Consider the following 114,298-nt stretch of genomic DNA (forward strand, 5'->3'; position numbering starts at 1 on the left):
GCACAAAAATGTCCACACCGCGAAAATTTCCACGTTTACATTACATCATTTTATAGCAAAGTGGACCCTCGAGCATACTGGTGACAATACGTCCAATACGTCCCCTGTAAATCAACAATTCGAATGGAAGACAATGATCATAACGTTCTCATTAACTTTAATTGTTGTTAAAGGACTATATCTTTACCAAATGAAAAGATATCTTATCAATTACAGTGCTTATTCATATTACAAGTTCAGTGTTTAAAAACCAGTGTGGGCTAGGAAACAAAAGGGGATAGGATTACGGTAAACAGACATCACCTGCCTACTCCCGTATCCAAGTGCATTGGCTATGCTTTTTTCGACATCGGGAGGATTGAAGACCCTTCCACCGACACCATTGAAGTTTTGGTCTTGGAGGGGAGGGGGAAGAAAGGCGTCTATTCCTATCGGTCTTGATTTAGTTAACCTATCTGGCAGATGTATCGTATAGAAAAGAAAGGGTGATAGTAAGGAGATTAGCGGAAAGGGTGCAGCCAGAAAAGCACATAGGCAGCTAGGGATTATGTGCGGAAAGAAACTTTGATGGCCGAACCTGAAAAGATGAACCATTTTAAACATGAAAACACTGAAACAAAATATTAATTTCATAAGTGTATCATTCATTGTAGCGCTGATACGCTGATCTGTATTACTCATTGTATCGCTGATACGTTTTGTTACACATTGTAAAGCCAGTAGCGACAAAATTTTTTTTTGTGGAAACAAGTTATGAACATAAATATGTAGAGTACCAAACAATGTGTATATACATGTATATGCACAGTGTATGTCCATGTTCAACGATAGTGCAGGTACCAAATCAAATCAAATCAAATCAAATCAAAATGTGTCTCTAGTGATATCGATTTCACTCTCCCCCTCCCACTGCCTTTAGTTTTAATAGACTGAACAAGTTTCCCCTTTTTTTTTTCCTGGCGCACTCTACTACGGAGGTGCACTGAGTTCGGGTGGATGCATCCTTCTGACGCCACGAAAGGAAAAAAGAAGAGGAGGAGGAGGAGGAGGGGGGGGGGGGGAGAGAGAAACGGAAAATCGATAACGCTACCTGCGGAATCGCGCGACATCGTTGTTTAACTACCTTGTCATCATTATGTCCCCTCGTAAAATCACCCCATCGTTTCCTCCGGAATCGCCTGATCTCGTGTCCCGACCAATCGCCTCATCCGTCTTCCGGGAGCAGCATTTTTTCATTTTTTTATTTTTTATCTTCGTTTGTATTTTGCTGGTCATTTCTGGGGCTATATTTGGAGAACATCATCCGAGAGGATAGCAAGTCGAAGGACAAGATCGGAAGATGCGGGAATTTACTCTTTCCTGCATTTAATGATTTTTTTTCCCTCTAGTTTTTCTCTTTTTTCTCCTCTAGTGTTCTTTTTTATTTCATTTTTGGGCTTCTTTTTTTCAAGCTGTTTTCTTCAGCCCACTATCTTAGCTTCTAGGAAAATTTGTAATGAAGTGAAATGAAATGCACTCATATGAAATATTTTAGATATGTGAATCAGGTACATTCTTTGTCAACCTACCTTCCTTCATCTTTCCGTATATATATATATATATATATATATATATATATATATATATCTTGGAACTTTCCACGTGTTGGACTTCGAATGTTGTTATTATAAGAAGAACGAGTTTGCAAAAACTTATCATTGTTTCAGCATGTGCACTACAGTGACGAAGGCCTGAGGCAGGCTGAAAATTTTGTAATAAAAAAAAAACCTTCTTGTTGGATCCATGGCGTATTTGAGACTCGTTCTTCTGTATATGTATATATATATATATATATATATATATATATATATATACACTCAGTTTATCCAATACTCTATTTATTTCTATATTCTGTACATTCTCTATTTCTACAGAATCTGAAGATTTTGAATTGCTAACATCTATTCTAGCTCTCTCATTCGGTAGTCTTAAATTTTCTTATGATGTACGTGGCTGTCAGTCTAGTCGCACGACGCTTGCCTGACGTGATAGAAGAGATTCTTTTCCAAGACAGTTAGACATAAACTCCAGGGTCATCTTCTTTTTCCCCTTGTCAGCGGAGAGATTGACAAGGCGAATACGCTTCAAATTGGATGAAAATGAACCCTGGTGTATTCCAGGGACTTAAATGACAATATCGTAGGTTTAACGCAATGGGAAGGGGTCACGTTTAGAGGGGGTCGGATTATCCACTGCAGATATTAACGTGTTGGACCATGCAGCGCGCTCCGATCTGGCGCCATATACTCACTCTGTACTCTGCCATGTGGCGAGAGGAGCGGAGGGTGGCATGAACTTTTTGGGGGGCAAAATTTACGCACCAGTACATGACGGAAAGATATCAGTTTGAGTGAAAGAGAAGCGTTCTAACTAGTGTCAGTCTTTATGTTGTTAATTGTCCTTAAGCTTTGGTTTTCTTGTAAAATGTCTCTTATTTTCTCTATTTTTTCCTCGTCTTTCAGGAATTCTGTGGGGAATATATCTTAATGAATCACGTTAAAATCATGTTCCTGTCTTGCTGTTGTACAGTTCAGTGACATTAGCTCCACCTCATGTTTTATAGTCAGATGTTAATATTTGTCATTTTGTATTTTCTTTTGTGATTTAAATTGACAATTGCAAATATCTCATATAGTATGTTGTATCAAATAAAAGAATGAACCGGTGTTCAGTTACTATATCAAAAACAAAATGAATAGGAACTAGGTGTAGACCGTTACGGCTTTACCATGTTTGCCTCTCTGATAAAGAACCCTATTTGATGATGATTTTTGTTTTATGTCAAAAGCTATTTAGTTGCTTTATTTACAGATTTCTTTGTCTAGCAGATCACATTCCAAGATTCACACATTTTTTTTTGCTGTCTGTTTTGTTTTGTTATGTTTCGTTTAGTTCTGTCTTTGTGTTTGTTTTTGTTTTTGTTTGTCTTTTTAAACATGGTGGTTGCCTATGCGGATGAGACGCCCGGGCTCCTCAACGCTATTCTTATTTCTTTTCTTCTGTAAATCACCAGTCGGGCTGTCGCCATAATCGGGTCGCCGTGTCATAAGGGGCCTTGGTTTATCTCAGTGCGCACGCAATTATTAATACGCCATGAATCTGATACGGAGTGATAGCCAAAAATCAATACTAACTTTTCATCTGCTCGTTACGGGGCCCAATGACCCGTGAAAGGGTCGCTGACCGATATTACACCGCTACGATGAGGCACGAACGGCTCGCGTTACTCCCCTCTTCCCCCTCCCCTCTCCCCTCTCCCCTCTCCCCTCCTCCGAGCCAGACTGATATACAGTTGACTTCGTGTGGATCCGTGAATGTACAGTTGTCGATGCCGTCGATGTATGTCTCGATGTCATGAAAGAGAATACGGCAAGGATCAGCCAGGTCCTACAATCTTTCTGTCTTAAACCGTTGTTAAAACTCGTGTACACTTCTGAGAACAAATTTGCTGTAATCAGGCTTTTCGTATGATGTACTTTTGCGTCCTCTCATATCTGTAGCCATATTGATACGTAAATGAAGTGTTGAAAAGACTGAAAAGTTATACTCTAGGCAACGATATGTGACTTGAACAAATTGGGTTTCGAATATTCCAGTGCATACGAAAAGTTAAATACATTGTCAATATGAAGGCAATATAAAGTATGATGACCATAAGTTTTTCTTTTTAATAGGAAGTCTAATTACAAAATGAGACGTATAAAATGAAATAATGAAATTACGAGACAAGACTGCCACTGGTCTTGATGAAAGTCCCACTAAATACTTAAAATGGTGGCTCCTGTTATTTCGTTAATATTGGCCTAGCACTATCAATAGATCCGTATCGGAATACTGTATACCCATCAGCTCATAAGTCTGAAAATTGCAAAATATCATGCAATTATAGACCAATCGCTATCGGATCAAAATTACTTGAGATATTTATTCAGCGAAAATGGAATAGACCCCTCTGGTAAGTAGGCTACCCAAGGTATATCTTACCACCTTTGTATATTTATGATAGATTAGTATGAGTTTAACAGCTGCAAGTTGTCCTAGTATTTTTCAGCAATCTTTTTACGATGCTTGTTCATAAATTGATATCACAACATCAAACTATTGAGAGTTTAATCCGAGTTTTTACGAGTCGTGCCGAAACATCTCGAAGTCCAACGAAGTGACAATCTCGGCTAGCTGGCCCGTTCGGAGTATGAGCTGAACCTGACTGTGCCAATGCTCTGGGATATATGATTATAAAAGCAGATAGTTTGATCGACGTCACATTACGTCATCCTAGGCACGGGCATGTTCGACGTGCAATGGTCCAAATAATGAGGTCTGTTTTTCTCCTTCTTCCTTCTTTCCTCTCTACCACTAGTCGTTGGATGATGAGTCATTCTGCCTTTCATGTTTGTATGATACACGTTTGTAGAATACTCTATAATAGACATGCACTCATAAAACTAACAGTGCCCTCACACACTGAATATTATATAGAAAAATTAATGATAATAATAATAGCAAATAATATGACAACCACAATGTTAACAAACAAAATAATTCTAGGACTGCTACTACCACTATTGCCGCTACTACTTGTAATGATGATGACGATAATGATGATGATGATGATGATGATGATGATGATAACTGTGTAATAATTATGATGATGTTAAAGGGGATGGCTAGTAGCCGATCAGTGGGAATCAGTGGAACTGCTGAGGGATGATTGTTCCAATCCTTGTGGGATTCATTTAAGAGTACAGTATGTATCTATTGTTGTGTGAAAATTATTTGCTTCAGAATGGTCTCATATTCATGTAATGTGCAGATTAATGCCCCGTCACTGACCAGGCACGCTAACCTGGAAACATTAAACTGCACATTACATGAATATGAGACCATTCTGAAGCGAATAATTTTCACACAATAGATACATACTGTACTCTTAAATGAATCCCCACAAGGATTGGAACAATCATCCTCCAGCATTCCCACTGATTCCCGCTGATCAGTTACTAGCCATCCCCTTTAATGATACTAGTACTAACAGTTATAATGATGATAATGCTAATGATAAAAAATAACATTTACCTACATCTAAGTTGGGCTGTCTGAGTAAGAACTGCTCTGCTGGACTGCGTCTTCGCATCAATTACCTCAGCATTGGCCTACGCCCACGTCCATACCCAAGTAAAGGGAGATGAGAGTTGTTGTTGTTAATATTTTCCATTCAGTGTAAAATATGATTCATTTTTACGATATAAAGATGCTCTAGAGTTCGATGCCTTCCAAATGATTCTGATCACGATCGTCATCGCCTTTCCTAATTGATACTTGATGTCAAAGTATCGCGAATGACGCAACCGGAGACACCAAGAAGAACATCAAACCCTGAGCCCGGAGATACGATCAAGTGCAGCTCATTCAAAATTCCCTTTCCTTCGATTTCTTAAGGGCCATTGTAAGATATCGTCTATTTTTACTCTTCTCTTGTCTCTCTCTCTCGCATTCTCCCTTCTCCTTGACTAACGGAGGCGGGAAATTTGCCCGTAGCAGAAGCGGAACAAACAATCCCGTCGTATGCATTTATAATATCCTCCAAGTTTGTCTGAACGGGATGAATACGAGATCCATGACACCGCGTCGATTTTCTGAGCCAACGATTAGAATGCCGGGGGAACGGACGGCGATTCCCTCCGAGACGAAGATAAACATGAGGCGGTTATGAGTCCTTATAAACGTGAGTTATGGCAATCAACGGCAGATAAGATTGTCTGAGAGGAACAGTCGAGCACTAATGGCTAGACGCGTCTTCAAAGCGATTATAATGATATACACTAAAAAACAAGAATAATGAAGATACACTTCCACCATTTCGCCAGTCTATTGAAATTAATCTTGTTATGATGATGATATTTTACAGACGTTGATAAAGGTTTTTTTTTTTAATACATCCGGTTATTGGCCTGTAAAAATTACAAATATGTTTTGTAGTTTCTTTTTTCACTTGATTCAATATTTGCTTGCCTTGCATCCGTGTACATAAGGCATTCTTTTTTTTTAACAAAGTGTTAAGGAATGTCTGTCACTATAGTGAACTGCTTAAGTTGGGAACATAAAAGAGATAAACCTATCTGAATAAATTGTCTCTCATTCCCTTGGACACAATGCTAGAATTTTGCTTATTCTCCTCCATTAGATTCCCTTTATATAGTTATGTGCACCCTGTTTCGATAACAGTAAGTGTCTTCAAAATTGCGTTAAACAAATACATACTACTGAACGTTTTCGACGTGCACTCGTAGGAGTAGAACCTCACCTATGAAAGAGGAAACAGTAGTATGTATTTGTTTAACGCAATTTTGAAGTTTTGTATCACCAAGCATCTCTTAGTAAGCGTCTTGTTCTACACGCGTCCTCATGTTATATTCAAAATATGTGGAATAGTATGTTAACTTGTTTGTACAACAAAACGTTCTACAGGGCCCACTCGGTTTGTGCGTGCGATACGTTAAGAAATACATAATCATAGCTCTCTCTGACTCCAATGTACTAGTACTCTGGCTCATTCCATTCCTCCGGTTGCTAGTCTATCAGTCGCTTTGGCTACATGCTTAAAGGAGAATAAACGCAAATATATTCATATGTGGATTGACTGAATGCAGCAATATTAGTAGAACACATCAGAGAATTTTGAGAATAATCGGTACTTAAATTCTTTCAAAAGTTATGAATTTGTAAAGTTTCAGTGTCATCATCGTTGGATGAGAAGATCACAACAGTCCATGACGTCACCGCTGGACAACAATATGAGAAAATATGAGAGAACTGAAGCTGTCTTCCTATCTATCGCCGATGGCACTGAAACTCTACAAATTCATAACTTCTCAACGAATTGTCCAGTTTTCCTCAAACTTCGCGGATGTGTTGTACTGATATTCCTGCAGTCACTCAATCCACAGGATTAAATGTTTGCATTTTATTCCCTTTAGATACATTACCGCTGTTGATATTGAACGTGAGTGGTTTAACCATATGTCACGATATCCTGAATAGTTTTGTCATGTAATTCAAAAATGTGTCGAAGGAATGTTGCAGCGTCAGTATGACGTGTTCAAGAAATTTACATTTGGTTTCAGAGAACGTGCTTCGAGGGATGTTTGAACACGGACACTGGCTCACAAGTAATCAACGGCATAGGGCCATGGATAGCGCCGACTTGTAAAACCAACTATGCCATTTCAATTAGTGTACTGTTACGGTCAGATATAGGGTATCCGTATATCTACACAAGGCGAAATGTCAATATTGTGACACGGTCTGCTGTGGTATGCTTCAATCTTCATCCCCAGAAATGTAGGTCAGCAAATATGAAAGAAATACTACTACAAATTAGAAAAGAAAAATGGGGGAAAGCAAGCAATGCCGAGTACGCTGAAAACCCTGCTCGGGGATGATTTTGTTCCTTTGGCAGAAATATATAGGTTATGTACAGCTCTCAACAGACCCCGAGAAGGCAAACAGTGTTACAAATCAAACATTTCAGTTCGATATTTCACACTATTCCAATCTTTCTATTTGATGATAGCGCTGATCAGTTCGTAATTGTGCTGCCGACGTTTCCATGCCGTCAGCAAACAGCTTGCACCATCGCCGCATCGCCGCCAAGTTTCACTTTTAAAGCAAGTCATCAAAATCGGAGGTTTGCCGTCAACAATTCTGAAGCGCTGCCCCTGAGATGCAAGCCCGCACCTATTTGAGAAAAGGACCCCACAAAGTGGGCAGTATCTGGTGGTCTAGCTTAATCACCCTGTCATTTTTCACGCTTTGAATAATTTCAGTCATAAATCGAATCCCCTGCACGCACTGGACTATCATGTGTACCTAACCCAAACCTCCCCTCCTCCTCCTCTCCTATTTATCTCACCTTAATAGGGGACTGGCGACCGTTCCACAGTGACTTCCAGAGTTATCGACTTTCAATATTAGATGAGAAAATAACGACGATGGTGAGTGATGTCTCCAAAGAAGGAAATAAAGTCCACGATGGTCACCTTGAGTGACCTGAGCAGCGGTCAAGACGAGCCCTCCTTCTGAAATGCACAGCCACTTACAAACCTATGGTATATACCGCCCCTACCACAAAGTCACACACAAACACTTGTGCTACTACTGTGTACTTAACCCCGGACACTGTTTATCATCCGCCTCCCCGACCAATTTCAGACTTTGTAGAATGAGAAAGTCCATCAACTTATTTCAGAGGTTTTTTTTTTTTTTTGCTTTTTTTTTGCTTTTTTTATCAATTTGTGGACAGGGTATGATGGTGAAATCCCTCCCCTTAACCTCTCCTATAGTAATTATGCAAGCCAATGATGGTTTCCTATGCTCCATCGATTCTTAGCATCTATTCGGCAGCAAGAATCCTACTATTGTACCTATTTTACGATCCAACATTAAAGACATTATCACAGAAGAGAATATTGTAAAAACTAGTAAATCTGATCAAACTTTTAAGTCAACAGGACAAACACTGCATATGGATATACACATAAATACACCGAACCAGTTGTAATGAAAAAGCCGGTAAAACTGATCAAACTTTTAAGTCAAGAGGACAAACACTGCATATGGATATACGCATGCATATACACCAAACCAGTTGCAATGAAATACCCCGACATGGAGCAGTGTGTAACCAGTTTGCTTTTTCTTCTTCTTCTTCTTCTTCTTCTTCTTCTTCTTCTTCTTGTTACCTCTTAGCTAGTAACAGACGCAACTTTTATTCAGTGCAGATTTGAATATTCAAGATTCAAGATTCAACTTTATTTTCATATATGATTAGTTCTACTAAGCTTTGGTCATCCTAACGAAGATCAGAACATAGGCTACTGATCAAAACGCCTATTGGGTTGGTCCTTTTCAGGGCCCCCTCTCAATCCAAAAAGAATTCGGCGTATAGTGGATCAGAAATCACCGAAGCTATGCCTGCCACAAATAGAAACCTTCCGAGAATACTTAGTTTCAAATAATAACATTATTTCAACTGACTCGTTCGTTAGTATACATATAACAAAGAAGAACGTGACGACTCCCAGGAAAAAATGATACGATGGATATTCAAAGATGGATTTATCCCTTCTCCTTCTCCCTCTTCTTCTCCTCAGCGACTTATGTTATGTTATATTGTTGCATCACAGTCAGTCAGTAGTCACGTGGCCGATGACACAACGATGTCACGTGAAGATGACGCTCACAATCGAACATCGAAAGACACAAGCAGGCGAATTTTAATAGTAGACACGACGTCGATCAGTCAGCCGCATTCACTATCCGCTATACGGTGTACCAACGCCTGCAATTATTGAGGTACTATGTAATAATACTGTGATACATAGCCTGTTTGACTGAGAAACCAAGAGTCGGGGGGGGGGGGTCCTGACACTTGTTCCTCTGACTGTAATAAGTTTACTTTTTGTTTTTCTGGGCAGGTGATATTTGAGACCGTGTCATCAGTTATTAAGTTGCTGTCTTGCGCATGAGTTGTGGTAAAAAGTGAAAGTACCTGACTATCACCTGAGAGCAAAAGTCCGCGGCACCTGAATGAAACGTTCTGCTCCTACTCGACATCCGAGTTTAGGAGCATCGTCGCTCAACATCCTCCTCCGGTATGATGCGTTACCTTGGAGATCCCGCGGGAGCAGAGACAAAAATACCCATGAAGACGAGATAGAAACACGATGCACTCGCATGGGAAAATCTCTCTACCTCCAGGGAGGTGAGACTCCAAGGCTTTCTGTCAGATCACGGATCCAAGCGTCTTTCAAAGCTTCTCCTCCTCATCAATTTATCATCCATGAAAAAGAATAACGTAGGAATAATAAGGATATGATTTACTGTTTAAAGTATAGATGTCGACCACTTCTGCAGGAACTAGGTTGTAGAACGAGTGAGCATTCATTTTCTTCTTTTCCTCAAAATGTTTACGAAGTTGTTTGAATGCCTGGAGGTGGTGGTCATTAATCACAAACAGTAGGGGAGGACTTTGAATCAATAACGCGTCTTGAATTGGCTTACAGTATTTACTCATAGGTATCAATTGGTTAGCGTTGAATAACACCAACAAGAACAAATAGCAGCAATACATCATCCAATCAGGAGAGATGACAAAGCATATAATGGGAGGAAAAGACACTACTTGCTTTTCCGGCTTAGCATTGACAGTGTTGTTTGATACGCCTCATTTCTTCTGCGACATCTTTGGTAGACATGTGTGAGATACAAGGGGGGAATCTCTCACAATGAATGAAAAAAAAAAAACCTGACAATGGGAATAATGCGAGAGATGATAAACCATTTCCGGTGCAATTTCAGGCTATTTTTGTGAGCGTCATAATGTTGGTACCCTCAACCGGTATACAGAGAGAGATTCTCGCATTATACACCCTATATCTCTCTCCAATTGATTCGTCTCTCTTTGTTGGTCAGAGTCAGAAAGTCAGAAAGTGGTTTCTTTGGGTATTCTCACAACAAGTTGGGTTCAAAAACAAACAGTCTGTTCTGTACAAATATCTAAACATGTTTCGTTACGCGGATTCTGTGCGGTTTAGTTGACATTTCCATCATTGTGAAAGAGGCATCTTCTAGGTACAAGTACTGCATGATCAGCGTTAACATCTACCTGATTTGCTAACAGCTTGATCATAGCCAATGCATTTATATGGCAGAAGGGCATTTCTCTCATAACGTTAGGCAAGGAATATGAAGTACTTCCTGTCAAAAGGCTGTATTGGAATTCAAACCTTAAATTGCGATACATGTCACCGTTTTGTCCACATAATTTGTTTACCTGTGTAGCGTACTCCATCCAGAGGCAAAGATACTAATTTTTGAAATGAAATGAAATGAAATTTATTTACCAAACAGACAAATATCGTCAACAAAGTCACAACAATGAATAGCTGAAATATAGTTTGGCAAAAAAGAACTGGCAATAGCGTGCAGGCTAGTCGAGGCCAGTCCTTTCAACGATATAGATTATAATATTACAATAGATTATAACAATTTGCTGTCTTTCCGCCCTCTTGGGCAAATTAAGCGTACATGAATCATCCGACGTTTTCCTCTCGATTAGAAACGGTTCGCGGATTATCCGTGGAAAGGAGCTGGCTTTCAATATTTGCAAGTGTCTGTGGGTTTTCCATCTTGTCACTTGAGTTTATTGCTCGTTATGAGTTAACCTTATTCAAGAAGACAAGATAACTGTGCATTACAAAATGTGGTACAGTAAAATGAAAGTGCATTTTTGTAGGCAAAATCACATTCTAGTCAACACAACGCTTTATCGCAAATATCCATGTGCCACTCTTCTCTGACACACATGGGTATACTTACTGGAACAATTTTGTTATAGTATTCGACTCGGAATATATCATTTCCATTAAAGCAGGCATGAATACATTTGTATGTATAGTGTGTGTGTGTGTGTGTGTGTGTGTGTGTGTGTGTGTGCGTGTGTGTGTGTGTGTGTCTGAACGATAGATGCATAAGAAAGTTTTACAGTGAGTAAAGAAAGAGGTTTCTTTTGTTTGTTCGTTCGTTCGTTCGTTTGTTTGTTTGTTTGTTTGTTTGTTTGTTTGTTTGTTTGTTTGTTATAGACCAACCTCTGCACTCTTGTGACATAAACAGACAGTGCAAGTTTGTGCACAGGTCAAATAGCTGAATGATAGTTTTACTGTGAAGATTTACAAAATCATCCTCTCTTCTTAAGTGCAATGCTTCCACGAAACCCTTACAAGAAGTACATCTCAAAATACAGACATCAAAACCTCGTCGTAGGTCTGCAGTGCATTATAATTCCTCCACATCAGCTCAGATTTCTCCGGAGAACGACCATTCTTAATTCGATAGCAAAATGTTTGCGTGCCAGAAATAGGCGTATCAGCTCGACGAGCTAATCCGTACACGCCTTGCCAACATCTTGCACTCATTTGTCCAGAAATTGTTCGTAATCAGGTCTCCTCGCCGGGCGAGTGCGAATGTTTTCCTCCATTGCTCCAGAGTACGGGAAGAGAGATGGTTTGAGGCGTGCAGGAAAACGCTAATGATGGGTGTGTTGTGAGCATCACGCACAAGGAGTGAAACTTTTCTGAATTGCGCGAAGTAGGTGGGCGGGGCACAAATGGAGACATGTGTACATAGCATGTATGTGTCTAGTGAGTCTCGGCATATTCCTTTGCCACTGATCATTACGGAAAATACAGAGCTTTATAGCTTTATTTAACACGACCAACAGAACACTGGTGACACGAATTGGTCTTCTTGCTTGAACACATGAAAACCTTTTAACAGTTTTCATTGTTGTTGGGGTGATGTCATTGAAACATATAATATTCCGCACTATCCTGACAAACAATTGTCTGCTTTATCAGTTTATGCCATGTAATATCATTGTGTAGTTTTTGATAAATAAGACCTTATTGTTATCATATTGGAGCGTATCGGGACAATTAACCAGGATTAGGATTAGGTTCTGGATAGGATTAGGGTAAGGGTCTTGGGTAATTGTCCTAGAACCATATTGGTGTGCTTCGAAATTACATTTGATGTGACGAGATACGTGCCCTCAAAATAAATAATGGTTTGAAATCAATATAAATCATCTTGATATCTTGAGCTCTCATTTCATTAGAATCATATGCTATTCTCTGGGATCAAAAGCCAATGTAAAAGTGCAAAGACATTGCACGATTCTTATACAGTCAGAATGATGACGGAGTTTCACGGAAATATTGTCTGTCACCTCAAGAAGCTGAAGTAGGGAAACAGTAGCGTCATTTCATCCTGGCAAATGAAGCATTTGAACAAACAATGAAACATAGTGTCAATTCAATTCGTGTCCGAACTACCTCTGTTATCATGTTAGACACCTGTCTGCCCCTATAACGCTAGCATGGAATGGGTTAATATCACCGATAGCTTGACGACGAAAAACTTTCTCTTTCATACACGTCAGCAGCACCGTTAGACTCGCCTTATGATTTCCTTCACTGCACGCCACGAGGCGCCCCAGCGGCTACCCGTAACTTCCGCCATAAACGTAGCGGTAATTCCCCCCTCCCTGCATAAAAGTAATTCTTCCATGAAACGAGTTCGATTTTCACTCGAGTACTCCGCAACTCCCTCCCCTCTGGGAAGAAAACAAAAATGTCAAGATAGGTGTTAATTTCAGTAAAGTATCTCTACATAATAAAGTAGTCTGTAGTGATGGGTCGTGATCTTTGGACGGCATCTTTCGGGATTATACGAGATGTCAGATTTTGAACATGTCAAGGTTATAATCTTTAGTCAGAGCCAGATGGGATAAGAAACTGCGCATGCTTGACGGTACGTGTAATACTGTATATGTTTGTCTGGCTAATGTAATAAGCCTGCATTACCTTTTTTTGTATGGGTAATGGTTTAAGATAAATGCGCTCTTCTCCGTCGATATAATTTGAAGTTTCACAAATTATTATCGCTTTTTTATCAGTTCTGTCTGACACACCATGACGACTGGAATTTAAGCCAGTAGCAAATATGTCTAGTTTGTGTCAATCACAAACGCTTGGGGTTTTAGTCAGCGAGCAAAGATATGTTGCTTGAACTAAGAGTGGTCATTTGTACGCCATTAGGCCACCTGCACGGGAGCCTGGGGATAATGTCATACACGATGATATATTGTCAACGATTACCAGACACGCCAAAGGCGAGATTTATTGAACTAAACGTTTAATACCATCTCATCCTATCTCATCACATGATAATACACAACTTTTTTCGGCAATATACTTTAATATCTCGTGTCCGTCATCAGCAAGGGGTGCATAGGGTCTATCATCAAGATCATCTGGCGCTCCATTAAAACGCAATCTACGGCCGATCTCTTGCCGGCTGGAGCGACACGGTGTGCGGCAGTATAACGTGGCGGTTTAAAGGATAACTCATCTCCTCTGCGAACACTACCAAATTCCTCTCTCAGTTCATCTTTGCATGAAGGTTAAGTACATTGTATATGTATTTCCAGTGTCATAGCGTCTGAATAGCAGGTGCCGCGAAACTCGTCTTTGATTGGCTGCGAGACTTAAGGCTTGTGGCAGTTTTACAAGATAATTCAAGATTTAAGATGTTCTTCAGTTGGTATAAAGCTCCAATATGGTTGTGTTTTTCGTCGCGAAACGTGCAATTTTTCGTTTCAAATAATCCCGATGTCATATCCCACACATTCATTATATCTGGGGGCTGGCAATGTTAAAGGAACATAAACAACTCTTTGAAAACAAAATTCCAAAAGAGTATCAACACTGAAGAACCGTTGGGTATAGTATACTTGTTAATGGATTTTACGATGCTTAAGTTAGTTCTGAGCTGCTAAAGTGTCAACTCTTGAGCCTTTTCCTTGTCTAGATCTTGCTTGCTCAAATATTACATGACGTCATTTGTTTAGATTTGATGGAAATAAATAAACTATTTAACAGAATTGAATTGAATTGAATTGAATAGATGATTTTGAAGAAATGAATGCAAACACTTCATTCTCCGTCTGCACTTGTATGGGATGAAATATTAAGATAGTTCATTCCATTTGCTCAAATGCGACAAAATTTGCCAAGTCCAACGAATCATTCAGAGTTGCATATAAAGAACCCCACGACGTACAGCGAATGAGATGCTGGACCTTTAAAGGGGGACCCAACAAGTCGTCAACACACCTCTCGTCATGCATCAGCGAGCACGCCGCCAAGCGTCGAAGTGGGGGTGTTCAGGTAGTGGGTGGAACCCCGATCGGGACTGTTGATGTGGGTGCGGGACTTTCTCACGGACTGAGAAAAAGCTCTGCCACCCGACACGGATGCAGACATTCATATGACTAGCGTGCTGAAAATATCTGGTTATCAAACATCAAACTTTGGCAAAAGGGCCATAAATAAAACATGAAATTGGGAATCAGATGATTGTTGCAATTCTAAGGGGTGATTGAAGAAGATACACTAGATATGGATATATAGCATTAATCTTAAGTGTTGGTAATGAATTTGGGGTGTTTTCCCCACTACTTGGATTTTGCTCGACAATGAGATGCATAGGTCCCCTAGATGTTTCATGTTTCCATTTGTCTTGATGTTATAAGTTGTCCTTGTGCTTCGACTTGATAATCGACGTATTTTTCCTTCACTCAAGTGCGTTAATTTTATGAAGATAACAGTTAGTCCAAACTTAATTGATAGTAGAAATTATCATTCTTACAGACTTGCAAACACACACACCAATTAATGAATGAATGAAACAATGAATGCATCCTTATCATCTCACATTTGCCTGAAATACAGATATCTTTCGGGTAGTCATTGTTGATGGAAAATGTACCATGGATCCTTTCATTATCTGGGTTCTTTCTTCGTAACACGTGCCGTCGACCTAAAGCAAAGTATCGGGCATCAGGCAGATGATTCTAACTGATACAAAGTCTACTTTCGAATCGATAGCTGTCGTGGCTGGGAGCCGAATAAGTGGCTTGATCGTCTCCGGGGAACATTACACAGCCCTTCAAATATTGTTTCAGCTTTCCCACTGATACCAAGGATGGTTCACCTTTAAGGAAAGTTAACCGAGGTAGGTTAGTGAATCTCCCCAGCTCCTGTTTCGTAACGATCACTGGTGTAAGCCGGGTATGTGGGTTACTGGGTCCCGCTCGAAATCTCAGAGCTCCTGAGTAAATCCCTTGCCTAAGTAATCCCTTCCCCGTCAAAATTGCTGAGTCATTCTTCCCCCGCTGCGGAAGCATTTCATAGTCTCAGAAGAAAAGTACCTTTTGCTGTACTACATACTCTGTATAAATCTATCATGAACTTACTGCCTGGTATGAAATTATTTCTCACACGCAAGGCGATAGCTGTGACACCATTGTCAAAGTTGCAGAAATCGACCGATCGTAGATATTGAAATCGATACGTTCTCGTCTGTCGAGATTTTGACGTCTGCGTCTACGAGGCTGTGACTTTGCGTAGGTACGCAATGTAGTTGACAGGTTAAGTAATTAGCGGTTCAATTAGCAGGCGGTTAATGTTTCCATTGGCGAGGGAGCATATCTCGTCTTCGAATCGGGTCGCTAGACGTGAGCTTAGCTGACGCGGATGTTTCTCTAATCGTGGGATAATCATCCTCGCAGGGGACTGAACTCCTGCATGAAAATGAAGTCATATTTTCCCCCCTCAGTATTTGGTGTGAAGTGTGATAATTTCGCGCATGATAAAGAGAGACTAGCAAAGATAAAGACAGAGAAGAAGAAAGAAAAAGAGAGTCAGAAGGGAAGAGAGGGAGAGGGGGAGAGGAGTCTGATTCACGAAGAAAGTATCTCGTTTGGAGAAATAACGCTCGTGCGCTGGAGCTGGGCATGAAAGATTCGATTAGATCCAAATGAAAAGGATACCACTCTCGACACGATGTTGCAAACAGATAACAAACCGACGGGGAAACGCGTAATTTCCGAATAATTGTTCCCCCCTCTCTGAACGATCAGTGATGGAGTAAATCCCACAGAACAAGTATGCAGCAAGACAATCACAAAGTATCTCCAGAGTATGGGGTGTTTTTATTTCTTGGCTGCCTACGGAGCATTTTTTTTTTTAGGGGAGAAGAGGAAGTTCAAGTGGTTTTAATTCAGTCTGCCTTCCTCATAGACCTTTCAGTTTGTTAAGAAAGCACTTAACGGAGTCCATATACTCATACTCTTGAGGGTTACTGTCACAGTTCATATTGTTCTTTTTGAAGCATTGAAGAAATATTAGGAGAGACACACTGGACTTTGGATATTCGTCATCTCCGTGGAATGTTGTCCGCTGTAATTAGTGCAACATTGAGCACATTATTAAAAGATGAACGAATATCAGACCGTTTCATGTCGAGAGATGTGCGAAAAATCTATGCGTCATTGTTTGACGTCTGCGAGAACCTGTTACAATCTAGGATGAAGTGTAAGAAGACCCCTCTGAATACCAGCTTCTAAGGGGTAGTTTGCTACTTCACACGAGACTCTTGCCCTTGGCTATGATAGAGTTTAAAAACGAGCCGGAGCCCTCGGATGAAAATGGATACTATAACTAAGATTCTCCCATCGTCACACATCCAACATTACCAATTGTATATAAAAATGCGATGTGTTTGTCTTGTGAGAAAGTGCTACACCTACAGTGTCTGTGTCTTGGTTTGTTTGTGTGTGTGTATTTGTATGTGTGTATTTGTGTGTGTGTGTGTGTATGTGTGTTTTTGTCTGTGTGTTTTAGATCTATACTTGATGTATACTTTAAACCAATATGTGGGCGTGTCATTTATGTGCTCTGTGTGAAGTTTGTTCTTATTGAAATAACATTGCACTTCCAGTTTGAATGCCGCAAATGTCTGCGCATCTCGATAACTACAGAAATTCAGCATCGAACAATTTCAACAACGTGAAGTGACATTTAGTACGATTACCCTCTGCGGAACTTCCCATCTGATAAGACAAAGAAGAAGAGAGAATAAAAATATATTTGAAGAGAGACAAACAATAATACAGCAAAGCTACATATGCTTTTGAATAAGTTGCAATCACTTCAAAGACAGCAGCATAAACATGACAATTCTTACTTTAAACTTCGTTAATGGGAAACTCCGTTAATGGGAAACTCCAGACCAGTTAAAAGTTAGTCTGAGAATGAAATTTTTCACAAGAAGAGTGGTAAAAATTTGATCAAAATCGGATAAAAATCAGGGAAGTTATCAAATTGTGAAGTTTCGATATTTGTCACGAAAACAGTTCTGGAACAGTCAAAATGAAAATTCAAATAGCGAGTTGATGATGTCATCGCCTCACAGCTTGCCATAAAATCTTAAAATTTCAGGGTTTTTTTTTTTGTTTGTTCTAACGCGATTAGGCCACAGTCTCAAATCTTAATATCTGACTGATCATTATTTTGAAGTTATTCACCCTAGAAGAACATAATACTTTGCAATATTAAGGCAGAGAAAAAAAATCGCATTTTTTCTTTATACACGATCAGTAGAACATAATGACGTGGTGACATCATAATCTCACTCATTTGCATATTCATATCAACACTTCCAGAACTGTTCTGCAAAAATTGGGGAATCTTTGAAATGTTATAACTTCCTTATATTTAATCCGCTTTGATCGAATTTCCGCTGTGGTGCTTGTAGAACTTCACTCTTTCTACTCTTTTTTTTTCTCAGACTAACTTATCTCTGACCTGGAATTCCCCTTTAACACTGGCATCTTCTCTTTCCTTTTCTTTATCATGAGAAAGTAAAAGCTTGTCGATGCTGGACGTCAAAATAAAGTCATTGTATCAGGATAGAATAATACTGACATCCTGGCAAATGTGATGCTGTACCTTATTTTTCCCGCTTTGTGATTTTTAAGTGTTTTATTTACGATATTCGGCTAGGCGGAAGACTCCGTTGGTCATTAGGCCAGCCCTATTTAGACTCGCTCACTTCCATCGACTTTCCGATGAGAACTGGTATGAAGATCGGATGCTCTTCTTTCCGTTAACGGTTTTTTTTTTGGGGGGGGGGGGATGGAGAAAAAAAAGCGTGGATGCAAGTATACCAAACTCGAATGGGACTTCTGAAACATACATTCATTTTTATGCAATCTTCAGCAATTTGAGACATAGTTGAAAAACAGTGACTGCAACGTCACACATGATGAAAGACGTGAAGAAAATTGTTATACGTGTATATATCCATAGAGACCAAAAAGGGTTTGAAGTCATCCGCTTGGTGGACAGATTTCTGGAAGCGTTGAGCACTTACATGACTTATATCTTGCTTATATCTTTCACGATATGTTCGTATGTCCCCTCAATTTCTTTGTGTTACGATCCGGAGTTTTGGGGTCCGTATGTAATGAATTTTTGATGGTTGGTCGGTCCTTATACATGATTGCATATCCGCCATTCTTTCACAAACATGATATTTGTAACAGCACTTTGACCCCTATTGATAATTGTAAATACGAAGGAAATCATGAAATTGACTTTTTAACGACGTATTGTCACGCATGCATGAACACATTTTACATGCTTGAGGCTAAGACTCTGCCTACATAAATTTTCCCATCTGCACCCTATCAACTTTCGGTCGCGCCTCTGAACAGGGGGCGGGAGAACGTTGCGTTTCTATGGCGACGATGGACATCCCAGCACTGATTTTTACGTGCTAATGATGTCATACTCACCCTTTTATGACATCATTTCGTAGTATGACGTCACAGGAGCAAAATCATATCATTGGGAATCAGACCAGCGAATGCAGAGTTGTATGTTTACAAAAGAGTGACCTTTTCTGAATATCTCTCTTCCGGGGCCCTTTCAAACATTTGCCATTTGTTCAACTCCATCTCAAATTGACTGTCTTAATTGTGTTAAACTTATTTCTAAAATTAAATGGAATGTACAATCTGTACGAAAATATTGAATATAGAACAGTGAATTAGAAAAAAAAAGTTTTGTCATCTGTTGATGTGTTTTAAAAGGGTTGTAGCATCAAGATGAAGACTTTTCACATTTGAAAGACTCAACCATTAAAAAGATACATAAGGAGCAACAGCAGCATCGTGTTTTATTGAGTCCTAAAATATAGAAACTGATTATCCCATCCCTGACCGAAGAGAAAGAACTCCAAGTGTATCTTGTGAATGAAGTTGACCATAATTGGAGTTTGAGTTTTGATTTCACGCATGTGATCATTAAAGCACAGTCAAATGAGTACGGATAAGCAACGCAGGAACAACGGATTGAAGTACCCATAAAGGGCTATGCACGAGATGGAGTACCTTGCTTTTGGGCAGATGCTACTGCAAGTAGCCTATTCGAACCGGAGACATCGAGGTTGAGGTCTGCATTGCCATCTTAGCCAAAACAGATCTAAAGCTCTCCGTTGATAGAAGTAGAATATACCGCTACTTCAAAACAAAAAGACAATGATAACATAAAAAAAAGAAATCAGGAATATAAATAATTATAGAACTAACAACGAAAGTTTAATCTGATCTTACGCTTGTGCAACTATGCTATATCATTTTGTGCAAATACTTATTTATCATACCTTATGCAACCATGATTCTATACTTATGGCACTAGAAAAATGCAGGGATTTAGTGAATTCTTGAAATCTTACAATTAAAATACGCGTTATCTTTAGTACGAAAGATTTTAGTGTGTCTGTACAGTTGGTTGTCACAACCAGAAGATAAAGTCACGGTAGTTCTATCAGAAGGGTTTGTCCACATCATGCTGATATGTAGACTAGTACAAAATTAAGCAACTTGTAGGGAAGGATCTTTGTGTTCTGATGCGAGAGGGTGGCATTGTTTATCATTCAGAATTCATTTCTTTAAACAAGCAACCGGAACCTCAGTTGGTGGGCTTCCCTTTCGTCACAATTCCATCGTAAAAACCCGGCTCAGAAATCATGAAGATAAAAAAAAAAAGTGCCAAAAGGGGGGGGGGCAATAATTATATCTCTGGGTGGACAGGAGACCTGGAATGATTCAAGTCCACTCCTCTCGGACCGATTCACGTTAGATGCGCTTCAGTGGTCGTCGACGTCTTCATCCACGCTTCCTTCGCTCTCTTGCTTACTCGTGTGCGTCGGATAGAGGATGGGGAAGAAACGAGAAACCCATCTGCTTCGAGTCATCAGAACATTATTCCAACGTCGCCTACTGGGTTTCTTCTTCTCCTCCTCCTCCTCGTTCGTGTTCTCCTTCTTCTTTCTTTTTTAACCAAAGGACTGAAACGAGTTTTCTGCCTCACCAATTTCCGGCGGAAGTGGGAAATTCCTCGGAAAAAACACACACGAGTCAGGTTGTAAGGCAGAGTCTTCAACTCATGCGCATTTGGCACACACCCTGTTTGACGTTCAACTCAATCAGAGGTTGGTGTGTCAAGTTTTGTATCTATCAAAAACGACGTTGAATCCCAAGAGTGGGCCTAACCAGTTAAAGAATGTATGGTGTGAAAATCGTTAGGAAAAAGCTTTCAGATGTATACTTTATCTTCATAATTATCACCTTTAGTCAAAACAGTGCTTGACTGATAGGTCCAGCACAGGGGATGAGATCAGTTTGGCATAACTCGTCCCCCACTTTGACAAATGTCATCAACTGCAAAGAAGTTAAATGATTGTTCTCATAGTACATTCAGACAGTTCATCCTTTAATCTTTCGACCTTGACTGCACTGCCGGAGATGCCTGATCATACAAAGAGGAGTTGCAAAGGGAGACATGCCCTGCGGGGGATTTTGGAAACTAACAAACAAGGCGACGGCAAACGCTGCTGTCGGCAGACTACCGGACATTGGGCAAGTTGCTCTGTGTGCAGCAAAATTCTTTCGTAATTTACGTCAGTCCTCTGTCAACAGAATAAAATAAATGAACGTAGGCCTACTTGAAGGAGAGCGGCATACCAGCAGGTGAAGAGCTTGCATAATGTTGGGAGGTCCGGTGTAATGGCTGCAGCACGACGAGCATGTTAAACCGCCCACTCAAATTACTACGAGTGGGTCTGCAAGTGTCGTATTTCACTGCAGGCAACCACTGTGTGGAGTGTGGCCGGCGCCATAGGTTATCATCAGTAGACAGCAGAGAGGGTGACGTCACGGCTGTGTATGTCTTCACCAGGTGTTTAAACGAGGTTCGCTCTTGTCCGTAGCGTCAAAGAGTGGAAATTAGCCATGTTAGGATATCAGAAGACAAGATATAGCATGACGTCATCGTTCTGTATGTCTTCACCAGGTGTTTAAACGGAGATCGTTCCCTGCGTCTGTGCCCTGGAATTAGACATGCTTGGACAAATTCACTCGTGTCTATAGATTGAGCCAAAGTAACCTTGTCAATGCTGGCTGATGATATCGAAGTGAAATCGATCGCAGCGCCAAATGTCAAACGTCTCGCGCATGTCGTCTGGCTAATAACCAAATGTAATCCCTTCAGAAGCGGCTTGAGGCCGTTGGCCTAACGCGCGATGGAATTGGTCGAATTCTGCACGCCGTAGGCAGCACCCGCCAGTCATGCAAATTCTGTACGTGACGTTGGATGCTATGCTCAACATACAGCGATTCGTGATTTCCCGTTTTCACATACACTGTAGCAATAAGAAAGGCTCAGACATGTCGGGGTTTCTATATTCCTCTCTCTTGTATTTTTTTTTTTAGTTCTGAAGGGAATGTAAGTTTATTTGTCATGTCTTTGAAGGTATTTGGTTTAAAGTGACCTCCTTGTCTTGGAATTTGTCTTTCTCATATTCGTCTAAAATGCGCAGATGATAAACACTACTGTACCTCCTCTTAGAGAGTATGTAATGTTGTTTAAAACTTGGTGGACTTTATCTCGCGGGTTTGAATTGACCATATTACATTTTGATGTCCGAAATGTTCTAAAAGGGGTCGTTTATATAAAATGAACTTACTTGTATTTTGAGGAAAAATGTGACATTTTAGTTGTTGAATAGTCACAATGTTTGTTTGATAGAAGAGTTTCCGATTACTTACGTGTTGTGTGGTAACAATTATCACTCCGCATCAAGCTCTGCAATATCTATGCTGGGAAATGCTCTTTCGAAATCACGCATTAAAGATACAGTGTACTGTTTACCTTTGGGAGCAGTGATTTAAAAAATGTTTGAGTTATCACATTTGATGCATATGACTATTGTGTAGGTCAGTTGTATAACAAAACATCCTATCATATAGAAATTTTGCAACAAAGCCTAAGATATACGGAGATATCTCTATTTTTCTCACTAAACCATAACTGCAAACGGTTTAGCCTAGAAACAATTTATTACAACTATTGGTCACATTTTGTGCATTTTACAATACTCAAAATTGATTATACTGAGTAACTTTTTTACACTGGTTGTTTCTATCCCTAACTCACATTTTAGAACTGTTTTGAAGCATTAAAGCTGAATTTTTTGTTTCATCTGCAAATGGCACTGTCTTTAACGTTGTAGAGTCAAAAAAATTCCTCGAAGTGTACAAGTTTTCTCCATCTCATGGATGTATCATCGGGTCGACACGAATCCCTTTAACAAGCCATCGGGAACAGAGACAGATTTTCAGTTGCATCGGTCCGACATTCCAAGATTCCAAATTCTTGGGCAATTCAACTCCATCCCAAGAGTAAAGAATACTAGATAAAAAAACCACAACTTCATAAAATATCCATCAGAGCCTATATTTAATGAAAAGAGACAAATGCCTCGATATACATATATATATATATATATATATATATATATATATATATATATATATATATATTCCTTCAAATCAAACTTCATTGAAGTAGTTTCAATGGTTAATACGACCCGGAGGGGATGGTTCCAGATATTAGTCTATTCTAAGCTACAAAGATTTGTCCGACGAACCTCCACACTGTAGATTTAACATTTTAAACCAACAAAGGAAAGTTGAGCACGTCTCGTTTTATTGCTTTTTCTACCTTTATCATATTTCTTTCAAAAGGCTGCCGACGAGAGACGATTGGTCCAAAGAAAACTTTTTCGTCTTTCTTTAAAGGTCTGCTAGCTTTTGGACAAAACATAAATAAGCAAAGCAAATAAAGGAACACTCACACAAATTCCCATAAGGCGGCTCTTACAATGAGCCATGTATTGCCATTAGGGAGATATTCAGGTATTGAGTTGTAACACCTTTTATTGCCTAGAAACGTATTCCTGACGAGGTTTTCGCTGAAATGAGTATAGCAAACTCCAAGGAATACTTTACCGCAGGAACGTAATTTGAGAAAGCTACTTCCCCAACTCGCTCGATAGATTTGCCCACTTTTTTCTTTGATATGAAGGGTCGAAATGGTGGAATAAAGAGTAACGCGAATCGAAATTGATTTTGCTCCAAGATGGTTTCCAAGCGTGAGACTATATTACTGTCCCATATTTATTGCGCTCCGGAAGATGAGGGAAAAAAATGGAGATACGATGTTCCTTGCCTGTTCCTCCCTGTTCTGTTTCGAGGGGCTCCAAGATTTATGAGAACGTGCTTTTGGTGATTGCTGTCTGTTTTACATCTTGCCGATCTGAGATATGTGGCAGTTTACTCAAGCACGAGATGTATACTTTGGTTTGGATAGCAATGATATAAACGATGCGGACCCGTTTACCCAGGGTAGTCTCATTGATGTTGTCATTGCTCTTCTAAGGTTCCTGCTAAGATTATTATCCCCATCATAGTCCGGCACCTCTAGTCTGCAGGGACGCCGTTGGTAACCAACGAGTCGGGGACGAACACATCAGGCTTGAATCTGAACCAGGACTGTCGTGTAAGAATAATGATAATAATTTGCATTTCAGTAACACATATTACTCTTGAAGGCTGCATGCGCTAAAGAATGTATTGATCACTTTTTGAATAAGAGCGTGTAACGACACTCAGTCATGTTGTCTTGGCTTGAGTTGATTTGAGTGGTATGTAATCACCGTTGGAAGAATCTGCTTTTACTCAAGGCCATGAGATACAGGTCTATAACAATAATAGTAGCACAAACAAATCATTATACGTAAAAGAAGAAAAATGAACAAAATTTGTAATTGCAACACAGTTAGCCTATAGCATGAAAACGGGACAAACGAATCTATACTCGCGTAATAAAAATACAAGTAAAAGCTTAATGAGTTTGAAATGGCATATGAGAAATTGTTAGGAGAAAAAGTTGAAGAAGTTTACAGATCTAATTTCCTGTGGTAATGGATTACATCATTTTGCCCCTGAATACAATGCACAGTTATTCAGAAAGTTAGTCATAGGCCTGGATGATTTTATTTCGGTAAGATAATTACGTAAATTGTATCAAGATGCCTTCCTGCAATACACAGACACGAAAACTTTGTGGTTACAAAATAAGCGTTCAAGAGTTTATAGATAAGAAGTAACAATAAATTTTACCAGTCATCGACTCCAAGTATTCTATACGATGTTTAACGATTAAAACTGTAGTCAATTCGCAGACTACTTTTAAAAAAATAGAACTCTATTTTATATAATAATCTGTAAGCTTGTTAGGTGTGCTAGAGGACCATTTATCCCGTCTGGACAACAATTAATAATCGAAAAGACTTTCACCTAAGACCTCACAGAAAGAGTGAATGATATCGGCTGGTCAATGGAAAGACTTACAATGTAGATCTTCGGTTACAATTCGTTATTGCAAAGGTTCGTAAATCCCAAAATGAAATAAGGTTCGTTATTCCGAAGGCTAGTTAGTACGCACTTTCATATCATTTTATCATTTACAAACCGTCTGGATAACGACACAAATGTTCGGATTGACGAATATCTAGGTTTAGAGCATTTGTAGTTTGGAATAATAAATCTTATAACGAACCTTCTTTCATTTTTCGGATCAACGAACCTTTGGAGTAATTGACATCACTCAGTAGTAGGTTAAAGTCATATGGCTTTTAGTTTGACATTCTGAAAGTTCCACGTCAAATAACATTCAACTTGACTGTAAAGGAGATAAACATAACGGCGTCACGAATTGATCGCAGTTGTGAAAATAAGGAAATTAAGGATATTCTTTTGAATCATCATCTCGCCCAGTAACAGACACTGCTGGGTAAATCTTACTGTTCATCTAAAGTCAATCTCTTTCTTGCCTCAAGTGCTCTAGTTCTTTGTCTTATAGTGGAATCAAATCAAATAAGATGTGTACCAATCATTTAAAGTTAAGAAAATTTTATGTTGCTACTTTAACAGTCCTTGCTTTCTCCCTCGACATCAGTGGTCATGATATTCTGATAATTTAGTGTCATTCTCGCGAAACATGTTCACTGTCTCATCATGCCCATAGCTTTTAAGGAACAAAACATTCCAAGTTTGACTAGCAAATAGACTCATATCACATCGAAAAAATCTAGATCGAGTTACAGAACTTCTGATAGGATGATCACTTGTTTTAGATTTTTCGTACACACAAAGCGTTGACAAAGGAAAGTTATAGTCTATACTGAATAGCATGACTGCGACTGAGTTCTGAGCGGGGTTATCTGAGAGGGAATGAAAGTGACTTAGAGGAGCTAAAGTTAAGGTCACTCCAAGTCTTTAAGACTTGCAAACACACGCAGCCATAGCTGTTGGTGATGCATCGATGGGGACATTTCCGCCACTTTGTGTGGATTAAGAAAGTGCACGGAGGGTCATAACCACCTCCTACAACGCCAGAGTGCCATCTCGGTGCATGAGTGCGACGCTTGAAGAAACCGTAGCAATGCGGAGAGGAGACGGACAAAATAGTCATACAGTCGCAGCATGGCAGCGCGGATTTGATAGAGCACGTGGGATGGGGCCGCTATTTTAACCCACTCCTTCCCTCCTGCCTACGGACAGATCTAGAAGGGAACAAAGTGATCATTGAAAGGAATGTGTAAGGGAACAATTCAAATTAAGGTAGAAAGAATTACAGTGAAAATAACGATAAGTGCGACTGGGACGCAGATACGATTAGATTGATTACAAAAGAGACAAAATTTATGCATGCAGTTAAATATGATATATGTATATATATATATATATATATATATATACGTGAGTTATGTGTGTGGGTGTGTTTGTATGAGAACAATTACGCATTATGCTTGTGTATAAACAATGTGTACGCAAATATATTATATGAGCACATACCATTAACGATGATGCTAGAAACAAGAAAGTTGAAAAAAAAAATCTTGTGAAAAGACGTTGTGGTAGGTACATCATTTTGTACGTGATAAGTATGGAAAAGTAGGGAAAATGCTAATACAGTACTGATAATAGCAATCATTCCTGTACATTACACACTGGTAGCCCTTAAACAGCACGATCATTGACAGCCGTGCTATTCATTTCTCCCGGACAATCCCCCAAATGAACCTAGTTGCACCATGGTCAAGAGGGTTGACTTGAATAAGTGAAAAAAATAGATAAAACTCCCCGTCCGTGGCTACACTCGGGCAGGAACTGAGCTCAGACTGTCAGAGAATCTTGTTTGAGGGCCTCATCTATATCACGACTGTGCTGCAACCCTGTAAGGATTGCGTTCTCTGCCGAAAGATTTAGAGACACACACATCTACAAGCCTCTGATCTGTGATACAGGATTCTTTTCTTCTCTTTTTTATATTCTTCGACGTCTATATTTCCCTACTTCATCAATATTGTCGTCATTCCTTTCAATTGTAACTTTCAGGTAAGAATTAATCTCATATCAACATCTGGGAATCTAAACCCTGTACAAGCAATGCTTCTATGTAGATTCCTCATATTTCACATATTCAATTGTCTTAATTGCTGTATTCAACAATTCACCCATGCAGTTTTTTTAATGTTTATGGTTTATTTGTTGAAACATGGAATATGAAACAATAAACACACAAAAAAACCCGAACATGAACCCCACTTCCATGATTGATTTGACCAGCACTCATAAAAAGCTTTACCTTTTTTTTTGTAGTTTTGAAGTTAAAAAGCAAGTTCAAGTGTACTACACCTTGATTTTCCTACTGAGCGTAACCGTAAGTGTCTACTCTTGGGGTTGTCTATGAATGATTTGAAGATGAAAGGATATACGAGATTACACTGTCCCCTTGATAAGCATCTTCAAACGTCCCGGTGAATATTCGCAAGTACTTGTTATTAAATGTTAAACGGTCATCTAGAGATCAAGCCATCTGACCGCATTTTCAGCAACCTTTGCATTTGCAAATGTGTGTCCCTTTTCATTAGATTAATCAACAACACGAATGCACTCCCGAAAGTTGAAACAAATCAGGATCATGATGTGGTAAAAATCTTCTTCCGTGATGGAACACTGTCTTGGCTAACTATAGAATTACACTATTATATTCAGACACTGTCTCGTTTTCTTTGGGGCTGCGTTACGTTCCCTTGCCGCTTAGATGCAGAGTCATTTATCACTTTTAAAGGTCGTATATCTTTGTTGCAAACGTCATGCAAACGTCACGAAATTTTTCATAATTGAAGAATATTGTCTCCAAACTTCATGTATGAAATTCTACGTTAATACACTACAGAGTTTTCAAACAAGAAAAGAAGAACTAACCCATTTTACTAGAGAATAATATACGCTCCCCTTTTGTACCGACAATAACAGTTTTGATTTTTGAAGGTCCGAACAAATTCACTGTAAATCTATAGCATTGTTCCCCTTTCATCACAAAGAAGTTTATAGATTTATTCTTCTGAAGAAAGGTCTGAATTACCAACCTCTACAATATACCAGTTTATGAAAGGAATCTAATTTCCAGAGTTGCAAAAGGGACAAACGAACTTTAACCCTGTGGCCCGAATTCACGAAGGTGGTACAAATGAAACCATGGTTTAAACCATGGACAAAAACCATGGAGCGCCAAGTGTCGCATGGAATATTTCGTTACGAAATCAGTCATTTCGTCGATGAAATGATTATTTTGTAACGAAATGACAACATTTTGTTACTAAGTGAACATTTCGTTAACGAAACGGTCATTTTGTCCACGAAATGACCAATTTCGTAAAGAAATATTCCGTGCGACACTTGGCGCTCCATGGTTTTTGTCCATGGTTTACACCATGGTTTCATTTGTAACACCTTCGTAAATTCGAGCCTTTCAGTGCTTTGAATGCCAATTTGCACAGGAAAATCCCTCAGTGATGTACACACTGTCCAAAGTTCCTGGCACAAAAAGGGTTAACACACGAACTTTAATGAAAACTGTCACGACAACCCTGACTTTAAACTACGGACTTTGCCTCCATTCCCTGTCATCTCTTGCGATCCTCGAAACTCAACGAGGGGATTGCCTTCTGGAGTTGGATCGCTCTTCTTGAGGAGCACATCCTCCTATAGCGACTGACTCCGATCAAGGGATTCCCCCACCTGCCTTGCTGCTGATGTCTGGGCTATTCACTCGCTTCCCGCCTTTAGGGCTCGCTGCCTCAAGGGGATAAAAATGTAAGGATGTCGTCATCAACATAATTCTATTTCCTAGAACAACCGTGCAGTAATCTGGCCCCAATTATTGGTCTCATCCAAAAAGTCACTGGCACACTTAGGCAGCCATGGAAAGTGTCGGCGTACTCTCCGTGGATTGTATGCGATTTTGTTTTTGTCTTTTGTTTTCATCCAAAGTTTAAACTGTTGCATGTGGTTGCAATGTTTAAGCTGTCAAACGACGTTTCCTTGTTTTACCTTGAATGAATCACACCAAATATCTATGTGACTTAGATTGACACTCCACATGCAAATGTGAGCGATTCTTCATTATTCCTTCATCAGTTTTGGTAATTCTAAGCCTGATGATAACTTAGTGGTCACAAGATTATTTGCCTTGACCCTCTAACTGTGACCAATGTAGGTTCAAATGATCCTGATGTAACGGAAAAGAATTATTAGCTGTTAACTACACTATTGAGACACGTTTTCGGTGGCTCGAGCGAGTCAAGCAAGTTTCACACTGACCTGTTAATAATGTTCTTAAAACAGATTAAGGTACACTCAAGCAGACGAACGTTATGATATCAGTATTATGATATTAGTATCAGCATGCCATTAAATCATCATTCAAGTACTGTTAGCAATGGAAAATGTAGTCCGATAAATCTGGTCTTTCACAGCATTTAATCATTGCAGTTTTTCGTAGATTCTTGTTGACAAAATAACGAAGTCTGTATAAGCTCCTGAACCATTGTACAGCACAGATCAATCAAATTAGGAAAGGTGTGAAAACAATTTGGTTAAAATATAGAATTTGCTTTCTCTTCACTTTTCTTTTGATGTTCAAACCCTGCCATATAGTTAAATGACTCCTTTTGACTTGCTCTTTGGGCTCATTTAGCGTAGACCAAAGTAACACATGAGGCTATCAACTGAATACCGCAGAGGTAAACTTGTCAATGAGTGGCCCGGGGAATCAAAAAATCATTGTGAGCAGTACTTTTGCCAGTGATCATAAGTTTTTAGTATTTTGGTTGGGTTCTTCCATAATGATTATAAAGCTGTAAAACTGAAATTTTCTTTTTCTTTTCTATTAATTCAAGTCTTTTACCAAACTATAAGAAGGCTGGATATTTTTATCCTGAGTTGGTGTGAAACAGAGATAAGTTCGGAGAATCGTTTATTCCTTGTGGAATTAAAGTGTCAGAAGACAACGGTTCACAGGTTGTCTGTTTGGTGAAAGTATTGTGACAAACGTGGAAGGGTGTGTGTTCTCAATGGTAATTGGACTTGCAGTATGACTGTGGGGTTCACACGACCTCTCGTTTCGTTGCGTATAGCACAAGTTCTTCTTTTGCGTGGGGGACCAACCCCGTTGGGGTGTACATTGAGGATTAACCCCGTTCATGTCCAATTGGTCAAGGATGTAGATATTGACCGTCCTTCCCACTTTGATGGTAACGTGTGGAGGCCTGAGATTGTATATTTCGCGAACTCCTCACAATATTCCCGTGATTGAAACTTATTCGAGATTACAAACTCTACATTTAAGCGTTCGAATATGCGATTCCATAATCATGATAATATTACTGTTTCTGAGATGTCCTTCACGTGTACTTCAATTAGTAATGCTATCTCATTCTGTTAACACGTATACTTGTATCGTTTTTGCTTTGTTTTACTTTCGAGCCTGTTTTAGTATGTTTTATTCTCTCCCTGTTTCTTTTATATCGTCGGTGCCTTTTATCATTTGGTAATCTAATGTGTGAATTGCAACAGGTATATGGTTTGATTTCTATTCAACGGACTTAGGGGTACATTCTATTTTCACAAGCCTCTGACTCTCATTAAATTGTAACTGTTGTACTTTCTAAACATTATACTGGATTTCCAAACGATTTTATATTGCTAAATAAAATGAATGAATTGAATTGGATATGCTACGTATATCAACGACATGTGAGGCATTATGTTAACTTAGTACATCTATTTATTCATTTTCGTGGATGCATGAAGTCTATAAGCCAACTATCATCTCAGGGACATGTTGCCTCCTTCTTATTCTAAAACACAAATTCGATAAAACAATGTAACGCTATATTTTGTTTCGACTTGAGATGCAGAATAAATGCATAGAAACAAAGACACTTGTGGTGGATATAGACTCTTCCAGAACTTTTCTGATTGTCCCCCTTTTTTATTGCTCTTTTCCACGTCGCATTATGTATTTCTCGTCATTTTAATTTTCCTCGTGTGAGCTGATTCGAGGGAGAATGGCCTCTTGTATGAGAGAATCGGTTTGGAACAAGATGCGAGCTCCCGTCCTACAAGGGTATCAAGAGTAATATCCGACAGCCAGCTCGCACGGGACCTCGGATGTCTGAAATTAACCCTGGAAGGTTGTAGCCTTTTCCAGCCCTCCTCGCTATGCATTCTGGGAACGATCTTCGACCTCTCTCATTCTCCCTCTCTCTCCTCCTCCCCCTCCTGTATTGGGCAGTGTTCACTGTTATGTGTACCTGTCGTGTCTCTACTTCTATTTTGTAAACGAAAAGGAGAACTAGATATAATTATTCTAACTTCCAGTTCGAGTTCAACCAAATAAAAACAGGTTCCTAGTGCATCATTCAGTTGAAGACGTCTTCCCATTTTCATAAAGACGTTAGAAAAAAGATTATTTAGGTCAGAGTTGCAACTAATCGCTTTCGCCGCTTTATCTTGTGTTTCCCTTTTATACAAAAAAAAGTTATTTATTGTCTGTTCACGTTAACACACACACATACACACACACACGCATATATATATATATATATATATATATATATATACAGTATAGAAATATACAATTCTTTGTTTAAGAAGTATGTTATATGTAAATTATATATATATATATATATATATATATATATATATATATATACATACATAATATAAATCCTAACTATCTAAATAAATCCTAACTATCTAAAAAGTTTGGGTTGGATATGTATGAACACAAAACAAAAATTTTGCTGTTTTTGTTCCACATGAGTGTGGAAGGAGGAGAGGGAAATGGGAGAGGAAAACTAATTCTTAAATGAACACTTTTCCAGTTAATCCCAGCTGTTCGACAATTTAACTTTCATTAAGATTGACTATAAATATGACTTTGTAGTCTGGAGAGAAGACTAGGTCGTCACATCTCATACCCCTGAGCTCGACCTAGACACTGACTATCTCCGTAGCATCCCCCGTCAAATGGTTGCGAAGCGCCAATCGTTCTAGGACGGTGATGAAAAGCGCGCAAGAAACCGTGACAAGAAAAACACGTGTCTGGCCAGCTATGACATCAAACGCTCAGGCTCTCGGGAAAGGCTCACATCCGTGCGCGCTTTTTCTTCTTCTTCTTCTTGTTCTCCTTCTTCCTTCTTCTTCCCTTGCAATATCTGCCCCCTTACACGCAGCCAGCAGCGAAAGCCATTTTAGTGCTTACAGTAGCTGTATAGACTTGTCTGGCCCGTTGTGATATTAGCAACCTACTACACCAGGGAGGTGTCTCCCCTCCCTAACTACAATCACTTTTTGTTAACAAGTGGTTAAAATCGGCTGTTTCATGTAGTTTTCTCGGAAGTCAGATTGAATCCCTAACGTTAATGTGACATTTTTCCATCCCGAATAATACCATTCCAAATTCGATACAAATATACTTGTGATAAAGGATGGCATAATGACATATAAAGAAAAGGAGGTAAACACAAGATCTATTTTTGCCCTTAGAATGAGGCAGGAAATTAAGGGGTGTGCTTTGGGGAGAGAATTAAAAGAGTGGCCATTACAACAGTTTTATTAGAAATGTGTGCTCCCTCCCACGGAGATTTCTTCGTATATTATTTGCTTAATGTGTGACCTTGTAATTCATTTAGTTATGATTATGAGTCTTGTTATCATCGTCATCGTGTCTTTTCGTAATTTCAATCTTTCTTCTAATCGTAAGCATTGTCAATCAGCGTCAATATTATCTTTACCAACCATTCGATATGATATTAATGCTTTATTGAAAAGCGAACGTAGACAAATGTCACTGTGATTTTGTGTTATCACAGATTCATTGTATTCTTCTTCTTTTTTAGCTATCTGCATTTTATTCAAATCATCGTCATTATCTACACTAGTTTCGACAGCACTCAATTATCATCATTATCACTATCATCATCATCATCATCATCATCATCATCATCATCATCATCATCGCAGACATCATGTCGCAAGAATACGATCACCGTCATCATCGTCTTTCTTATCGTCATCCTGATTGATAAACTCGTATCATTATCGTCCCGGTAACATGTTTTGCCGCCATCATGGGTATCATCATGAGGAGTTTGATGGCAAAATGGTCTAAGTGCAATTTCTAAAATTTTAAAGTAAGTTTATAATGAAATTTAGCAAAATAAAACTCTTCCCGTGATGCCCCACTTGTACCATATAATAAAAAATGATAAAGAATATTCTTGAAGCTATGATTAAAACTATGTTTTATCATTTATTATTTTTCTGTTAGCAGCTTTAATCACAAATATCTCAACATAAAAAAAATGAAGTTAAGTCGTACGTTCTGCGATCAAAATTATTACGTACTGCCAAATCTAAACGAGATAAAGAAAAATCTCATGTCTCGTGTTTAGTAAGCAAACACACATGCACATCACGTACACGCACAGACACATTCACATTTTCATCGCTTTATGGTGGGTGTTTTATACTTGTATACACAACGGAGACGTAATTCAAACTCACTAATCTTCTGTCAATATTTCAGGTTTCACCTTTTTTTATTTAATTCAAAGCACCTTCATTAAAATCGTTCTGAAAGAGACTACTCAACAGTTTACATGTATGTCACTGTAAAGTTGTGACTGGATTTCTCCTCCTCCTCCTCCTCCTCCTTCGATCGTCTCCTCCCTCTTTCTCGTCTCTCCATGGTAACAACAATTTAAATATTTGTAGTCTCTGGCGTGAAGATATAAATAATCAATTTTATACACATTTCTTCACTTACCAGATATATGACAAAGTCGTGTGAGCCATAATTGAAATAGTAATATTTGTTTAAAACAGCTCTTGAAATAATAAACAGCTGTTGTCTTGGTCCCATATTGCGTTATACAGTAATAAACATATTTCTTTACCGTACATCGCAGAAGAGTACATTTTCTAATGCGTAATTCTGGTAAGACTCCCCTCCATAAGTCAGTGTAGATATAGTGTCAGGGGATCAGTTCTGGTTTGAGTCTATGTAACCTCTATAGCACGTACGTGACATCAGCGGAACGCAACACTATCAGCATATCTAACGCACTGGTGGTTTTTACCACTTACAGGTGTAATTCGCTACATATGATGAACTTGAATGCTTCAAATACGGTTTGTGCTCTAAACAGAGAAGACTGCAGCGAAAGTCGCTCCTACATAGGAATAGGAGAGGAGTAAGGATGTGATTTTGTCGTGGCTACTCCACAAAACCCTAAACAGTACGAGCAGTCGTTTCTCTTAAAATTGTGCAGAAGCGGACACAACACAGAACGAGGTGATATTTTGTGCAAACGCCGTGAGCTTATAACTAACGGTAACCATGGTCACGGGAAAACAAATTATTTATCTTCCTCATTTAGTCATGAAAGATTAAAATGCATTACAAAGGTATCGAACAGAGACCAGCTCAGCACAATGAACGCATATCACGAAACAAGTAACATTCATCACTAATTATCGGCACGGCATTATCGTGAAGTGAGGAAGGTAGTGGCAGCAATGAATGACTACATAATAAGTTGTAATCATGATGAGCATCATTCATCCTTTTCATTTGTAGTTATTAACACTACCGCCATTGTTATCAATAACGCATTTTATCATCATCTAAATCACCTTTTTAGTAGTGATAACATCAAACTCATTCTCATTACTTCTGTCTTTTCTTACTAGATTCTTGCAGTTGCTAAAGAAGAAATTTCAACATAGCCACTTAACAGTGTTTTTCGGACAGAATAACGCAAGTATTAACTCCGAGAAATCAGTATTGTATCGACACATCTTAAAAGTGTGATTTGACGTGCTGACGAACAACTGTCAGGATTCTCCATTTCTCGTGCGCATAAACAGTATACGTAATAATGTCTGTAGGTATATATAGGGACAGGTGTGTCGAAAGCTGTCCCGCTGAGAGAGTGTGTATAATACGCCACACTTGGCTAAGTGTAAGGCGGGACGTATTCTATTTTTGTCCCGTAGGGTTGGATGAGGGGTCAGTAATCTTCAGCGTTATTTCCGCAGGAGGTAGTATTGCGCGGAAGGACTTATGCCTCTTGCCCCTCCCTATATTATATACCCCTGCAAACTCTCACATATTAGTGCAGTCATGATCACTATTAAGTCCCTGTATATTCCTACATCAACACCTATTTGAACAGAAAGCGTGAACATAGTAATTAAAAGTCACGTTTGTTCTCTTTTAAAATCAACAACTCAAAATGAGATTGACGTCCAATCAACTGTCATTCTGGTATGGATATGACACGCCTTTGTCAGTCATTTAAAAGTCTTTTTACTGATTCATAGTGAAGAAACTGTAGACGTGATTGAGTAAAAAAAGTATCCCATCTCCTTTAATTCTTTCTCTTTACAGTTAATCTGCCAGTGTTTATTGTTTGCACTATAAACACTCCTTATCGCGTATTTGTGTCAGGGTAACTGATAGAAAAGGCTATCTTATCATCACTGATGATAAATTTGATAATTATTGCTCTACGACAGTATCCTTGACCATGTCAAATTGTTTTGTTATGGCTGGACATATATAGCAAAGAAAATAATCGAAGGCAGTATTTGTTTTATGACTCGTTAAATATCAAATGATATTGGTAATTTTATTTAAGGACTCGTTTCGAATAAGACTGAATTATTGTACTGACGCTTTGGAATGGCCGGTTGTGATTAAGCAAAAATTTAACTGAGCTGTTGCTTTTGGAATACTTTTTTTATACATCTTGATGAGAGTTGATCCTTCCCTTAAATCTATAAGGTTCGAATGATATACATGAATCAGTTGATTAGAACACCTCAAACGGATCGGGTTTATTTAAAAACACACCAGTGAACACTTATTCGGTTGCTATGATTACTCACGTCTCATAATCAGACCGAACAAACCAGCGAAGCAGACGCAGAGGAATCATAATGTTCAAATAAATCTAATGAAAACAAAATTACGTTCTATGACATTGTCATTACATTTGTAATCACATTGGTTGAGTTTCGTGCATGGCCGAAGTACACTCCATTCCAAATGTTCTGTGCCTGTATACGGGCAACTCAGCCAAGTTGAGTGTTTATTCGATATCATGTTAAAAGCAATTGATAACGATTAACGACCTTCCGACATGTTGCATCACACCACGCTGGCTACGCGCTAAACATTACTTGCCAATTTGGTAGCAAGTGGGAGCACGTTCACCTTGTTGAAAATATTTCAATTACCCATTGTTTCATTCGCAAGTTTAAAATACCAAAATCGCATTATAAAAATCGAAATTTGCAGCCATCTCAAAATGACATTTTTCATCAACGACGTCTAATAGATATTCTGACATAATATTTATCATGAAACGCTTACATATATATTGATATTTACCACATTTAAACAGTGAAACATGAATGTCATGAATACATCATTGGCTTGAATCAGAACGAGCTTAAAAACTATACTTTACTCGTGTCAAATTGGAGATTTTGACGCATTCAATGCAAATATCCAAATGTCAATTACCACTCCGTTTTCCACTTATACTTGCATTGATTTGACTGCTGGAGTAATGGCTATCCCGATTCTTGATTTACCTTATAACATGTAACTAACATGAACTGTGAAATTTGATAATCAAAAGGAAAAGAAAAGAAGGAATATTTCTTTCTCGAAAGAGAGTCCAAACCTGTATAAAGCACATAATAATCCTGGTGTAACATCAACTTTCAGTGTGTGCCTTTTAATAGATGGGAGGGATAACCAATCTTGTATTTCTTGTATAACGAGAAATCATTCACCTGTGATAACATGTCGATATGACTGATTTTCTTTAAATATAAACATGCAACCGAGAATGGGCAAAACCACTCCCTGTCGTGATATCTTCCACCACTATCGATGAAAACGTATCAAGTCATAACCAGCAAACTAAGGTACACACAGGTGGCATAGAGGATTAAGCAAGAAATAAGATTTGGGCGAAACAGTATTCGATAACCAGGTTGTGATACAACGTGGATTCGTCAGGAGCCGTCTATAGTCTTACTTCAAGCCACAACCATCTATTAACTCCTACAACCCGGTATCAGTGATGAGGTAACAACACATAATTATAATGCGTGAACTGTTGAAAACTAATATAAAAAATATCCACCATGGATATGATGACAACAAATAGCATGACAGGTGAAACAAACATTTGGCAGGAGAAGCAGCTGAATGGATTCCACTGGCATAAATTGTCACGTGATGATAGTCTCAAAGAATCGCGATGTCACGAGAACAAAGCAAAATAAATGACGCATCTTTTCACATGATGATGTCTCGTCGGTTGCAAACACATCTCGACAGGGACTGGCTTCTGCAAAACTCTGTAAACGCCTCAGATCTATATATACGCTTGATCGTTGTTGCTCTGTGTCGCGAAGGGAAGATTTCATGTAACAATATATACAGATACTCAAATCTCAATAAATGCAGAAAAACAACGTGGCGTTGTACAGATGAGCAGAAATCAAGAGTGCGCGCTCCGACACGCGAGGTGCATGATGGGAATGGCAGGTTCGTGCGTTGGATTACGCACAGCCCCGCGATGAAGAATGTGATCACGCGCTCGGCGATCCGCAGTCAGCTGTCTCTGACGTTTGTTCTCGTGTAAATGGCGCCAATGGGGAGTTGGAGCAAATATGACGTAAGTGCAACTCAAGCATAATAAATAAATATTCTTAGAAAACACTTCTTTGAAGTCGTTTTGGTATAGTATTAAATAAGAAATAATATAAATTACAAATCTTCATATAAAAATACTGTTGAGAGTCAACGATACACAACAAGACTGTACTCTTGCACAGGATGAGCATATGTCTGTTGGCTGGTTGACTGGGGCCCAAACGGTTGACCTCAATCGGCTCCCATGGCGCTTTCTGGCGATTCAACCAAATACGCGTATGACGTCACTTTGTCATGTGACCACATATATGATATATAGTACACGTAGAACTCAATATTTCCATACGAGCATTTCTTTATCATCTTATCATTATTTCGTAACATACAAGGAGGTCCTGCATCACCTATTACTGTCTCCAGACTGTGTTCTACTAATGCTCTCGCCTGATTCCCGACCAACTTGCCACAAAGTTTGCTGGATTTCGTCGCTAAAGTACTTCATGTTATTGTCCTCCTCGGGGTTCGAGAGCGGGATGACCATGAAATGCGAGGCTCTGCTGGATGGTCTGTTTCTTGTTGCTCTCCTCGGCTCTCCGTGGCGATTAAAACCCACTAGCCAGTCCTTACGGCGCGCAGCCGCGATTAATACGTAATATGATTCCGAGTATGTTTCATGGAATACACAGCTCACGCCCTCGTTGCTTCTTGGTTTCCTCTGTAAGACAAGAGAAAGGAAGAAAACAAAAGGGAAGCAAGGAAGTTATGACCAGAGATATCACATTGATTACAAAGATAACTGTGATATTAGCAGTAACCCTGGCAGTGGTAATAGCGAGCTTTAGATCCGCGACGCCAACGCTAAGACGACGCAGCCTCTTGGGTTAGATGGAAACAGCTGTCTCGCGCATGCGCAGAACACCATTTTTGGCATGATTAGCGTCTTCGCAGATCCATAACTCGCTACTGATAGACATTAAAACAACTTGGGCAATTTCAAATGAGATTTGATTGCTGGTCCCTTCGTAGGAATTTTCCATTCGATCATTGTCTCATTCCCATATTGCGTGAAAAGCAATGATAATGATGTCTAAAGTAGATATGGATGTCACATGGACTCTAAATCATTGTTTGTTCTTTAACGATGTTGTTTATTCACAGTCTTTCTTTGTAACGAGTGCGTATTTTGATAAACTTTTATACCGAACGACAGTAAACTGTTACGAGCTTGCCACTTCCAAATTGGGTGACATGCCTCACGGAAGCACATGGTAAAGATAACAACTGCTAAACCATTATTTAGCCGCTGATGCCCGATGCACATCAAAGCTCATCAACACATCTCAAAAGGTTAAATCTACGTTTCACCTGCACCCCGGACAGATTCACCAACGCAGATGGCACAATGATGTCATTTGTCATTTTAAGCTGATATTTAGAGCAAAGGTTTAAAGGTCAAAAGGGTAAGAAGGTATTGGTAGTCCATATTTTTACAAATAAAACAGGGACAATGGTGCGAATACTTTGCATTGTCAGTATCGCTTCTATCTAAATATTGTCTTTTTCATATACAGATGGTATAATCCTTTACCTGTGCAAAAGTATGCAGATTAAAGAGGTGATAAATGTCAACGTGACAATGGAATCAATTTAAAGGACTTTGCGAGATAAAAGACGTATTAGAATGGTAACCTACATAGTAATAACAACTGTGCCACCTGGCTTTGGGAAATATGTAAATGCTGTTTAGGGTTGTTGTGATATTAGAAGTGGCTATTAATGGTATAGGGTTTAGATAAAAAGGGACAAAGACCACGTACTTTTTTCTTTTCCAGAGTGTACAAACATGTATGTCCCGGTGTTTTTGAAACATCCGTAGTGCTATACGTGTCTGACGTGGCAGATATCAAATCGTAACAAATATATATATTAGCGACGATCTGCAGAAAGCTATGACAGTGCTAGCGTCTGATCAATTACAAGGATACAATATCTTTGAAATGCCGAGTTAATGATAGTGATCCTACGGTGAATAATATAGGTTTTCCCGGCCAATTTCGGACTTTTGTCAGTCCAATTCCTAATGGCTGCATTCAATTTAGCAAAATTTAGCGTAGATGACATGTTCGGTATTTCAATTTTATGATCTCTTCATTCAAATTCATTTTGGAGTATTCAAATTACCTTTAGCCGCATTCTAATTAACACTTTTTCAATTGAAATTTGTAAAACAAGCACCATTTCGTTATTCGTTCATTCAATTTAGAATGATATAGTCACGTGATCATGGACTTGCTGCACTCGTTCATTCGAATTCATTTCTGGGGTCCAATTTAACATCTTTTGCAGTCAATTTAGCACGCATGTTTATGCTTTGGTTCTTTCTTTATTTTTTTTTCAACATATAGTTATTGTTTTGCAAGCGTCATTACATTTCATATTTTCGTATTCATTTTAGAGATTTTGGCAACAGTTTTTTTTTTCCTTCAATGTGCTTATTGAGTCTTCCACTCCGAAGATAGTGCATGTGGTCACAACTTATCTGGTCGTTGAGCGCTTTATTCCGAGTGTGTCGGCCAGTTATAGGAAGTCAAGGTTATGATCATCAAATGTTCCTATAATTCTTTTTCTGTCTCCTTCAGAAATACGTCTGTATCTAACTTCTGCTGTCATGACTGTAAGAAGACGAAGTTAATCTGTAGTATTGGTACACGTAGGCCTAAAATTACATGTATATGAAAGAAAAGGGGCGTTACAGAACAACAAACTCGAGTTATATAGGGTCAAAAATATGATACTTTTACTGCTTAACCGTGCGTGGGTGAAACAAAAAGTCACATAGAAATAATACGCGTTTAAATGTTCTCACCTTTTCATAAAAGAAATAACATGACGTTAATTAATGCCCGTTTTACGAATTCGAAGGCACATGTGCAAATTTCATTGATCGAAAGGCTAAATTGAACGAACAACTTGCAATTTTGAATGACAGAATGTGCAGTGACGAGGATTTTCGCTAAGTTGAGTGAACCTTCTATCAAATGGATTGACAAAAGTGCGAAATTGGCCGGGAAAACCTATACTTAAATAAACAATTATGCTAACAAAAAAAAAAAAGAAAAAGAAGATGATGAATGAAAACATAAATGAGAAAAAGAATAGATTGTATCCATATAAGACGGAAATTTAGTTTAAATCTTCTGAAATAACTGCAGTCGTGGGTTGAAGTGGCCACAATTAAGTACTAGTATTCATTCGTAGCGTGTGCATTATACATGTTTGTGTGTGTGTTAAGAGAAGAAGGAATGAATAGAGTGCGACCTCAGCAATGCGATGGGAGTGCGTGTGAACAACAACACAGAAGATGCCCCTGGCATTAAATTTTACATGGCAGTGTACAGGTGACTGCGTTATACACCAAGCGAGGGCCGGGGACTAGGAACGAAATTCCTTTTCTTTTCTTTTTTTTTTCATTCATATATGCTTGGAACGAAATTCTGATCCACTGGTCTTAAGTTTTTCTCCTGCTTATTGCATACTTGTCAGAGGCTCGCATTTCTCCTCTTAGATTGCATAACATAATACTTTCTTTCCTCTGAAGAAGCAGCAGACAACTTCGTTGCCATTGTTTACGGGGATAGGTACATGAGACTATGCCCCGTTGTTCACGTATGAAAATGATGGGACAGAAGGCAGCGAAGTGGCCAACCAAAGACGAAATTCGATCGTCTGCCCCCTTTTGAAATATAAGGGACCCCCCGTAGATCACCACCCCAATTTGGCTGTGATGACTCTATGAGGATGTTTGGATGTATGACTACTTCGTTACTGTACACAACACGTAAAACGGCGCCTTAGGGCTTGGTGGCCCTGGGTTTTTTCCCCTTATTTTTCTCTCTTCGTTTTAGTCCACTGTGCTTTATGTTCAACCCCTTAACATCCGTCGCATCACATCAATGCGAGGGGGCGTCGCCTCGTCTCATAACACCAAACCAATGCTCAGAAACGTCATAATCCAAAGAAACGTTTGAGGAAAGAGAGAGAGAAGGATAAAGACAGAGAGAGGAACCCGAACTGACCCCTATTCATCGGACTTCCGGCAGTCGTGAGGTATTGTCTAAAGCACTTGATGAATAGAGGCAGGGCATTTTCCTTTTTCATTTCCGACTTTTTTTTTCTCTCTTCTGTCTATTATTTTGTAATGTATTGCACACGGACTAAAATCACGCTGACTAAAATGTCTGCGTATTGGCGGTATGGATATATATGAGGCGGTAACCGCAGATCTCTCGCTCAACGGCGAAGTCACGGAGAGGTCTCCCGAAGCAGTCATTTTCAGGGTTTGACCTTGAGTTGGTTCTGATTTTGACTTGGCGCGGTGTAAGATTTTTCCTTCCCGCAGGGGGTATGGCAAAGGAAAAAAAAGACAAGAAAGGGGGGAAATATCGAAAGAAAGAGAGAACTGTTGTTTATGTCGCATCGACTGCTTGCATGACTCGGGTAGATTTAGATATGGGGTACAAAATGATTTACTCGGCCCCTTAGTCCTACCACAGTATACCTTCAGTACAAAGGGCCAAATAATACGTGAGTAAGGCAATTTCAAAAGTTTAATTCAGCCAAACTTATGCTTTTCTTCCGTCTTGTCTAATTTCTTGTTTATCTCGAGGTCAATGCTGACGATTCTGATGAAACAATAAAAGAAAGCAGATTACCATCTTCTCGTTTTGCCTTTTATAACTGAAGTCATTTCCCCCTCCAAAGAGAACGCATCTATGTAATCATCCTAAAGTACCATGTCCATTACAAACTTTGGCGGTCATGACCCTTCATCCTATCGATTTTTCAGCAGTTCAAACAATAACATACATTGAACAGATTGTTGTCTGCCCAACGTTATCTTCCCTTGATTCACCTCACTCTATATTTTCACAGATCATCACTGTCGTTTCTTCTTTTTCATCTTTCACCCGTGCATACATGTCCCATAAAATTAACTTACTTACAGTATGTGCCATACAAAGACAGAAAGGTGTGCAACAACACGACACGGAGTATTGTGAGCAAAAAACCAAAGTACATGTCAATAATTATATTCGTCCATTGCTCTCCTCTTATTACTAAGCACATGCTGTGGCACTACTGCGTACGGTGGCCGTTCCAGGATCCAGGACCGGTTCAACCCCGTGTCGTCGGTCCCCAGGCAACCGCGTGTGTGGATTCACCGCTCTCCCGTAGTCTTTACCGGGATCCCCAAATATTTGAGGTTCTCATGGTTGTGTTCCCAATAAATATTTCTTCCGAGTACAGCGGCTGCAACTGTGCGGAGAATCTTTGTTTCATAATGATAGATGGTTCCTTGTTGGCTTCTACTCAGTCCAGGATGCTGTGACCGACTAAAACTGGCTTTGTTTTGTCATAATCGGCTAAAGGTAAGGGCTTAGCTTAGCCATCAGCTGGAATAAGGGAAGGTCGGTCGAAAACTCTTAAAGAGAAGTGTTTCAGAGTTCATGGTGTCGGTGAATGTTCGCTGGATTTGTGGGCACACTCTCGAAATTTTAGTTTACGCTAGCTAAAATGGAGGACAATGTTAAACACACTGAGTAAACCGACAGACTCCCATATCCCTCGCCATTTAAAGGTACAAATTGGGTGACACTACATTTGCTCCTGCGACAATTGCGCTGGTCTTATTTTCTCCAAGGACTTAGGGTTATAGGGCTTGGGATGTGATACGGTTTTAGGTTTAGTTCGATGTGAGGATTAGGATCAGAATAAAGGTTATGTTTTTTGGTAGAATTTATGTCTTTCTTTAGCGTGCAATATACACATATTTCATGGAAGCAACTGCCGTAGGAGCAAATGTCACGCAACCACAAATTCAGTTGCCATGTTTATGTCCTCTCTCTTTTTGAGACTTGCGCGTATATAGACACTTGGCGATATAATCAAAGTATCACTAAATCATTTGTGTTAGAAGTCGTATTTTAAGAGTGCTACAACTGCACTACTCTCGATTTATATTGTTACATCAAAGAATTTTGCCGGTATTTGCAGCTAATAGACTGAACTTCTTTTTTCCCCCAAAAAAAAATACAAACGTCTTCCCCGTGAACACTTTGCAATTGTCTACGGTCCTCTTTGTTTTCACGTTTGTCGGGCTGGCTTATGAAACAAAATTAATGAAAACAAGAAAGAAAATCGCTATGCTACAGACGAGCGATCCTAGAATTACCATGACACAGTCCCGAGATTATACAAAGAGATAGGACGAGTTTCACTAGTGACAATGATTATATGGGACATAAGACTGTTGACAAATGTCGTCACGAAATGAACTAAACTCTGCTGCTATCGACTGTACTCTAGTTATCAACGGACATGAAGATATGACATTTTCTTGGGCTGTATGTAGGCCTACACGTATCTTTGCGTACGCGCGCGTGTGTGTACAGTGCGTCGATGATGAAGTGAACGAAGCTGAATGTTCTGCGAGCGCATCACACCTCTGCATATGGGATCCACTGAATGTCTGAATATATATATCCACCTATGGACATTGTAGATGGGTAAGTGCAAATTCCACATATTATTGTTCGAGTTATGATATCGGTATCACACTAATGTAACTTGGAAACTCTATATCTTTGGCATATAAATCGTGTCTTTATAGTTCCATTTATGTGGCATGGATTATTATCTTTTACGATTTTCGTAATTGATGTTACCCAGAAATGATGTCCCTTTAATATTCCAGGCCCGTATTTACTGTAGACCTATATCTTTGGTATCATGCACTCAGGCATTGCCGAAACGCTTTGTACTCGAGGGGACACAAGTGCGATTTTATTTGCTATGTACACACATTCAAACAGCTACAGTTTACTTTATTTAGTGACGAAATGGGGGTAGAGGGGTTTCTGCGTTCTCAGCTGCCCGTGATCGAGCCATGGTGTATGGGGGCAAACCATTGAGGGGGAGCGGCTGTGTCGGAAAACATGACTTAACCTTGCCATTGCAAACGTCTGCTCCAATTGACGAAGTGACCTTTATTCCTCTTTATCATGCTCTTTGCATTGCCTATTGCACCTAGAGCACATGCAGCTTCGACTTTTCATGTAGACATTTTAACACGAAAAATTCACGTTCTATTTGAGGATTTGATTTTTAATGAGTATGTCATTAATTTTGGCACAATTTTCATACACGACATGCATGATTGTACATCGATTACTGCATATTGGTATCATCCAGGGAATGTCTCCTCTATTTAATATCTAACTAAGATAATGACATACAAATAGCGAGCATAAAAACTTCTTCCTTCCGCAGCGTGTAGCCACGACAGGCTGCAAGACAGTTAATGACGTCATTGACGGATCAAACTAGAGGATGACATCAAATTGAGCAATCATCAAAATCGAATACAGGTCTCATATCAAAGGCATGTCTAATGAAAGGGTATGTAACATAAATGTCTATTACTAAATAAGTCAGGTCCGCCAAATTTGGGAACAATATGTCTTCTCTCGGTTGATTTTTAAACGTGACATATCGTCGGGGATATAGTGTGTTAGGCCATGTCGGCAACAATAATATTGCTAGATTTTTTTTTCTTCTATTGATTTGTTTATCTATTTCACTTATTTATTAGCCATTGGCTGGGGCAAATTATCTCCGATATAGGATTTCATTTTTTCCCATTAGGTACAGAAAAATCATGTAAGCAATAAAAAATGAGGGAAAAAAAACCTACTGTGACTTTCAACAAATCAGCATCCATAACCAAGAAGACATGGTTTGGTTGTGTAGAGACTTTCTACATATTTTTTATTAATGCCAACAAGATTACGCGCAAAGTCAGCATCATGACCTTTAAAAAGGCCAATATTGTTTCGTTGTCAAGCAGAGAAATGACAAAAGTAGCGTAAAAAATAACAGAAAATGACTTACCTTCCCTACCAAGTCGCCCCTGCTGTTGATGCATAAATAATATTTTGACTTTACTCCTTGTATTAGCGTCTCATTGAAGTCTATCGTCTTGAATCTTATCAATGCTGTGAGGAAGAAGAAGAAGGAGAAGAAAAGAAGAAAACAATATTATTTCAAGAGCTGTCTGTATGATTTTAAAAGTATTTAATTACCAAAGTTTTATCAATCGATGAATTTCTAACCCCATGCAATTTTCACCATGTTTGTGTTTTGTCTGTAGATTTGCCTGTAGAAAGAATACGTACACTAAAATTAAAGCATTTTTGTGTGCCTATGTGTGATTGTCCTCTATTTTAATTTGTTTGTATGGCTGTCATTTCTAAGATAATTGCAAACCACCTAGGTTAATCACATGAAAATGTTCTGCTGATAAAGATGTTTTGTTTCTTTCAAAGGCATATGGGAGACCGAACACACTTACGACTGTGAAAAGAAATGAAAAGGAAAAATAAAGGCACATTTTCTCTTAACCATATCTTTATGTCGATGTACTAAATCTCAAATTAATAGGAGTCGATCTTTGCGCTTTATTGTATGTCTACATCTGAATGAGCAGAAATATGTTCTTTCTCCTTCCAAAAGCTCCCCCCTCTCTCTCCCTCCCCTTTCTCTTTCTTTCACCATTGTTTCCTTCACTTTTATATCTCTTGTCACCCTCAAGACTTCATTCTTCACCGGCTCCCGCCATCTCCATAGTATTTAAGCACTAACCACATCAGACATCACCGGCCCTGCTTCTCCCTACTTCCCCGAGGTGTCAACTTCCAAAGTTGACAGACCCTTTTCCACAGCACCCATATGCGCTTAACCCCCTCCTGTCTCCATGACAACGTAACCCCACCATCATCCTCATCCTCATATAGTCGTCGAGTCCCATGGTGACTCACGCCGCACTTTTTGGCGGCCACACGATCAAGACGTGTTTCCTCTGCCCCCTTCTCCGGCTGATGTTTGCCCTTAATTCATGGAGGATCGTCTAACTCGTGTCATCCAATCGCCTAATTAATTTAATCAACACCACCCGACAGTTTGTTAAGTTTCAAATTCAATCATCTCCGCCGTGTATACCACGCGTATGTTTCAACGATTATACACCAAGGAGCAGTTCCCCGGGTATAAAACTTTGCAGAAAGGATTTCCTCCCCCCTCCCACCATTTATTCTCCTTCCTCTGGCACGAGAAAAGAAGAAAGGGTTTTCTTCCTCTTTAAAGACCTGACAGGAGCCCCAGTACTTAGAGCCAATATACTTCGAATCTTTAGCCATCAAACTAATTCTCTCCCAATAGCTTGGGGATGGAATTTCACTGGCTTTTGTGGCGATATCGTGACTTAGTTGCAAAGTGGCCGGTTCTGATGGAGAATAATTCTCACTAGCCGCAGGTCATTTACACAGGCCAGTCACTTCTTAGTTCAAAGGCGAAATGAGAACAAATTCCACACACAGTCATTTCTTAACGACAATCTCTAAACGCTTGTTCAAATTGCCCAGTTTTCCCCCTCTCTCTTCTCCCCCTCGGAGAAGCAGAGGTTCACCCAAGTTCGAATGAGTGCCACAGCAATTCTTCACTGCCAACCGACTGTCCTGTTGGTGTTCATAGCCAACCTAGAAGTCTCTTCCTGATTGCACCTTGTATACAAGGAATTTTGTTAATGTCACTTACACTTTTTTCTCTTTGCGATTCAAGGTGCCGTATATTATTCGCGTTCTGGCGTCATCTTACAATAAAGTAACGATTCTCTATGCATTTTGATAGCAGTAAGGCCCCATTGTGAAATCGCCAAGTTAGTGTTTAGCTCTTTTTTTTTCGTAGGTTCTCGGTAACAGGTAACGAAACGTGGCGTGAGTAGCTTTGTTGCCGGGACATAACGCTGTCGTATAAGATGTGATACTGGACTGATGAGGTGTGATATTATCATCCGTTATTCTCACTCCCACATTCTTTTTGGAGAATCGTGTAATCGCTGTTTAAAAATGGATGTAGCCAGACTCTATCAAAGTAATTCAGCCTAGTCTATTTTGGGCTAATGTTCGAAAAACTCATAAGTCATTGCGAATCTATGAACAAAAACTCTTGTATTTCTACTGGCGTGGTTAAAATTCCAGAATCACAATACATGTTGCATATCAGCTGATGAATTCCAACTATGGGGAAATTCGTATAAACACGATTAATATGTCATGAAGATATTTCTATTCAGTGCAGAAAGAGAGAGAGAGAAAGAGAGAGATGGCGGGGGAGGGGAGCTTATCTTGGCTTCATGAAGAACTTACTAGCGTGGACCCGCAGTTCGTTGCCGGGTCTCTATCCGACATGACACTCACGCAAGAAATCACAATTTCATGAACCAATGAGAAAGAATAAAAAGCAAATAAGGAGGGGAAAAAATCCTCATATGTTTTGATTGATTTCATGCCCAATATAACCGAACAAACATCATTTAGAGCTCGCTTTCAAGCCGAAGCTCTTCTAACAACTCAGCGCCCTATCCGCCGCGGTGGGAAGAACTCGACAGCGGAAGAAGCAAGTGGAGTTTTCGACACCTCGCCGACAAAAGCGCGCCCGTCCGAGGTGGGGTTAAACCATAACAGGTCTCCTTAGCGATTGTCCCCTTCGTGTAGACCAGACCTTGGAGCGTGAGGTACAAGCCGCTACACCCGAACCTCGCTTTGTTGGTAATTATTTTAACAAGTGGCTTAAAAACAGGGCTCAGAGAACTTACCTAGTTGGCCGCTCTCCCTCTGTTTAGTTCATTTTTTCTCTTTTCCCCATTTGCTCTTCATTGTGCTTGAATTTCGTACCTCCGTTTTATTCTTTTTTTCCAAGACTGAAGGGCTGTATATACATATTCTTGAAAAACACCAGATACACTCTGTTCTCATAAAAACATTGTTATTTACCATTTAGCTCGTATAGACTTACTGGGAGAAGTTAAAGTTACGATTTGTCATAGTACATGTAGTAAGAGACGCTTATTAATAATGACCCCCTCACTTGCATCTATCGTTATTACAAGCTATGGTTTGTGCAACTCGCAGCACAAGACTGCTTCATGGCCCTATTATATCGGTCGGTTGTGTGCTTAAATTGCCTCGAAGAAGTCCGCTAATTGTTCCCCCCCCCCCTCCTAAAATGGTACTGGTGGTTGCAGTTCCAGTCTGTGGGAGGATCTACGTCCCTGCAGGTATTTGTTCTATGGTGAGACACGATTAAGCATCATCACTGCCCTCGAGGACTTTGAATCTTTTCGAAACACTGAAAATCCTCCAGGAAGACTGGTTACTGATGACCACAGCTCTCTGTATACGGCGGAGAGCTGTAAGCACTCCCTGCCTGTAGACGACCAAACGGTTTCGGTATATCTTGGAGTGAATATACATGTATATATTTAATAACTACGCGAGTCTTAATTAGGCTCAAAAACTTCATTAGGTTTCTACACGTGACTCTTAAAACACGATTGCATTGATTAAATTTCTAAGTACAGAGACGACAAAGGAGGGTACAGGTGGTAGTTGAAAATAATGAGGGGATGAAAATAGGATCTGAGAATAAGGATCAAGTATATTTGAGTATGTGTAAGATATTGCGCAAAAGGTGCAGAGGGAGCAACTGAACAGCAAAAAAGTATGATAACGAAGAAGATGAAGATGAATTCAAGTTCTCAAGTTCTCTGTTGGGTTGGAGCCAAGAATTTGCGGCGGGAATTGGAGTAATCATTGATTAACACCATAACTGATATTTTCATTACTCGCGACGCTGATACACGGATGTATCACGGACTCCTTCCGCAAGCTATGCACTCGGGGACATGGCCAAGAATCATGGCTAGACGACCGGTATTAAAGGTCGTGATTCTCTGCTCTAAACCCGCCAAATTTCCAAGAAATTTCGCGGCGATTGACATCAAGACAAAAAGGGTCAAAGTTTATTTCGAACTTATATTCGGCTGCTAGATTCATACCGGGAAAGGGTGCGGGTAGAAACAGTTATTAAATTCCTGTCCGTTTATTGGAATAGTTAAACGTTTTCTGTTTGACTTATATAGTATTAAGTACAGAATTTTCATGTGGAAGACAATCTGCTACACTTTAATAGAAAACGTTCATTGGATGATATTATTAGGTCGAGATGCATCATACTATTGCGTGAACTCCAGGGGGTGTCTAGATATATGGCTCCGCTACCTTTAAAACGAGACTTCTTCCCACAGTGATACAGACAAGGCGACGAATTGAGTTGGACGGAGGATCCATTCGAGATGAAGAGAGGGGGAGGGGGATGGAGTGGAGTGGGGAAGAGAAAATAAGAGGGAGAGAGAGAAAGGCAAAGAGAGCCGGAGGGAGATTTGTTTACATTACGTAATCTATCGTGACCCGAAACAAGGACACCTATCATCTGGTGATTTACGCCTCGCCGTTATCAAGTGCGGCGCGTGGCGCTGGGCAAGACATTAACCCCAAATTATCACTCACGAGAGCATTTCTGAGCGTGATCGCAAGAGAATAACTGCAGCGATTAGTCTCGCACCAAGGACCAGGCATTGCACGAGGTTGTAAGTGGGCCATGACAAGTATTCAAGAGGAACATTCCTATGTACTAGCTTGTATTTGACCGTGATTCTGCCCCTTGTTAGATCTCTAGGGGGGACTTTCTAGGCTGGTGTCTGCTGTAACTACCGATATGGGAGTCATCAAACATCTTTAAAGTCATGCAATTGTTTGGAAACATAGGCTAATAAACAGTTGAAATGGGGTGGGACAAGATTGGGTCACCCCTGGCAACGGCATACGCTTGTGTTCAGACTCATAAGTAGGTCCATACAACCGCTTTCGACATGCATCCTCAAATCTCATGCTCCACAGACCTTGACCATGATTTCAAACAAAACAAAATGAACAGAACAAAACTACACAAAACAAAAACAATATGGTACGCCACCGAAATCAACTGGAGTGTGAAGAATGGGGATGTACAACAGGACAATCACTCCCTGGACAGTTTCTGTAGAGCAATTTACTCACAACCAATCATTCCCAGTGGTGACTGTCCCATATATCTGAAAAGACATTCAGGAACCTGTGCGGGGTAGTCGTCCAGGGGCGAGTGTCCCTAATCTATGAACCCTTATCTGTCCCTTAGCATGTCCCATATCTATGTTACGCTTTTCTTTACTGAATATCATATCTCCCAGTTTTAGGTACGATAAAACACACACGCACTCACACACAAAAGCTCCCATTAAAACAAGGAACAACTATCATATAAAATCAGGGAATTTTCATCAATAAGAACCAACTATTTTACCGAATGTGACCACTGTAAAGCCACTCAACGTGTAACTTTCTTGTTTTGGCACAGGCGCGAGGATTGGGGGATGGTTAGTGGAATTAGATCAAAACAGAGATCATCAAATCGCAACAAAGGATATTAATTTACATAAAAAATAATGAACGATCTGTCTTGAATACGCTCAGAGGTTCGACTCATCATTTCTTATGGGATGTGTAGTCTGTAAACAATCTTGATAATCTCGAGAAAATGTAAAATTACTAATACTCAACGATAAGAGTCGTGAGAGCAATGCGACTACTCTGACGTGGTGATTTAGTAAGAGCATTTAACGACAAAACAAGAGTCAGAATTTGTAATAGTCAGTTAAAGGTCCTGTTTACCTTTGGGAGCAGTGATTTAAAAATTTGCAAGATATCACATTTGATGCATATGTGTAGGTCTGTTGTTTCACAAAACAACCTATACCATAATAAAAAAGATTGCAATAAAGTCTAAAATATAAGGAGATATCACTATTTTTCTCAATAAACCATAACTGTAGACGGTTTAGTCTGGAAACATTTTTATTATAACTGTTGTTCACATTTTGTGTATTTAACAATACTTAACATCGATTATAAAGATTCAAATTTTTACAGTGGCTGTTTCTATCCCTGACTCACATTTTAGAACGACATGTTAAAGCACTAATGCTGGGTCTTTGTTTCATATGCAAATGGTAAATTATGCCTTTAATGTTGGTTAGCTGCTTTTGTTTTACTTCGGTTCTGCAACTTAAAATTTTCTTTTCAGTCCATATCTCCTCCTTAAAGATATCCCTACACCGTATACTGAGATATCGACAGGCTGAGCCTCCTACCCCTGCGAGTAGATCATACAGGTGAAGCACCTATGCAATCGACCCCTCGTGCTCTGTCGCTCCAGGAGAGAGGGGCACAAAACTGCTATCTTTTCTGGGAGGAATAAAATTCTTTAAAGTAAACTGTTGTCGCGCTAATGGGCACCTGCCAACGGAAGGAAGCGGTGAGTGCTGATGGGTATCTTCCCTCACCTGGGAGTCATACCAAGCAGCATTCTAAGGGTTAAGGTGAACGGTAATTAGCAATTTCTCATTCAGCCCTCGACAGACAAGATGCAAAGAATGACCCAACTTTCGATCGCTGCAGCGAGGAACATAGTATTTCGCCTTCCTAGAGAAATTAAGATGAACCAGATTACAAAAATACAGTCACGTACTATCAATGTTGCTGATCGCTCATTCCTAAAATTGAATTAGGGGTTTCCCTCACTTGGTTTCGCAAGTGAAGTGCGTGATCTTCACACGCACACCGATTCGTCATCTTACAGTAATATAATATTAATATTTTCTTAATAGAAGCACACCTTGCAAAGTGGTAGATGTAAGCCAATTACTTTGGGCATTAATCACCTTTTCTGCGATATAAATAAGCACCAAACCCCTCCCGCTTCTGATAAGAATAACTTCTTGTTTCATAGAGGAAGCGCAATGGATGGAAAATGAAAAAAAAAAAATAGCGTAACAATCGCGTCGTGCGATTTCTGCCTTTCTAATAGCCAGAGCAATGTATGAGCCAAGATTCCACCCGCCCCTGGACGAAATCAAAATCCGTGGAGAGGGCGTGTACTTTTATGGCTCGTTGGAGCAAGTAACAATCTTGTGAAAATCTCGTCTCTACTCCAGATCTCATCCCCCCCCCCCCATCCCTCTCTCTCCGCAGAAACTCATCTCTTTCTTGTTTCTCCATAGACTCATGCGCGCTTCCTCCTATAGCCGAGCCCCTTCCTGAGGTGGAGAAGCTGACACTGCGAAGATCTCTTCGAGACTGGCTTGTTCTGAAATAGCACCAGGAGAAAACCACACTTCCATCGAGGCCCCTGGATTCTGGCCCACGCTCCATTCTCTACAAAGCTCAGTAATACAGGTGTAACAAGGGTCTATACAGGTTTCACTGCATGGATAGGCCTACAACTTAGATCGGGCAATACGGATGCGACAAAGCTGATGAATATTGCACCCATTTAGAGGAATACGGAATAGCACGATGAAATGTGTCATGTTATCGATACGCTCTTTGCAGAAAGCAGGAGCGTAAAATCTGTAACTCCGAAATGTGACAAATTATTGGGTTTTTTTTAAGATGGCTGGAATATATTAATTTCCAAGCTTTTACGCTCCGAAATTATGTTAGTAATGAACATGTGGTAAAGATAGAGCATTGTGCATGAACACGGTATACACATAAAGTGACGTATCCTTCGCTTATGCTGTTCACACTTATGGCCTTTTGTACATTGCATAGTAGAATACATGTGCAATAACGGTTTCTCATGTGACATCAGAATTCACTATCCATTTACTTCAGTCCGGTAACATTCTTTAAACGTGAGACGACTGTGGGACTCGTCGAACTCAAGCTACGAACGATTATAGATAATCAATGTACACGAAACGTTGCAAGCTGGTCATGCTGGTGTCTATACTCTATACATGGACGTCTCAGGAACATACGTACTGCGAGGCGTTTTTGAGCTCCAGCCAACTTTATAACCGCAACATTCCACTCACGAACCAGAATACGATGGAGAAGCAAAAGAAAAAAATTGCCCGAATCCTCAATTACAGGTCCACTCGGTTGCTGCTGGAGTTCAACAATTTTGAGATCGTGAGAGGAAGAAGTTCAAACACTCATCGTCACTTCACCATCATCAGTATTCTACAGTCATTCCGCCATGAGCGCGCTACAATAGAACGGACCAACTCTTCTACGCCAACGTACTTTGTCCCCGCTCTGTCAGCATACCGAAGACTCCTTCAACACGTCGAGTTCAAAGGTACAGGTTTAGGGGCCTTTCTTCGAAAATGTTTGTCACCTCTGTGTTTCTCCACCAAAATTCCCTCCCCCTCCCCCTCTCCCCTAATCTCTTCCCCAAGTTTCTAGACTCTCTGGTATTGTCAAGTTTCCCTGGACCCTGTTTCATAAAGCTGTTCGTAAAGTTACGAACAACTTACGAGCGGCTGGTGATCAGTTCTGATGTGCTATAATCATCAGAATTTCCATAATTCAGCACAAGAACTGATCACCAGTCGCTCGCAAATTGTTCGTAACTTTACGAACAGCTTTATGAAACACCCCCTGGTCTCTAAATGTTGTCAATCTTCCAATGAACGCATTAACTCCTCACACATTTGATATCTATTGTGTGTGTGTGTGCGCGCGCGCGCGCGCGTGTGTGTGTATGTGTGTGATGTAGCTCCTTATTTTCTTCAACGGTCAAAGGGCAATTAAACGATCATAAAATCTCTGCGTTTTCCATGTGCTGACGAAAAATACATTGTTGACATTATAACATGGCTACAATCCCTACAGGCAAGGGAATAAATTGCGTAAGCAGGGAAGTGGAAGAGACTCCCTGGTGTAAGGGAGGTTACTGTAGTTGCACTGAGAATTAAAGTAAAATGAATTGCTTAATGATATTCCAGCGTCATCTGTAACTGAAACTTACAGAGAAAATACCCGAAACGGTGTACCCGTAATTCCTTGCCATACAAAGATCACGTCGGATGTGAATCCCGCCTGCATTAACATCATCTTAAGTAGATATAACGTCAGATGGGTTTACAGCACGTGATTTCTTTATACTGTCGTCACCTAGGCTGTAGTGGTAGAAGTACGGTGCTACTGATCCGTCTTCATCACCTTCTTCTTCATCATCGTCGTCACTATCACGTGCCAACCAACTGCTTTATACCATAGACCATCTGATATCATTTGTAGCGAACAGTTCAACATCTTCGTCTGATTTCAAACGCCAATGTCTAGATATTAGGCCTACATCCATGACTCACGAAAAAAGAAAGGAACAGAATTGCGAAGTCGCAATCAAATTTGCTGACCAAAATACTTATACCAGCAAACTCTCCAAGATTTTAAAGCAGCCGACAGCAGGATCTAAACGTGTGCATGACTCACTTTCCTAATGCATTTTTACACTCTCTTTACTTGCTACAGGTCTTTACTGAAAATTAGGAACCACGGGTTGAATCTATCATACCAAGGTCCTTTCAACTGCATATGACCCAACCTAGTTAGCCTCTACTTGTTGAAATCGCCCTTCCCCTTTCCCATCTTTGCTTGTCGAGAATATTCTGAAGGATTGCGATTTGTTTGTCCACGAACCTCATTCCTGCCACAGACGAACACAAGTTGCGAACTCTTCTAATGGGTCACCCTGGCGCTTACTTGATGGTTATTAACTTGTTGTTGCTAAGTGGATAAAGATATCTCGTCTTTCTGGGACAAGTCTCGAGCCATTTTGATTACCCTCATTTGTTCACATTTTCAGATCTATAACGACATAATTTTACGAGTTCTCTTTCCCGGGACAGCAAATAGAAGTTCCCATCACAGCTTTAGAGAAAGTAGAGGAAAGTGTTGAGGTAATGTGTTCAAAACGTTGTACATCGGTAGCTCTAAAACGTTTTGGCCCAAAGAATTCGTTGTCGCAGACTATGGACATGAATGTCTTTTTGTCTTCTTAAGTACGGCTTCCTGTGCAAAGCCACAATACACGTTCGGCTTCCCTTGCTAAATGACTCGCGAAAACACTGTCTTCAGGCCAACAAAAGGCGACAAATTTATCCAGATTTGCCCTACACCGCATCAACAAAGAGACACCATTACGTCATCTACAGCGGTGGCCGGCAGACTTCGGTGTGTGGTCCATCGGTTCGACTGGGGGAGGACGAGTGAGCTGAGTGCCGCTCTCGAGGAAAATTACCCTCAAATGAAATTTAATTGCTGATCGCTTTATTACGTCTCATCATCCGCTTTGGCTGCCTCTAGATGTGGCAGAACGACCAGGAGAATTGGCAATGCCAGTCGCCGGGTTTTCTCTCTCTTCAAATGCTCAAGAGGCCTAAACTGCCAGGAAAAGCCATCGCCCACTGGACAAGAGGGGCTTTGGAATTTCGAACAAACAAAGAGATTTGACTTCTTTCGCTTTACAAACTAATAGGGGTGAGTAATGAAGAGAACCTAGGGATTGACGAGGTTGAGTAAGCCCCTTGTGCTGGTTCCTTTAGGAATCTGTGAACCCCTCGTGTGCTTGCACTGAAAGAGAATAAGTTACCAACTCAGGTCCAAATCTGCTCTCAAGTGTCATCAAAGACGCCTGAATGCCACGATGAATAGATGGGACTAAAGAGCTGGGATGACAGGAGAATGCACTCATTAATATTTACAAGGAAGGTACAATGGGCATCGAGTAGGAGTTCTCTTACCAAGCCTCCAGAGCTACAAGTAACAACTTCATTATCTCCTTTCAGGCTTCGCACAGCACTTACTGCTAACTAAACTTCGAGGAAGGTGGGACTTACCGGACTGAACTCTTCATCTATCCGGTGAACTTAGGAGCTGGTCGGTCGATGATCTGAACAAATGAGTGCCTTCAAATTCACTAGTCCTGGGTGTATGTATTCACAGCTTCAGTGTTCCCGACCATTGAGCATAACATGCTTTCTATGCAAAATAGTTGTCTATTTACCAAAAACGCCAATATGAGGGTTGCATATGCGATTCAGGGTGAAATAAAAAAGAACATAACAAAACGATCCAGGCCAGTGGTTCTAGGCCAGGCACACACAAATTGAATCACCTCCGCCGAGAAAGACAGGGGTTGTCGAATATAGCAATTGAACAGATATTCGTTCATCATGCACATGCTTTTTCCGTTTTGAATTATGTACACTGCGTACTTCTTCGGCAAAGTAGGGAGATTAACGATATCGTGGGTTGCAGTATACCCTCACTAACATGTCGTCGAGCACGTTATAAATAACATCTTTTCCTCTACTGTCTCTGTGTCTATTTACACTACTTATACCAGGGGCTGCAGAAAGCGGAAATAAACAAACATGCAGGAACGGTGGGGGAACTGTTTGGTGGTACGTGTGCTACACCGTCATGTTTGGCGGTACAACCAGGTCCCAAATCAAAGAGGCGATCGATGGATAGTCAATATTTGAGAGAGTGTGTGTGAGAGAAGAGAGGCCTCTGTGTAGACGGGAGGAGAAGTTTGGTGAGAATATAGCGGGGTGATGGAGATCACATCCGGTCGAAATTCTTTCATTCTTTGGGTCTCGAATGGGAGCCGCCAGCCCGTACTCCCTTCTCAATAAACTTCGAAAGCTTTTCCGTACATTGACAGGTATCCTACCCTCACATCTCAGTCCTCCAATGCTCTCATACCAAGTCCCGCAACCACATACAGCCTACATGAACCATGAGTAATCAAACTTGCAAGCAAACGCACAAGCATTGCGACAACAAAACTGATGACTAGATTTCGTTGGATACCTATACATACTTGTGATGCCATTACAGCATGTTCCAGCTCATTAACACTCTAAAATAATTTCAGCAGACAGTAATTGGAAAATAATCACAACGCCTTTACTTGTCTACATGCATGGGATGGAGTCACAAGTACAAGTATAATGGTCGTATCAACACGGGAATGTAAACATGCGAACAGTACGATTATCATTTTGGAAGAATACTCACACATACATGCACGTACTTGGACACAAAAATGCGCTGCAATTAAAGCGAACGCATCTGTGCTGTAAGAAAAAAAAAATGACTCCACAAAATATCTAGGTACGTGTGATGGCATATTGGCGTGTCATTTTGCCCAAGCTCATTTCACACATTCACAACGTTCAGACCTGGTTATTCAGATTGGACACATATCCTTTCACAAACAGAATAAACACGGCTTAAGTTTGAGCCCAGCAAGTGGCATTGAGTCACTTGATATTATTCTGTTCGATTTTTCCATGATCATAATTATCATTGACAGTTTTATTGCCAAATGCCTTGAATATAACGAGCTGCTAATAGCATGGCCGAGCTAGGCTGTACTTATTTGGGTGGTGTTGCGGACATCAGTCAACTTCAAGCCAAGTTGCCAATGCAATCATTTGCTTTTTTAGATGGTATAGATTTTGAAACGCTATCTCTTATTATTTGAGTTAGTGCCTGGGAAGCGCGTTCTGCAAGAAAACTTTTCAGAGGCAGAAGATATTGCACCATTTGGAAAAATAATCATCAACATATAAAGGATATTTATTTTGATGAAGATTGGTAGTGATTGATGAGGTGTTCACATTACGTAGACTGTAGGAATTCCACCTGATGTTAAGGTATAAAACAACAAATCCAGTCTGAGCAATAAGCACGGAAAAATTCGAATCTTCCTATTTTAACTGGGGTCACCTCTGCCACAAGTCCCCCCCCCCCCACACACACACACACAAATAGATAAATAAATGAAATTTAAAAAAAAAATCTTTTGCCACGCCGTTTCGCTTTGTCGGTTGGCACAACAATTTCTGCAAATGCGGTATGCACCCAATTTTCTGCAACAATGACAAGGCTTTGGCAAAACTATTCTAGAAATGTGTGGGATCGTTCGTTCGTGAATTCTCTTTATCCCAGACTCGTCTTCGTGAAGGAGGAAAATAATATGATCATTGAGTTGAGACAGAAGTGGCAGCTCTAGTCGTGATGACAACGTCTAACCAACATGCATAATATAGGCAAAGATTCCATTTAAAGTGAACGCACGGTATATCCACAGGTGGAATATAATGAAACAGGTGTAATGACATCGTCACTGGAACTCACTAGCGCATTAACGGATTTTAGGGATTACACCTTACTACCAAAATGTATCTTTCTCCTAAGATATTGTTATTGCAAATGTTCTTTACTGCAATTAACCTTTAAACATTTGCTGCACTACTTTTGGAAGTATGTTCTGAGAAGCATGATCTGGCACACAGGCAAAACGAGTGTGTTTGTACATACCTCGTCAGACATGTCAGACATAAACATGTCTGTTATCAAGTATCAAGTCATATCACATCGGTGCACGTTGTGGATAAGCAAGCAAGAATCCAGTGACAAAAATGACAAGTCATTATGCATGTTGCACATTTTGGAAGTCCTGCTGTAGACATACTATGGTTGAAGAGGGCCGAAACGGTTCTTTAACCCTACAAATCGTGATAATAAAGACCGTGTCTACCCCTCTCATACTCTTCGTCTATTCATCGGCACATGTTATCTTTACAAAGTTGCGATTCACAGTAGCTTTTTGTCAACAATGCCGACTCGCTCTGTCGTACGATGGAGCGCGCCGGCAAACACGCAGCGAGACTATGGAAATTGTGCGCCTTTGTTGGTGATTTGCAACCGCCGTACTTTTTTTATTGTCCCTCAGTCCTTTTATCCCACTGCCATTGCTTTAATATGATGCCTTTTCAGAGCAACCCAAATTCGACCCATGAGCCCCTGTCTATACCGCAGTCCTCATCGTCCCCCACTTGCTCACCAAGCCGCCGGCATGACCTATCCCAATGGGTTGTGTGTTTTTTTGTTTGTTAAAAACATATATTTTTTGGGGGGTCTTTTTAATATGAGATTCTTTTATTCATCTCTTCCAACAGATGTTATAAGTTTGTTTTGATATAAATATATACTATACATATCAGACAATCATACATATGTGTAGAAGCCAAAATACTGCTGAGCCAAAGGTCACATCATGAGAAACGAAAAATTAACCCCTCCCCCCCCCCCCCCAAAAAAAAAAAAAAAAAAAAATCTGACCAGTGTAAACGCCCACATCACTGTGCATTGTCTTCCACCAATATGTTTATTTCATAGAACTCAAATGCATATTCTGCACACATTCTTTGGCAAACATGATTTCTCAGTCAAACAGACAATTGACCCGACTAGACAGTGCCTTTAGACGAATTCAATTAAGATAAATTCATTTTTGTGGTTGTTGTTGTATGAAAGCGATGTACGGGGCAGTCCGAGTGATTAGAGCAGCATAGTTTACCTGCATGAAAGACAATCACGTCTACTAGTAGTACTTGTGAAGTACTGGGTCCCCCCCCCCTTTTTTTTTTTTAGCGGGGATGCAGGTACGTACGCAGGGTTTACTCATCTTTTTACATTTGATGCAGATTGTGTTTACATCAAGACGAACTGCACATCGACTTTGTAACCTCGTGCTAACCTCGGGCCGAAATGAAAAATCATGTTAACTGCAAAGTCTCGGCATACAGCTAGCTCTTAAATTGGTGAAAATGAATGGGAGTGATTGAAGAGACGTTGGAGAGTGGAGGGGCGCGCTTCAAGTCGTAACAACACGGCCAGGAAGCTGCGCGCAATCTCGGAGACGTCAGGTTGATGTGTTTGAGAATGTTAAAGGTAGACGCCATGAACTTGCAAGGCATCATGGGAAAAGAAAAGGTGGATGGGGTGTTAACGTAAGAGCAAAACTTTGACGCGTCCATGGCTGTAAGGACCACGGTATCAGGACTGCTGCTATTGACATTCAATGGAAACAGGCAGTGTCAGTGAAAGATTTAAGCCTGGTGTTGGTAGTGATCATAGTCGCGGCATTTGCAAATGGTATTCTAAACAATATTTTGATGATGAAAATCATAAATTAGAAGCGGTCGTGAAAAGAGCACCGTCTTAAAAAGTTTCTTGTAACATGAAACATGAGGGAGAACTCCAGAATACGAATTTGCCATGGAAAGAACAACCAATCAGCTATTAGAACTGCACCCGTTGCTATGGTGGACGCGATAATCAAATATGCAGTTTGGATCCCACTTCACATGCATGGACATTGCGAGTTGCATACTGCTCTGTAAAATAAGAGCCAGGGCTTGGGGTGTCTATAGACTCTATCATTGATAATCGAAAAAAAAATGAGGCAATATCTTTGGTTAAAAGAAGTCTCTATCTGATTCGCACTTATTGGCATTACAAAGTATTGTTTATTTGTTTGTTTGTAAAGTGTCATCATTCTGTGGCGATAAAGCCACGAACTACGAATAAAATCAAAAGGTTTACGACGTGCGAAGCGGCTGGAATGGGAAGAAAGCATACTTTAACTTTTATAAACAAATGAAAGAGGACAGTAATGGGCCTTCTCCTTAAAAGAATTAAAAAATAGACAACGGTAACAAATCTCTGAAAGCTTTTAATTGGTATTATCATGGACAAAATGCTTGGCGGAGGAGGACTGTTTGACAGGCGCGCTTTCACGAATCCATTAGCGACTGGAAAATGACCTCTACACGGAGAGGTCGGCCCTTTAATGTCGCAAGATTAGAGGTACCCCATTTAGAGAAAAATACCTTGCTTTTCTGCGCAGCTATTACTACTTGTTTGTGACAGAAAAATACGAAATGAGTGATCGCTTTCTACTCGGCAGGTGCTGTTAAGTGGTAAAAATAGATGAATAGGAATTCGATATTTTTCTCGTGTCGAAGGTGATAAAGGGCATGTTTTTTTGGAAAAGCTAATTCACAAGCCGTGCTGAAGGAAAGAAAAGATCCCTCGCTGTGATATCTGTGTACTATAGCGCACATCACCAGTAGCGATAGGGATGAACTAACTAACTAAACAGTGTATGGCCCTACAGCATACTTTGCCCCAATATAAGAACACTACATTTTGTTTTGTGTGCTCATTGTTTGTTTATCTATGTGTTTGTTTGTTTATTCTCGTCTTCTAGAATAATTTTCGTGTTGACGTTCGGGTGAAAAACAATAATAATGTCTTTCTTAAAACCATAATTGCCACGTGCTTACAGCCATGTAGTGGTTAATATTTTGAGTACTATCGTCCACATTAAGTGAAACAAACTGAACAATTGATAACAGAGTCAAACGAACATACATGACAGAAAGTCATTGCCTATGACTGTCGATATTGTTGAAGGGCGGATAAAGTCATTATACTTGTCAATGCATGTTGGTAAATGATTAATCTTATTACGAATCATAATTTTGAAGAAAAACAATCATCAGTTTCTTGAATAGTAGAGACACAATGAAATTCTCTTAAAAAACGGTATTGTATGATTATTTTGTTTAATAAATCGATCATTCGGGCAACTACTGACAGACCACTTTCATAATACATTAGACTCCTCTGCATATTACGTAACAGTGAGTATCCATGGCAACCCAAAAGCATGGCAGAGGCTTGTCCAACCATAGCAACGACTTAAGGAATTTACATTCTGATTGATTAACGCAAGAACAATTCAGTGACATGTGAGAGTTTTGGAACAGCTATAATGGCGAGGTTGCTATGGCGAAGCATGCAAATGCAGTTGGATACAAAATGAAAATCGAGTATTTGCGCAGGTCCTCAAGGATATAGATTTTCCAAGCCTTGTGCGGTATAGCAGACAGCATAGATACGACAAACCTCACTCAACTACTTTCGTCCTCAAAAAGATCCTTGATTTCTACACTACTGACCCTTCAGCAAAATGAAAACAACAACAAATAAAAGTGACGGTAGTAGCAGAACGTGTGAATGCGTATGGGGCTCCATGCAAAGCAATACGATAAAAGGGAATACTGGTAATGTTGAAGGCTAATGTTCTTTTCTGTGATATTGAGGCATCATATAAAAGGCTATTCGCACGCTTTATAGAGAAAGTGTTCCGCTAGTGAAGGCTGCACGAAAGAGAGCGACCATGATCTCTACGCAGACTGACCATGCACAGCCTAGCTATGCATCGACTGCAGTGCCGGGGAAGTGCAATTACAAATCCTGACGACCTTCCGACAAATTTTCAACATCAATTAACCAATTTATGTCTACTGCAGCCAAGGTAGAACACTTGAGAGTTAATCCAGGTTATGCGAAAAGTAAGCTCCTTGGACCGGAAGGCTGCCAGGGGTGGGGTAGGGAGTCGCGCAAACAACAGCTACAACATAATTATACAACACGGCAGTCCCCGACCTTGTGACTGAGTGCGAGTCACACCCATCGGCGTAGACAACTATTAGGCGCCCCTTGAGAGTAGGCTAGCGGGACGAGCGAAATTAGGTCGCATCTATCCGCGTCGAACATCCCGAGAAGAAAAATCAAATCCACCCACTTGATGCGTTTAAAAGATAACAATAAAAAAGAACCATCCTTGGAGGAGAGTCTAGACTGATACGCATTTAGGAGAAACCCAGCTCAGATTCAAGTTTCTTGGCAAATGCCCGCTTCTTCCGTTCCTGGCTGGTGACAGTTAATGCAGCGAGTTTTTGCCCCCTTCTCCTTCCTATAGCTGCGAAGCGTTAGCAGGGTGGCTATGTCATGAAGATACCACATTAGTTTACACACGCCTGTTAAAGCGACATGTTACCCCCTTTTCAAACAAGACTTGGATAAGGAGCAGCATAATCGGACATTATTTACAAAGTTTCAGAGGTATTCACAATTTCAGTGATATTACATGGTCGCAATAATGATTACGCAAATTAGAAGAACTGGTAATAATGTCACCGCTTAACAAGTGTCCCCCTATTCCCTCGAACAAATTGTAATCTTATTTCCATTTCAATACAAGGGAGGTTGGATCCATCGCACCAACTTATAGAGGAGATGTTATAACATATAGCGTTGACGACTTTCAAATAGAAGATGATTTATTCACCAAGTTATTGCCCACAATGAATTTCAATTTTTAAATGTGTGTGTGCGTATGTGTATACCATACACTCTTAAAAACGGAAGAGTTATGAGGCGATGACATCAGTTTCTAAAGTGCATATCTTGTTACAACTAATGTTACCAAACTTACATAATATTTGATACTTTAGGTTCGATTTACATATAGAACTGCCCATGCAAATGGATTAATTTTACTCGATTCATCAAAGTCAGCTCCTTAGAAGAAATCATTATACCCTGTGAGAATGTAATTCCTTTTATATCATGTAGTGACAAAATAACGCTACGACAATTGGAATAATAATGATAATGATAATAACAATGATTATAGCTACAGATTTATATCTTGTAGCTCATTTCTAAGCAGTGGAAGTGACCATATGCTTTACAAACAGAAAGAAACAATCGACCAAAAAGTAATATTTATTATTTCACTTTGATTTTAACCGTGTGAATAATCATCTTCTTATATTTTGATGTTCTAAAGCTAGGATCACAATTCGAATCATACACGGGCTAAGATTCATTTGTAGGGATGCCCAAATAAGATTTTTAATGGCATAATAGCGGAATTCAAGTTCAGCTCGGTCGCGAGAGGCGAATAGCCTATTCACTGCGTCCCATCAATGGGGTTTTATCATTGCGAATTCGACACTCGACCAAAGGACTGAATACTGTAACAAACAGTCACAATAACTTCGACGCCATACCAGAAAAATATGTTGCCAAAACACACAGCGAGAAGAGAAAAAAAAAGTTCTTCACGGGCTCCAACAGCAGGGGGTATAGTTGTGATGGAACATCGATTGGATTTCTGTAAATATAGCAAGATGTTTTCTAAACTTTTGGAAACCTGCAGCGTTTTTGCAAGTACACATTTATTTTTTGTCAGGTGAGTAATACAACTGCGCCTCATTTAGCTTTGCAGCGGCATGCACGATGTCCAGTGGTAAAAGCTGTCGCATATTTTGCGAGTAAAAAGAGAACAATTTAGGCTTGTGTTCTAGAATATTGGGAGAACTTCTTTAACTTCATCTGACTATCAATATCTTTTAGGGCCCTGAATGAAAAAAAAAAACCCACCTAATATTTGTCTCCTTCGGCGAGATGTTATACGGTTAAAAGAGATCAACTTAGGAAATTTATGCAGGCAGTTCAGAAACTGCAAACAAATCAGATGAAATAAGGTGACTACAATTCATCGTCTAAAGTTAATAAAGTTTGATGATCCTCTGTCGAGAGAATAACATTCCTCGTAAACGGTATGAACAAAGAAACATGAGGGGAAGTTATCGACGTTGGGAGGAAAAATATTGAAAGGTCGAAGAGATATCAGCATTTGGAGGAAAACATATTGAAAGGTCGACGTTCATCACATAATAGTTTGGAGTATATATAGTGGGATGGGATTTTTTAGCGCGTGTGGGCTCCCAGCTACGAACAAACCTGCCAACATTTCAAGCCGCCAATCATTGAAACTTCACATGCACTTCCACATTGCGTCGTAAACTCACTTCAACTGCGCCAGTGGGCTCAAAAACACGGAAGGGCACTAATTAAGTCTTCATTAGCCGGGCATTCCCAAGACGCAACCGTACACACGCGATTCCTGGGCCAGATCCGAAGGTGGCTCGATCTGGGCGAGCAAGGAGGAGGGGGCATTTACCCGGGACAGACAAAGATTGAAGGAGATTGCTTCGAACTGAGAAGGGTGGAGTTATGGAAAAGGGGTATAGCCTGCTTTCCACAATGTTGGCTGCTATTCCTGCATCTCATGACGGATGTTCATCTAGCGTATCGAATTAATAAACAAACAATCATTTCGAGAAAAAACAACAACAAACAAACATATCAATCAAAAAACAAACAAACAAACGTATTCGCACAACAGAGCCGCCTGGAGATGCTTGATAAGATTTTCCAATCTCATACGTACCCCAACGGAGCTAACGAGTTTTGCAAGCCTAAACGAGAAGTATAGATGTCAACGCCTGGAGGCTAGACTAACAACGTGAACGACAGTGATAGTGGCTGGGGCCTATATTAAAGGTGCACTCTGTCAGATATTTCCAGTTTATTCGCTTGTTTGCACATTTTCATTTCTCAATGTGCGCAACTGAACAAAGAGAAATCGTTAATAGAGAATTGAAACTACAAGAGGAACCAAGGTGATAACCAAAAACACACGACTTCAGGAACACTTTAATTTCATTTTTTTTTTTTAGTATCAAGGTTGTGAGATTGGGATAAAAAGGAATAAGGTGAGGATATATGAAGGAGATGATCAGAGAACACGCTGTGGAGAATGTCGTCAATGATACACATCGATTTTAGGCTGGGGGTCAATGCCCTGCCAAAGATGCAGATACAATCGAGCACGTCACAAACGAGATGCAACCCAATATTTGACGCTGCCGCTTCAGCGCCACCACTTTCCCCTTTCGCGGTTTTCTTGGGTTTTATTTCGTCATACCGAGTGCTCAAAATTTTCATTCATTTCCTGCTGCAGAGAGAGAGAGCATCGCAATTCGTTCACTACCACGTGTGTCCCCCTCCCCATTTCCTCGCACCCCCACCTTTCCTCCATGTTTAGTGCACCATTGGTTGGGTAATTGCTGAAACCCCCGAGCCACTGAGGCAAAACACGACGCTTCGATTACAGGATTAGTCTAGGCTGAAACAAGTCAAGATTCTCCACATTTTGAAGCAATACATGTCAAGTTTATGAAGCAAATTCTGCGAATCCCTGGTTCTGATCCAGAAATATATCATGTAAACCATTCACAAACGTATTCTGCAGGTGGTGCTGTCGACTTCTCAGAGATCTTAACCATCGTTGCGGAACGTTGTTGGAGTCCTCATCAAAATTAGTTCAACGTGTCTGCAAAAAGTGACTCAGCAAGTAGACATCAGAGCACTTAAATAATAAACACATAATAATGCTTAAACTTTCGGCAGATTCATCTCTCGCCGACTGGAGAGAAATTCAAATCATATGAAGCGAACTTGTACGAAACTTTCATTCCAAGTCGTTAAAACCCAGGAGGCAAAGCTACCTCCTCCAAATGCGATGTCTTTGTAATTAGGAGCGTTTAGATAGTTCTCACTACTACACAATCTTATTTCTATATCGAATATATTCTGGGCGTGAGGCTGACAAATTTGAGGGGTATATTTTTGGATACCCTTAGAGAAGAAATCATCACCATACATCACTAGTACTCTGCAACATCCCGTCTCATTCGAATGTTTAAAATCAAATGATTAAACCCTTCAAAGCCACAATCAAGAATGTCTCGTTCAAAACCGATTAAAGTTTAAGACAGCGATCTAGAGGGATTTTACGCTAGCTGATGGAATAAAACAGGTCTTACCGTTGGCACAACGTAAATTCGACACTTTCACACTTCTTATGATAGGTGAAGAAGGCAATTACCTTCAGGACAATAAAGAAAGAGCAACCAAAGTGTGCAAAGAAAAAAAGCCAGGGATCTCTAGCCGCTTTGAGGGAACTTGCTGACAGACAAATGGCGACACGTTGCCTCGCGTATCCACCGACTGTTCAGGTATTCGCCTCATCCACCCCCATCGCTCTCCAAGCCTTCGTTGAGGGGGGCACACTAATACCCAGTTCAATTCACAACATTTCATAAGGCAGTCACGTAAGGCAACTCCTAGCTTGCCCGTCACCCCTCGTGCCATCGTCAACCATGAGAAAAACAACAACATCAACATCATCATCGAATAGCAAAGAATATCCATAGAAGAAGAGACATTATTGCAAGTGTGTGTGGAAAGGTGGGTGACAAAATTTCACCTCCGGCAATTTGTGACATATTTCTCCTTCCCCCAGTCAGACTATCCTGACTCACGATTAAAGTTAACTCCTCACAAAAAGAACTCGACATTATGTTCACCGTGTATAATTCTCATAGAGACGCATTATTGATTATAGCGTCAAACAACGTTCAGTGTGAAATGCAGCAAATTTGACTGAATAGGTTCGTAAATCTCCCAAAGAAACCAAATCGAGCAAAAGATAAAAACACACCCAACTCCTACTTCCTACATATCAATCCCTCGTTAGATCTCACTGAAAAGAAAAATGTTCCCATTAGCTGAATTCATAGAAGTCATCTTTAGATCTGGGTTTTAAGAGTTGCTCTGTACAGTATAGTCATAGGGGTGATTATTCTTTTCAACAACTTTGTCTTCAGACTGTCAGACAAAACAGAGCTTGGCATTAAAATACGAATTTTACCATGACAGCATGGTGAAGTTATCAATCAATTGGTCTATGCTTTTGAGATTTCATATTGGCAAGTCAATTCCTTCTTCTTTTTGTTGTATGGTTGTGTGCATTTTTCCTCAGCGGGAATAAAGGTCTCAACTGCAATGACAAGCTGTCTCTTGGGAAGATACGACTTCCTTCTTCATGATTTGTCTTGCATTTTGTTAAGTAAAAATATGATTTTAAATATCTATATATATGTACATATCTTGGTATATTTGCCTAAATGAGCATCTTGGTACCTCTCAATTAACGTGCACATTGTAGCAACCGAGACAGAAACTACTGTGCATCATTTCCCTTGAGCTGTGGAGCGAGTTACAATGTCTGTTATATTCAGCACACCAACTATGATTACTTAAACAGCGCCCCTTGTGGGTGCATTTCCTCAAGTGGAAAGTAATGTGAAATGGCTGTAAGATTAAACACTGTGTGGAATACGAGCCAGTTATCGCCTTGATATTTTCAGGATGAGGTAAACCGAGCTTTTGAACCTTTACACATAATTAAAACATTGAATTTTTCTTTATCAAAAAGAAGATGACAAACTATCTTCTGGTACGATTGGCAGGTCACTGGTGTTAGATTTTAACCTTCAGTGTTTATAACTACCCCTCTAAACATGAAAAGAAAAGAAAAGAAGAAATGTTAGAGGTCTATAGGCGGGATGGATTTGGTAAAAGTCACTTTCCTAAACCACAGCAAACTATTGGTTGTCAAATTAATATTCTTTATCTTTAATGATTTTCTGTAATTCTCGCATAATTTAGTACTACAAAGGCAACAGTGTCTGCAACAAGACCAGCCTCTTTACAGGTGTGAAGCCCTATAATGCCACCACGATGTGAGAGAAAGCGTCTGTTTGAAGAGGAGGTGAAATGCTGCCCCAAGAGTTTGAATCACAGACCGGGCGTTCCTGCCACTTCTCCTCGCAAAAAAAAAAAGTCTTCTCGTATGGCCTGAAGTCGTGAAACATGCTGTCCTGATTTCATGGCTAAGTATAATGTAATGTGGCCAAAACTCATGAAGGGATAAAAAAACAACAACTCTCAGCTACCTTTATATAAGGTGCCCAGATCATTTGTCGCTCGAGAGTGCGTACTATTCATTAGATCACTAATGAGAACCAATGGTTGTCTGCGGGAACGATAAATTGAAGCTAAACGCAATAAAAATTTACAAGTGAAGACTGGAACTCACCATATGGGTCTTCGGGACCGGCTTTTGCTTCTATATTCCGACCTGGTATTCTGACATAAGATCCACTGTTTCTGCTGAATAATAGACGGATCCTGTTGGTCCCGGAGTATTCCGTGTCCGAAATTGACGAAGGGGGCATGGCTGCTTGCATAGATTTCTGCAGGAAAGAAGAAAGAGGAATGCAAGGGTTATTGTGGTTACTCGATTGTTAATTGGCAAAGAGCGTAGATAATTACAATTAAGTGTGACGGGTATGATTTGTGTGACAATAACTGATGGAAAAAAATACTCATCGTACATTTGAAAAAGGATTTCAGACTATTATTCATCTGCAATGCAATATACATTTTACGACTGACATTCAAATTTTGGTACGACAGTCCCATGCACTTTGCAATAATGTTAAATTGATACAGAAATTATACACCAAAAAGCAATGCGACACAGAATAACATGTCATGGAAAGTTGTGCAAGTGTGTATAGTCATTGCATTAATTTGATAATCGATATGTCCCTTGACAGTGGTTAATCCAGTTAGCTTCTAATCACTACAAACGTGTTTGGATGAAGCACATGATGTAATATCGGCTGAATAAACAGACAATAATTGTTCGTGAGAGCAATACCCGGCGAGAACCCCGCCTCCCATCAATAATGCTTTCAATTGACGTAATTTGCACTCCGTCAACTGATGCTGTTGTCTTGGCAACGCCAAATGAACACCGGAGGACGGCTGTCGTAAAATGGATCGGAAACACGACGGGTTCTTGTACAAGGTTACTTTTGGCACAGAGGTATTTGTCTGTGCGCGTGTGGGTCCATCCTCCTTTCCCCCTGAAAATCCGTCTTCTCACATCTTGCTAACCGCTCTTGTGTGCTTAACGTTATATAATGGAAGAACTTTCTTTCCCCGGGGGTATTTCGTTTATACAAGAGATCTCGCTGCCGAAAGCAAATCAAAATAGGTTGCCGAGCTCTTGACTGGACTAATCAACATCCCAACTACATGGGTAAACATCTTCTCCCGTGAGGCAGGCGCAAATACACCGACAACCCACTGAATAGTTCACATCGGAAATTAAGTCGACAGACACTCATTCATATGAAGCGAGGCGCGGGGGAAAGTTTAACGGGGGCTAAGGGGAGATAGTCCCCATAACAGATATGGGGAGACAAGTGCACGTTTCTAAAACCGATTACAGACAGACAGACAGACAGACATACAGACAGACAGAGAAAGAGACAGGGAGAGAGACTGAGGGAGAGAGAGGAGAAAAAAGTGGGGAGAGTGCAAACGAAAGGCGAAACGACGCAAGGGGAAAATGGATAAGGCAGAGGTTGAGAAAGGACATCTACGAAACTGACATTGAGCAACATCATCAATGATAAAGAAAAGAGTACTCTCTTGCAATTTGTATGTATTTCATGAGTACTCTCGTGAAACTTAATTAATTACAGCCTGAAGTCTGAAATCAGAACTGAATGAGACAGCTAATGATCCTTTTAACATCATAATCACTGCTTGTTAACGTGTTGCTCGTTCAGTAAAGCAATGGCTACTGCAAAACAAGCATGCGAGGAAAAGGAACAAATAAGATTTTTTTTCTTTCCTTTTCTGAAGATACAAGACTCACTCCTAACGCATGAATAGTTGTGTCTTAATGGAAGCACTAGTCTGGTCATTCATCTTTGGTTGAGGTGAAACGCATCAAGAGCCAGTTAAGCGGCTTCTATCAATTACTAGACTGTCCCAAAGAAAAGCAAAGCACAAGTATTATACCTCGAATATCTCGCCTGAGAAAATTACCTCGTATATTGCCATTCTTGGCTGGGTCAGTTACAAACAGCACTGTGAAAGTGAAGGGCATGTCGGATGATTGGGGGGGGGGGGGAGCCGAACCAGGGAGGTATCACACACCTTCATACGATTTCGGTCTATTCAGGGAGGTGAGAGGAAATAGTCTTCTGGTCTATTCGAACGCTGTGCGGGGACAGCAATGCATCATGGGATAGGAGCATCAGTGGTGGGAGTGGGATGGTGTGACTCGTGTGCCAGCCACGTTTCGACCTACCGGTTACCACGCGAGTGCCGAAGCTTATCTCGTGAGTCGGTTCCCACTAGGGGAATCACCGCTCTCAGGTCTGTAATCGTTCCCAAATCCCCCCGCCCCTCTCCGAGATCTGATCGGCTGTCATCTATCTCTGCTCTCCCCGGGTGTCACGGTCCGTGAGGGACCAGTTAGGACCAGTGCTCCACTGCGGCGGGGTTTAGCAACCCGAGAGGGATGCCCCACTTTGGATGAGGCAGAGAAGCACGAGAGGCGAAGGATGGAGATAGAGAAGGGGGAGAGGAAGAGGAAAAAAAGAGAGTTGGAGAGAGATAGGGAGAGACTAGGGAAGAAGAGTATCGCAAACATCATAGGCATTCATCGGCTTGGCATCCCGAGAGAATATCTAACAACACTGCGAATCACATCACAGCTGATGTTAGAGCAACAGCCAGCTTAATGTAGCCGCCTATACCCTCCGGCATAATAACTTCCAACGGATCCCATATCACGCTACGGGTGTCGGCCCCTTTAGGAAAACATCACTAAAGAGATACAAGAGAAGTAGTGGAGGCATACGTACTGTGGGTACTTGCAACATCCTAACGTAGAATACGCCAACACGAATTCTAACTCTTAATAATTTTCCACTCACCTGAATGCTGAAACACCAGAGCAGGAACTGTAACAATCTGAGGAGATGAGAAAAGAAAATGACGATTATTATTGAAAAGAAATGAGGATGGCGATCATATCTGCAATGTCTTTGAAGAATGCATTTTAGAGGGGGAGGGGGAGTCTACATGATAGGAAAATGACTACCTCCCCCTTTCCACCCCCCCCCCATCCCTTCCCACCAGCCACGTGCGGAACTCGCTTTGATTGAGCCGATGTCATCACATGGTAGCGAGAATAGCATTCTCTAGCGATGAAAGGAGAACGGTGGGTTGGTAGAGAGGGGGAGAGAGGGAACAGAAGTGAATTGAGAAGCCTGTAGTTCGAAGACAGGAGGGGCGGCACGATTATCGGGGTGGATCAGGGTGTAAGAAAAAACATACGAACGGGTTGCTTACATGGTTGTAGTGATTTGTCGTACTTGCATCGCTGCACAGTGAAGCGCAGGCAACGCTGCGTTCAGGTGATTGAGGTTATTCCGAGTTATGGCGCGAAATGTTGTCGGCAGCCGCGGTAGAGGGGCATCAGAGGGCTTCTGGTGGCAAGCAAAGGCGACCGATCTGTGCACAGTCCGCGAACCCGACTGAGCAGGCATGGACAAAGAGCATGGATAATAGCCCAAATATTTGCATACGCGCGGCTTTTGAATGTCATATCATACAAGTTCTCAAGTGTCCGCCAGCCGATAAATCATAATTGTAATTCGTTCTCACGTGGGAACTTCCCCTCCCCCCAAAGCCGCTGACGAGGGGGATACCGTCCGGTGAAAATCGCGGGCGGTTGCAAATCCGGAAAGCGCGTCGCGACGTCCGGTCGGCTGGCAGAAAGAAGTCCACCAAGAGTATCGATATCTGATCAGAAATCACGACACAAATCTTCCCAGCGGGTCATGGCTGTGGACTTTTTTTCCAACTATCACATCCATGGCTTCGAGTGCGAAAAAAAAATTGTAAATCGCAGAAGACGTGGGCGACTGTTTTGTAACAGTGATTATTCCCTCATGCTCAGGAAGATATGAACACGATCATGATTACGTGAATGCTTCGTGGACGGTGATCAGACAACTCGTATCCGCGAGTGGCGCTCCTCCTTTATAGGAGTCAGGAGTGGAGTGCTGCGATGAGTAAGCCCCGCTGGCAGCATTCACTGCCGAGCATGTGGTGCAACTCTAAACATGTGTCCGCGGCTCTCTCTCTCTCCTCCCAGCCCGGATAGGCAAGGAAGTGCTTGGACAACCATAGACATCATTATAAATGAGACAGCAGCGTTCCGGCGAGGTTTTCACCCATCGCGAGCCGAGGAGGACCGCCCCTATGGGGGTGGGTACCAGAAAGCTACTCAACCGTTCCCAGCCAGCTCGGCAACATCAAGCTTATTCATGCATGAGTGTAACACTGGCGGAATGAAATTAGCTCATCACTCATTCACAACCCGTCAAGTCAAGAGCTACTCGCCGGATCCCCCGCCAATTAGGGGCGTTTGTGATGCACTCATTTTCATCCCAAACCACTTGCCTCTCGAATTCATCGCGCAACGGGGGAGGGCAGTAAGAAAACTTCACCTCAATCTCCACATATTCCTTCATCTCTTCTTTCTCCCTCCACCCCCCCCCCTCTCTCTCTCTCTCTCTCTTCTCTCGTACTTTTACACGGTTTTTGATCGCCAGTTTGCTTCCACGATCTCTCTGGCGGAAAATCGTTTACAAGTGTTTGCTCACAATAGCATTATGCAGCTAGAGGAGGCGCTAAATATTGTCATTGTAGCTCCATGAATCGGATCAGGAGGGTTCGTCGGAGGGGGGACACGGAAGGGTAATCAAGGGTTTCATGCTACAAGAGTATAACAGTCGCATGACGTCAGATATTCTTCCACATGCTTTTTTTTCGCACATCTTATCCTTTGCCTCCCTGATGATAATTTCCATAAATTCAATACATGACACATAAGTGTTGCGATAAGTAATGGGCTAACTCTCAGTGTAACGGACGCCCAGACTTAGGGGATAAACATCAGCACGCACTCGGACACACACTATACATGCGCACAAATCGATCCCCACCGCAGGAGGGAGGTCATTTTACAACCTCTCCCGAAATCCGCTCATCAACCATTAGCGACTGTCGCACAATTAAAAACTTGATTAGGACGTATAACACTGCCAATATAACCAAAGTGGATGTTTCGAGATACGACAGACCTCTCTATCAAGTATGGAAATCGATGACAATCTTCATTAAGTTGGACAAAATCCATCCACAGTGACATTGGTTAAGATTAACAGACACAATGTCATGCCGAGTATATGACTCTCTCAATTAAGTACCAATATACACACACCTGCCGTGAACTCGAGTGTCGCTGAATTCCGCTAATTGGGATGTGCAGTTCGGTTATGAGTGCATTAACAGCGTTCCAAAATCCCTCTTTAGTTCCCCTCTTCTTGCATTTTTTTACCCCTCTACCCTTGTGTCAGCGCTAAAAGGTTCCATCCAAGACCGGGTTGGATCTTCTCGGATACGTGTTTCATCGACCCATCGGAAATCGCTCGCAAACTTGTATAGACAGTTCGGGCCTGGACTTTGCCATGACTCTTTTTTTTTCTGCCATCCACATGGCTTTACTTCCTCTCTGCCAACCCGCTAAGCTAACACAGGGCCGGATAAAGAATATTTTAAGGGAAGGGGGATGCCAACGCGCAGGCAGGGTATGCGGTTCTGTTGTAAGGCAGCAGGGAAAAAAAAAATCACCCCTCTTGTTGTTTAGAGGATTTTTTTTCACACTCCCCCTAAGGAGTTTTATCTATAACTGCTCTTTGCGTCTCCACAGGAAAAGCTAGAAAATGTCATGCCCATGGTGAAAGGAACCGAGTTGTAGGAACCTTCCAACGTGCAACATCATGGATACCTGCTGTTAACCTGCAAGTCCTCTTGCCCATATCATACAGGACACGATATAAGTACTGTGGGAAAGCGGCCAACCTAGACATTATAGAACACCAGGAGTGAATAAATGAGTTATGAATATTCATTTAAAATCATCTAAAACCCGTTAACTTTGCTTAGTGAGTGGTCTTTTAATCACAATGGCGTCTTCGGTATTAAGATATACAACATTAAATAATTATAAGTTAAAGACAGAGTCCCGAGTCATACAGACAGTTTTTTTTTTCAATTATCATCCGTAACAATAATCTTAAAGATTGAAGCTGTTGATGCATTTTGAATTGGGAGGTGCATTTTTGAATAACACATAATCTCGCAACAACAAAAAATGATAGAAATGATGGATGAATTGTGGTGATAATTTTATTCCTTCTCTATGATCAGCAATTCAACATTTCCATCAGACAAGAAAGGTACAAGAAAACGTATTTTTGGATGAGACATTAAAGAATCACAAAGCGAGTGTCCGTGATGATGAAATTTGATCTCTAATCTGTCACAGCTTATATTTTGACATTCAAAGATTTCTTTGCAGGGAGATTTTCGTGAATGTTTGAAATTCAGATTCCAAGGGCATTAGCTGTTGAATGATTAATAGCTTCAACTGAATTAAAATACTCTACTACAAACTATTGATTTGCCTGAATACCGAAAGCCCTGAAATCTTCCAGAATAACCCAATCCAACATAAGACGGTTATTGATTGTACAATAACAAACGAACAGATAAATACATAGGATGAAAATGACAGAACAAAGTTTCATAATGACAGAAATACCAATGTACCTTATACGGACAATTCAGAGAATCTAAAAAGGTGCTATAGCAACTATAGCAGTATACAGTATTACAATGTGCCCAATCAAACGGGATATCTGATGAAATATCAAAATATAGTTACAACATGCTGGAGGTGTGTGTGTAGCGTGAAACTCTTAAAGTTGAGAACTTCCAAAATTGCTCACAATTGGCGAAAACGGTAATGGTAACTTTTCCATGCCATCACTTCACTGTATGAGCTTTTAGGCAGAGGCGCAGACTAACATCCTTCATAAGTAATGGATAGAAGGAATGCGACGTTAAAATAAAAAGAGACAAGCAAATGAAACATCAACAACAAAACAAAAACCCGCTAATCCCTCTATCGCAGGTATCACAGTCTACGATTGATAGGCGAGTAACATCCAGTATCTAAGTATAAATAGCTCCTTTTCTCTTTGGTTTGCGTTGTATATTTTCATTATCTCTCTCTCTCTCTCTCTTTCTCTCTCTCCGTCCGCGCAATTTACATCTGAGCAACTTTTGCCAATACTGTCGTGTTCTTTAAAAATATTGATATCATTACAGAGCTTCGTAATAAAAGTTTTGAGACACATCTTTCTTTTTTCTTTTTGTGGTCCCAATTCACGTTCAATTGACAGCATTGATATGATGGGAAATATACGAGGTGGAGGCATTCTTTTTCTCTGTGGCGGTATTGATAAATCGATCGGGTTGCAGATAAAAACAGCGATAGCTCGAAAAAAAAAAGAAGAAAGATTACTCAAGAAAATGTCACGAGTTTAAAGAGGATGGCGTCCAACAAGTCCAATGAATGGTTCAAACACTCAATGTATCGAATCTTTCTCGAATGTGAACAATGCCCCCTATTTAGTTATATGAAGGGTGTGTCATGTCATGTTGTGTGTATGCATCGTAAGGAAGAGTCCACAAAACAATCGCATAACGACCAAAGGTATATTTATATTTCATGTAAATAGTGTGCTATCAATATGTCTAGGGTCAAAATCACGACTTTTGGTTGTTCAAATTTTGCTAAAGGATCGCCTCTACATTTGTCCAGGAGTTGATTACATTTACGTTTAATGGTATTCGCTGATGACTGTGCCAGAGATAAAAAGACGTTGTTTGTAAACGTCAGAAACACACCCACTAACACAACTCATTAGTCCAAACGTGACAAGATACTGGGAATGTAGTGAATGAGCTTCGTTTTATTCAAGTATCCCCACTAAATATTGGAGTGTATGTCAATAAATCTGTTTTCGTTGAGATAAAGATGGAATTGTAACCTGCGATAAGGTGAGAGTAGGTGGTGTATTCTGTGTAGTGCTCTGCAGAGTGGACCCTTAAAGGAGACCTCCAGATGATTTTCAGACTTTTACATTTGAACAACTGTAAATTAGTTATACTGAATACATAGTTTCAGAATTCAAAGTGACTGGGTTGAGGAATAAGAATGTTTTCAAAATTTACAACAAATTGCAATGAACAAGGATGATGACATGGCAGCCTCACCATAAGAATGCATGAGTTGGGGCTCAAGGAAGCAGAAGAAAAGAAGAAGCCATGCATAGATTCTGCACAGGTGAACTTGTCAAGCACGTGGTATTGTAGTAATGGGATTACACTGCTACATTTCTGAAATATGTGAGGCTCCTACATATGTCATTAACACTGTTCAGTGTAATTTGCTTAAGATTTTTCAGAGTATTGTTTCTCTGCTCAAGTACCACAATAAATTCCACAAATCTATACATGGAGCTGTCGAGTTATGTACTACATTATGTGAAATTATGAAAATCGTCTGGAATGCCCCTTTAAAAAGAGATTCAAGATTCGACTCCCGCCGGTGGGCAGTTAGTGAGTACGAATATATGGCATGGCGCATGGTTATAATAGTGACCGGGTCATAAGGCAAAAAAAGTGTTATCAATGATGAAGCCACTAAAAGTTTACAAGATATTATAACATCTGATGCAGGGAATTCCATGCCCCTTTAAAACCGACAGTCGTGCGACTGAGAACAGTAATATATTCATAATAATATGTGAATTATCATTTTGGTTACAATTCATCCCACTTAACTTTGAATCTAGAATAATCAAGCTAATTCTCGCCGTCCAGCCTACACCTCACCTCCTCCTCCTCCTATTCCCCTTCCAGGTAACACAAACACACACATACATACATACATATACACACGCATACATACATGAATACATATATACATGAATACATACACAAGCACCAATAGCGAAACATGTCATGGCATACTAGTAGTTCAGAGACGTAATTCACGTTCAAGTTCTTTAAATAATGCGTAAAACACCTGATGTGATAAGATAGGAGATAAGATCTCATGACCCATTGTCGTTTGTGTATCATCATCCTGGAATGTGACATTTAAAGAGGTTGTTAAGGCGTATAAAATGTGGGTCACGAACGTAAGTTTAATGAAACACACTTGACTGCAAGAAAACGTGACGCGAATAGTACGGGAAATATGGACAGAAGTACCATGCGCAAGCAAAAAATGATGACACAAGTCGGAATCTTCAATTGACCAAAGATATATACTCTTATCAAAACTCCAAGAAGTCCCATGCATAACTTACATACCTCTTCGTGTATCATTAACCGAGACAATATTGACTCTCGAGTCAGACAGGAATATGTGTTTTCCTGGGCAATGGAATGGGGAACGAAAAGTATCGGACAAGGGGAAGCAACAACAACAGAGATTATACGCAGCACGTCGGGATGCTCGCCAATTACCTGCACCACTCTTTCGTCACGATTCGACCACGGTTTCGCTTCGCTGCTTCCGGAACAGAGTTTCTCTCCGCCCAAGTTCAATTTCGGGTGACGGCCTTACGTCACAATCAAATTACGACAGTCTCCGTAAAGAAAGACACCTATAGGCGCAAGCTAATGTGCATATATATATATATATATATATATATATATGTGTGTGTGTATACGTGTGTGGGTGCGTGTGTGTGACTGTGTGTCTATTTCTGTATGATTATGCGTAAACCGTCCCCCTTTTGCTTTACCGCTTTGAAAAGTGCCCGTGGTTATTCTTCAATAAACATCGGGTTAATGCAATATTTTGGGATGAGTGTTTTGTTAGTTAGCAGGTTTCGGCGCGGTCGCTGATTGTCATGGACGGGGAAACAAATATTAAAACAAGCGTTTGCTCGGCTAACACCTTAGAGCAAAGACTATTTACGCAAAAATACCGTGATTTGAGAGGGCCCTGATTGCATTTCCTGATGAATAAAAATATCATATCTCGAGCCTATTGTCACGGGCATACATAAGACTAAGAATGCTGTCTCTGTTTAATAAACGCATGTTTGCCCGCACCAAATATTAGCCATATCTCTTGCTCTCATTTTTTTTCCGTTACCCTTCTCTACCTATTTTCTTTCTCTCTCTCTCTGTCCGTCAGAGGGGCCAAAGTTCAGTCCTTTACAATATTTCGTGGTTTTCATGAAGAACTCTGGCACGTTTGACGGTTTCCGGGGAGATATATCCCTGGATACCGGAAATTCATTCTACGAGTGGTTTTAGACACTTTTAGCAGGACCATAAGAGTAAACTAACGATTTGTAACCATTAATACTTCATAAAACTATCGCTTATCGGTGATAGGAGGGATATCTGTTAGGACTTCGTTGATAAAAAGTCATGCAATGACAGCAATACTGCATATTTCAGATTTTCGTAAATTAATATCGCTGCACAATGATGATTGACACATTGACGCTTTATTGATCAACGCCAATCATAGTTTCCTTATCTGTCTGTAATCTTTACAGCTATTTTTTCTCTGTGTCTCTCTGTTTCTTTTGCACTTCTATGACACACTCCAGAAAGGAAGGTAAAGACCTGATTTGTCTGCGATTGTGTGCGGAACGAAGTATGCGTTACATTTTAGTCTCCCCCCCCCCCCTAAATAAATCGTAATCTTCTTGGATAGGAGTCGACTGCAACTGGAGCATTTCGCATCTCGGATGGTGCTGTGACTGGGAAATCGCCTTACAAGGACTCCAGTCAAGCTTCTTGCTTTGCTACCAATCGAGCAAGTACCCCTCTTTGAGCTCTGGGAAGCAGGGAATCCTGCCTTTATATGTGCAGAGCAAATTTACACAGACATGTTAGCCGAGCCATTTTCAAAAAACAACCAGAATCTCACTCGGTCATGTGGAGGGGAAAGAACCCTCGAGTTCTCCTATTTCATTCTCTCCATATGTATGTCATTCAATGTTGGAAGTGAAATCCTACCCAGCTGGCGGGTGGGTGGGTGGGGGAGGGGAATTGAATAAATATCAATATGGTACTTCAGAATGGTGCTTCCTCACACTGTTTCATTAAGGTGGAAAGTTGAATAGGACGAACTCTGCTCTCTGTTGTATTAAGGGTAGGAAAATCATTACCATAGCCTCATTCTCCTCGTCTTAACGCAGACCTTGCAGCTTTTACTGTGGGATGAGATATCTTGGCAACCTGTGTTAGTGATGAATGAATTGCTGAATGATTTCGCTTTCCTTCGCCTATCAGTCCTTCTTCAGCTCGCCCCGCTCATGGTGTTTAACCCTTATACCATCCTCAGTTTCCTCTTTCTTCAGCACAAGTGGTGACTTTGTCGGAAGCGATGGGTTAAAGTGGCATTGCCGTTTCACGGTATATACCGACGAAGGCATAAGGCGCTGGGATAGCAGGCAAGTGTAAGAGCAAGACCCCCTGAAAGCTCTCGCCCAAAGTATTAAAGATGGTGTGCCGTCAGTACATAGAGCTCTATGGTTAGAGCATTCAGCAGGACATGAATGCATAAGCTAACCATGGAGCTATATACAACACATGAGTAAATTATGACTCTGCACTACTGTCTGATAAATTATATGTGACAAATTCTGAAGTATTCCGGCATAAATAGTATTTAGTAACATTTCCGGCATTTCTAATACAATTGTATAATTCCCCCTTAAGTTTGCATTGGATTTCTTAACGTGAATAGTTCGAGTTTGAAGAACTCGTGTACTCATGGTACTAGAAAGGAGAACAATAAGTACCGTACTGACCTATAATCATAATGATATTGTTATTTCTTAAAAATTGTAGGCATTTAAGGAATGAATGATGTCTTATCAGGTAACAATTAAGTTGGCAGCACGAATTGATCTCACAAACTGTTAGAAGGACTGTTATCTCCAGCTAAAGTGGTTACATTTCAAACGTACTATACACAACACACGCGCATACAGCATACACGCCGCGCACTCAAACAAACAAACAAACAAACAAACAAGCAAATAAGCAGATAAGCAGGCAAAATATTTCCCACATATAAGAATTCTACCTTTAAACCGGACGACTCCATAATGGTAACGGCTGAGCTAGCAAAGAATCCTGTACTGTACTTATTTCAACACGTTTTAGTACTTCCCCCACACATGCTGGATTGTGTTAGCTGGGCATCTCGCTCTGTGCTGCACTGTCGTCGATAGCCGACTGGTGCAAATGATTTAATCACGAGGGATCGTTAAAACATCGTGACTAATGACAATTGTGACCCGAAAGAAAGAAGAAATGAGAGACTTAAGTCCTATGAGCCTGTTACTGCATTTTGTCAAACTTATCCTGTTACGACGTCAGCGTCGTCTGTTTATATATTTTGTTTTATTCTCTCCTCATCTCTCAATAATATAGATATATATCTGTCTGTCTGTCCGTCTGTTTGTCCTTTTCTGGCATATCCATGCGTGTATCAGAAACAGATAATCGCACGCAGCTGTTATGACACACACACACACACACACACACACACACACACACCCTCTCTCTCTTTCACTCTGTTCATGAGATATATAGAATTATATAAGCCATTGAATAGAATTATATGATATCTTCTGGGACAGCTTTAAATGCAAAATAAAACCTGACAAAACGACGGCAATGAAATCTTTCCTTGAAATGAAATAGTTTTGTCTGTTTAGTATACTGTTGTTGTTAGAACTTCAATTTTAGAGAAGATCTAATGGAGCATTATCACGCTCTGGGGTAGGTCTGGACTGTTTCACTCTATGAAAGCGTGAAACTGTCTCCGCCGAGAGCTGTACTTTTCCTCAAACCACACCCGAACTTCAATTATCTCTCATAGCTACCATCTCCACCATCAAACACGAGAACAGAACCACATCAACCGTTCTTTTTTTTTTATCCCCCACTTCACGGAGTCAAACCTGACGACCAATCGGGCCGAGCGCTTCGACTATCAAGTCCAAGCTTAATTGACACTTTGCTATATACGGGTACCTCGCTCTGGCTGCCCTTGCAAAGTACTCCTAACCGCCGAACGTGGCTTTGTCAGCTTACAACCAGGTTGCTGCACTACTACTAGGAAAGTCAAGTGCGCTCCCTTTGTCTGGGAGCCAATGTCAAGAGAAGAGGGAAAGAAAATGAAGCGCTAGGAAAGCTCTTCCCTTTTGATTTTCTCTCGTTTTTTGTATCTAATGGGGATTATACGTGCTCCTCCTGACATGGGCTTAATGAGTAGTGCGACAAGGAGACAATCCATTCCAATTAGGACCCATTGTGCAGGGATAACGCGGAAGAGCGTGGAAACATGGTCACTTCAACGGACGAGTGGGTGTTCGAGGGGTGATTCATGTCCCGCCTGATAACATCAACGTTGGGAATGGGGGGCAAAGGGAAGAAGGAGGGGTAAAGAACCAACGAACAGACGGACCGAGCATGAAGAAAAATTCACCTGTCTTCATGAGTCTGTTATATTGTCCTTGTCAAGCTACATGACCTTTCACAGCTTACTGTTATTTCAACTATATATAATCATTTAAGACATTAGATTATTTTGATAGGGTTTATAATCTCATCGTTTCAAACAAATAAGAGAATCATGTGATATTGCAAAAAAAATAGTGATTTTTAAGTGGTATTTTCTTCCCTTTGATGAAAGTCTGCATCAGACACTTCGTAAAATCTCTGCCTCAGTATTATAGCATACAGAATCCTACAGTGGGGTACAAGTGCTTATCAAATGCTGGGAAATATATATGTGTAATACTACTGCTACTTTTATCACGTACATGTATCTGTATTACAATGGACATCATTTATATTCAGTATTCAGTCTGCAGTTACGATAGGAGACGCTTTTGTTGAGATGTGAAGACAAAACTTTAGTCTACCGAACACATATGTTTTATAACAAAAACAATGGACATTAACGGATTACTTATTTCACCATCGACCGCGACTCTTTAAAAACTAATTTGACGAAAATCTTAGGAATGATTTGCATTTTATTTAGTTTTTATAGATAAACATAAACTGTTAGAAATGTATCATTTCGTCATGGAAACTTTTACACGACGATAAATAGTACAGTACTAACGTGTTGTATTCTGAGGCAAGCTCCATCATAGTACTGAATACCTGGAAACCGTCTGTGATGACATAAGTGCATGTCATCATAGTTTCTCTCCGCCAAAAGAGCCGAGGGAATAGGGTCGTACATGATCAATGTTACGCTGTAACACCCTACTAAGCTGAAGAGAGATCTGGGAGATCTCGTTCTTGATTGCATAAGCTGGGGGAATGCTCCTACGCAAGTGGCTCAGCTACCTTGAGTGCTAAACTTTTTTTCCTGATAATAACTGCTGATTAACCGTCGGGTGCCGAATAGCGTCGACGAAATAAGAAGAGATAAAATCTGGCCGTCCGAAAAAAACATGAAATTTGCCAAGGGGGTTTAATCCAGTGCCTTCGGTTAGCATTATCACATTAATACAACGATATGCTTATGCATGATAATGGAAACTCATGCATCATAGCTATTTCAGTATGGATTTTTACACCCAAACTCTTCATTTACATTAAGCTTATCCTTCTCGATTGTATTGAAATGAGTTGCTGTATGATTGGTGATGATAAACCAAAGGACTGCAATGGTTCCAATAATGACGACAGATATATCTCTGATAATAATTATATAGGATTTAATTGCCCCTTAATTCTTTAAAATTTCATGACAGCGAAGGAAACATACATAAATATGTCTACATGGTGTTGTTTGCCGTTGACATTATGTGCCGATTCACACGGATATTTCTTCAATTGTTGCCGGATAATTTCGGGGTTTTTTTACGTATTCTCTGGCAAGAGACAGCAAACAACAATACGACTTGGACATATAATGACTATCCTCGCATAAATGAACAGTTTCAAATACAGACAACGTCTTTACCTGAAACATAAGCAAGAACATGAAGTGTGTATACCGATTAGGGTAATGAGCAGCTGCGGATAGCAAAATAAAAACAGGGTGCAGCACAACAAATCTGATGCTCATCATACAAAAGATCAAAGATGTTGAAAAAAATAGGCAAACCAATCTATTACGAACATAATACACTTTGGCAATTCAAAGAGCATATTCGGGAAGAGTGTCGACCTGATATTGGCATGATTGTAGAGATTTGGCACGATATTAATGCCAAGGGCCAACTTTGGATGGATAGGAGATCGGAGTGTTGAGAACTCCTTTACTGGATGTTGTACAATTGCGCCACAAGATGACATATAGATGATGATGAGATACTCACGTGGGAAGTGTAAAGATCCTCATTGTGCGCCATGTTACAGCAGGCCCTACAAGAAGGCAAGATGCTTGGGTAGCTGGTCTAGTACTCCATTCAGCCAGAATAACTACCCAGCCAGGAATCTATACGGACGAGCACGACCTGATGCGACGAAAACGCATTAACACAACCTAGAATCAAGTTGTGCTTTAAGGAACAATTTTGATCTTTTCCCCCTTTTGCTGTATTAATATCCACTCTCTTCAATTCTGTAGACAAGACAAGCATGTATCCAAGTAGGGGGCGTTGAAGTAGCGCACAGCTGCCGTTGGAAAAAGGCTGATGATCAAAACGCGTGAGTTGGACGATGAGTTTAGACGAGATTAGCTAATCGCCCCTTAGATGTGGCAGATATTGAACAATATCTCTTGCATCCTTGGAGAGCTAGAATCCCAAATTTCCAGGATAGAAATCATATGACGAAGTGATCCGTTCTCTCTCTCCCTCGCTCCTTTGCTGGTAGTTGAGATGAAGAAAACAGCAGCTGTTCAACTGCAGGATATCTGCTTCACCTGCCTGTAAATTTGAACCGAAAAAAAATCCAAGGTCTCACGAAAAAAGTCAGCCCAAATTCATTACTTTGCTGCTTGTTTTCTTGAAGCTACACGCAGTCCCGCTTGTATTCTGGTTCGCAAACGGGGCAGCTTGCAAATGAAGTTAATTCCAAGAGAGTCAAACCTTAGCTGAGGCGTTTAAGGTTGTCCTGCTAAGCAAATCAGGAACCTCGCGATACACATGGGGAGCCAGTGCCGAAAGAGGAAGACAGAAAAGGGAGAGGGTGAGAGATAAAGAGAGAGGGTGAGAGGAAGAATGAGTGGGGGCAATGATTGTTGAGCAGCAACTCCGTAGGAAAAGTAAATCCGAATGGAACCTTGCCAAGCATTCAATTCACAGGAAAAGGGGAGCAAACGGGCTGTTTTCCTGAAGAAATCAAGAAGAGCCTCCGATTGATACGTCCCAGTTACATGTGACGGGATCTGAGAATGAGCATCGAAAGGGAGGGAGACCCGTGGCCTGCGGATAGCGCTCCTGTGTATGGTCCTACCTCAGAGGAGACTGGCGATCGAATGGACCTTGGTCGCATTCGAAGACTTCCAAAGAATCGCGCGGAGCCAAGAAGTTCGATCTGGCAAAGTGTGGCGTAGACTCGGATATGGAGAGCTGCTGGGCGGTGAGGGGAATTGAAAGAAACGCAGAAAAGAAACCAGGGGCAGGGTATATCTTTTCATAGGCAAATTCAAATGGGGGGGGGGGGGGTAAGATTGAATTATTTATGCGGGGTAAGCGAGAGGTGGAGTGCAAATACGGTGCGACCTAATTGAATGAGCGTTGTTTGATGAGAAGGGGTGGGGCTTAGAGAATGAATCGGGCTTTGATTGGTTGATCATTCTTCAGCGCCAAACCTTTAAACAAGACAACTTTTAGGTATGCTGCCTGCAGGACGAGTCCTCTAACCTTCATACTCCTCCCCTCCCCGAAAGCTCGGTCGTGGTCGTTTCTCCCCGGATTATTATTAGAGCTGTAACGACTTGATATGATATGCATTTCAAGCGTAATAGCCTGGTTATCGCGCCGGCCATTCTGCTTGCAGACACTGCCCTCAAACAAAGATTGAATTATCACAAGAATGTGACGGCGTCCTGACGATTTTTTTTCTCCATTGGCGGAAGCGATGCGGGAAATTATCGCTGCAATATTTGTTAATCGATATGAACAGTTTGTCCTACAATGCACTCACCAGTTGGTCTATTGCGAATGCATTAATTCGACGATGTACCTCTGCTTTTGACTAGTAATGTACTACCCAGTGTGAAGTAAGACTGAAAGAGGGCAAACGTTGTGCACTTGCCTGGCTGGAACGGTGCAAGAAGCCGGTGATCTTAATACGAGGAGAAAATATCGGGGAGATCCAAATTACCAGTCACGCCGAGCGGGTAACTGTTTCATCAGCGCTCGCAACGATTAGCCCCCGTTTGACCCGAGACACATTAACCTGCTAGGGGGTTGCGATTAATGATGCAGCAATATGAGTTAGAATACCGCGACGGAGTCATGTTGCAGAGAACGATTAACAACATGGGCACTCATTTGCGATGTTTCAAATTAACCTTGGCTGTGACCTTCGTTTAAGAAACACGTTGTCCTAATGAAATCAACAACATTATGAAGATTAGAATAAGAAACTGCTAAATGAGCTGGCAAAACGAATTTTAAAAGAGATTTAATCCCAAAGCAACTGCACTTTGTTCGCTCTTGTCAATTACAGCAGGTTAACCTTCTAAATGGCCAATCATTAATTTAATGGAGTGAACATAGGAGAACATGACAGGTGAGGTAAAACCAAACAAATTCGATTTTCTTCGATTAATGGAAAGTTTAATAGCACCGCAACATCACAATCGTGTACACATTACCGTGCGGCTCGGCGAGACAGTGTTCTGTATTTTCAATAGCCCAGGCTGTTTGAGTGATTATGGTGAATATATACCATCTTTTATGAAGACATTGGAGAAATGACAGTGTATGAAGCAAGAATAACTACACATTTTTTCGCCTTATACTGGAGAGAGATAAACTCAAACTTTATAAAAAGTAAGCCTGTTATGAGCTCAGCTTTCTAAATCTATGTAATATTAAGATAAGTGTCAGTTAATGTCATGGTGAAGTTTTTTGTTTGTTTTTATCACGACTTGATTAGATATGAACAGCTCTAACGATACAGTTTACGCAAATTCACCCCCCCCCCCCCGCTTCATTAGATGTGAAAAGATCCAGCGTAACAAAAGTGTAATCGAGCAAAGCGTAAAAGAGTTCTTGTGAACCCTTGGCACATTTTGCCTTACTCACGGTGCGCCTTGAAGAAATACTTAACCAATTTGATAATGAGCTCATGTCGATTCGGGCAATAGGGGGCGATATTTCACAGCGGGTGGGCTGCACTTACGGGAGGAAGGGCGAATTTTGTTGTCATCAAAGCTTGCCCTTCGTGTCCTTGAGTGTCAAGAAAGCGAACCTGCTTAGTCTTGTCTGATGGGTCGGATAAACGGTAGAATTAGCAGAAAGCACTTGATGATCTTTAAGGTAGGCCAATGTTTGGGATAGCGGGAAAAGGAAGCGTAATTAAGGAAGGATGGCTGATAGGCAAGCATATCATGCCGGACGGAAGAACGGTGAGAGGCGAGGAGAAAGGCCGACAGTTGGGATAGCTGCAGACAAGGCATTGAAGAGGTGATGTGAGACAGGCGAAATAAAAAGACAAGAAAGGCAAGGGGGGGGGGGGGTTTCGTGGAGGGTTCTGCCTCGAATACGAGAATGTTTGTAGAGGTTGCCGTTACAGGTTTTGCAGATCAGGGCTCTGATATAGAATAGATTCTATTAATTGCATATTTTGACATTACATGTAAACATACGGCAAACCAAGTGATGAGCAAACATCCCAGAGCAACTCATGGATCGTCCTTCCGATGACAACAGGGTCCTAGGATATGCATTATATATGTATATACATGTCTGTGTGTGTGCGTGTGTGCGTGTGTGTGTGTGAGTGTGTGTCTTGAAGGTAATGTTTACCACTGGGAGCAGTGATTTTAAACATGTTCGAGTTATCACATTTGATACATATTTGTAAGTGTTGGTCAATCGTATCACAAAACATCCTATCATAATATTATAAAAAATTTGCAATAAAGCCTTAAGTATAAAGAAAAATCACTAATTTTTTCACTAAACCATAACTGTAATCTTATCATAACTATTGTTCACATGTTGTATATTAAACAATACTTGCCACTGATTATACTGATCAACTTTTTTACACTGATTGTTTCTATCCCTAACTCACATTTCAGAACTATTTTGAAGCACTAATGCTGGTGTTTTTTTATTTCATCTGCAAATGGTAAAGAATGCCTTAAACATTTTAGTATAAGCGCATGTCCTCTAAAAGGCTTTGACATTATACAACAGCATTGCCAACTACCCATTGCCACACCACGGTCAGAAGGGACAGGCTGTGTAAAATATACTTTTGAAAAAACGAAAATGCCGCGCAGGAAATCGAACCCATGAGATTTTTTTTTCATAGTCCAGAGTTTGAATTTATCTGCAGTGAAAATCCTGAGCTGGAGAGTTTTTTTTTTCCATGGGCTGCTAACCTTGCTCCCTGATTTAATGTTCACTTCCTAAACAGCCTATCTTATCAATTACATCAACGTAACTTCATATCACAAAGGGAGTGCGTATAGTCGAAAGCGATTTTTGAATGATCATCGAAAATTCGACAGGAAAAAAAAATCTAGCCACAAACGGATTACAAGCTATATGTACTATGTTGTAGCTCTCGTTCACACCCACGCGCAAGAATAAATTGTCACTGGACAAAGCAATTATATGTTTCAGTATATGTTTTGTGAGACAGCACCTTTATACTTACTATGTAGTATATAGAATTATTACTCTATAGGGAGTGGAGAACGCAATACGTAATTTGGTTTTCATGTTTACATGTTTAGCAAGGTATGTCTAATGAACTTCTTCTTGATTGTATTAACTTTAAGCATTATCTACAGTAGATTTGCTCGGGTGGAAGAAAGAAAAGCGAGAAAGAGACAGACAAAAGGACAGACATCCGTGACGGCATCGACTCACCGGACAAATAGATAACATAAAAATAAGTGACAAGTGTTCCTTTAGTTTACCATGCTGATTGGTCGACTGTGAACAACTTAAAGGGATGGTATAATTTTGGTTGAGATTGGGCTTCATGTTTCCAACTTTTTTGTGTGAGATGATGAAAAACCTCCTTTGAAGTATGAAAGAGCATAATACTCAGAGGCATTCAAAGTTTATTTGATGAAAAAAGGTTTTTAAATGGCTGAGATATCCAAAAACAAAGAGGTCCTAATAAAAGGTGAGACCCACCTCTTATTCGGACCACTTTGTTGTAACTTGTTTATAGATATCTCAGCCATTTCAAAACCGATTTTCTTCAAATAAACTCGGAATGCCTCTTGAGAATCGTATGCTCTTTCATATTTCATGAGTGGTTTCTAATTATCTCGCAAAGAGTTAAAATCTGAATCCCCACCTCAGCCAAAACTAACAAAAGTATACCATCCCTTTAATAGTATTCAATGGCTGAATAGGGTGCCTGCACATACTCACATCATGTTTTCTTCTGCCTGGGTACGCGGGCACTTTATTGTCTCTACCCCCACCCGTTTTTTCCAGCACATCTCATGTGCAAGTTCTGCAACTGTTAACAGGTATATGATGGGATTTTACCGACGATTATGCACATTCATTCTTCTTGAACAAGTAACCGCGGTCTCTTGGGGTTTGTAACCGGCATCAGCCGAAAGTGTTATCTAGCTTAGATGTAAAGGTAGAGGGGAAAGAAGGGCGCGTGGTCCAATCCACGTCGCACTTTACGAAAAAAAAAAACAAGAACAAGAAGACGACAAACCAATAAGCCACAGACGTTTAGGATCATTGCCAAAATACAAAATGTCCATGACCTGGGTTTTGATAAATACGCCTGGGAGACGAAGCGACTGTTGTTATCATTCGATGGACTGATACACCACTATCACATGACGGATAGAGCTTAACCAAACGATACCCCATAAGGAAAGGGCTTGGTTTTTGCTACATGACAGATATCCTTACACCACTCTTAATCGAATTTCTCTCTTTCATCTGAAAGGCCCCCATCTGACTTCACAAACGGACAACATTCATGCTGTCTTTTGTGGCGTTAACGCTCTTTATCAAAGATCACACGATGCAATCATATATCGTAGATCGATATATCGCTGGCCCCTGCATGCACCCAGTCTCAACTATTATTTTGTTTTGTACGGTACCTGCTGTGCTTGAGCTGCGGCCGACCCTTTGAGGCATTATCTGTGAACGTCGCCGTCCTGCTCGAAATTCACAGTGTCGCTGAAAGTATGTGACTCGTAAGTGATCATACCATTCAAATAGGTCCTAACCCCATTATGTACTTTATACATCAACAGTTTAAATATCTGGAACCAAAGTCATAACGTCCACTATTTTACCTATTTTATTTTAATGTACTAGTAATAGATTTCGATACTTAATTCGGAATCCGACTTTGAACTTTGGTAAAATCGGAAGTTTATGCATTGCTAGCAGTCGCACACGTTGTACTTGAATTAAGTCATCGGCAAAGTCAACACGTTACATGGTCCGCCCCAGCCCTCCCCCCCCCCAAAAAAAAAAGAATAATCCAAGTTAATCCAAGTTGACATATATTATAATTATACAGATGAAAATTTGATGCAGCACAAACGACGGGAATAGATTTACATTTTTTATACTTTTTTTTTCAAGGCATTTCACCTCTTTTGTTTGTACGAAGAAAAGCGGAGAGAAGAGAGGTTAATAAGCAAGACCCTGCGTCCTACCATTAACGGCCTTACTTTCGACATCAAGCGAACATCTCTTGCCTGTATTGATTCAGTGGGCCCGATAAATTTGAAGCAATAAACATAGGGCGTATACGCGTATCATAAAAACGCACCGGGATTTCTAGATGAATTCCGTTAACGCCATCCATCCATTATCCATTGGTTTTCCCTTCACAAAAATCGTAGCCATAATAAAGTTATTTCTCTGACATGTGTTTTAGAGCAGAACGAGACAAACGAAAGTCTTCCCATGTTATAGCCTGGAGGTCCTTTTCTGTTAACCCTTCAAACGATCCACCATTGTATGGAGCTATGGGAAGTGCAGTCAGAAACGAAAGGGTAGTGGTAGAGCTGCTGAGAGAGAAAGTGGGAAAGATGAACGGCGGGATTCATAGGTGAATGGAAACTATGAACGAGAGATATGTGGACTCTTAATAGATTGACAGAAAAATTAAACGATAGAGTGGAGTGTTGTCGATGCATACGACGAAGACAGAAAGAGCTCAAGGAGAGAGGGAGATGGGAGTGATGGGCGCCATGTTCTTGCTCACTCTTGAGGTATAATACCCACTAGACCTATATACCCAGTGCCATATCATTTTCACATCTGAGTGATTTATACACTGCCTCCCAATTATGGGACAAGCACACAAAGCTCGACATTAATGCAGACGCACATACAACCATCAAGTACAAGAAATATTTTTCTTTTCTTCTCGTTTTGGTCTGGTTGTCTTTGGCATTGTCTCGGTCTGATGAGTATATCAGAGCTGATTCGAACTTCTCACGTGCTAGCTGGCCCATATCCGCTGTAGCTCAGCATTGTGAGACATTGAGAGTGGCACCACAGTGGTTCAGGCTATATACAGCTATAGCCTGTAGGGTGGCTGACCAACAAGGTATGCTCTGCTGTCGAGGCCAGGTGGAAATCGAGAGACAACTGATCGAGGTAAGTTTGTTCAGAGTATTGGCTGATGCACACGCACACGCACACACACACACACACACACACACACACGATCACACATCTCCACATACACGTGAAATTATCAGACGAGCAGACGATCGAAGGTCAATTTTTTGACAGTCATAAGGTGACGTCCGAACCCAGATCTATAGGTCGAGATGATATCATGTGTATAATGGAACTCTAACAAACTTCACCCTTTCCTTTTAAACAATATTGCCTCTTCCCTCAATTGATAATCCAGTCCCCAGATGGCAAATATCTTTTCTTCTATAGTATGACATGTCTTGCCTTGGCAAGGACAGATGACGTGTGGAGTCATCAGTTAAAGAAATAAAAAGAATGGTATGTCGTAGTAAAAACTTCCAATCAAATTCTGGTAACGAAGATGAATTCATAACTTGGATACAAACTGGTTGTGGTTGGCTTTGTGATCGATCCACTATTCCTTATCCCTTCCATCCCGCACATAAGCGAGGATTTTGAAACTTGATGAATGTCACAAAGATTCGAGGATTATGAGATAAACGAGAACGGTAAAATTTCGTGAACGAATATTGTACACGTTGTATGTTGTATATTACCGACTGTCAAACTGTGGGACTTCAAATAATAATTACATAGTTCTGTGGTTGGGTTTCTAGTAGTTTGTACATACCTTGTCTAGTGGATTTGTCACTTTTTTCATAGATTCGGAAGATGTAAAAATAATGACTTACAGCCTGCTATGTCAAGAAAACAAAACCAAAAACAATGATAAGATATCCCCAGAGTTTCCTTCCAAGGAAAAACCGCAAGAACCCATCAACAAGGAAAACCACTTGCCTTGGAATCCTAAAGCAATATGTACAGATGCAAAAGAATGAGCTGTAAGTTAAGCATTAAAAGCTGAAGTGTAGAAGAAAAATCATTACATCGTGGGTTATCTCCAGCCGTACCGACATGATATAAACGAACGCTAGTTTTGAGTCAGAATCGATAAATACCGTCTTAATCAGATAAAAAGATACCGGAAGTGCCCGCACAGCTGAGGCGGAAGCTGTCGTCTAGGTTAATGCCAATGGCAGAAGGACTGTGATGGGAAGATGTGTCCTTTTAAGGCTTCTTTTCGACGAATTTCAGTTCGTTGACCTGTCACCTACATCTTGTATTTTACTTTTCTCCGCAGGGGGTGCCTATAATGTGTTCGGAGTGGGCTATGCCAGTTTATTCGGTGTTGCTTGCTTGGACATTGTGTAGTATTGTTTTTTCTTATGGGGGGGGGGTTGCACTAGTGAGGTAACATGAACATACATTCCTGATAATTACAGTGTGTTCATGTTCAGAGACTTCGTTCGGTAAAAAAAAAACAAAAACAAAAACAACACCATGTATGGGAGAACTGCTCCGGTGTACAAGGCAGATGACTCGCATCAACAAACAAAAAAAAAATCAAAAAAAAATCGTGGCTGGTAGAGAACTGTATGAGATCGATGATAATAATAACAATTATGACATTGACAGCATCACTGCCAATGACAATATGACCGAAAATTTTGAAGATAATCATATCATATCACATCGACATTACTGATTATAATGACAGAAAGAAAATGTAGAAGATGAATTGAACTAATGTAGTGTATTGTATATAGAGGGATAAAAAGATTATTAATACGGAAATTGATAAAAAATATATATAGCGTTATAGAATAAAATATGATAGGTACTAATCGTTCTAATGGCATAGAATCAAACACGAGTCAAGCACGAGCCCCGGGTATTACGAATCGATAAAAAGAACTAAGATAATTTACAATGCTATGGTTTCCTTTAGGAGCATACAAGCACAATACATTTGAGGTCAGCGTATCTATACCGAACTTCTTGAGAAGAATGGCCCACACGCAAATCTGCTATTCCAATCGGTGCCTTTCCTGCCTTTAACTATTGTTGACAGGAAACGAAAATAAACAAAAAATGCAATAGCGCTTGATTTAGTTCATAGTGAACCATATTATATGAGATATACTGGTGGTTTTTTGGCGGGGAAGTTGGCAGCGAAAAAAAAAGCTGTTTGACACATTTCCTTCATTGGTAGGCTGTAGGTCTGTGGGTATAAGTCTGCCTCACACGAGAGATTGAAAAACAAGCCGGGTTTCGTGGCGGAAATGATGCGCGTTTGACACATTTCCCAGACCGAAAACAATAGCGGGTCAGCAAATGATTTCCGTTGCAAATAGGAGCGGACCTCAGAAGGTATACCCGCTGGGAAGCAACCTGCAAATCCTCTTGTTGATACGTCTAGGCGGAACTCGCTGGACATCGCCAGCCGAAGCTCGCGGGAGCCGTTTGCGTTGGCCGTCTGGTCTCTCCTCCCACCCCATAAGACTCGGCGCTATAGCGATGATACCAGCCGACCAGACTGACAGACGTTTATGTCACGCGAACGTAAGTGTCGGTTCTCAAACAGGATGTACACAAACCTTGGAGGGAGCTTCCTAGTACTGTCTGACATTTCTTAAGTCTGATACCAAGGTTAAGTAGATGACGCGGGCTGGGCACAGGATGGTGTCGGAATCTCATTTCCCCTTAAACTTTATTCTATGAATCAAAAAGAAAATGATATGTTCCGGTTGTTTGTTGTTTTTTGTGTGTTTGTGCAATTTCTTTGTTTAAGGTGACAGTAATATATTGAAATATGTTAATCGATATAGAAAATATATCGTAATTGGTTTATTGGTTAATGTACTGTCACTCAGCAATAAATTATTTTTTTCATTCTTCTACATTGTACTTCTCTTCGCCTTTTTCGTAGCTCTCTTCTTTGTACTGCTTCTTTTTTCTCCTCCTTCTACTCCTTCTTCTCCTTCTCTCTATCTTTCCATCGCCTTCTTTCCTCTCCTCTCCTTATACTTCCTTTTCTCCTTCCCGGAGTAATTGTTTAACATAGATGAACTTTGGAGCAAAGATGTTTGTCACCACTAAATCATCACAGTAATTGTGTTTGCACCCATTATTAGTATAACTATAGATCAAATCAAATCTAAAACAATACTAAAAGACAGGTCACACTTGATCTTCCGAAGGTTCAAAACAAAATATGTAATGTGTTTAAATGGATGGTAGAGTTTGGGCTGGGATAGGGATTCAGATTTTTGAGAGATAATTAGAAACCACTTATATATGAAATATTAAGGAGCATACACTGTAAAAACATCGGTGTTAGATTTAACACCATGGGTGTTAAATCTAACACCGATCAAACTTCAATAGAGGACCACACCCACAGGTGTAGAAAATGTACTGGTGTTGAAAAGTGTTCACCTGACACTTCGTGGTGTTAATTTGACACTATACCTGGTGTTATTTTGACACTGTACTGGTGTTAATTCAAAAATGACACCACATGGTGTTGATTTGATATTTGTTGGTGTTAATATCAATGGTTTAACACCCGTCCAGCTTCAATAAGAGACCACACCAGCTGGTGTTACTGTGGTATAAATTTGTTTTCCCATTTTTTCAAAAATCTAGTATTTTAATGTAAAATTCTTGATCGTCTTGTTTAAATTAAAAATCAACAAGAAGTGCAGTTACTAAGAAACTCTTCAAAAAACAGTTTTATATTTGGAAATGACACCCGGAGGTGTTAATCTAACACCATAAATGAGCACCGAAAATTTAACACCAGCTCGGTGTTCACTATTTAACACCGGACTTTTTGCAGTGTACAATTCTAAGCGGGATTAAAAGTTATTACTTTTGATGAAAATCGCGGTTTTGAATGATTGAGATATATCCACAAACACAGGAAGGCAAAGTGGTCGTAATAACAGGTGGGTCCAACCTTTCAATAGCCACTATCATTATTATCATCATTAATACCTCTTACAATTTTATGCTCTTTTTGATAATTCATATCATAAGTGATTTCTGATTATCTCGCAAAAAGTTAAAACCTGAATCCCCATCTCAACCAAAACTATACCTTATCTTTAATACAGTAAGTCCTGGTATACCACGTGCGAAGATATGATTTGTTTTTATCCTTACCCTTGTCCTTGATTGTTTCCACTAACGGGCGTTTAAGTACATCAGTGCTGTTATCGTTCCTGCTACCGCATGGGCGTCACCAGGGGGGGTGCGTTGGGTGCGAACGCACCCCCCTTCAGACCAAAAAAAAAAAATATATATATATCAGTCTGCGAGCGACCTCAACGCCGGACGCTAAATAATTTTCTTGTTTTTTTTAATTTCTTTTTATTATTTTCTTTTTATTTTACATCAGGGACAAGAAATTCGTGGGGGGAAAAAACGCACCCCGGGCTCTGGCAGCACTGATTTAATCTTGCAGTGTTCACTATTTATCGACCGTACAGTAGGCCCTACATATCGTACGGTACAGAGCACGTTCACGTTTGCGTGTATGTGTACGTGTGCTGCAAGATGTAGTGTCTACGTACTGCACTTTATTTCTAACCAATCCAAATTGAAAATGCGAAACCAAGTGCGAGCCTTAGCCTTATAAAATATTGTTGGAGGGGCAAGCGTATTATAATTTTGCCTTCCCCCTCCCCCCGCAATGTGATATTGAATGTACGCCTTTGTACCTAACGCTTCGCTATCAAAGCTAGATCCTTGATTTTGCAGTTGTGCTTTTAATTTTATAAGTCTTATATTAAAATGCCTTGCATTTCCAATAATAAGACTTGACCTGGCCTATTTCGTTAATATTCCATGTATATAAAACATAAAACTGATGCCAGTAATTGCCAGCAGTTGCGCCCGGTGCGTCCCCCGTAATTTCCACAGCGAAAAAAAAAATATAGCTACAAACAGCAGTTTTTGGACTGTAAAAAGTCTAAATTTTCAAGCTCGCTCGCTCCGTTCGCTCGCAAATCGTTATTCCATTCTCCTCATGTTGCTGCCAGTAATTGCCAGCAGTTGCGCCCGGTTCACCTCCCCCTTAACTTCCATAGCGAAAAAATAAAGCTATACAAACGGCGTCTTTTGGACTGTAAAATGTCAAAATTTTCAAGCTCGCTCGCTCCGCTCGCTCCCATTTAATCGCTATGCCATTCTCCTGATGTTGATGCCAGTAACTGCCACCAGTTGCGCCCGGTGCGTCCCCCTTAATTTCCACAGTGAAACAATATAGCTATACAAACAGCAATTTTGGGGCTGTAAAATGTCAACATTTTCTAGCTCGCTCGCTCCGCAAGCTCGCAATTAATCAATATGCAATTCTCCTGATGTTGATGCCAGTAATTGCCAGCAGTTGCGCCTGGTACGCCCCCCACCCCATCCCCCCCTTAATTTCAATAGCGAAAAGATATAGCTAAACGGCTTTTCTTTTTTTTACTGCAAAATGTCAAAATTTTCTAGCTCGCTCGCTCCGCAAGCTCGCATTTAATCAATATGCAATTCTCCTGATGTTGATGCCAGCAATTGCCAGCAGTTGCGCCTGGTACGCCCCCTCCCCCCCCCCCCTTAATTTCAATAGCGAAAAGATATAGCTAAACTTCAGTTTTTGGACAGTAAAATGTCAAAATTTTCAAGCTCGCTCGCTTCGCTCGCTCGCATATAATTGTTATACAATTCTCCTCATGTTGCTGCCAGCAATTGCCAGCAGTTGCGCCTGGTACGCCCCCCCTCCCCCACCCCCCTTAATTTCAATAGCGAAAAGATATAGCTAAACGGCAGTTTTTTTACTGTAAAATATCAAAATATTCTAGCTCGCTCGCTCCGCGAGCTCGCATTTAATCAACATGCAATTCTCCTGATGTTGATGCCAGTAATTGCCAGCAGTTGCGCCTGGTACGCCCCCTCCCCCACCCCCCTTAATTTCAATAGCGAAAAGATATAGCTAAACGGCAGTTTTGGACTGTAAAATGTCGAAATTTTCAAGCTCACTCGCTTCGCTCGCTCGCATATAATTGTTATGCAATTCTCCTGATGTTGCTGCCAGTAATTGCCTCGCTTCACTCCCTCGCTGAGGATCTCACACCGTCACATAATGTACCTTCGCATGTTATAATCATAGCACCTCACAGTGACTTTTAATTCCCTAGAATTTTGACTTAAAATGCCCAATAAACGCGACTATTATACTCTGTTTTTACAAAAAGTCCCTACTGTGGTAGGGGGTATCCCCCCTCCCACACTCTCCCCCATTCGGTCGCTTCGCTCCCTCGCCGAGGATCTCACACCGTCACTACCCCCGTATAGTCCTTTACAGTTATTTTTTACTATGTTTAATTTATGCTTATGAATACATGCCAATAACAATGTATTTAATTATACATGTATAATAATATGTACAGTGTATTATGTAAATGTACATGATGATACAGGCACCAATAAATCAAATTAAAAAAAAAGAATCTCGCAAGTACATTTAGTGTCAAATCGCACCCCCCTTGAAAAAAAGCTGGTGACGCCCCTGTACCGACTATAGCAATGACCAGATCCCGTCTGGTATTCTGTATATATCATAGGGTACAGACTTTCTATAGAAAATGACCCCTTGATTTCGTCCGCGATATTATTTACAATCATCTCCGCATGAGATATTTTTTACATTTATAGTTCGTAAAATCCATCGTTCCTTTGACCCTTTCAGGACAACAACACACGGAAATACCGTCGCCATCTTATGCACTTTAGATGTCGGTGCGATAACAAGGACTTAGTTAAAGTTCTGTAGAAACAGAATAAGACTAGACCAACAGAACTCTGATGTTTTATCAATGTCACACATGTAAAACGAAATTTACGAAATCTCGTAGTTTGAAAAAATGTGTCCACAAAATAGAGTCCTGTAAAGAAATATGAAACTTGAGATATACCGTCAACTTTATCAACTCTCTCAGAGGAGGGATTGCAGTTGTCAAATTATCTACCAAAATATGACGATATTTCCCTGTAAAAAACAGTAAGGATTCAACGAGGCGATGACGTAATTTGCATAACATTTGGTTGATAACCTTTAACTGTTTTCCAAAAAGTTTGCATTTTATCATATTTCTATTCCATGTCTGATTTTACGGAAACTGCCACTATTCTGCCTGCTAAATTCTTAGTTTTTTAAGTCAAACATAAGTTAGAGACGAGTTGTACTCCACTTTAAGAATAAAACGCTTGAAAGGAAACTTAGCTTAAAGGTGTCAATGACTAAACGTTGAATGTTGCTAACGATATAAACGCAAATCAATATTTTGAGTCATTAATTTCCATTAAAAAAAAATTCTGAAGATAAGATTAAATAGGTGCTGCTACTTCGTCGGATAACTTCAGGTATCAAATCCAGCCTGCATGTGTTCGTGGCAAGGCAGGGGGGAGTGTTCAGGGTTACTTTGACACCCGAGCTAGCGTGCGTGTACGTTGGTTTTGAGTCCAGAGGAAGCGTTAATGTTCTTAGAAGCCCATGCGACAATCTTACCCAAATATCATGTACACAAACAGTGAACCACATAAAGCTGTAATGAAGTACCGCTGCGGTAAGCAGTATAACCACCCTGCACGTGCCAGGTATCTGCGGTGAAGAGATAATTTTAGATCTAGATCGAACAACGTAGACATCCGGTGAGCACATATTTGACCATGAATACGATACTTCGAGTGCCATCGTAGGAGGTTTTGGCTTGTTTGTTTGTTTGTTCAGAAGTGATTTGCGTATTTTCACCGGAATATTATCAAGCACACTTGGCGCAACTTACCAAAAGGGGACCGACGCCGCCACCCACATGATTTGTTGTTTTGAGAACACTTGTCGCGCTTTCTAGTAGAACGGAATATGGTTAACAACACGAATAGTACAAGAACCAAGAGGCTCTACTTCAGTTCAGCATATACTTCAAGATACCCACACATTTTTCAGAGTGGTCTCTCTCCGTCAACCCAAAGTTATGAATGGGTGAAGACGGCAGGAAAGAGGGTTGAAACGAAGTCCCATAAATGTACTCCATGTCTTCTCCTTACACGACAATAAGTGTGTTCAGAGACCTGCACACCAAGCACGGTAACGGCAACGGTCCGTTTTTTCTTTTTGTTTGTTTGTTTTGTTTTATTTTGCTTGTTGTTGTTGTTGTTTTGTTTTTGTTTTTGTTTTTGTTTTTGTTTTTGCTATGGTGCGCCATAAGGAACCATGCCTGGTTCTGTTACAATATCACTTCCCCACGAATGATTTTATTACAAAATAAATCTTCAACCGGTGACTGTGTTGCTCTTGATTTTGACATAATAATAATAATAATAATAATAGTAATAATAATAATAATGATAATTAACATTTTACCGCGCTAAATACAAAGTTTCTAAGCGCCTTACATGACACATTGTTTCATAATTATACCAAAACATTATATACAATCTTATACCAATCAACATAACTATAGACTCCACAATAATTTACGTTACTCATTATACTTTAGCAATAATGAAATGCTAAAATTAGCATTAGCTTAATTACACACACACATACACACACACACACACACACACAAGAATAAAATTTTGGGTGATTTTGTACCGCATTATTTATTCTTTTAACAGAGCCAGAATATAGCAAAAAGCCGGACCGTTGCCGTTACCTTGCATGCTCTCTGTGCCGAGGCCTTTACTGTTAATTCCTCATACGCGTATACTCGACTACGGGCTGGTACATTGTATTCGCATGTTCTTGGATCCACCTATATACCCTCTCCCACTCCCATCTTATACATACTACCCCCCCCCCCCAACACACACACACACGCTAAAAAGGAAGCTCTAAACAGGTGTAGGCCTACACCATAACGGAAATGAGATGTGAGTGAAAGTAACGCTAGTTGTTTCAAGCCAGAACATTTCTGTTGAACACGTATACACAATTGAGTTCAACGATGCACAGTTAACCTGCCTATAGGTGTGAAACTTAACACACCAGTTTCTTTGCGCTGGTACGATGCGCCATAACAGAGCAATCCAATATTGTATTTGGTATCCATATCATAACATTCAGTTCACTCCAGTTCAGTTTCATTTATTTTGCATCCAACATCCAACAAAGAGTACAACAAAATACTATACGTATACATTACACCATTACGTTGTTTGGTCAATTTGAAAAAAAAAAATACATATCGCAATATGAAATACTTATACTTTGAAATGTCGACAGAAAAGGATGGAAAACGAGTAAAAGTAATATGTAACTAAAAACATCATTATAAACAGTAGGCCCTAATCATTAAGTAAAGAAAAGAAAAGCAAGTTCAGACTTATCTTACAATGTTACAACCTATGATGCAGGCACTATTGTTGATATTTGTGATTGAAAGCCGAATAGATGATAATAATGATAATTCACTGAGCCGTGTGTACCCAACAACATAATAATGGAGAATGGACAAAAGAATGATAGAGAACATCAATACCCCCCTCAAAAAAAAATGAGGAAAATAACATTTACAGGTTTCATTAGACAAACGGATAGAGCGTCGAACTTCTTTACTTTCACTTTCTGCATATTTTGACAGTGTCATACAATAACTGTTAAAGTCGATATATGGAGAAGTCACTCCTTCCAGCGCCATTTTCAGTTGTTGTTTTTTTCTTTCTTTTTTGGTTCTGTTTGGCTGTTTATCCGCAGTGGCTGGTTTTAAGCAGCTACACCGGCCGGTAACGACGTATACGTCACAGAATTCTCACGATATGCAGTCAAAATCCGGAATCGCTTAACCCCCTTTTTTCTTATCAGATCTGATTATCCAAAAATGTAACTCACAAACATTGAGTCAATTCCCGTTGTCTGAATCGATTGCTTTATTTGTTTGTCCAGTGCCGTCACTTTCTTGTTTTCTTTGTTTCAGCAGTGAGTCCTACGCCCTTGGTCATTGCTCTGTCTACCGTACTTTCTTGGAATTCTAAATTCAAAACAATTGGTGATGATCTCGTGATGTTGTTCTTGAAAAAGTTTTTGCCTTTCACGAAGAGATCACTGACCAGACAAAAGCTATCAGTTGGTTGCTTATAGAGACAAATGAAATGAAGCTTTAAGTATCTTGATCAAAAAGTTTGTCTTGCAGTATTAGTCTGCATTTACACAGTACACACAGTAGTTCAAGTAGTAATAGCTGTAGTAGCGGTTGTCTTTTTGTAATGTGAATATAATATATTCACATTGATTGATATTAATATTAATCTTTGATATTAATCTTTAAAAGTTACATGTAAAGGGTGATGTATAGTTATATATCAATGATTGATAAAATTAGGTGAAACACCTTTACTCATTGTGAATCACATACGCGGTTACAAAGCAAAGGTCGTGTATCTCTTTTGCAAACGCCATAAAATTTTGCATGGATAAAAAAATACTGTCTGCCAACATCTTGTATAATGCCCAAGCTATTTTGACCCTTCCCAGGCCCAGGGGGGGGGGGGGGGGGGCACATTGTGCCCCTATATAACTTTGTTATTGTTTGATGTTTCATCGTCATATTTGGCACATGGGTAGAGCAATTCATACCCTATATGACCGCACAATTGATTTTTCTCAAGGTCACCCATAGAGGGCGCTATTTCCCAAAATATAAAGAAACACATAGGAAATATGCTAAAAACATGATTTTTCTGCATAATTTCTTTATCCCAAGTATATATGTTTAATTATGGATCAATCATTTTCAGATTTGCCACAAATGATGTGCAAGTCAAAGCTCATTATTTGTTAGGGTTGAAATTTCTCAAGGTCACCACATTTTCATAACAATATAAAGAAATACATTATGAGACCTGTGATGTATTGTTTTGGATAGGTACATGCATAGTTATCACATTTCATATTTCCATAATATTGGAATTTTAAGTTTGCAGATTGATAATGTGATAAATAAATGATATTAGAGTTATAACCTGGGTGAAGGAATCAAAATGACACAAAATAGAACGGCAATTTTTTGGAAAACACTGTTGATTTCAATTATCTCTATTATATCTATTGTTTTATGCCGTGTCACATACAAACAAGGGAAATAATAGGACAATTTCAGGTTCATAATTACTTCACATTTTGCTTCTTCAGCAAATTTCAGCCCAGAAACGCTCATTTCATACACTATAATATTGTTGATTGGAATTGGAACAGAAAAATATACAAATCTAATTGACATCGTTGTCAGTTTATGGTTGCCATGGCAACCAGCAATATCAAATATAGCTAAGTTATATATCAAAATGTTTGGAATAAGATTTTAGGGAAAGTCACCAAATTTGGTTGAAATTGGATTAAGGGCAAAGGAGTGGTGAATGAAAATCTGGTAGCTTTGTAAATCTTGGGCTTTATAGGGTTAAGGCAATACGCCGCAGAGGTTTTTTTTTTTTTGGTGGGGGAAAGAAAAAAAAAAACTCCATGTCACCTGAGAGACGCTGCCCTTTTGTACCAAAAATAACGTGTATGACGGTTGGAATAAATTCACTGGAAATCTATAGTATCTATTCCCCTTCCATCGTAACAAGTTTCCTGGTTTATTCATTTTGAGGAAAGGTCTGAATTTACCTCTACGATATACCAGCACACGAAAGGAATCTGATTTTTAGGGTTGAATAAGAGACACGCGAACCTCACAATGCTTCAAACAGAAGAACATTATTCAAAAAGCCGAAAATCTAATCTTTTTACTTGTAGAGAACTGAAAATAGAGCAAATTAGGGTAAATTTTACTTTCAAGACGATGTTCTTATAAAGGGTTCCTGCATAAGGAACCATTATTCTGTAAGAGATCCAGCAACGAGGCATCGTCATGATTTGTCCAACATCGTTGATGCTAAAATCACTCGGGTGGATTTATTCATTCATCAACGAGAAAATTAACTTCTTATGAAGAATTTCTGCGCTACCAGCTAGGAATTATATATAGGTGCTTGCCAGTCGGAGGTTGATAACATCATCATCCACAGCCGGAAAAACACTGCAAGTACAATGCTTTCGATATTATGTTTTTATATACGTCGGAAATATCCATCGTTCAATATAACTGGTGGTGTTTCCGCGCTTGCATCCGGTATGCAATTTAATGTCATAAAACTTTTGAACTTGGGAAACTTGCTGTGGTATGATTATGAAATCATGCAACGGGAGGCCCCCAATAAAAGAGAGGGGAAAAAATCCTGAATGTCATACTATCACGAATCCATAAAAACATAAATTGCATTAAAGATACTTGCATAATAGACAGATGTTAGAAATAGCCGAGTACAAAGTTCTCAGTTTTACAATAAAAGTACCTTTTTTTACCCTCTCCAAATTACTTAATAGTCTAGATGAATATCACCTGAAGATACATATGCTAACAACGTTGTTTGATTTAGGAGTCCAGTGTACATTATATTTGTTATATACAGATGTGTGTGTGTGTGTGCGTGTGTATACGTTTCATTTTCACATAGACAACTTAACAATAGCATTATTACAACATATTTACCGTGTTTATCCCAATACTTCACTTAGTTTATGATTCAATCGAAGATGATTCGACCCATTTATTGAAACATGGCCCCTAGATATCAGGTTTTTTTTTTCAGATTCAAAGGAGCAAGACCAAGTACGGTCAACATGACCGATTTCTCAAGTGACAAGGTGTGTGATGAGTCATAGTGTCATGTGAATGTATAATATTTATTCTAACCGTACTCTGATTTATTCTGCAGATCAGAAAAATACTCATTGTTCCGCATCATCAATATTGATTCAAGAGATACCTGCGTCAACGGAATTTCGATTCTATTCATAACCTTGGGGTTTAAAGAAAAGAGGATAAATCGCCTTGAATAATCGTTACTTTAGGTATCATGGGATCACGTTCACATTTGGTACCGTAGCCTTGGGCTTACAAATAGAAAATACCATGCTCTATTTAGAGAAGATGTCATTATTCGTGTATTTTCGCTCGCAGGGATAATCTTAATGGGCACATGATGTCGTACCGGAATGTATGTAGAGAAAGAAAACTCGTAAGGTCTCGTCGAATTTACAAACCGTGTGGATTTTTGTGCAACCGTATACAGTGTAATACTGATAGCGATTTTTATGTTGGGTACAATTATATTACTATAACTATGAATCATAATGTCCTTTCTCCTAATCGTGCAGTTCACGAATACATTACTAGCACATTGTTAAAAAAACGCAGATTTTGTTTTTCTATTGTACAATCAAAATATTGGCAGCACAATCTTCAAGTTTTTGAATGCCAGTACTTATTGTCTACACAACATTTTGAAAATTCGGGGCGCTGTGGCATAATGGATAAGACTCCCGACTCCCGTTCGGAGGACCCGAGTTCGAATCCCGCCCAGTGCTTACGTCCTTGGACAAGATGCTTTTACCCACTATGTCCCTCTCGACCCAGGTGTATAAATGGGTACCTGGCAACGCTGGGGTAATGATGATAGCAGGGCCCTCTGGTAGAGCAGTGGCAACAGTGAAGAGGCTACCCTGGGTAAATAAGACCTTATTATTATTATTATTATTATTATTATTATTATTATTATTATTATTATGGAACTCTCTTTTTATAATGACATAACAAAATAGGATTGCGGTATAAAGGGAATGTGACAACTTCCAGCAGTAGAGAATTAAAAAACAGAATCCTTGTTTGATTTTTTTTTAAATCTACATAAATGACCAATTGATTTTTGTTGAGGGGGTACATAGCATATTTTCTAGTGTTGCCTCGAAGAATTCGATATTACGCCATGAAATAACAAATTACTGCAAAGACACCAAAAGTCCGCCTCTAAATGTAATAATGATGATCATAGTAATAATATATAATAGTGATGATGATGATAATAGTAATAATGATAATACCAATAACAGTGATAATAATATTTAATCTGGATGGCCTTTGCAGTATAAACACTGTTATTCCAGAGGGCCCTGCCATCATTCCAGCATTGTCAGGTACCCTCTTTACACCTGGGTCGAGAGGGATATATCGTCGACAAAAACATCTTGTCCAGGGACGTGAGCACTTGTCAGGACTCTAACTTGGGACCTCCGTTTCATAGTCAATAGTTTAATCCAGCAAAATGCCCCCAAACTTACAGTGTCCTGTGAGTGTTGACATGCAATATATGGGCTCGTATCGTGGTTAAAAAAAAATAAAATCAAAAATATAACTAAAATATTAAATTGAAAATATTTATCGATCAAGAATTGCGGGAGAAGCAATGTAGCTCTTCTACCCATGTTTAACATTATTCGAGTATTTGCCAGGAAAGAAAAAATCCACTGCAATCAATCTTTTAGCCAATCACATACTTTAGGTAGGGAATATCACTTCTCATTAAACTTTATAACTATTATGACGTAATAATGAATATTGTTCAATAGCTAACAATACTTCCTCTTTTGCTTGATCTAGTCTTTTACGTTACAGACATATCAGGAATTTTATCAGTCTGAGACGAAACAATGTATACTCTTTTTGCCATCGATTTGCAATTTTTCACAGGTAACCAATATCCCAATTCTCGTCACAGCACCAAATCTTTCAACTGTGCAGATGCGTGACGCCCAATTCCACCAAATTGTGAAAATCGTCTCGTTGAAATATTAACTTGAATGCGGGCATGGGATATGCAAATATACGGCGCGCTGCACCGTTAATCAAGAGTTATGGAGAGTTGCACTGTGTAAAATGTGTTCATGGACTGAGGGCAGCCGGTTTATCACCTCGGCAAACAACTCGCTCTTGAAACAGAAGTGCCAAAATTGTTTCCCGCTGTTGTGCTCTACAAAAGAGGTTTGGAGGGGATATGAAATAAGGGATAAGGATATTTACTCGATCTGCGTCGCCACATGCCGGGAACATAGGTCGCTTACAGATGCAATAATCTCGCAAAGAAATAATTGAAATGCCTCCGCCATAATTACTGATTAACCCGTGACCAGTCAAGTCGCATATCATACGACAACTAACTGGGGCGTGTGAATATCTTAGAGTCGCTTAAATTATAAAGCAATGATATGTTTCAATATTAACACTTATCTACGAACAAACACCGCACGAGTGTTTACTTTAAAACGTGAACGCAATTAAACGCGTTGTCACCCACGGTCGTGCACTTTAGTTTATGCCCTTCTTCGTAATTTTCTTTTTGTCAGTGCACAAAGGCTAAAAAACATTCCATCAGGGAAGAATGATCATGTACTTTAAATAACCACATTGCCAAGGGTGATTGTAATTTTCTCGCAGTACCTGGTGCAATGTATCCTTAAAAAGCAACAAATTAATCATTTTCAAATACTATTCAGCATACGTGGAGCTAAAACTCAGGGACTCTCTACAATTTCAAGAAGAAATCGTTAAATCGCTATTAATCGGAATTGTACAAAAGAATGATGATGTATAAGATTCATTTTTTTATTAATTCATGCGACAGTAAGACAAGGGCCCCTCAAAAGTTGGATATAATGTATCAACATAATTTCACAGCACACACACACACACACACACACACAACTCACATGTAGACCGTCCTGTTAAAAATAAAAGACACTGAATTCCACTTCAATAGTATCAAAGCTATCACATGCAGAAGTCATAATAACTCCTCGAGACCACAACTTCAAAGTTTTTACGTGACAAGACACCCGCACTGCCGCTGACGTGCATGGTAGGTGCACTCATCGCAATAGTTTACAAAATCCTTCGTGCATTCAAAAGATTTTGATATGCAGTGTATTACATTGTATACAACAAATTACAAGACTCCATCAGGGACTGTTAAATCACTTACTTAATTTCGGAATTCCCCAACTTCCTCACCGTTACGGAAATGCTTTCCACATACAGTCATACGTCTGGGAGTCTGCATTGCTAGACACAGCATCAACTGACTACATTCAAAGCAGCATAAGAAACCCATAATACACAGGCGACCTTCACACTATGAATAATTACTAGTCATGAACACACACCTGTAAATGCGTGGTAATTTACCAATGGTGGAACACTCAAATTGTAATCTCTGCCGGGACGAGTGTCAATATATCTGACTGTGATTGCCGTTTGTTGTACGTGTTACAGGTCCGTTGATAACTTGTTATTTACGAATAGCAGGTGTATTTTATTAAGGCCTACGATATTGTTTATCATGCCAGTCTTACTGAAGCAATTTCGCAAGTTTAAATGAGGTCAGACGACAAGATACTACAGTAAAGATACATAGCCTCAAATAGGGAGGTAGTAACCATTTTCCGGGACCATTCTCTTGGCCTTTCTCTTAACTTCGATAGACAGAGGCAATCGATTTCCCGTAAAAAGTAGCTGACCTATGATAGAGAAAAAAATAATTCTAAGGCCGGTAAAGTCCTTGCATATTATTACATCGAAACGCGCGAGACATGCAATCAAAAAACACACACATGTTCAATGCAACCTGCTGCTAAAAAGAACAATCGTAATATCGACATTTTTTCAAGGTTGTTCCACTCACCTGACCATGTCACATGTCATAGAGATAATATGGAGTTCCCCAGTCACATGTCGGATGAAAGTGTCTACTAGCCGTTGCCTGGATAATTGAAACAGTCCGGGAACGTCAGATACTCCCGTTCGTCCGCGATCACCTCGGTTTCTTGATCGTCTGCTAATTTTGTTTTCTTTTGACGCGCGAGCCAGGCGGCTACCTGGATGGGTTACACCAAGGGGGATCACACACAGTTAATAGCTGCATGCAGAGTCCCTTGTACTAAGGGTAACAGCGCCATCTATCGTGATTGACACATTTCACCATCAATTTTCAAGTGGGCCTCTTTCCGTAATCGTAGTTTATCATCATCATTATGACACATTAGGCATACTTTACAGGGTTCTAGATACGACTTTACAGGTGTATTCTGTTAAAAAAAAAAAAAAAAAACCCTTTGGTAACGCACCTTAACGCAAGACAATTTGGGAATAATCCTATGAACCAAATTACAAGGTCTTCGTCAGAGAGGCATATTTGTGGGATTATCAAGCAAATATGAGCGACGATTATTGGTTATCGGTTCTCAATGTGTGTTTGTGAAAATTAAAACACATTCACACACAAAAGAAACTTCACAGAAGTTACACATTTCAATTTGCAATTTCTTTCTCTTGAAGGTACATTGATGAGGCAAAGTCTTACGAAACTGGATTCCTTTCCCACAACAGTTGTGTGTCCCACACAAACCTTGATGGAAACGATTCAATGAAGGTAATTAAAAGCAAGACTTTCAGGGTAAGATGGGGTACTATGCATTAGATTTTGTTGTTGTCTTTGTAGGTGTGTTCAGTGGCGTATCTAGGGGGGGGCAAGGGGGGCACGTGCCCCGGGCGCCACTCCCCGGGGGCGCAAAAAAAACGAAAAAAAAACGAAGAAGAAGAAAAAAAAGGAAAAAAACGAAGAAGAAAAAAAAAGGAAAAAAAAAAGAAAAAAAAAAAGAGAAGAAGAAGAAGAAGAAGAAGAAAAAAAAAACACTCGCCCGGAAAAAAGGGGGGGCAGAAAACCAAATCAAACAAGACAAAAAAAAACATGATGCCGCCGACAAAATAATAATGTTTATTGTGTTCACACAATATTTCCATGTTCTGTAAGTAAGCCGAAGTTCAAAAATTTTCGGCTCGCTCGATGCGCTCGCTCGCCACAATTTGTATTAAAAAAAGGTAAGAACAAAACGTGATGATGACATGGACAAAATGACAATGTCTATTGTGTTCACACTTGTCACTTTATATTTAGCAGGCAAAATGTTTCGCGGAGCAGCGGCTGCCATTTCTTTCGTTCTGAAGCGATCGCCAATTGGATCAAAAGAAGGCGCCAATGGTTTCGAACATAAGGGGGGGGGGCGAATAAAACAACAACCCAAATCAAACAAGATAAGAACAAAACGTAATGATGACGCGGATATATACAAATTTCGGCTCACTCGCTCGTACTAATTAAGAGTATTTTTTAAAGTCCTCAGTTTGTTGGTATAAATAGTTATCTATAAGGTCGTCACTATATCTTGTGAGAATTGTAAGATTTAATAAGCAAAAAATGACAAGAATTTCATGTTTTGTAAGCTGAAATACAAAATTTTTCGGCTCGCTCGCTGCGCTCGCTCGCCAAAATTTATCCAAAAAAAAAGAGATAAGAACAAAACGTGATGATGACGCGGAAATATACAAATTTCGACTCACTCTCGCGTACTAATTTAGAGTATTTTTTTTAAAGTCCTCAGTTTGTTGGTATAAATCGTTATCGTCGTCACTATATCTTGATTAGAATTGTAAGATTTAATAAGCAAAAAATGACAAGAATTCCATGTTTTGTTAGCTGAGTACAAAAATTTTCGGCTCGCTCGCTGCGCTCGCTCGCCAAAATTTATCACAAAAAAGAGATAAGAACAAATCGTGATGATGCCGCGGAAATATACCAATTTTGGCTCACTCGCGCGTATTAATTTAGAGTAGTTTTTTCTAAGTCCTCAGTTTGTTGGTATTAATCGTTATCTATAAGGCCGTCACTATACTTGATTAGAATTGTAGGATTAAATAAGCAAAAAATGACAAGAATTCCATGTTTTGTAAGCTGAAATACAAAAATTTTCGGCTCGCTCGCTGCGCTCGCTCGCCAAAATTTATCAAAATTCATTACACTTAAATCACCCTCAAAAAGACCCCTTTTAAGTGCTTGAAAAAGTACATCATGTAGACTGTGTTTAAAGTCCCTACTGGGATGGGGTTGGGGTTGAAAACTTTTTCAGAGATTAGGGGCTCAATTTTCGCGCTTGCCCCGGGCGCCGTTTTCCCTAGATACGCCACTGGGTGTGTTTTTATGTGTGTATCAGGAGATGGTGCGGCAATTTCACTTTGCATTCGCAACTGTGGAACCGATTTACTAAAATAAAAACAAGCACATGGAACCTTTTGCTTTCAATTTTGACCAAGAGCTTTAGAGACGAAAAACAAAACAAAAAGCGACCAATTTGTCGGTACGCCGATATATTTTGTTTCATTTTAAAAAAAAGACAAAAGGGCAAAATTACTGTTCCAAGGAAGTCCCCATTTTTGTGGTTTAACCCTTGTGTATATTTCGTTGTTTCAGGAAAAACAAATCTCTGTATTGCATGCCAGTGATGTTCTTGCTGACGATTTGTTCGGCAATGATATTTTCATTGTCACGTGTGGGTACAAGGCCTACCCGGTAGCGTTTTTTTTTAAGACGGCACAGATTGGGGCATGGCGCGTGTTAAACCTATGGGAAAAACGTTGGGTTAGGGTTTTTGGTTATGGTTATGGTTAGGGTTAGGGTTGGGGTTAGGGTTAGGGTTAGGGTTAGGGTTAGGGTTAGGGTTAGGGTTAGGGTTTGATGGTTAGGATTAGGATTAGGATTAGGGTTAGGTTTAGGGATAGGGTCCCCGATAAATTTTTAGTTTCCCCAATCTGTGCCGTCTAAAAAAAACACGCTACCCGGTAAGCCTATCAAGAAGCTACGTGACTGCGATAAAGGCAACGCTACATTAACGAGTCGGTCTTCTGTTTACCTTCCCCTTTCTTATTTCCTTTCGTTTCTTTCTTCTTCACTAACTGTCGGCTTCATAACTAATACTGTGTATACAATGCATCATTTTTTTCAGTATTGCTGGTGCAAATGAGGTGTGCGTGATTACATCGTCAATTAGGAGAGGTGCGAGTACTCGATGATGGAATCGTTAGCGAGATACAAATGGGCCATTATAGACGCGGTTACCAAGGGATGCTAAAGAGGTTCGGCCAATTATTGGGTCCACGTTTTGTGTTCTCTTAAATGAGGTCAAGTGCGATAATAGGGCGGTAAGTTTCTTTGAAGCCGTGACGAGATTTCCCCCCAAACATTTCGTGTAAACATCGTTCCGGTCATTGTTTTACTGCGTCTGGGGGGGGGGGGGGGGGAGGGGTTGAGATTGTATTGAAACGAACTAAGTGTTTCAGAACGTGTAGAATGAAATCATATCAATTCAAAGAACTTTTCTGTTTCTAGGAGAATTACATTCAATGCGCACAGCCTTAGACGTGAAAGGTTAACTACCAGTTGCGCATTACCAAATTGACAGACGTATTGTCATACCGGCATCACACAATCGATCAAACAATAAATTGATCAAACACAGTTCGAATAAGTCAAATCAGGTACAGTAGTTAAGTCTACATTTTCTCGCCTCTGGCAGCCCCCTTTATGGTGTAACAATCTACTTTTCTACTTCTTTTGTTTCTGTTTTCATAGTTATTTTGTTTGATTGTTATGCTGTATCAAAATGTCGTTGAAATGCCAAATATGTAACAATGATGAATAACAATTGCTTTTGTACTTCCATTTACTGTTCATATGACATAATGTCGTTTCAGGCTCTAGAACCACCCCAATGGTAACTGTCCTCGCCGACAAAATAAAATACACCTTTAATATAATCACTAGAGGATTATCATTTTGTTGGGCATTGCATTCACGAGTAGGTGTGGAAGGGTTAAGCTACGTGTCTTGGGGGATTATCTGGGGTAATTGTCCGTGCATGTATGATGAATGTGTTTCAGTGGAATTGATAAAATCATCAACTTGCTTATTTTACTTGTCAATTGAGAGACTGGTGACTGCCAGGTACAGATAAGACATGATCGGTACTATAAGTGCCAGTCATACTGCAGTAAGTCTTCAAACGAGTAGCATTGGCGTTTTACGGAGGGCTTGTGTGTGTGTGTGTGTGTGTGTGTGTGTGAGTGTGTGTTGGGTGTGTGTGTGTGTGTGTGTGCGTGTGCGTGTGCGTGTGTGTGTGTGTGTATGTATGCATACTCATCCCGTGCAGTGCAATTTAGCATCACATTTTAAAATCTTTTCACTTCTATGACACACCGCCATCAAACTCCGGAGGTTGTTTAAGATATCAGTGACATGTCATTTAACTGCCTTCTCTCTTTCCTAGCATTTCAAGTCTTATTCTACTCCGGTGGACGTGCTAGCATTCTAACTTGCTTGTCACACATTTACAGAAAGACAAAGGAAAAGATGGATACATGTGTAAAACACGATAGTCCATTGCCATGGTTACAAATCTTTATTTCCATCCTAGAGCAGCCCTATATGCTTCACAAATTTCAATTCCACCGAGTTGCTGAGTATGCCTGTTGGTAGCTCACAAGAGTTATATGATACTCCATGCGATAGTGTATTATACAACATTCTTTCACCACAACATGGTGCTATAAAGGCATCATTTATTATCTTGATCTCTGATCTTTAACCTGCACTAACGCTACTCCATTGGAACATAACAGCCAGGCTGCCACTTTACTGCATGCATAATCATGCTGCATTCAATTACAGTATCATTTAGCTCCCTCCAATGTACCACTTTGCATACCCTGGGTCAGTGCCGTATATAAACAGTGTTTGGCCAACTGCTAAACTGGATGTTACATCGTAACTCAGCATGTTTCGCGTTAGAGGGTTAGCGTTTACGCTGGGACATCATAACGAAAGTGAGCAAAATAAAATGGAGTTAACAATGGGCACATTGGTAATGACACGGCTCCACAAAGATCAAGGGACTGGTGTTGACCAATCACAGATGAAAACCGAGTTGGCCAGACTCTCTTTATATATGGCACTCTCCTGGGTTGGGGGAGAATATATTGTTGATGAAACTTTTTACTCAAGTACACACATGGTGCCACTGAGCTTGATCCCTGGGCCCACTCATCAGAAGTCCAGTATGCACCCACTGGACCATGACACTACAAGGATCGCCAATGAATGGCAGTTTTTGTAAAATCCAGTGTAAATGTATTCATATCAATCCATGACCACTGCGTGATATTATTATCGAATCAAGTGTCATCCTACTCAAGGCAACTTAGATACGCCTAAAACAAAAGAAAATAAAGTTAGGGACATACTACTTTGTCTTTCCAAGTAATATGCTTCATGTTTTTAAAATTCATTATCATCAATCCACAGCCATATGCTACATGTAAATACATGCTACATCAAGAGGATATTTTTCAGGCCTGAAATGAAAGGCAGCTAAGGACCAAGAACTGATGAAGATCAAATCACATCGTCTGAAATAATGAGAAGGCATCGTAAAATCAAACATCAGAAATTGCACACCATTAATAGACAATGGGTTTACACAAAAGTGAGGACAGGTGGGTCTGAGCAAACCAAAACAAAAACAGATAAACAAAATCTGACTTACTCAGTCACAATACTGATATGGGGGGGGGGGGGGAGGTGGGGGAGGCTGGAATTTTGGTTTTTGCGTTTGAAATAGAATGAGAGCAATCCGCTAAACACCTGCCAGTCTTACAAGGCTGTGGAGACATTATAAATACAGAAGAATACCTTTTCACCAATACTACATCATTTCAACAAGAAAAAGATGACTCTTCTATTTGTAGCAATT

The 114,298-nt window shown here is 40.1% G+C and overlaps 1 protein-coding gene across 2 annotated transcripts; it reads right to left on the reverse strand.

Moving 5' to 3' along the window:
* Positions 1 to 38,401: 38,401 nt before the first annotated feature.
* On the reverse strand, positions 38,402 to 108,410 carry LOC139708041 (fibroblast growth factor 8b-like). 2 transcript variants are annotated; one of them, XM_071620029.1, is made up of 5 exons: positions 108,343 to 108,410; positions 72,061 to 72,097; positions 69,357 to 69,513; positions 45,957 to 46,060; positions 38,402 to 38,721 (listed from the first exon to the last, which is right to left on the reverse strand). In XM_071620029.1, the coding sequence occupies exons 1-5, from the start codon at positions 108,360 to 108,362 to the stop codon at positions 38,407 to 38,409; spliced, it is 633 nt and encodes a 210-aa protein (XP_071476130.1). In that variant the 5' UTR covers positions 108,363 to 108,410; the 3' UTR covers positions 38,402 to 38,406. The 2 variants fall into 2 exon arrangements, with proteins under 2 accessions (XP_071476130.1, XP_071476129.1); XM_071620028.1 differs by lacking the exon at positions 108,343 to 108,410 and adding an exon at positions 84,436 to 84,511.
* Between the last annotated feature and the right edge of the window lie 5,888 nt (positions 108,411 to 114,298).

The sequence above is a fragment of the Diadema antillarum genome, unplaced genomic scaffold (genome assembly GCF_040938485.1).
Source record: "Diadema antillarum isolate AM-2024a unplaced genomic scaffold, OU_Dant_1.0 seq00001295_RagTag, whole genome shotgun sequence".
Lineage (NCBI taxonomy): Eukaryota > Metazoa > Echinodermata > Echinoidea > Diadematoida > Diadematidae > Diadema > Diadema antillarum.

What these genes read in the sequence shown, in the direction of transcription:
- LOC139708041 (XM_071620028.1), bottom strand. Translation starts at nt 84,458, where the DNA reads ATGAGGATCTTTACACTTCCCAC. An exon ending in TCTGGTGTTTCAGCATTCAG is followed by an intron (nt 69,514 to 72,060) that starts GTGAGTGGAAAA and finishes TCTTTCCTGCAG; the next exon opens with AAATCTATGCAAGCAGCCAT. An exon ending in GGGGCGACTTGGTAGGGAAG is followed by an intron (nt 38,722 to 45,956) that starts GTAAGTCATTTT and finishes CTTGTCTTACAG; the next exon opens with AGGAAACCAAGAAGCAACGA.